The sequence below is a fragment of the Capricornis sumatraensis genome, chromosome 4 (genome assembly GCF_032405125.1).
Source record: "Capricornis sumatraensis isolate serow.1 chromosome 4, serow.2, whole genome shotgun sequence".
Lineage (NCBI taxonomy): Eukaryota > Metazoa > Chordata > Mammalia > Artiodactyla > Bovidae > Capricornis > Capricornis sumatraensis.
The window spans coordinates 158,802,875-158,930,156 of NC_091072.1; the positions used below are offsets into that span (position 1 = coordinate 158,802,875).

The 127,282-nt window shown below is 54.3% G+C and overlaps 1 protein-coding gene across 2 annotated transcripts; it reads left to right on the forward strand.

Annotated features, from left to right (window-relative positions):
• The first annotated feature begins 5,220 nt into the window (after positions 1-5,220).
• PARVB (parvin beta) lies at positions 5,221-118,744 on the forward strand. Of its 2 annotated transcripts, XM_068970151.1 has the most exons (13): positions 5,221-5,335; positions 64,668-64,757; positions 68,598-68,668; positions 80,907-81,009; positions 87,245-87,385; positions 89,088-89,203; positions 92,200-92,258; positions 95,653-95,672; positions 103,218-103,279; positions 106,083-106,151; positions 110,055-110,156; positions 115,542-115,614; positions 116,798-118,744. In XM_068970151.1, exons 1-13 carry the CDS (start codon positions 5,221-5,223, stop codon positions 116,872-116,874), a joined length of 1,098 nt encoding a protein of 365 aa, XP_068826252.1. In that variant the 3' UTR covers positions 116,875-118,744. The 2 variants fall into 2 exon arrangements, with proteins under 2 accessions (XP_068826252.1, XP_068826253.1); XM_068970152.1 differs by lacking the exons at positions 5,221-5,335; positions 106,083-106,151 and having other exon boundaries at positions 64,673-64,757.
• The last annotated feature ends 8,538 nt before the right edge of the window (positions 118,745-127,282 follow it).

A 127,282-nucleotide genomic window follows, 5' to 3' on the forward strand; every position in this document is an offset into this window, starting at 1 on the left:
TCAACAATACATGAACCGTGAACTTCCAGATGTTCAAGCTGGATTTAGAAAAGGCAGAGGAACCAGAGATCAAATTGCTGGATCACAGAAAAAGCAAGAGAGTTCCAGAAAAACATCTATTTCTGCTTTATTGACTATGCCAAAGCCTTTGACTGTGTGGATCACAACAAACTGTGGAAAATTCTTAGAGATGGGAATACCAGACCATGTGACCTGCCTTCTGAGAAATCTGTATGCAGGTCAAGATGCAACAGTTAGAACTGGACATGGAACAACGGACCAGTTCCAAATTGAGAAAGGAGTATGTCAAGGCTGTATATTGCCACCTGCTTATTTATATGCAGAGTACATCATGCGAAATGCTGGCTTGGATGAAGCACAAGCTGGAATCAAGATTGCCGGAAGAAATATCAATAACCTCAGATATGCAGATGACACCACCCTTATGGCAGAAAGCGAAGAAGAATTAAACAGCCTCTTGATGAAAGTGAAAGAGGAGCGTGAAAAAGTTGGCTTAAAATTCAATATTCAGAAAACGAAGATCATGGCATCCGGTCCCATCACTTCATGGCAAATAGATGAGGAAACAATGGAAACAGTGGCTGGCTTTATTTTGGGGGGCTCCACAATCACTGCAGATGGTGACTGCAGCCATGAAATTAAAAGGGGCAAGTGAAATTAAAAGACACTTGCCCTTTGGAAGAAAAGCTATGACCAACCTAGACAGCCTATTAAAAAGCAGAGACATTACTTTGCCAACAAACGTCTGTCTAGTCAAAGCTATGGTTTTTCCAGTAGTCATGTATGGCTGTGAGAGCTGGGCCATAAAGAAAGCTGAGCACTGAAGAACTGATGCTTTTGAACTGTGGTGCTGAAGAAGACTCTTGAGAGTCCCTTGGACTGAAAGGAGATCCAACCAGTCCATCCTAAAGGAAATCAGTCCTGAATATTCATCGGAAGGACTGATGCTGAAGCTGAAACTCCAATATTTTGGCCACCTGATACAAAGAACTGACTCACTGGAAAAGACCCTGATGTTGGGAAAGATTGAAGGTGGGATGAGATGGGGACGGCAGAGGATGAGATGGTTGGATGGCATCACCAGCTTGATGGACATGAGTTTTAGTAAACTCTGGGAGTTGGTGATGGACAGGGAAGCCTGGTGTGCTGCAGTCCATGGGGTCACAAAGAGTCGGATATGACTGAGTGCTCAACTGAACTGAAGAAGTGGAAGGTCGAGTAGGTGGGGGCAGGACAAGATCATTTTTCTGCTTCTCATTAAATTCTTTCTCAATCTTAACGACCAGCACTTTCCAACCTTCAAGTGAATATAGACGTTTGCTGCTCTGAAAGCAATTTGGAAAGTTGTTTCAGTTAGACTGCTCCGGAGAGAATGCTGGGCAAATTCCCCAGGAGCCAGGCCTGGAGTGAGGGAAACTTTCTGGGGTTTAGGTTAATCCCTCCAGCCTCTAACCCTGCAAAAGAAACCCAAGTTCATCCACAGCCACTAAGTCATTTCTTGATTGTTATCTGTAGCATACAAGAGTCAAAAACAAATACGTTACAACTAACACAATAATCGTAAAAAAGCTTGTAAGCTGCATTTGATAAGAAACCAGGACTTCCCAGGTGGCGCAGTGGATAAGAATCCTTCTGCAGTGCAGGGGACACGGGTTCCATCCCTGATCTGGGAGGATCCCACACACTGAGAAGCAACCAAGTCTGGGAGCCACAAGCTCTGAGCCAGCATCTCCTAGAGCCTGTGCGGTCGGAAACAGGAGAAGCCACCACAACGAGGAGGCCAAGCACTGCAAGGAAGAGTAGGTCCCGCTTGTCACAACTAGAGAAAGCCCACACAGGCAGTGAAGACTCAGAGCAGTCAAAAATTTAAAAAAAAAAGAAGGTCAAAGGTCCAAGACCATTAAAAAAACAAAAATCAGACTATCCTCCAGTCCAAGAGGTGCAAGGGAAACAGAGCCCATGGTCCAGCATCTTTGAGGCTGCCAGGACCATCCCTCACCTCGGGGGAGGGAACGACAATGAATTGAACCCAGAAGTCTCTGCTTTGCATGGATTTCTCAGCAGTACGTACCACTTTGCACTGGAAACATGATTAAGTTTCTACACACATGATGTCTACAAAATTCCAGAACCCCGTTGTCATGTGAGGCCCAAGTCAGTTCCTCTTCCAACTGAGAATCACTTGACTGCAGCCAACAGTTCTTTCTGAAATAGGTGGGCGGTTGGCAGGATTTGAGTATCTTCCAGAGAGATTCTTCCATGGTGTAACGGCCTCTTTTAAAGTAGGCTGCAATCTGTCTTTGTGGTATTCAAGGTAGCAGTGACTGAACAGAAATTGTAAATTCTGTGTGTCCGCTGGGAAGCTGGAGCCACGGATGAAATATCCAACTAATCATCGACTGGGCAATTACAAGGCGCCAGGACCACGCCCGGGAGCTCAGCTTTTCCCATTTTGTTTCCCAAGAGTTTTTTTTCCTCCCCCTCCCCTGATCGCAAGCTCTCCTCCGGGGTTCTGTGGCTGTGCCCAGAACTGTGGGAGGGTGGGCTGGCTGTGACGTCCGTAAACAGCGTGCAGCATCTCGTGTGTGTGTGTGTGTGTTTCCTTAGAGGAGACAGTCTATTCTGCACACCAGATCCTCAAAGGGGCCAGAAACCCCTGCCCCAGACGTCAGTCTCCCTCAGCATTCAGAGCATTCTAGCCTTGACTGTGCCATGATCCCATCAGGATTTCAATAACCATATTCACCATCTTTCTGTGTTATCCCGTGTGGTTAGTAACCCCAAATCAGGCCGTGCAGGTAAGAAGCCTCAGAGCCCTCTGACCCTTCCTTGTCCCTGTATCAGTCATCCAAGGACTCCCCAGGGGCTGTGCTTTGCAGCCTTGAAAGTTTATTCTTACCTGTCCCTTCCTTCTGCCACTGCCACGGGCAACTCTGGCCCCTTACAGCAGCTTCTGAATTGGTCTCTGGCTCGGGGTTTTGCTTTAACCCATCCTCAGGGTTCCTAGTGGGGGATCACTGATCTCCCCACCTCATCCGCTCACTCAGTCACACCGGGCAGCCTGCATCCCTGGCTCGCCTCTCCTCTCCCGGGTACCTGGGTCTTCCCTCGAGTTCTCTCCATCCTGCCTGCTGCTAATGAGAGGATGAGGGTATCCATATTCCTTCTCTTCTTCTTGAGACAGGCCTGGGACTCGGGACGCTTTGCTGCAATGCCTGCATCTGGACACACTTCTTCAGCAACAAAATACAAAAACAATACAGGACTAAAAATAACTGCGCGCATGTGCAGTTAGGGCAAGTTCTGGACAAAAGACACAGAGAGACCAAGAAGACCCCACTGCCACTTTTGAAGAGCCAGCTGCCCCCTGCACTCAGCATCACCTCAGTTCAGCTCAGCTCAGTCGCCCAGTCGTGTCCGACCCTCTGCGGCCCCATGGACGGCAGCACGCCAGGCCTCCCTGTCCATCACCAACCCCCGGAGCTCGCTCAAACTCATGACCATCGAGTCGGTGATGCCATCCAACCATCTCATCTCTGTGGCCCCCTTCTCCTCCTGCCCTCAGTCTTTCCCAGCATCAGGGTCTTTTCCAATGAGTCAGTTCTTCGCATCAGGTGGTCACAGTATTGGAGTTTCAGCGTCAGCATCAGTCCTTCCAATGAATATTCAGGACTGGTTTCCTTTAGGGTGGACTGGTTGGCTCTCCTTGCTGATCACCTAAGGGGTTACAAACCACCTAAGCCACCCCTCCCACTCGACCCTGGACATACCCCCTACCCTCACCCCACATAAAGAACCAGTTTGCCTATCCCCCAGTAAGTGAGGAAGGGGGCCTGTGGTTTGTTCTTGCTCCCCCTTGCTGCACAGAGCCCCAGTAAAGCCCTGCCTGGAAGCCTTGTCTGGCCTCTGATCAGTTTCTGTTGGTTAAGCAGGGCAAGCACCCTGGTCCATAACACTCCGGCTGCCCTCCCACCTGGCTGGGTTCCTAACTGCGGGGCCCACCTGGATCACCAGCTCTGAGAGGGCAAGGCTCTGCCCCTGTGGTCAGCGCATTCTCCGTGGGAGGGCAGGGCCTGGCACAAATCAGCAGGCCAAAAGAAACCTCCACTGCCGGAACCAGAGAGGGCCAGCCCCCAGGGAGACAGAAAAACAATGTTACCCACACCCAGACCTGGCCGCCCCATCCATGCTCCTCCCCGGTCGGGCCTCCTCTGATAGTCTCTATCTGCTGGGGAAGGCCCCCCTCCTGCTGGCCTGGGCCCAGCAGGAAACAGGCTTAACTCCCCACCCCTTCCAGCCTGGGAGTCCTTCCACCTATGAGCTTCTCCACAAACCTGTTCACGTCTCTCCTGAGTCACTGAAGCCTGGGACCTGCTCTCCAGGCTCAGTCCTTCCCCACCCACCTCACCCAGAGTCAACTCTGCAGAACCCAAGTCCACCACATCACCTCCACAGTAAACCCCTTCCTCCTCTTCTCTCTCCTCCCTGGAGCCCCTACACTGTCCCCTCTGGTCCTCCTGCCCTGCCCTCCTCCCGAACACCCGCCCCTTGATTCCACACTAGGGCTCATTCCTCTGCCGGAATCACCAGGAGTTCCCCTGGGACAGGGCGAGGCGTGCACGAGGGTACCCATGTAGCCATTGCCTACCACGTGCCAAGCTTCTAGAGGGCGGGCACAGGTCACAAGGGTTCCCCCCAGCCCTTGGACTGCTTGTGGGGAAAAGCTCAGCAAATGAAACGACCCATTTGTGCGCTTATCTGATGTGCCACGGCTGTGCAAAGGTGATGGCCCTGGCTGCCTCGCTGACCCCCCACCCCCGACCCCGGCGCCCAGGTAAGGTCACCAGAGTCCAGGGCTCAAACGAGTAGAACAAAAGGGGCGCAGAGGGCACGCGGTCTGTCCAATTGGCGGCATTTAGGAGGGGAACCACCGCTGCGCTTGGAGAGTAAGCGTGACGCGGCGCGTGGGAACCGCCGACGGCTCTCGCAGGCTGGACGTGGTGACCCAGAGCCAGACCTCGGGCGGCGGACGCCGCCGGGGCCAGGGGCGGGCGGGGGGCGGGGGCCGGCGCCGGGGCCGCGCCCTCCCGGCCACTCCCCGGGGCGAGCGGGCGGCGGCGGCGGCGGCGGCGGAGGCGACCAGGGCGGCTCCCAGACGCGCTGCTCCCGGCCCGGCCACCGGGGTCCCCGTGCGTCCCCATGTCCTCCGCGCCGCTGCGCTCGCCCGCCCTGCGGCCCCACAGGATGAAGAAGGACGAATCGTTCCTCGGCAAGCTGGGCGGCACCCTGGCGAGGAAGAAGAAGGCCAAGGAGGGTGAGTGCGCCTGCCGCCGGCCTCCAGCCGCGCCCGCGCCGCTCTCCGCTCCGCGAGACCCAGGCGGGCTGCCGACCCGCCCCGCGCGCCCGCGCGCGCACAGCGCCGAGCCCCGCCTGGACCGGATGGAGCGCAGCGGGGACCACGCGGCCCGAGTCCCCGCCGGACCCGATTGAGCGGCTGCGGGCACCACGCTGCCTCTCCGCTCCGGGCCCCGCGCGCACGGTTCCCCAAGCCCTCCGGGCCCGCGCAGCGCGCCGCCGTGACCTTCAGGACAGCCCTTGACCCCCTTTAAACGCCGGGCCGGGAACCAGCCGCCAACCTGGCGGCGCCCCGTCTCCGGGCGGCTCATGGAGCCCCCTTTGGGCTCCTGGCGTCATCGAAACGCGCATCGCCGGCTCCTGCTGAGCACAGGATACTGAGCAGCCGTGGGGACGAGCCCCCCGGCCCGCTGGAGACAGCCCTGCGCCCACCGCGGCCCAGGTCACCAGCCATTTCTTTAGCCTCCTCCCCCGGCCGCAGGCCTGCGCGTTCAGCCCTGCCTGGGGGCCGCTCGATGAGCATTTATTGGGCCCCACTGCGGGGTGAGCCTACTGCTGGGGGCCCGCTGGTTTTTGGGGTGCAGTGCACTGCACGGATTGCGCCCCCAGCCTGGGCGAGAGGGGAGGAGGAAAGGGATGCTCGAGGCCGGGAGGCCCTCCCACACGGACTGCACAGGCCCCTCCATGTTTGCCTCCACGTGTCCACGAAAATTATCCTAAAACACTTCCTGCCACCTCTTAAAATTCTTTTTTGAAAGAGTTGTGGGTATGTGACTTCGGGCCTCTTGTTTGTGCTCTTTAAACAAGGCTGTTCCCTGGGCCTCTCCCAGGACTGCATTCCTGATTTTTCCCTTTGTTCTGGCCAGGGGAGTCTTTCCCCTAGCCCAGATTTCCTGTGGGGAGGGTGGGTTATGCTGCGGTGGCTGTGAACCAGGCTGGTGGGGGCTAGCCACAGTCTGGACCTGGGGAGAGAGAATCCGGAGTCAGGGGGGTCCAGGAGCTGACTGAGCTTTAGAGAGTCTTCTTGTACCTGCCAGGCTAATGTACCCCCCAGGAACATGTGTACCCCAAGGACAGGCTTGCAGGCTCATGTGGACCCATGTTAATTTCTCTCTTTGGTGTGTGTATTCCTGGGGAATGTCTGTGACCTTTTACCTCGAGGGCTGAGCAGATGTACAGACACTGACACACCTTCTGCTCAGGGGTGTGTGTGTGTCTCTGTGTGTGTGTGTGTCCATGCATTTCCCACCAGGGTGTGTGTCCGTGTGTGTGTGTGTCCGTGTGTGTGTGTGTCCATGCATTTCCCACCAGGGACAGTTTTACCACTTTAGATAGTTCCCCCTGAGGGCAGCTCCTTTCACCTTTAGTTTATCAATGAAAAAAATGTCTGCCATATCAGTAATCGAAAGGATGTGGAATTGTGCCCGGAGGAGGAAATTCAGGATGGAGACAAATCCTGCTGAGCAGCCCCTGCCCCGGTGATTCAGCCCAGGAAGCACGGGATGCTGGCCTCAGGAGCTGCGGGGCGATTCCGAGGAGCGACCTCAGCGGGCCCAGACCTGGGCAGCTTCCATGCACTGTTGTCAGTCGCTCAGTTGAGTCCAACTCTCTGTGACCCCAAGGACAGCAGCACGCCAGGCCTCCCTGTCCATCGCCAACTCGCGGAGCTTGCTCAAATTCACATCCGTCGAATCGGTGATGACATCCAACCATCTCATCCTGTGTTGTCTCCTTCTCCTCCCACCTTCAATCTTTCCCAGCATCAGGGTCTTTTCCAATGAGTCAGCCAAAGCATTGGAGCTTCAGCTTCGGCATCAGTCCTTCCAGTGAATATTCAGGATTGATTTCCTTTATGATTGACTGGTTTGATCTCCTTGCAGTCCAAGAGACTCTCAAGAGTCTTCTCCAGCACCACAGTTCATAAGCATCAATTCTTCGGTACTCAGCCTTCTTCATGGCCCAGCTCTCACATCCATACAGAGAAAAGTACTAAATGCTTTAACTTGAAATATCTGGTTTTCCTTAATTAACAGGGATCTTTTGATGTTCGGATTCCCTGGTCTTTGTTGCAAAAACTCCTGCATATCCTGGCTCCTCCTTTGCCTCTTCTGTAGCCCTTCCTCAGAGCTAGCTGAGTCCCGGGCTTATGTCCTCAGTTTTGTCCACCAAGTAAAACATAACTCTCGACTTTGAGGCTGTACATTTTTTTTCGGTTGACAAGTTGTACAAAGCAGATGAATCACTCCTCTCTGAAGCCTGACATTTAGGATCCAGACTGGCTGCTTACTTCTATCAAGTCACGCCTCCTAAAAGAGATGATAAATGGCCTTCCCCCACCCTAGGTCATTCCCGCTACGTCTCTGATCTGCAGATCAGAGGGGCAGCAGGAATGATCTGTCACGCTCATCAAAATCATTTCAGTTCCTCTTTATGCCTTACGGCAATTATAAACACAAATGTCATACGGTCTCCTATTCATTCATGGCCTGCCGTGGGACCCTAGGAAGAAAAGATGGACAAGGCTCTTCTTTCGTGGACCAGAGACTCAGTCATAATAAATAAAACAGATTTATAATATCTGCTAGGAAGAAGGTATAAAAGTGCAATCAGACAGGTGCTGGGGAAGGCCTCAGAGCAGGTGATGTTTGAGACCCGAAGGAACCAGGAAAGCCATCTCTCACAGAATAGCAAGTCAGCGGAATGTTCTGGATGATGAAAGCTTTTTATAGGTGACATTTACTCCCTTGGACTATGAAGAGCAAATGCCTGAACTCATGGACTAGCCCCAACTTCCAAAGCAAAATGTTTGCCTTTGTGAACTAGCATGCGTCTAGAAAATCACGGGAAAAATCTGGTTTAATTTGAATATACCAAGAGCACTCAGAATCATCCAGTGATGAACAAAATAGTCATGAAACAGCAGGAGGAAAGAGATATTTCTGTAGTATAGTTTTTTTTTTTTTTTTTTCTGTTTGTTTTGTTTTGGCCACACCACACGGTTTGTGGGATCTTAGTTCCTTGACCAGGGATTGAACCCAGGCCTTCGACAGTGAAAACGCTGAGTCCTAACCCCTGGACCGCCAGGGAACTCCCAGCTGCTTTCGCTTTGCTGTGTGAGTTAGCTGGGTCCCCTGCCTCATTTCTCAAGATTGGGGTGCCTGGCACACTCAGTGGTCTGCACCGCCCCCCCCCCCCCATGCAAACAGAAGGTCACAAACACTTATCAAGCAGGAATTCCAAGAGGACTGACCTTGGAAGGGCTCCGTGGCTTCTGCCTGTCTTGTGGGAAGAGCGGAAGGAGTGAGGAGTAGGAGGGAGGCCGAGGTGCGAAGGCTGGAGAATGAGGTCCTGAATGATTGATGGAGAGTTGCTGGTCTCCCTCTGGGCCTGTTGCCTTGGCAACCTGCCCTCCCTGCCACTCATGTGGTTCACTTGCAGCAGGTCCTGGCCCCACCCAGGCCCCCCATGGGAAGGCGCTCATTTGCCTGCCAGGGACCATTGGGAAGACGGTGATTCGAGGTGTGCCGGGCGCTGCCAGCTGCGTGGTGGGTTTCATTTCCTTTTTGTTAGAAAGTCCACGATGAGTTCAGTAGCGTGGGTGGAGGTGAGGGGGAGGGTGCCGGGACAAGGACCGCACTGCTGGGAAGTTAGAGATTCGGGCCTGCAGAGCCTGGGGCTGTGACAAGCACCAAGGCACGTATTGGGGGTGAACGTCCTGTCACTTGCCAGGGGAGGTCATGTTCAGAAATGTGTGCTGGGGTTTGGAGGAACCCTTGCAGGAAGTGCCTTGGGTGAATTCATAGCATGATTAAGGCTGTGATAGTCTATGGGAGGGAAGCAAGTCGCATCATGTGGTGACCCGGCTTAGAAAACGGAACTGTGATGAACAGTGGGGTGTTGGGAAAAGTGGAAAGGAACACTTAAAAAACCCCAAAACTCCCCGTAGAAAGCCCGGGGGCTGTGAAGGGCCACGCGCGAAAGTCATTCGGTTTACGGTTTACGAGCTGGACAGAGCAGGCGCAGAGGAAGGCTCCCCGCGGGGGTCCCCAGCAGTCCCGCAGGCCAGGACGGGGTGAGAGGTGCCCCAGGACGGGTGCCCTTGCAGCTGTGTAAAGTCCTTAGAGCCAGGGGTCCAGCTCTGGGGCCAGGAGGCCATGGATGGAAGGTGGGGATGGGCTCCCCTCTGCCCGTTTGCCTGAGAGGTTCCCGCCTGCCTTGACCTCCGCCCTCTGCCCAGACCCCAGGGACCAGTGCCAGCCTGTGAGAGCTGAGCCCACCACGGCCGAGCCAGAGGCTCTGTCCCTGCTGCTTTTCTGGGGAAAGCAAGTGTTCAGGAAGCTGCTGTTCCCTGATTGCTTTTCTTCTTGTAATCATATTTTTTAGAGCAGTTTTAGGTCCTCATTCTCTAGTGACATGATGCGGAGCTTCTTTTTCTAGGCTCCTATGTCATCTGCGCATCTTCTTTGGCAAAGTGTCTGCTCAGATCTTTGGCCCATTTTTTTTTAATGTATCCTTTATTTTATTTGTTTTGGCCACGCCTTGTGGCATGTGGGATCTTAGTTCCCCGAGCAGGGATTGAGCCGTGCCCCTGCCTTGGTAACTCGGAGTCTTAACCATTGGACCTGCCAGGCAAGTCCCTTATTCTTTAAATCAAGTGGTTTGATTTCTTGTAGTTGAGTTTTAGGACTTCTTGGTGCATTTTAGATACCCATTCTTTATCAGATGCATCTTTGGTAAACACTTTCTGCAACTTGTTTTCTTCACCCTGGTCGTCTTCTGAGCCCTTGATGCACACACAGAGATAAATGAGCAAGACCTTGACTGAAACCTCAGGAGCTAGATCTAAAGAGACACCAGGTGACTGCAGCTTTGCACTGAGGGTTGAAAGTATTGAGTTGCTTTTCTGGGTTTTAAATAACTTCCAGAAGAGACTCTCAGTCGAAACCAGCTCTGCCGACCCCAGTGTGTTCCCTTCGGTTCGCCCTGTTCTTTATAGAATGACCAGCTGCGTGGACTCTGGGCTGTCCCCAAACACTGTCCCACATCAACCCTTCTCTGTAAGAAGAGCATTTGGACAGAGGTGCCCGGCAAGGGTAGGACTTTTCACCTGCTCACAAGTTACCTGCAAGGCGGGACTTTTGCCCTCACTTCATAGTTGAGGAAACACAACCTTACCTGGTAGCTGCAGTTTAAACCAGTGGTTCTCAACTTGGACTTCCCTGGTGGCTCAGACAGTAAAGAGTCTGCCTGCAATTCGGGAGACCTGGGTTCGATTCCTGGGTCGGGAAGATCCCCTGGAGGAGGAAATGGCAATCCACTCCAGTATTCTTGCCTGGAAAATCCCATGGACGGAGGAGCCTGGTAGGCTACAGTCCATGGGGTTGCAAAGAGTGGGACACGACTCAGCAACTTCACTTTCTTTCAAACTGTCAGCTCAGTTTCCTAAGGGGAAGAATCTGGACTGCCCACGGGGGCCGGGTACCTGTGCTGGGCCAGCTGGTTATAAGCAGGTGTGGCCCAAACACAGAGTCACCTGGGGGGTAGGGGTTCTGGAGATAGATGGGGTGTCCCTGGCAGACCCCGTCCTCTCTGGACAGAGAGTGAGGAGACACGGCAGACTTCCGTGAAGGTTCAGAGGAAACTGCAGTTGAGTCCTCCATAATCGCTCTGGCTGGGAGATGGATGGGAGGTGGGGGTGCGGAGGTGAAGGCCCGCTCGCCTCCGTCGCAGGACAGCAGAGGAAAGAGGCTCCCGCAGCTCCCAGGACCTAAGGACACAGGCGGGAAGAATCTTGACCTGGGAGCTGGGGCCTGCGGGGACCTGACGCAGGCCTGTCCTCGGGAGTCTGGGCGCTGTGGGGCTGGGGGCAGGTTTGGTGATGGATACCTGGGGGGACACCCAGTCTGAATGTGAGGGGCCATGAAGGAGGTCCCAGCTGGTCCCACTGGGGAAGTGCAGGCCCTTCAGAGCAGCCAGACTGTGGTGTGGTTTGTGGGCCGTGGTCAGCCTCAGGACAGGCTGGAGTGGTCCCCAGACCCTGTCATCCTTGGTGAATAGTGGGCGCCAGTGTCCAATCAGTATCCCTGCTACTTTAGAGAGTCTGGTGTGGAGTGAACTGGATTGGGGCGACTGGTAAGGAAACAGCTGGAGTGTAGGTGCAGGCAGGATGGGCTTCCTGGAGGCAGTGTACGGGGCTGGGAGCAGCAGGATTCCTGAGACGTGAGGAAGCCGCAGCTGCAGGGCTTGATGTAGAGGCAGCGACCCAGAGGCTGCTCTGAGATGGAAGGGACTCTGCATAGAAACAGGTTAGATGAGGCCCCGCCCTTCTCCAGGGCCTCTGACCCTGCTCCCAGTTACTCCTGGGGCTGAGGCACCTGGGGAGGTGTGGAGTTCACAGCTTTCCGGGGTGTTTGCATAAAGAGCTTATTGGGGGCAGATGGCGACTTCAAGTGATTTCCACATCCTCTTTTAGGCAGATCTCAGCACACTGTCCCACGTACCTTTGAAAATAAGAATGGAATAGTGTCTTTCTTTGCCGCAAGACGAAGGGAAGGGATTTGTACTGAGTATGGTTCCCTTTGTCCAGGGAGGTGGGACTTACCTGGGGCTTTTTACTGACGTGATCACCTTGATGAGGGACAAGATGCTTAGGAAGTGATCACTGTAGATCACAGGGAAGGTAGGTTGGCCCTCCTGATGTACAAGGAGAGAAAGAGGTGGCTGGTAAGAAGGGGAGGGAGGTGAGCGGTTGAGGGACTGGGGCCATGTACCCAGTGGGCTCTGGGATCTTCAGTGGGAAGAGAAGTCAGTGTGGGTCCTATTTGAATCCAGTGGGCTGTGAGCTTCCCAACAGACCCGGCCACGTTTCTCGCTCCAAATCCTCATGCGTCCTCTCTGAGCAGGGCTGCCTCTGTCCGTGGGAGCTGCTCTTGGTCTGAGAGGGGGTCAGTCTGTCGGCCCCTGTAATGTACACACTCCTTGGGGAGTCACTGGAAATCATCCCTCTGTTTTCCTATCTCTCTGTGGCTGAGAGGAAGTGGCTTTCAGGGGGCCTTGGTAGGGCTTTGTCAGGTTTCCTTTGCTTATTATTCTGTTTATAATCTTCAGATCCAACATTTCTCCTTGTTTGTTCCACTGCTGTCCAGATGCACCCGGGGCATTTCAGAGAGAAGCACGTAGGCACGTCAGCATGTCCCATGCTGGGCTTTTTTTTTTTCCTGGCCATCTGCTGAAATCTCTAGGAAACTGCTTCGGTAGAGATGCTGGGCCCAGAGTGATGACTTTGTGTTCATTACCTTTCAGCTAACTCTCCGTGGTCCTCCTAGCATCTTGGTTTTACCTGAGTGGTCCCAGGAGAGTCAGGTCGCCTTGGCAACCCCACACTCATCAGAGGAGCTCAGCTTTGAATTCCTGTCCCCAGTCCATGGAATTAATATTTATCGTACATCCCGAAGTTGCTTACCCTCGCATTCCCTGTCCAGTCTTCAGAATAATTAAAGGATGGTTAGCGGATGTAAGTGGGTAAGCACCAGCTGTGAGCGGATTTTAAGTGCTCTGTGTGATGGATTTCCCCCCTGCTGTGGTCAGCAGAGGGCAGGTACTTTTACCCAGCTCTTTTCTTGTTTTAAAATGTGCGGTTCCATCACAGCAAAGATATACCTGAAGAAAGCATGTTTTCTCCTTATATTAGCCATACGCTTGACCTTTTAGGTTTCAGATGAAAAATGGCTTTACTTCCTAATGAGTATATTTATTATTTATTAGCTTATGTAGTGACTGAAGAGACATTTAGTAAGTCTGTGCAGGGCTTAGTTGCTCAGTCGTGTCCGACTCTTTGCGACCCCATGGACCGTAGCCCACCAGGCTCCTCGGTCGATGGGGATTCTCCAGGCAAGAATACTGGGGTGGGTTGCCATGCCCTCCTGCAGGGGATCTTCCCAACCCAGGGATCGAATCCAGGTCTCCTGCTTGGCAGGCAGCTTCTTTACCAGCTGAGCTACCAGGGAAGCTGATGAATACTGGAGTGGGTAGCCTATCCCTTCCCTAGGGGATCTTCCTGACCCAGGAATCGAACCAGGGTCTTCTGCAGCACAGGCGATTCTTTACCAGCTGAGCTACCAGGGAAGCCCATTAGTAAGTCCAGGAGCACCTTATAGACATTTGTTGACCCAGTGGTGGTAATCTGCTGGCCGGAACTCAGTGCTCTTGGGGGAAAAGATTATAAATGTGAACTGTAATCAATTCTAGGAGCTTTTGGTCGCTTCTGACTCATTGAAATGTTGCTTTATTTTTTAAAGTATAGTTGATTGACAATGTCATCTTAGTTTTTGGTGTATAGCAAAGTGATTCAGTTATACATACACAAGAGGAGAAGGGGATGACAAAGGATGAGATGGTTGGATGGCATCACCGACCCGATGGGCATGAGTTTGAACAACCTCCGGGAAATAGTGAAGGACAGGGAAGCCTGGCTTGCTGCGGTCCACGGGGTCGCAAAGAGCTGGACATGACTGAGCGAATGAACACCACCAACAAATATATATGCCTGTGTGTGTGCTAAGTCACTTCAGTCATGTCCAGCTCTTTTCGGCCCTGTGGACTGTAGCCCGCCAGGCTCCTCTGTCCAGGGCCAAGAATACTGGAGTGGGCTGCCATGCCCTCCTCCAGGGGATCTTCCCGACCCAGGGATCAAACCCGTGTCTCTTATGTCTCCGGCATTGGCAGGTGGGTTCTTAGCGGTAGCACCGCCTGGGAAGCTCACATATATATATATATATACACACTTATATTCTTTTCTCGGATTCTTGTCCGAAGTTATTATATTACATATAGTTATTATAGGTTATTATAGTTATTATAGGTTATTATAAGATATTACATATGGTTCCCAATGCTGTACAGTAGGTTTTTTAGATTATTTTATATATAGCGACGTGTGTATGTTAATCTCAAACTTCAGATTTATCCTCACCCTTTCCCCTTTAGTAACCGTAAATATGATTTCTGTGTCTGAGAGTCTGTTTCTGTTTTGTAAGTAAAATTCATTTGTCTCATTTTTTCTAGGTCCCGCGTGTAAGCAGCATTGTATGATATTTGTCTTTGTCTGGCTTGCTCCACTCAGTATGACCATCTCCAGGTTTATCCGTGTTGCTGCCGATGGCCTTATTTCATTCTTTTTTTTTATGGCTGGAGATGCACCTTGTTAGTAGCATTAAAGGAGGTGCCGCTTCCTGGTTAGAAGAGCAAACGGAATGAGGGGCAGGCTCTAGCACCTTCTGGCTTCTGGGGCTCACGGCATCTGGGGCGTCACGTGCCCGGCTCCTGGAAGCCAGGGGCGCTTTCACTTTCTGCCTTCTTTCTCCAAGCGTCAGGGTCGTGGAGTCCCCTTTGACGATGCTGTGCAAGTTTGCCGTCTTTGTGTTACAGCTTTGGGGCGTCACTTCCTCATTTGTGAGTTGGAAGAATGTGGGGGAGACACCAGCTCTGCATTTCTGAGCCGCAAGGCCTCTCTGGTTCCTGGAGAGGCAGTGCGTTTCTGAGGGAGGCGGCTTGCCCGTGGCCGGAGCCCGCTCTCCTCGCATCCTTGCTCTGAGGGCCTGTTCCTCCGTGTCTGTCGGCTTCTTTGCCTGGCGAGCCCACGTGGGTCACGATGACTCTTGCCCTTAGGTGATGTGAGGAGAAAATGTGATGACGGTCTTATCAGCAACCGAGCGCTCGTAAGCACGTGTGAAGTCTCTTCAGTTGTGTCCAGCTCTTTGCAACCCCATGCTGCCCACCAGGCTCCTCTGTCCCTGGAATTTTCCAGGCAAGAGTACTGGAGTGGGTGGCCATTCCCTTCTCCAGGGGATCTTCCCGACCCAGGGATTGAACCCGGGTCTCCTACATTGCAGGCAGATTCTTTACTGTCTGAGCCACCAGGGAAGCAGGTGTTACTGATAATGTTGAAGGTACGATACTGACACGGAGCTGGTTCCTGGTAGGGCCGGGCTGGCAGGCCGTTTCCTCCTGACAGTTCTAGTGGTAATGACTGTCTGTGTTATGGAGGATTCTGAGGCTGCATCTGGACTGGGGAAAGGATGCTGGGCCTAAGTTAGTCAAGCCTGGCGTGAGTATGGGCGGGTTCACTGCTGAGTGAGCGTCCTCCCCGGAATAGAAGCCTCTTCCCACTCGGGCCCTGCATCACGTCAGCAGCCCTGGGCTGCTTCTCTCACGGCGTATCCCCTGCAGGTGCTAGAGGGCGGTTGGTGTCAGAGGGACACAAACCCTTTAAGTTGTCTGCCTTTCGGGGAATGTTGGGATCCTACCTCTTGTCCTGCCCAAGTGTGACCAGGAAGCATCGTGCTCGCTCCCTTGAGGTGTGCGCTGCCAAGAAATGGAAATCCCTGTGTCTGCGAGGCAGCAGGTGTTTCTGAGCTGGGTTTCAGTGGTCCTCGGGGGTGAGACCATCTCAGCAGCCATCCTTGCCCACTCTGGCCCCCCGATGGTGCTTCCTTGCCAGCAGCCTAAGGAAGCAAAACGTTAGGCGAATCTGAGCAGATTCCTACACTTGCGGGTTAGTAGTTGGAATGCTTACTTGTCAAGCTTGGGTGTTTCAAAATGATTGTCTGCGTCTTGGAAGCTTTACTTGCCCGTCAAGCAGAGCAGGTCAGGGATGTTGGTTTCCCCAAGTAACACCATCTTAATAGTTGACGCCTGTTGTTTTCATACTTTCATCTGAAAAGTTACAGTTCCAAAGGATTTAGCTTTTAGTTTGAAAAGCAAAGGAAGTTTTAGTTACTGTCATGTCCGACTCATTGCGACCCCACAGACTGTAGCCCCCCAGGCTCCTCTGTCCATGGGATTTTCCAGGCAAGAATACTGGAGTGGATTGCCATTTCCTACTCCAGGGGATCTTCTCAACTAAAGCTTAAACTAAGCTTTTAGTTTAATATTGGGTTATTAACAAGGTGAAGAGGGATTGGCGGTTTCCTAAGTCTCAGGGCTTGCTTGAATCCAGCAGTCCCGGAAGCAGCTGTCTGGTTCGATGGAGCCCAGGCCACCCTCGGTGTCTGCTGCTTCTCCTGTTTCCATGGAGTCTGCTAGAAGCATCCAGGCGCTGCTTTAAGTGTGGGGGCAGAGTATCCTTGGAGCAGGCTGGGGAAGAGGACACCAGGCTTGTGGTGCTCAGAATTCATTGTTGGTGTAAATAGACTCGGAAGGACAACTTTCCCAAAGCCTTAAAGTGTCTTCCTCTCTCTGTTTTTTGTTTCAAAAATTAATATTATCTTTCAAAGGGAGACCTGAATGAAGTAAAGTCTTAACTTTGAAAGACATACCTTACTTTTAAAGTAAGACCTTAATATATACAAGCTTAAAAGGCATTCATCTAAGAAGTGAGGGAAAGATTTTTTTTTTTTTTAATTACGCAGAACAGAGTCCTCTCAGGCCAGGGCTCACAGCTGAGGCTTGTTGGCACCTGGGATACTCTAGGCACAGCTCTAACCACTCCATGCATGACTCAGTCCTCACGCACAGCTGATAAGTGGATACTTCTTAGTTCTTCCCATTTTTCAGATGAGCAAACAGAGGCCCAGAGAAGTAAAGTCCTCTGCAGGAAGTTACGCTGCTGGGCCGGTGAGATTAAAACCTTGGCAGCCTTGGCTCTTAATCTCCACCAACCTTGTCAACTAGAAGAGCCATTCAGATGCCAGTAACCTTTCCCGCTGGTCTGCAGCAAAGTCATTATCATTCCTGGCATGAGGTACACTCAGCCCTGGTGGTAGAAAGATGCTCTGGAGACAAACGAGATCCACTTTGTGCTGAATGGACTCGTTGGCATTTGCAGAGAGCAGGCAGAACCTCGGCAGCTTCGTGCTGCTCCAGGACCCGGGCCAGGCCTCTGCTGCCCTCCGCTGCCCGCCCGGCGCCCGGCCCGTCCCCCGTCTTCCTTGGCTCGGGGCCCTCGCGTGTGCTCTTTCTCCTGCCCCGTTGGCTTGAAGGTGGAGCCCCGCGCTGCCCACTTGCCCACCATGTCCCGTGCCTTCCTCCCAGAGGCTATGGGCTCTGTGGCCAGCTCCCGGCTCATCTGGGTCCCCCAGCCTGGCTTGTCACCATCCCCTCTCCAGAGATGATAAGAAATGCTCTCGGCCACTTGTCATGGTCCTTGGGTATTTGCTGTGTGAGCAAGAGACAGTCTGCACAGTGGTTAAGGCTGCTGACCTGGGGACCTACCTTTGAGGGTCACAATTCATCCTGCTGCTCTCGGGGGCCTGGGCCTGGGCAAGGTACTTCCCTACCCTGTGCCTCAGTTTCCTTTTCTATAAAAAGTACTTAACTCAAAGGATTTTGGGGGGAATTGGGTTATTCAATGAAATGATGTAAGTTCAGCTGGGTCTGATCAGGCAATCACATGGAAGGAAATATTCCTATGACTTGGGTACCAGTTCCACTTCTGAGCACCAGCTGTGATTCTGACGCCAATTCCAGTGTGTGTGGGTTTTTTTTTAATCCACATCAAGCAATTCTCCAGCACTAGCCAGCTGCCCAACGATTCAATCCCATTCTGTCTGTGTAAAGTACATAACAATCAACGGCCTACAGTGTAGCTCAGGGACTCTAACAATGTTTTGTAATAACTTAGAAGAGAAAGAATCTGAAAAAAATAGACATAGGTGTTTGTATAACTGAATTACTTTGCTTATGAAGTGAAGTCAAAGTGTTGCTTCATTCATCTCCGACTTTTTGCAACCCCATGGACTGTAAGCCACCAGGCTTCTGTCTGTGGACTTCTCCAGGCAGGAATACTGGAGTGGGTGGCCATTCCTTCTCCAGGGGATCTTCTTGATCCAGGGGTCGAACCCAGGCCTCCTGCACTGCAGGCAGGTTCTATGCCGTCTGAGCTGCCAGGGAATCCCCACTTTGTTGTAGGCTTAAAAATTAACACAACATTGTAAATACCTCAAGTGAAAAATACTCAGTTCAGATGCCATGCAGAGATGGCACCAGACACCACAAGTCAAGGGCTCCGTCCCACGAGACTGCCCCCGACTTTGGTTGCTGACCACGAGTTCAAGTTGTCACCTGTGCTTCCGACCGACTGGGTATAAACCTGAGGTTTCCACAACCCCCTCCTTGGGTTTGATTACTTTGCTAGAGCAGCTCACTGAACTCAGAGGAACATTTTACCCAGTAGGTTGCTGGTTTATCATAGAGATACGCACCTCAGGGCCAGTCGGATGGAGGAGATGTGCAGGGTTGAGGTGTATGGGAAGCGGCGCCCCCGCCCCCCAGTACCTACTTTGTTCACCAACCTGGAGCCTGTCTGTACCCAGTCCTTCTGGACTTTTATAAAGGCCTCATCATGTAGGCGTGGGTAATTAACTCCCTGATCATGAGAGACTGAGCAGGCCCATCTCTAGCCCTTCCCTCCTCCCCGGAAGTTTGGTGGAGTGCCTGCAAGTACCAGCTGTCTGATGGTTGCTTCCCCTGGCCTCCACCCCCATCCTTAGAGTACCTAGGGGCTTTGCACGACTTGCCCCCTTCACATAAGATGCCTTTATTGCTCTCATCACTTAGGAAATTCCTAGGGTTTAGGATCTAGGGCCAGGAATTTGGATGAAGATCAGATATATGTATTTCTTATTACAAATCACCATTATCACAATTTCCAAAACACATGTCTGATAAAGGACTGGTGTCTAGGATATAAAAAGAACTCCTTCAACTGATAATAGAAAGACAACCCAGTAAAAGAATAAAGGTTTGAACAGATGTTCCATCCGAGACGATATACAAATGACCAACATGCATCTGGAAAAGACCTCAGCTCAGCATCGTTAGTCACCCGAGAAACGAGCCACAAATTAGAAGCAGAGAGACACACTCCACACCTGCCAGCATGGCTGAAATCATCCCACCGCAATTCAGGGAGAAAGCGGAGCAGATAGAAGGTTCATACACTCTGGAGGTGGGGTTTACAGTGGAGCCGAAACTTAGGGCATCAGTTTGGTAGTTTCTTAAAAAACTAAACCTCCCTCCTCCCTGTGACCCAGCAGTTCCAATATGAGATACTCAAGAGACATAGACACCTGTGTCCTTATGAAGCCTTGTAGCACAATGTTCATAGCAGCTTTATTCACGGTAACCTAACCCTGGAGACAGCTCGGCCGCCTGTCAACAGGAGGGTGGAGAGGTGGGGAGGGCTCCAGGGAGTGAGAAGGAGCAGGTGGCCCGTGTGCACAGCACCACGACTCTCCGAACCGCTGTGCCGAGCAGAAGCCAGGTCCAAGGAGTGCACACCGTAGCCCCGTTTCTCAGGAGAAGGAGGTCTAGATGGACACAGCTAATCTCTGCTGGCTGCCTCGGGGGTGGGCTGGAACCTGGCTGGGGCAGATGGCGTCCTCTGTTACTGTGAGGATGTCCTCTATCTTGATGGGGATGTCCTCTATCTTGGTGTGCATTCCAATGTATGCACATTTCAACTCGAAAAAAAGAATTATAAATAAACACAGCACTCTAGATAGAGATGTGTATGTTTAGGGGCAGAGTATCTCTGTCTGCAGTTTACTCTGAAATGCATGAACGTTACGATGGTGTGGCAGGCTGATCACAGAGATGTCCCCAGAGATGTCCACATCCCGTTACTCAGAGGCTTAACTCCATCACCTTACATGGTCAAAAGGACTTAGCAGATGAGGTTGAATTGAGGGGCTTGGGTGGGGTGATGATCCTGGATTATCCCCGTGGGCACAAGGTCCTTATAGGAGGAAGGCAAGAGGTCTGTGTAAGGAAAAGAGAGGTGTCAGTGGAAACAGAAGTTGGAGTGATGCAGGACCACAAGCCAGGGAACGTGGGCCCCTGTAGAAGCTGGAAAAACCAAGAAACAGATTCTCCTACACCCTCCAGAGGGAACACAGCCCTCCTGACACCAGGGGGTTAGTCAGCGAAATTTAGGTCCTTATTGGTTATGTATTTTATACAGAGAGAGTGAAATTGAATTGTTAGCAGCCGGCCAGTGCTCGAGAATTGCTTGATGGGGACAAAAACCCCCATACACATTGGAATTGGTGTTAGAATCACAGCTCATGCTCAGAAGTGGAATCAGTACTCAAGTCAATTGGACTTCTGACCCCCCAGAACTCTAAGATAATAAATATATATTGTTTTAAGCCACTGCATTTGCCATAATTTGTTAAGGCAGCCTCAGGCAACTAATACAGATAGATTGCTAGAGAGAGTGATGGATCGATGGATACATAGTGAAATAATTACAGAAAAATGTTAGACTCCAGGCAGTGGTGTACAGGTGTTCACAGTCAAGTTTCTGCACACTTTGAAAATTACAATTGTGAAAATTGAGGAGAATGCCTAAGCTTGCACATCATGAGCTCTACCTAGATGTCAACCATCAGTCTCATCAAAATTACCATTGTGGCCACTCCCCACTGTATCCATCAAATACAGAACAGGTGCAGAAAGCGACGACTGCAGCCAGCAGTAACTGAACAGAAGGGATAAAATATAAGGAGACCATCATGGCCTATTAATATTCAGATGGTTGCTTGCATTTATTTAAGAAAACTTGAGAGAAGAACTCAAGTAAGGGAATTTCCCTGGTGGTCCAGTGGCTGAGACTCCTCGCTCCTAATACAGGGGGGCCGGGTTCCATCCCCGGTCGGGGAACTAGGTTCCACATGCTGCAATTAAAGATCCCTCGTGCCGCAGGGAAGGTCGAAGATGCTGCGTGCCGAGACTAAGACCCGGTGCAGCCAAATAAATAAAAAAATAAAATAAACACCCAAAAAAGAACCTAAGTGAAGGGAGGAGAGCTCAGAAGCCAGAGCACAGTCATTGTGTTGGGCTGGCCAAAAAGTTCATTCAGATTTTTCCATAACATCTCATGAAAAAAAACCTAAGTGAACTCTTTGGCCAGAACAATAATTTCTGCCAGTCGTCCGATCGGGTCCAGGCAGCAAACAACGTGCAGAAATGGGCCCGGAGACCAGGTGTCCCAGGGGATTGTACTTCCTCCTCAAACTCCCTGCGCTGCGACCATTTCTGGGAACGTCTCCGCTTTGTTAGGGTAAGAGAGTGTTTTAGTTAAGTCGATCTAGAAAACATATTATTAGTATAATGAGATTTTAATGATTTGAAATTTTGTTGGAGACGCACACAGCATTTCAATCTTATTGTGTGCAGCTGGGCTTGGTTTTATTTTTTGCTCCGGCCCCGTCACAAGGACACATTTCTACAATTATTATTTAGATTTTCTTTCTGAGAGCCCTGCTCGTAGGCTGCTCTTAATTTTCTTGTTTAGAAAAATCCCTTGGAAGAAAAGAATATCCTTTCTGTAAACACTTAGCTGGCTTGATCAGAAGCAGAGTGTGAGCGCTGTCCCTGAAGAGACTGATGTTTATTTAAGGGTTGCACCAGGTCTTTGCTCCTTGTTTGAGATTGCCACGAAGTGGAGACAGCTCCGATGTCCATCAGCAGCTGATGGACACCCACAGTGTGACCTCTCCATATGGCAGAATGTGGTGATGGTTTTTTGGTCGCTGAGCTCTGTCTGATCCTATGGACTGCAGCCTGCCAGGCTCCTCTGTCCATGGGATTCTCCAGGCAAGAATACTGGAGGGGATTGTCATGTCTTCCTCCAGGGGATCTTCCTGACCCAGGGATCGAACCCCAATCTCCTGCACCGCAAGCTGGTTCTTTACTGCTGAGCCACCAGGGAAGCCCCATATGGTGGAATACTATTCGGCAGTAAAAGAGAGGAATATACTGATTCAGGCTGCACTGTGGATCAACCTTGAAATCCTGATGCTCAGTGAAAGAAGCCAGACGCAAAAGGCCACACGTTGTACGATTCCTTTTGAATGGCATGTCCAGAATAGGCAAATCCACAGAGACAGGAGCTAGACTAGTGATTGACAGGGGCTGTGGGCAGGAGAGACAGGAGTGACCGCTGATGGGCCCAGGGCTTCTTTGTGGGGTCATGGGAACATTATTAAATTGATTGCGGTGATGTTTCCAAAATTCTGTGAATATACCCCAAATCATTGAATTGCACCCTGTCAAAGGGTGAATTGCATGGAATGTGAATTCTATCTCAATCAAGCTGTCAAAAAAAATAAATAAATAAAGTGTGTGGCTGAAAGCAGAACCTCAGAGCTTCCCCCGCTTCGTCCCATGTAGATCAGCACCTCTGTCTGTTTCCGAGGCGGGATCCTTAGCCTAGAGGGGAGGATGGGATCCTCCATGAAGCACATGGACTTTTCCTATATGATTTTGCTTCATGTTATTGGAGAAATGTGCCGATCATAGCTTTAGAACTGATTTGATCACCCCCAGGGTTAAGACGGTGATTTTAAAATGATGCTCTGAGAGATTTAGGGAGGGGGAATGAGCCCATATGTGTTAGGGTCCTGAGTACTTCTGAGGGGTCTTACTGTTGGCACAGATGTCTCCTGGGGCTTCCCAGGCTGCTGAGGAGCCTGCCTGCCCATAGAGGAGACATAAGAGACGGGAGGAGGGCATGGCAACCCCCTCCAGTATTCTTGCCTGGAGAATCCGCATGAACAGAGGAGCCTGGCGGGCTGCTTTCCATGGGGCTGCAGAGAGTCAGACAGGACTGAACGCTAACAGTTTCTGTTTCACTGCTGGCCCCGCTTCCCGTCTCTCGCTTGTTCATTGTGATTCGTTAATCTTTGAGCCTTCCAGGCACAGCGTCATTCATCAGCGCATTCACTGAGCTCCCTCGAGACCAGCTCCCACAGTGGGATCGGTGACCAGTGGAGTGACCTTGAGCTCTTGTGGTGGTGATTCTCCCTTCACTCTTACTGTCCACTTTTTGAAAAAGGGAAAGTGAAAGTCGCTCAGTCGTGTCCAACTCTTAGAGACCCCCTGGACTGTAGCCCGCCAGGCTCCTCTGTCCTTGAAATTCTCCAGGCAAGAATATTGGAGTGGGTGGCCATATCCTTCTTCAGGGGATCTTCTTGACCCAGGGATCGAACCTGGGTCTCCCACGTTGCAAGCAGATGCTTTACCGTCTGAGTCACCAGGGAGGCCCACTCTTTACTCCCCACTGAACGAATGCCAGTTCACTGTTGGCTGAGGGTGTATTTTGGGCTCTGTGTGTCTAGGCTGTGTGCCAGCATCACACTCTATGTAGTTTCGTAGTAAATTTCTTCCACTTTGTTCTTGCCTTTTCAAGATTGTTTTGGCTCTTCGGGGTCCTTTGAGAGTCCATATGAATTTTAGGGTGGATGTTATATTTCTGTAAGAATTGCAGTTGGGATTTTAGTAGGGATTGCATTGAATTTCAAAATTGGGTAGGATTGTCATCTTAACAATACTAAGTCTTCCAATCCAGGAACACGGGGTGTCTTTCTGTTTATTTAGGTCTTTTTCCCTTAGTGTCCTTCTGCAGGGATACGTAGTTCTCAGCGTGCAAGTTTGCCTGCTTGGTTAGATTTGTCCCTGGTGGGCCGTCTCTGGATGCTGTTGTAAGTGGAACTGTTTTTGTGTGCCAGGTGTTAACTGGTTCCTGCACTTCAGGGCCCCCCTCTCTTGCCCACTTGCCTGGTTCTTACCATTTGCTGGGGTCTTGCCTTTGTGGATGGATATCCCTGACAACCAGGGGAGGTCGTTCAGCTGGCAGGGCCTGGCCGATGGAGGATGGGGGCCGGGCTGGGGGCTGACTGCAGTAGGGGATAAGCCCGTCGCCGTGGAGGTGGACCAAGTCGGCTCTCAAGTGGCCATGTGGCAAGTCTGATAGAGGCTGGGGTCGGGGCACAGAGGATGGTGCAGCTGACTGTCATGAAGCCAAGGCAGGCTGTCTCGGTGACACCTTATCTCGTTATGCAGCCCCTGGATGCACCTGATTAAAAGGGGCACTTACTGCCCTGGCAGCGTCGGCCAGACTGGGTGCTAGCCAGGGATTGTTGCTGTTCAGTCGTTAAGATATATCCAGCTCTTTGCCACCCCATGGACTGCAGCATGCTTAGCTTCCCTGTCCCTCACCATCTCCTGCAGGTTGCTCAAACTCATGTCCATAGAGTAAGTGATGCCATCCAGCCATCTCATCCTCTGCTGCCCTCTTCTTCTTTTGCCTTCAGTCTTTCCCAGCATCAGGGTCTTTTTTCCAGTGAGTCAGCTCTTCACATCAGATGGCCAAGTATCAGCTTTAGCATCAGTCCTTCCAATGAATATTCAAGGTTGATTTCCTTTAAGATTGACTTGTTTGATCTCCTTGCTGTCCAAGGGACTCTCAAGAGTCTTCTCCAGCACCACAGTTTGAAAGCATCAATTCTTTGGTGCTCAGCCTTCTTTATGGTCCAACTCACACCCGTATACGACTACCAGAAAAACCATAGCTTTGACTGTAGGGACCTTTGTCGACAAAGTGATGTCTCTGCTTTTAATACGCTGTCTAGGTTGGTCATAGCTTTTCTTCCAAGGAGCAAGCGTCTTCATTTCATGGCTGCAGTCACCATCCGCCGTGATTTTGGAGCCCAAGATCCCAGTAGGGTCAGCCAGAGCAGGAGCTAGACAAGGATGGCTCTGCAGAATCCCGGCTGAGCCCGCAGGGCGCTCTCATGGGCTCATTTCCTCCACTGGTTCAGGACAGCAGAGGGCGTGGCTGGGGACTTGGAGGCTGAGGCTGAAACCAAGCAGGACCCTGTGCGGCTCCTGGGCACAGAAGCTTTTTTGCGACAATACCCCCCACCCCGCCCCGGCCCGCCCCCGCCACCCATTTCTTGTAGGCAAGACTCTAGGCTCCACGACCTTCCCTGAGTTCTAAAGGGCAGATTCTAACAGTTGCTAATCGAGGGAGGAGCCTCCAAGAAATCACCTGAGGCAGGATGAAAAGGGCCCTAGAAGCTTCCTTGATGAGCAGCAGGGTTTCTGTGCCAGAGTCTGCTGACCAAGCCTCAGGACCCTCACTGATAGCCGCGACAGGGGAGCGGCAGCCTGGTCTCCGCTGGCCTTGAGGATAAGCGAGGGCCTGCACGGAAGGCTGGTGGGAGCTGTGGTTTGCCTTCCTTCTCGTTTTTGGTGCCTCCTCCGAGCCAGCACCCTCCCCAGCCCTGCACACTATCTGCTCCTCTGTCCTCGCAGCAGCCCCAGGGCATATTATGATCCCATTTCACAGATGGGGAGTGAGGACGGAGAGGCCCTCAGGGCTTGTGCGAGAGGACCTGGGCTGCATGGGAAACCTCTGCCCACTCCTCGGCCTGGACCACATCCTGGAAGCTCAGTGACCACACCCTGGCCACTCCAGGACGTGGTTTTAATGGCATTTGGGAGAGTGGCTGCAAGAGGACGGGGCAGACTTGTGGTTGCTCTGTTGTTCAGTTGCTCAGTTGTGTCTGACTCTGTGATCCCATGGACTGTAGCACGACAGGCTCCCTGTCTTTCACTGTCTCCTGGCACTTGCTCAAACTCATGTCCATTGAATCAGTGATGCCATCCAACCATCTCATCCTCTGTCGCCCGCTTCTCCTCCTGCCCTCAGTCTTTCCTGGCATCAGGGTCTTTTCCAACGACTCAGCTCTTTACATCAGGTGGCCAAAGTACTGGAGCTTCAGCTTCAGCATCAGTCCTTGCAATCAATATTCAAGGTTGATTTCTTTTAGGATTGTTTGGTTTGATGTCTTTGCAGTCCAAGGGACTCTCAAGAGTCTTCTCTGACACCACGGTTCAAAAGCATCAGTTCTTCGGTGCCCAGCCTTCTTTACTGACAACTTTCACATTGGTCCATGACCACTGGAAAAACCATAGCTTTCACTATGCGGACCTTTGTCTGCAAAGGTTCCCCTGCTGCCTTCTGCAGGGAGAGCGCCGGGAGGCACTGACTCGTTCATTCATGCTTTCATTGTGCAGCCTTGGGAACAGAGCCTGTACAATGCTGGCGCAGTCCCTAGGTGGTCCCGGAACAGACAGACCAGACCCCTGATGCTTTCCAGGGACCAGGGGCCTTAGCACATGTGTTGGTCCAACCCTGGCCTGGGGTCAGGGAGGCAGGCACTCCTGCAAAGGTGTACTTGAGCTCTGAGCTGGGGCATGTATTGGATTTAGCAGGAAGTGAGGACAGACGGGGGGATTAGCATGTGGGAAGGCCGAGAGGTGGGTGTGGGGGTGGTGGGTGGGCAGGGAGAAAGAAGGTTGTGAGGGGAAGGTTGTATCCCTCCCAGTTCGGGTGTTAAAGTCCTAACCCCTGGTCCCTTGGTGTGACCTTGCTTCGGAGGGAGGGTTTTGACAGAGGTAATTAAGTCAGAGTTAGGGCGGAGGGTGGGCTCTCATCCAATGTGAATTGCATCCTTATTTTAGGGGAACTCAGGACACAGGGCTTCCCGGGTGGTGCTCGTGGTAAAGGACGCGCCTGCTAATGCAGGAGATGCAAGGGAAGCAGGTTTGATCCCTGGGTCGGGAAGACCCCCTGGAGGAGGAAGTGGCAGCCCACTCCAGTATCCTTGCCTGGAGAATCCCATGGACAGATGGAGCCTGGCGGGCTAGAGTCCGCCGGGTCACAGAGTTGGACACGACTGAAGCGACTGAGCTTCAGGACACAGACTCACAGAGGGAAGCAGTGAAGACGCGGGGAGCAGGCTGCCGTCCACAAGCCCAGCAAGGAGCCCTCAGGAGAAAGCACCCTGGCTGGCGGACCCCCAGCCTCCAGGACTGTGAGACAGGACTTCCATTGTTTAAGCTGCCCCCGTCTGTGTGCTTCCTCGGGGCAGCCCCTGGACAGGAAGACAGTGTCTGGTTGGATCACGGAGTGGGGCGGGGAGTGTGACCGGTGAGGCATGAATCACACAGAGGACCACGCGGAGGCCAGTTTCTGGCCTTGCCCATCCTTGGCAGGAGCAGCACTGTCCACGCAGGTCGAGGACCAGAGCCAAGCCAGTCTCACACCGTGGGGAAGCCTGCTCCTTCCTGGGCCGCCTCTTTCACAGTGTGATTATTTTTACAGAAGAGGACTGGCAAAGATGCCGAGTCATGGAGCTTTGCTGCCACGAGACAGGAGGGAGGCAGGGTGTCAACTTAGAGGCAGGCCTGGGCATGGCCATCCGCCTCCCCACGGACACTCAGGGGCCATTCCAGCCCTGAGTGGATGAGAACAACCTTTGCCGGAAGCCCAACAGAGAGAAACAAAACACCCCAACCCTAGAGAAACCGGGCTGAGGGCCTTGCACTTGAATAGGGTGAGACTTAAATCCTCTTTACTTCCTTATGGAGGGAGAGTCAGCTTTGAGCCAGAGAAGTGCTGGGCAGGATCCTTTTTAAGGGGTAAGTGACGCAGCTGCAGCTGCAGTTGTTTCAAGCAGAAAGGTTTGGCTCAGATAAACGAGCCTGAGAAGAGACAGAAGGGGCTGCTCTGGAAGGACCCGCCCAGAGATGGGAGCTGGTGCTAAAACGGAGCAGGCCCTATGGTCCCTGGCCCCCATGTCCTCTTCCTGCCTTTTGTCTGTGGAAAAACTTTCGCCAAAGAATGAGTTTAGTCACAGATGTGAGAAAATGCAGAAACAAAGGAAAGCAGTCAGAGAAAACCCAATAATAAGAGTTTAGTCATTAAGCACGGGCAAGGGCCTGCAGTTCCTTCTCAAGGGCTGTAGATGATATTCTGAGCCATATCCTGTGAGCTGTCTTATAGACACGGAAGCCCTCACCGGGTGGTGACGTTAACTACCTGAGGACCAGACTCTAGCTGTGATGTAAGTGGCTGCAGTTCTGAGAACTGGGGAACGAGCCGACCCTGGTATGGAAGATTAACTGCACTTAAAACAATCAAGGTAAGGCCGGTCAGACCACTGATGGCCAATTTCAAGACGACTGTTAGAGCTGGCTGCTCTTTCTGCAGAGCTTCCTCCCTCCGCCAGTAAAAGCTCTGGCTCACTGAGGTGGCTGTGCGTGGACAGGCGTCCAACCCCTTACCCCTACCCCCTGGTTGTGCATGCTGAGGGTGCAAGCTCAGTCGTGTCTGACTCTGTGCTACCCCATGGACTGTAGCCCGCCAGGCTCCTCTGTCCATGGGATTCTCCAGGCAAGAATACCAGAGCGGGTTGCCATGCCCTCCTCCAGGGGGTCCTCCCGACCCAGAGATGGAACCCGAGTCTCCAGTGTCTCCTGAGTTGGCAGGCAGATTCTTTACCCCTGAGCCACCTGGGAAGCCCCCGGTTGCCAACATCTGAAATAGAGCAAACTTTCCTTTCCACTGACCTTGCCTCTGTATTGGCTTTTGAGCGTTTGAGAGCAGCCGGATCCCACTTCTGGTTTCAGTGAGACCCTGCCCTGCCTGCTTCGCTTGCCCTGCCTCCCCTTCCCCTCCCTCCAGTCAGGTCACCTGAGCACCCTCAGCCCATCCTGTCCCCTATCCTGTGTGTCCCATCCTGTCTCGGGTGGCCGGTGGGCTCCGCTTCAGGTTATCAGACTCTAGCCCTGAGGTCTCCAGCTGCAAGTCCAGCTCTCTGGCTCCAAGGTGAGCCGCCTTCCGAAACAAGGAGGACGAGTCTCATGTGCAGATGAGGAAGCAGAGGCCCTAAGACGGGGTAGGGACCCGGGGCTCTGGTTGGGTTATCTTCTCAGTGTAGGTCCTGCATGAACTCAGAGTTCTCGAGTGTCGCAATGAAGGCCGCCAACCATGACTGTGATTGGCAAGTGGCGTCAAAGGGACCCGTTTTCTCCCCGGGCTTGTCCTCTTTTCCGGCCCTGCCTGAGAATGGAAGGTCCGTTTCTCCAGGTTAGCCCGGTCTGATTCGATTTGGATGTTGTTCCTCACTTTGAACTGGCTTAAAAATATCCACCTGGTGAAAATGTGAGCAGGGGGACCCTCCAAAGGCAGAGGTTGATTTGATTTCTCCAGCGGTAAAAGGCCCTGTGAGGCTGCGTCCCCGCGGCCGGAGTGCTCCATGATAGCTTTTATTGTTCTCAGTGTTGGAGTGATCCAATTTGGAGCACGGCTTCTGAGCACATTGCAAGGAACTTTAGGGACTGCGGTAGCCCCGGAGGTTCAGGCTGGAAAGCAGACTCAAACTGATGCTTCATTCCTGTTAAAGGCAGCCGATTTCCGCCCAGAACACGGGCTCAGCCATCCGGAACACGGAGACAGTGGAGGCTAGTGCCCAAGCAGTTGGCGCCTGACTCAGCCCTTGCTCGTCTCCGTTGGGGGTTGGATCTGGATGCTCCCACTGTGAACGAGCCTGGCACAGAGCTTCAGATTTGCTGTCGTGGGCATGCAAGGTCCTGGGTGTGCGCCTGGGGCTGGACTTGCCCAAATTTCTTCCTCTGCCTCCCAGCCATCATCTAGAGAGGGCTCTGCAAACCATTACTGTAAAGGGCCAGACAGCAAATATTTCAGTCTTGTGGCAGCTACTCAACTCTGCTCTTGTAGCTAACAAGCCGCCATAGAAAATACACAACCGATGCGCCTATGTTCCAATAAAACTTATTTACTGAATTCAGCCAGGGACCAAAATCGGGCCCCGGGCCATAGTTGACTCCTGATGTGTGTGTGTGTGTCCCGTGGCTTCAGTCACGTCCGACTCTTTGCGACCCTATGGACTGTAGCCCACCGGGTTCTTCTGTCTGTGGAGTCCTGCAGGCAGGAATACTGCGGTGGGTTGCCATGCCCTCCTGCAAGGGTCTTTCTGACCCAGGGATTGAACCTGTGTCTCCTCCATCTCCTGCACTGCAAGTGGATTCTTCACCCTCTGAGCCACCTGGGAAGCCCGACTCCTGACCTCTGGCATAGATCCTACTCTCTGGATTTGGGGTATGTTTTTAGTCCTTTCTGACTTCTTAAATTTATTTAAAGAGAAATCCCCACCCCCTCTCCCCTGCAGTGATGTTCGGCACCCTTTAAGACTCCGTGTGCAGATCGGTGGTGAGACCTGGGTCATTTGTCCCCTCTTAGCTTGGTGACCTTGAGCTGGGCTCAGCCCTGTCCCCTTCTCTGAACAAGGGATGGCAGTGTCTCCCTCCTCAATCTCCAGGAGTGCTTTAAGAATCACGCTCGATAACGTGTGAGGAGGGACCTTGTGAAGGGTCACAGGTCATCTGAGCGTGCACACATTTGTCACCAAGTACTTGTGGAGGAGTGCATTGGGCAGAAGAGTGAAACCAGAGGCTGAGACCAGGGAAGGGGGCATTTATTTCTGCCTGTGCCATGCTCATGCCCCGGTGTCTGGCTTTGGCCGTCTAATCTGCCGGATCGCGTCCCCGGCGGCCTGTGGCTGTCCCTGGGGCAGCCGGCTTCCAGGCTCCATCCGGGCTGAGTAGCAGCCACGAAGGGAGAGGCATAGATCTCCTGTGACACTTCAAACCGTCCAAGCTCTCCTGCCGGTGAGTGGAAAAGGTCTCCTTTGACAGGTGCTGTGTAATCAAAGACATGGGCTTTGTAGCCGCGAATTCTCTGCTGCAAAATAGACATAATTCTTCTGAAGCGAGAGCGAGGGCCCGGAAGAGCTGTTCCGCTGCTCGGGCTGTTTATAGGCACCGGGGGGATTATGACAAAGAGGACAGTGTCCTGCTGGCCTGGCTGGAGCCGGATATAGCCTGTGACTCTGTCCCTGGGCGTATGGCCACGGGCTTGACCTGTGCTGGGTCAGTGAGCCTGCGAGCAGGGGCTCATAACAAGCGTGGGTGGCCCCAGCGGGGACGGGGGACAGGCAGCTACCCGTGTCCCCTCTCCCCTCTCAGTGGCAGGAGTCTGTGGATAATTGACTGCACTTAACACATTATTGACCAGAGATGTCTTAATGTGTTTTTAGAGGATGTTACAGTTAACATCTCTGGGCAAAGTTGTCAGAGCTTAAAATTGATCAAGGGTTCATTAGACAACTTATGATTGCCGTTATCATTCACATTTTTGCTTCATTAGGTTTTTGTTTTGACCTTGTGTGTGTTATAAAGGTAAAATTTTCGAAAATGACACATTGCAAAATTTTGATCGAAGAAGAATTTTTCGGTGAATTTTATGCAGCTCCTGTATCTGATTGTTCAAGTGATTTATATTCCAGTGTCTCAGAAGATGGTAGTTCTTCAGCATATAGTTCTGATGTAGATGATGTGAGTATTAAGACCAAGAAAAAGACAAAAAGCCTAGTGATTAATTCTGATACAGAGAGTGAAAATGAAACTCATGGTGCTGGAGAATACGCCTTTGCTTCTTTCTACAGAAGAGTGGATTGGAGATAACATTTCCCGAAAACTAGGAGACTTTATGGGCGTGTCAGGTACACTATTGAATGTAATAACCCGCAAAGTGTTAGTGAAATAACAGAGATGATTTTTGGCTGGCCAAAATAAAAATCACTGGTTGCAGGTGTTAGTCGCTGCAAAAATCCCCGGGTTAGTAATTAGTAAATGAAGCTCAGGACAGAAACGCTTAGCTTCTGTGAATGTCACCAGCGGACCAAGAAGGGCCGGAGAGAAACAAGGGTGAAGGTCCGTTGTGGGGCAGAATTGTGGCCTCTGAAGAGCTGCTCAGACCTTAGCCCCGGGACCCGTTTAGGGTAATAGGGTCTTTGCAGATGTGATTAAGATGTAAGTAAAGAGAATTTCCTGGTGGTCCAATGGCTAGGACTCTGTGCCGTTGCTGCAAGGGATGTAGGTTCCATCCCTAGTCCGGGAACTAAGATCCTAGAAGCTGTGCACGTGGCACGCCCCTCCTCCTCCCCCGAAAGATGTAAGTAAAGATGAGGTTGTGCTGGGGTGGGATGGGCTCTATCCAGTGTGACTGGGGCCCTTAGACGAGGAGGGGGAGAAAGACGTGAGGGGGGAGGCTGTGTGAGGAAGAGCAGGGGGCCGAGGGATGCGGCCACAAGCCAAGGACTGAGGGCCACAGCCAGACACCAGGGGGAGGCAGGGAGCGTCCTCTAGGGGCCTCTGGGTGTGTGTGGGGTACCATCCTGCCCACACCCTGGTCCCCAGACTTCTGGCCTCTAGACTGTGAGTGAGTGAACATCTGTTGCTTTCAGCCACCCAGGCTGTGGACGTTGGTCGCAGCCGCCCTGGGACACGCATACAGCCTCAGCTGGCCTCCGACCTGCCAGTTGCCTGGTTCCAGCTAGTTGAGGTTGTGAGTGAAATCCGAAGGTCGCAGGGAGAAGTCAGGTTAAACTGGAGGCCTTGGCCGAGAGGTGGTGTGGATGGGGACAGACAGGCAGGCCACGCTGGGCTTGCTCAGATGCTACTGGTTAGACGTGGGGCGGAGGGAGGTCTTCAGCCTACTCTCTTCCCCTGGTTCTAAGAACTGAGGAAAGAATTCCCATCCCTGCTGTTAGCCCAGCCCTAGATCCTCCACGCCATGGCAATATTAGAAGATGGTGTTGTGATTTCTGTTAATCATTGAAAAGCCAGCAAGCTTCGTCTGTAAAGGTCCAAAGAACAAGTGCTTGAGACTTTGTGAGCCCTCTGGTTTCTATCGAAACCGCCCAGCCCCGCCCTTGATAGTGTGGAAGCCGCCGTAGATGGCACATAAACATACAGGTGTGGGTGTGTGCCTGTAAAAGCAGGTGGAGGGGCCTCCCTGGTGGTCCGCTGGATGAGGGTCCGCCTGCCAGTGCAGGGCACATGGCTTCAGCCCCTGGTCCGGGAGGATGCCACATGCCGCGGAGAAGCTAAGCCCGTGAGCCACAACTCCTGAGCCCACGTGCTGCAAGTACTGAAGTCCGGGTGCCTCGAGCCCAGGCTCCCCAACAAGAGAGGCCCCGCAGTGAGAAGCCCGGGCCCTGCAATGAAGAGGAGCCCCCGCTTGCCGCAACTGGAGAAAGCCTGTGCGAGGCCTCAAAGACCCAGCACAGCCAAAAATAAATGCACTAAAAAAATACAATAAAAGAGCTACATTAGAGGAAAAAAGTGGGTGGTGGGCTGGATTTGGCCCCCTGGCCGCACTTTGCCAATCCCTGGTTTAAACCAATGATGAAAAAAGCCCCGTTTGCATGACCTGTTCTACTTTCTAGAATGTTCTTAGATGACCATTTAAGGTATTGCATCATCGCTACCTCTGCCTTTTCCTGGAGCTTCTGAAGTGGCTCTCAGAGCATACCGTGGGCGTTGTGGGCCAGTAACCCCGGGTACTTTCTATGTAAGTGGACTCAGGGCCTGGGACCAGGAAGTACTTGGTGTGTCTTTTCCCAAACCCTCTCCTTCTTGGGAAGCTGGCCGTTAAAAAATAGATCATGACACAAATTTGACGAGCAACAGCAATAGCTCGTGAGTCCACGGATGGAAGAAATTAAGCAGATGTGGCTTATCCATACAAGGGAATATGACTCAGCCTTAAAAAAGGAAACCCTGACACCAGGCTGCAACCACTGATGGTCCTCGAGGACGCTATGCTCAGTGAGACGAGCCAGTCACAAAAGGACAAATGCTGCTGATTCCTCTCGCACGAGGCACCGAGAAGAGTCACGTGCACAGACTGGACCGTCGAGTGGTGGTTGCCAGAGGCTGGGGAGGGGAAGGGGGACGTTACTGTTTAACGGGGACAGAGCTGGGAGGAGGCAGTGTTCTGTGGGTGGCGATGGCCGGACAGCAGTGTAAATACACTTGATGCCACTCAACTGTCCACTTAATGCTGAAAATAGTAAATGTCATGTTACCTATATTTTAACCACAATTTAAAAATTTTGTTTTGTTTTTAAATTCTTGACTGCTGCCCGTGGCATGTGGAATCTTAGTTCCCTGACCAGGGAATTGAATGGGTGCCTCCCACACTGGAAGGTGGGGTCTTAACCACTGGATGGGCCGGGGAAGTCCCTACTTTATTTTTTAGATTTTATTTTTATTTATTTACTTTCTTGGCCATGCCAAGCAGTTTGCAGGATCTTAGCTCCCTGACCAGCGATTGGACCCCTGTCCCCTACAGTGGACGTGTTGAGTCATAACCACTGGACCACCTGGGAAGTCCCTACCACAGTTTTTTTAAAAAGTGAAAAACTATTGTGAGATGTATTGCACTTGTGAAAAAAGTGTACATGTGTACAGTGTAAAGAAAAATAGAGAAGTCCCTGGTGTCCTACCACCTGGCTTAGATTATGCTGTCTGCACCCTTCCCTGTTGGGGCCTGTCCCTCCCAGCGGATGGGACCCACCGCTCCTCCAAAGCGCCCCTTAGCACGTTGTGTTTCCCTGTGGCGTGGCCACACACACACACACACACACACACACGCTTTTCTATGTTCTTGGGCTTTGCCTGACTTTGAACTTGATTTGTCTGGAGCCACGTGTGTGCGTCCCTGCGACTGTCGAGGTCTCCCACGGCTCTGCCCAGCCCCACCCTCCAGGCAGCCAGGCCTCCCACCCTGGTCCCTGGTCCCACATCACTCGCCGGGACCACTGTCACTCTGGAGCTCAGGAGCGGGTGACGTCGCTGCATGTGAGTTCCCTGCAGCCCAGTTCTGATCCGGCGCAGGAGGGCAGCTGGGGACAGGAGCTGACTCTGGTGCCGTGGATGCCTGGCTCCTGGCTGTCCTCCTGGGCGCTACTGCGTCTCTCTGTGCCATCACTGTTTTCCCAAAGCAGGTGATAAGGCAGCATCAGGGTGTGAGGGTGACCGCCTAAGACGCCCAGAGAGGCGGCGGGGCGAATGCAAGCGGCGGGATTCTTGTTGGATGGGCCTTGATGCTAGCAGCTTCTCCTCTTTTTAATCACTCCACAAGGCATGCAGAACCTTAGTTCCCCGACCAGGGATTGACCCCACGCCCCCTGCAGTGGAAGCGCCGAGTCTTAACCTTTGGACCAACAGGGAAGTCCCCTCTTCTCCCTTTTTCGCTTCTTGTCTCAACCTGGCAAAAATACTCAACTTCTAATCTCCTCGCTCCATTTGTGGGGAAATTAAACACATTTAAGAGCAAATTTAATTAGTGGATTTGTGATCGTTAGCTAAGTTAATTATTTTTAGAAAAATGTAATGTACCAAGCCGAATATAGCACATGGTGGCATGCTCAATAAATATTTGTTGGAACGAAGGGTAATTTTACAAGCCAGTCAAGTCATATATAATGGGGTTATTTGGCTCTAAAATTAATGAAGTGACAGGAGAGCAGTGACGGCTGCTAAAAATAATCTGCGTGCTCGTAGGACGTCAGAGAGCCGTCAAGAGGCTTGTGCTGGGTCTCAGCCCGGAGCCAGGCACAGAGTGAGCTGGTGCATTATGTCCTGGGAGGTGTGCAGGGGGCATCTGTGATCAGGGCCCGAAGCCTGAGCTTTTCAGCACTCTGAGCAGGCCTGCCTGGGGGCCGTGCCTGCCCTAGCCATGCTCAGGACCAGTGGACATAACCTGGGATCCCACTTTGTAGTTTATGTGTGTCTCAAGTTCAGCTGGGGTCCTGGGGGTGGGGTGCTGGGGATGGGGGCCCCTCCTTGCCTTTTCCTAGCTCTTGGTGGCTCTGGAAGTTGTCCGTGTCCTTGGCTTATAGGCACATCTCTCGAATCTCTGCCTCTGTCGTCACGTGGCCTTCTTCCCTCTGTGTGTGTTCAGATTTCCCACTTGTAAGGACACCACCAATCCCGCTTGTAGGGCCCACCCCAATCCTGTAGGCCCCATCTTACATTGATTACCTCGGCAGAAGCCTTGTCTCCAGATACCAGGTGGATGTGAAACTTTAGGGGACCCTATTCCACCTATTCTGGGCTTCCCAAGTGGCTTAGAGGTAAAGAATCCGCCTGCCAAGCAGGGGACATGGGTTGGATCCCTGGGTCGGGAAGATCCCCTACGGGAGGAAATGACAACCCGCTCCAGCATGCTTGCCTGGGTAATCCCATGGATAGAGGAGCCTGGTGGGCTAGAATCCATGTGGTCGCAAAGAGTCAGACACGACTTAGCGACTCAAGAACAACAAACAACAAATTCTACCCACAGGCCCCTGCACGTTGTGTCTAAAACCTGCTTATTATTACTACTACTGTTTTCTTAGAAGAGAGGGCCATGGGGATAGATTGTATACACACAGTGGGTCGTGTTTCGTCTTGACTCTGCCCACTCCGAGGTTCTTCTGGAAAAGTGTTCTTGGTTTAGAAAGAGCAGAAGGATTCGTGGCTCTGTTTTCCTTTGAAAAAGATTGTGAGGCTTGCGTTTTCGCAGTGCCCACAGCTTACAAACTGACAAGCGCTTTTAGAGTAACTTCGCCTTTATCATTTCATTCTGCATGCTTTTCCAGCCGTCAGACAAACAGTCATTTTCTCGGACACACACTCCACCCACTGACGCCTTGGAACCTTCAGTGATCCGACATCGTGTCCCATCCCCGTCCTTAGGGGAGGGGAGACGGCCATCGCCACACAGTGTGGGTGTTGGGTGTAAACCCAGGGTGTCCTGCCCTTGGTGTCTCTTGTGTTGGCTGCAAAGGAGATGCTGTAGGTCTCTTCCTTTCAAGACTCTCGCTTCGCTTGTTTGACAGGTAAGGAGGACGCGCTATTCAGCAGATGCTCAGGCTTCTGTCATTTGGATTTAAGTAGCACTTGTCACTCTTCTTGGGGCGTGTGGCCGAGCACAATGGCAAGGGAGGGGGATGCTGTCCCAGGTCGCGTTGTTCCACTGTGACGCCGTCTCTATTTGTCATGGGTGGAGACCTTCTTGCTTATGTTCTGAGAAGGTGGAAAGGACATCCAGAAATGCCAGGTGGCTTTTCGCGTGAGAATTCCGTGGCTGGTTGTCGTGGGAGCATCTTTGGTGCAGTGTCTGGGCTAGAGGAACCACCTTCAGTAAGGGCCTTGTAAACATTTGGAGCAGGAGAAGCTTGGGCTGAGCCAGAGGTGAAAGAAACCGGTGGTGAGAAAGGTGGGCGGAGGCAGGAATTTCGGGGTCCATTCTCGGGGTTTCAGGTGTGGCCTTGAGTTGCAGCCAGTGGGACTTCTGGGTGAATATCATCTGGTGACACGGCTGTATTGGACATCCGTGTGTGTGTGTGTGTGTGTGTGTGTGTGTGTGTGTGTGCACGCGTGTGCTTAGTCGCTCAGTTGTGTTCAACTCCTTGAGACCCCATGGACTGTAGCCCACCAGGCCCCTCTGTCCATGGGAATTCTCCAGGCAAGAATACTGGAGTAGGCAGCCTTTCCCTTCTCCAGGGGATCTTCCCAACCCAGGGACTGAACCCAGGTCTCCCACATTGCAGGCGGATTCTTTACCATCTGAGCCACCTGGAAAGCCCCTAAATAGGTAGCCTATCCCTTCTGCAGCGGATCTGCCCGACCTGGGAATTGAACTGGAGTCTCCTGCATTGCGGGTGGGTTCTTTATCACCAGCTGAGCTACTAGAGAAGCCCCAATTGAAATGGATGTAACCAGCCTGTAAACAGGAAGAAACAGTTAACCTGTGTTGAAAATAAACTTATGGTTACCAGGGGGTAAGGGGTGGGGGTAAGCTGGGATATTAGGATTGACACATAGACGCACTAATAGGTAGATAATCAGGACCTACTCTGCAGCACAGGGCACGCCACTCCGTGCTCTGTAATGACCAATGCGGGAAAATAGCCTAAAGAGTGGCTGTGTGTATTTGCATAATTGATTCATTTTGCTGTTCACCTTCCCTGGTAGCTCAGCTGGTAAAGAATCCACCTGCAATGCAGGAGACCCTTGTTTGATTCCTAGGTCAGGAAGATCCCCTGGAGAAGGAATTGGCTACCTACCCATGGGCTTTCCTGGTGGCTCAGCCGGTAAGGAATCTGCCTGCAAGGCGGGAGACCTGAGTTCTGTCCCTGGGTTGGGAAGATCCCCTGGAGAAGGAAAGGCTACCACTCCAGGATTCTGGCCTGGAGAATTCCATAGACTGTATAGTCCATGGGGTCACAAAGAGTCGGACTCTTTTTACTTTAACTACACCCTAATTAAAAAAACAAAAAGCAAAACCCAAACAGTTAACCTGCAGTTGGTTTAGTGCGAGTTATCTTAGTAAGGTGTGGCTTCCACCCCGTCTCCATCGCACGGTGCATCCTCTGAAATACTGTGTTTTCTTGTTGATTGGCTTTCTCCCACTTTGAAGCCGAGGCCCTTGTCCTGTCACTGCTGTGCTCAGGCTTCAGGGATACCGGCACACAGTAGGTGCACAGTGCACGTCTGGACTGGGGCCCCGACTCCCGCAGCTCGGAGCACCACCCCCTGCCTCAGCTTTGTGCTCCATTAAGTGGGGATGGTGATGAGAACTCTTTCTGGCTGCCTTAGGGAGCGTGATGAGGGTCAGATGAAAGAATGGATGTAGCCCCTATTTTATTCTAAAATCGGCACACGGGGAGCGGGGTTCACCGGCCTGGCCCAGCGTCAGGGGCCCCCAGCGCCTGGCAGGCAGGAGGCCCTGGGTGCACAGACGGTGAACAAGTGAAAGGTGAGCTGCCCTTCAATTCGAATTGTCTAAACCTGACCCTTTGAGATGACACCGTGGGGCTCCTGACTCTTTTGTAATTTTTCATGCTCAGAGCTGTTTGCTGTGCTGAACCTGGGCCGTTCTCCTTTCGTGACTGATGCTCTGTGATTCTTGCCCTCCAGGAGCTGAGCACCAGCTCCCAGCATCTGCGTGGCAGAGCTGGCAGACCTGGAGGTCCTCTGGTTGCAGGCCTCCGTGGGGCGATGGTGCCCTCAGACGTGGCCCTTCCATTCAGGGTGGGCCAGGGCCTTCCTTTCTGAGCGCCCACAGGAGGCCCGGGCCCTGCTACAGCTGGAGAGGTGTGCCCTCGGGCCCCCGCAACAGAGGACGCCTGGGCAACTCCAACAGCAGCTGCCTGTTGGCTCGCAGCCCTGGGGGCTGGCTGTGCCGGCAGGACTGCTTTCTCTCCTTGGCTTTGGGCTGGGGCCCACCCTGTGTCCCTCCATGGTCAGCCCCGTGTGTGCCCGTGTCCCCAGTGCCTCTCCTTCCCAGGCCACGTTTAACCTTGAGCTCTCCTTTAAAGGCCCTCTCTCCAAATTCAGTCATCTTCTGAGGTCCTGGGGGTTAGGACTCCAACAAATGCATTTTGGGGGAAACGCAATTCACCCCTGACAGGCTCCTTCATCAGGGCCCCAAGTAGAAGAACCATTAGACCACGACCAGCTTTGGGACTGCATCAGCCTTGGGTTCCTGGCTGTCTGGGGACCCAGGTCTTGACTCTGGATGACCCTTGGTTTGCACCAAGTCTGGGGGATCCTGTGCTGCTGCTGGCTGGGGTGGGTCCCCCAGGCAGCCCTGTTCCGTGATCGCCCACAGCCCCAAAGCCCCTGCCCGCAGAGGGCCCACCCCAGGTACCAGTGTCCCTGTTGGGCTCACATACTCCCTGCTTGAGCAAACTTGGGAATTGGTGGGTTAGTCAGGCCGCATGTACAGCAAGCATGTGTTTCCTTCCGGAGTTGGGAGATTGCTTTCCTGTTCAGTCCGACTCTTTGTGACCCCATGGACTGCAGCATGCCAGGCTTCCCTGTCTATCACCAACTTGCTCAAACTCATGTCCACTGAATCAGTGATACTATCTAACCATCTCATCCTCTCTCGCCCTCTTCTCTTCCTGCCTTCAATCTTTCCCAGCATCAGAGTCTTTTCCAGTGAGTCAGCTCTTCCCATCAGGTGGCCAAAGTGTTGGAGCATCAGCTTCAGTATCAGTCCTTCCAATGAATATTCAGGGTTGATTTCCTTTAAGACTGACTGGTTTGATCTCCTTGCAGTCCAAGGGACTCTCAAGAGTCTTCTCCAGCATTATGGTTTAAAAGCATCAATTCTTCAGCACTCAGCCTTCTTTATGGTCCAACTCTCACATCCGTACACGACTACTAGAAAAACCATAGCTTTGACTAGACGGAGCTTTGTGGGCAAAGTGGCGTCTCAGCTTTTTAATATACTGTCTAGGTTTGTCATAGCTGTTTTCCCAAGGAGCAAGTGTCTTTTAATTTCATGGCTGCAGTCACCGTCTGCAGTGATTTTGGAGCCCAAGAAAATAAAATCTGTCACTGTTTCCTCATCTTTTTCACTCTCCTCTTTCACCCTGATCAAGAGGCTCTTTAGTTCCTCTTCACTTTCTGCCATTAGAGTGGTATCATCTGGCATATCTGAGATTGTTGGTATTTCTCCCGGCAATCTTGATTCCAGCTTCGACTTATCCAGTCCGGCACTGGCATGATGTTCTCTGCATAGAAGTTAAATAAGCAGAGTGACAATGTACAGCCTTGATGTACTTGACATACTCGATGAGTGGCAGGACTTGCCTGGTGGCTCAGTGGTTGAGACTCTGCACTTCCAATGTAGGGGATGTGGGTTCGATCCCTGATTGGGGAACTAAGACCCCACGTCTTGTGCAACCAAAAAAAAATTTTTTTTAATAGGATAAATAAAAAAGAGTGAGTAGCACTTCCTACCAGAAAATATATAAATTTATTTATTCTGCCAAGCCTGTCGTCAGTCCCACCTTATGGATGAGGGAACAGGCACAGACAGGTGGCCGGCCATGGTCACCCAGCTGGTAGGTGACCAGTCCAGGCTTGAGGCCGGGCAGTGCGTCCCGTGGCTAAATCGAGGGGGAGTTTGGGGCAAAGGTGGGCGTGGTTCTGCCCCCCCAACAACGCTGGCACCTTCCTTGGTCCCCCATCCTGAGAAGCCCGTGCTGCAGGAAGCAACCTGCCAGCTTGAGCAGCCCCAGCTCCTGCTCCAGCTTTGTTTCTGGCATTTGATTTCTGTTGTCGTGGAAACGGGGTGGCAAGTGTTCTCATTAGTGCCGGGCCCTCCTGAGGTGGCCAGTGTCCAGGGGGGCACCGTGGGGAGCGTGGGCCTGCGCTCTGCGTTCTGCTTGGTGTTGGGACAGGCACCCGGGCTGAGCCCCCTCGTGGACCCTCCCGTCCACCTGCCCAGCAGCCAGGCTGAGATCGAAGGCGTATTGGAGGCCAGAGTCTATTGTTGAGCTTTTTGCTGAGCCAAACACGTCTTAAGTCACACACAGGAATGGATACTCCCTTCCTTCCTTCTTCTTGTGGTTTCTTTTTTTTTTTTCCTGGGGAGTAGTTTGCCTGCCCATGAAGCCGTTGGCAGCAGAGATAGAAATAAGACTTTGTGGTTAGCAGAGTCCTATCGTGTGAAAACGACTCCATCCTCCCCGCAGCTCGGTCCCCGGTGGCCTTCCTCAAAGTCGCCTGAAAGGGGCCTTTCCCTGGAATTGCAAGTCATGTCAGCATCCTTGATGGGGCCCCCGCGTGACCGTGGTGTGTGTCTCACCCGTCTCCCCGCCGAGTCCCCACTGGCCTCACGCTCGGCTGCAGTCTCACCCCTCCTCCGATCTCACCTGCTTCGCCAGTGAGTCCTACCTGTTTCCTTTTTTTTCCTTTAAGTATTTTTTATTCACTTATTTGGCTGCACCAGGTCTTCGTTTCTGCACTTGGGATCTTTGATCTTCCTTGTGGCACGTGGGATCTAGTTCCCCAACCAGGGATCGAACCCGGGCCCTCTGCGTTGGGGAGCATGGAGTCTCAGCCACTGGACCCCCAGGGAAGTCCTGCTCTCTGTATTCTTTCCCGTCATTTTCAGTAGAAGCCATGCCCGGGCCAGCCCTCATTCCTTCTCTGCTTTATGGTGGAGGGTCATTCATCCCAGAATGGACCCTGGGCTGGTTCTTTGACCTTCCCCAAGAACGTGGTGAGGATGTGGTGTGAGGTCGGTGGGAACAGGGGCCTCTCATAGCCCCTCGGCCCAGATGGACCGGTGCCTGATTTGCGGAATGAAGCCTGTTGGGAAGTTTGCATAGCTCCGGTGGGCCATGTGGGTCTTTGGGTCTTGATAGAGGGGTGGTGTTGGGAGCATTGTCGGGGACAAGTAGCAATTAAAAATTTGAAGGTGATGAATTTCTCTTTAATGACACGATGGATTTTCTCTTTCTTTTTGATTCTGTCTTCGCTTTAAACTGGCAGTTTGGGGCCAGGGAGGACTCACTGGCGAAGCAGGCACGATCAGAGGAGGGGTGAAGACCTGCAGGCGAGTGTGAGGCCAGTGGGGACTCGGCGGGGAGACGGGTGAGACGCACACCACGGCCAGTCCTCTTGTCCCCACTGGACGAGAGATTCGGTCTGCCTTTTCTTCAGAGGCAGCATCAGTGGAGGGGCGGTCTGGGGGTTGGGCGGTCTGGGGGTGAGCCCAGCTCTGCCCTGATGAGCACCGATTGCTGCAGCTGAAATGGGGGACATCGGTACAGCTGGCGTGTGCCAAGATCTTTGGGGCCTGGGAGCTGTCCCCATCTCCTAATGTGCTTCGTCTCACGCAGTCTGCACAGCAGTTTTATTTTACAGCAGAACTGAAGCACAGAAAGGCTGACTGACCCGCCCAAGGTCACACAGCAAATGGGAGCAGGAGTCTGAAGTTTGGTGGGCGCTCTTAACCTCAGCTCGAGGCTTGAAGGCCATCTCCCCAGGTCCTTTTGGGGGACAGAGTGAGATGATGGTTATTCAGATATCCTGGGCCAAAGACACCGAGACGCTTCCCGCACATGCTCCTTCCCCGCTGATGGAATAAAGAATTCACATCTTGCCTGGCCTCTGCCCGGAGGGTCCTTAAAGAAAAGGTCATCGGTGTCCAAGCCTGCAGGTGACCAAGATACCCCTTCCCTCAAGGAGGTCACAGATCAGTTTTAACATTAATTAATTATTTTTGGCTTTACTGGGTCTTCATTGCCTCGAGTGGGCTTTCTCTAGTTGCCGCGAGCGGGCTTTCTCTAGTTGCCATGGGCGGGCTTTCTCTAGTTGCAGCGAGCGGGGCCTGCTCTCTAGACCCGGAGCGCGGCTTCTCGTTGCGGTGGCTTCTCTTGCTGTGGGGCTCGGGCCAGGGGCTGTGGCTCGTGGGCTCTAGGGCTCAGGCTCAGCAGCTGTGGTGCATGGGTTTGGTTGCCCCACAGCGTGGAGGACCTTCTCAGATCAGGGATCCAACCCCTATCCCTTGTATTGACAGCTGTCTTGGGGTCAGAGGCCCAGGGGCATAATAACTACCACTTCACTGGACTATGAGAGAAATCCACAGACCAATTTTTGCCTCGACCATTCACATAGCTGTGTTAGGATGATTCTAGCCAGGGAAACCAGCCATTGGGGGAGGGGTTTAAGGAAGCTGAATGCAGGGAGGATCCTAGTTTACTCTCTGAAGCCGTTCTTCTGGGACAACAGTGAAAGTTGCTCAGTCGTGTCTGACTCTTTGCGACCCCATGGACTATATACAGTCCCTGGATTCTCCAGGCCAGAATACTGGAGTGGGGAGCCTTTCCCTTCTCCAGGGGATCTTCCCAACCCAAGGATTGAACCCAGGTCTCCTGCATTGCAGGTGGGTTCTTTACCAGCTCAGCCACCAGGTAAGCCCTCATTTTACTTAGACTTGATGCTAAAAGGCAGAGAGTGATTGAGCCAGGCCAGGTGGCCCTTCCCAGGTGGTGCTGGGAGGGGACGGTTGAGGGGGTCAGACCCTGTCCACCTTCCCGGGGCTGTGATGGGCTTTGTGCCTCTTGCCTTTTCTTCCCAAGGGGGTGGATTACTGAGTTCTCCACCCTCCCCCCAGGGGTATCACAGGGTACACAGGCACAGTCAAGGCTCTGAGAAGTCCTGCAGAAGAAAGAAAAACCTCCTGGTTAGCTCTGCCTTACTCAGTATTTCCTCCACTTCTTTGACCCTAAATTCATACAAGACCTGTGAGCGTCCTTGTCTGTGGAACTCTCTTGGGGAAATAATGATGGGGATCAAATAGATAGCGATCTTGCTCAGTAAATACTGCCGGTTTCCAGTTTTTCTCAGGTTCTGTTGGACTTCAAAAAGCTGAAAGTCCGGCTGGAATGTTCTGTCTGTCTGAAAAAGTAACAATGACTGATGCAAGGAGGAGGAGGTGGTCTGTTACGTTTTCTGTTAGGAAAGGGGTCCCCAGACTCTGAAAGCTCGGGGACCTGGGCCGAGAGCCGCCCTTTGCTGTGGCTCCGTGGCCATGTGCCCCCACCCCCGCCTCTCACAGCCTGCAGATCAGCAGCCCCACTCTGCCTTTGCACTCAGAGGACTTTTATGGAACAGCGCTCGCCACCAGTGTGCTTCGTCCTATCCTTTCTGCTGATGAGGCTGACTACGAGGACACAGAGGTTATGCTGGGGCTCAAGTCAGTGAACGTGTGTCTGTTCTGGCTGCTTGGCTGGTGGGACTGGCAGGCCAGATCCCAGCTCCATTTCCTACTCCCTGTGGGACCTCAGCTTCATCTTCCCCGTCGGCAAAGTGACAGTGACCGAGGCAGCCCGCTTGCTTCGTCGAGGAGCCCTGCGGCCACCCCGCCCGCCCAGAGCAAGACCCGGGGCAGCCGGGCGGCTGCTGGCTCTTCTGTATCACTGCCGACCTCTGCTCGGCCTCCCGCCTCTCCTCCCAGCTGAGTGCCTGCCTGCGGGATCCAACACTGTTGAGACCTTCCCAAGATGTGCCTGCCACTTGCCCACGGCTGCTGCCTTGTGCCGAGGATGTCGTAGCTGGGTAGCTGGGCTCCACTAGGAGTTTAGCTTCCTCCTCGGCCGGGTCACCTGCTTGCTGGGCTTCCGTTCCCTGGTCTGTAGTGGCCCCCGCTCCGCTCCCCCAGCTGGCTGTCTCCCCAGAAGCCTGTGTGAGCTCATGTATGAGGGTGTGGGGTGGGCAGGCCCTCCTCGATAGAGTCAGACTTCCTTCCGCCCTGGCTCAGGCCATAGTCTCCATCCCCACCCTGCAGGCCTTTCTGGGTTGGGGAGACTTCAGTGTGGGCATGGGATGGGACAAGAGAAGGGAACTCGAGGGTGAAGAAGCTGGCAGTTTGCTGAGCAGGATGTCAGAAGCATCGCCTCTCTTCCCGGCTTGTTAGCCAACCTCCTGCTACAGGACAACCCAGGGCGAAAGAACATACTTCCCTTGCCTCCTGGGAATGTGGGGATGGAGACTGGCACCCTCTCTCTCTGCCTCATGGGCCGGGCTCCTTTAAGATTAGACTCCAAGGCAGCCTCCTCCAGGAAGCCTGCCTGGACTGCTGCTTGTCCCCTCCTGGGTCCCCAGCATCTTCATAGACCTCCATTATCTGTGTCCTGGATGCCGAGACCCTCTGCCTCTGGGCAGGGCCTGTGTCTGAGTCCTTGCCCGGCCCTCCTGGTGCCAGGCCTGACTTCAGGACACGTCCACGAAGTGGTTGTCGGAGGAGTGAACGAGCAGGTGGAGACTGAGGCCGACTCCATCGTGATTACGCTGGCAAATGTGCACAAAAATCCAGACTTCTTTATTAAGGGGAGGAAATCTGCATTTAAAGGCAAGTTAATATATATTGTTGTTGTTATCATCGATTATTTCCTATTACCCGTTTTAGAACTCCTTTTTAATGGAATCGAGCACTACAAAAAAAGTGAATTCATCTAACCACCCCTCCTTTCCCCAGCCCCTTTCTATCTAAGGTCCCAGACACATATGAGGACACATAAAGGGGAACAAGAGATGAAGTGTGTCCCTCCCATCAGAAGTTTGTGTGCAGCTGGGGAAGTGAGACACGCCTTTAAACTTGGGGTACACTTGGGAACAGAAGTGTTTATCCACCTAGAAGGCCTGGGAGGGGAGGGAACACCCCTCCGAAAGGGAGGAAGCCGGCAGACCCCAGCAAGCTGTGTCCTGGGACAGGCTCAGGGCCCACTTCCCTTTCCTTCAGCCATGCCCATGACTGTCCTGGATGTACTAGGTCGTCAAAACTCTCACAGTGTACTTTTTTTTTTAAATTTACCATCTTAACCATTTTTATTTATTGATTTATTTTCGGCTCTTTGTGGGTGCGCATGGGTTTTCTCGGTGGTGAGCAGGGGCTATTCTTTGCTGGGGAGCGTGGACTCTAGGGCTCATGGGGTTAGTTGTTGCGGCTCGCAGACTCTGGAGGGCAGGCTCAGTAGACGTGACCCACAGGCTTGGTTGCCCCATGGCACGTTCTTCTTGGACCATGGATCGAACCCGTGACTCCTGCACTGGCAGGCGGATTCTTAACCGCTGAGCCACCCGGGAAGTCCCCTCACCACGCACTCGCTGAGCATCAGCTGAGGGTTTTACACGTTTTCTCATGAGTCTGCCACCCTGAGGGAGAGGAGGTGTGGTTAGGATATGTATTTTACTCAGGATTCAGAGGGCTTCTGTTGAAGGCCTGCCTTCTGTGTGCCAGACCCCAAACTGGGCTTCCAGAGTACAGACAGGGGACCCTGGACTCGGGGACTGTCTGTTTAAACTGGAGATAGACAGTTATTCCTTATTTTTAAAAATATATTTTATTGAAGTATAGTTGATTTACGATGTGTTAATTTCTGCCGGACAGCAAAGCGATTCAGTTATACACACACATAATAGTTTGCATTGACCGTGCCAAAGTCACAATCCGCCCTCCCCAGCCCCCTTCCTCCTTTGCAGCCGTAAGCCTGTTCTCTCCATCTGTGAGCCTGTTTCTCGCTCGTCAATAGGTTTGTTTGTGTTGTCTTTTAGAGTCCACGTATGAGTGACGTCCTGTGGTCTTTGTCTTTCTCTTTCTGACTCGCTTCACTTGGTGTGACACTCTCTGGGTCCGTCCATTTTGCAGCAGATGGCATCGTTTCGTTCGTTTTTATGGCTGAGTAGTGTCCCATGGTATGTACATGCCACAGCTTTGTCTGTTCATCTGTGGGTGGACAGTTAGGCTGATTCTATGTCTTGGCTACTGTGAACTTTGGGGCGCGTGTATCCTTTTGAATTACAGTTTTGTCTGCATATAGTTGCCCAGGAGACTGGATCATAGGGAAACTCTGTTTCTGGTTTTTTGAGGGAACCTCCACACTGTTCTTCATAGTGGCTCCAATTTACATTCCCACCAACAGTGTGGGAGGGTTTCTGAGACAGACCGTTTACTAAAACATAAAATAACAACAGTGTGATGACTTCAGGTCGGGAGTGAAACGGGCTGCTGTGCCAGTCACCCTGGGGACTCTGGAGTGGGCTTCCAGGGAGGGCTCCCGGAAGTCTAAGAAGGGGCTGGTCATCTAAAGCTGGGGCCAGGCTTCCGGCAGATGGGCTGAAGGAAGCCTGGCCGCCTTCGGATAGGCTCTAGTTTGGAGCTCCATGGTCTGTTCTGTGGACCTGGGTGAGCCAGGCCAGCAGAAGAAGGTCCCTTAGCGCTGTGATCCTTGGGCTAGGGCCAGCGGAGCCTCCAGGCAGCAGCTGTCCAGGCCATTCAGGATGTTGGCTCACACTTGACTGGTCTGCCTGTCCTTGCCTGCCCCCAGCTGTCAGCAGAGTCCAGAGCGCCCACCCTGCCAGAGCCCGTGGCTTCCTTGGGGAGGAAGGGTACCCGGTTGCCAGGGCAACCAGAGGTGGGAGGCCAGGGCCTTGGGCAAGTAGCCAGCTGAGCTGCCTGCAGCTTTGGGGAGCAAGGACCAGAGCAGGCGGATCCCAGCCTGTGGCGCAGAATGGCGAGGACCCCCACTAGCTCCTCGTCCCTTAGGAAGGAAGGGGGTGCGGGATAGGGGAGCATCCCTCACTGACCAGCCCCCCTGCCTCCCAGCTGCCCGCTCTGACCCCCGGCCAGGTTGCTGAGGGTGTTTGGGGGCTCCCTGGGGGCTGGAGGGTCTGGGGTCTGGGACCCTGCTCAGCCTTGGTCCTGAGGCTGAAGGGTGCCCATGCTTGTCCTTAGATGCTGACTCCTTGTGGGCACAGCACGGCCGTGCAGTGTCCAGACCCCTTGCCTGTCCACCCTCTGCGGTTCCCGAGTCGGCTCCAGCAGGATTTCCCCACCTCAGCACCCCACATGTTTTGCCCTGGATGACCCCCCTTGGGGATGGGGGTGTCCCAGACACGGCAGGTGTCCATCAGCATCCTTGGCCCCTACGCACCAGATGCCAGCATGACCTCCTGTCTCCACGTGTCACAGCCTAGAGTGTGTCCAGGCAGGGTGCGTGAAAGCTGGGGGCCGTCGTGCAGAGCCGCACGGTGGGAGCACGGGATTGGAATCCCAGGCTCCGGCTCTGGGTCCTGGCTCCACGCCCTACAAGCCTTTCTTGCGCCCTCACTTTAGGGGCGATACTGTGTCAAAGAAACTTGGCCGGGGGGCTCTCCCTCCTTCCAGAGAAGCCCTCACTCAAGGTCGTGTCCCCATTTCTCCTGACGGGAAAACTGACACCAGGAGAAGTTAACTTGCTCAAGGTCACACACCCAGACGGCTAGTTCACGGGATCCTCACGCCCGATTGAGCCCTTGTCCTCCTCCTCCCTACCCATCCCCACCCCGCCGCCTCTTTCTCTGGCCAGTGTTCTCATGCTGGGAGAAGCAAGGGAGGTGCCTGGATGCAGCAGAAGGCAGCTGACTTCCTGCGACGAGCGTCCTTTCCTCCACTGGCTTCTGAATGTGCTCTGATGCAGGTGTACTCCAGACGGTACAGGAGACGTAAGAGACTCGGGCTTGATCCCTGGGTTGGGAAGATCCCCTGGGCCTGCGTCCAGAGGCCTGGCGATGACTCTGACATCTGGGCTGATATTTGCTATTTTCAGTGACTTGAAAGATAACCTGGGGAAGGAGCTTGCGCACTCTACCAGTGTCTGAAAATGGCCCGAGGGCCTGATGGACCCGATTCCTGGAAGGATGGAGGCAGGAGGGAGAAGCCGGGTGCTCTGGGGGAGCAGAGAGGATACACAAAGGTCCGGGGCCGGGAGGAGTTCTGGGGCACAGCTGTGGCCGAAAAGGTCAAGCAATTAGCACATCCCTGGCTGTTCCGGGCGGGAGGAGGAGAGCGGTGGGCTGTCTGACCCGCCCCCCTCCCACCACCACTCAGCCTTCGCCCGAGGCTGCCGGGCTGAGAAGGCGCTGGTGGGGAAGTGACTACGGATCTCCCTGGTGGTGAGTCAGTCCTGCTCTTCTTGCACCTGAGTTAGTACGCGCTAGTGCACTCGCCATCAAGCAGCCAGCCTCGCGTGAGGCACACGTGGGGGACAGCTGTGGTTTCATCCACAGTGTTGGCCCGACGCCTGCTTCGTGCTTGCTGGCTCTGTTCTGGTGGCCGAGGTTGTGACCCGTTTCAGTAACTGTTGTGTCCTTGGCGCTTGGCCGGGTGCTTGGTAAGGCAGGTGCTGCCGGAGGGTGTCCTGGGCCCTTTTGCAATGACATGGAGTGGCTGGGGCTCCTCAGGTCTGTAGGAGTGTCTCCTGGTTGCTGTGATGAATCACCACGGATCTGGTGGCTTAAGGCAGCACAGACTTAATATCTGAGAGCTCTGGGGGTCATAAGTCCTAAAGTCAGGGTGCCTGCTCGGCTGACTCCCTTCCGGAGGCTCCAGGGGAGAATCCTTTTCCAGCTTCCAGAGGCGCTCACGGCCCTTGGCTCGTGGTCCCTTCCTCATCTCCAAAGCCAGCGGCCTGCATCTTCCAGTCCCTCTCTGCGTTGTCACGTTGCCTTTTTCTCACTCACATCCACCTGTGCTTCTCTTGGAAGGACCTTTGTGATGACACGGGGCTCACCCAGATAATCGGGGATCATCTGCCACGGCAAGACCTTTCGCTTGATAACACAGACAGAGTCACTTTTGTTCGTAAGGTCACCGTTCCCAGGGATTAGGACGTGGACCTCCTTGGTGGGGAAGGAGACATTATTCAGCCTACATGTTGTTCAGTCCCTAGGTCGTGTCCGACTCCTTGCAGCCCCATGGATTGCAGCACGCCAGGCCTCCTTGTCTTTCCCTGTCTCCCAAAGTTTGCTCAGACTCCTGTTACAGTGGATGGGTGATACCATCCAACCATCTCATCCGCTGTCGCCCCCTTCTCCTCCTGGCCTCAGTCTTGTGCAGAGAATAGCTCCTATGACTTCCAAAAAGAAACCAGAAAGGGAGGCTGGAGTCCTGAAACCTTCATTCATTCATGAGTTCGCTGTTCACCAAGCGTCACTGGTGCTTCCTCTGGGCTGGGCCCTGTGCAGGGAGCTGGGAGACCCGCAGGCCTTCCGTCTGCCCTGAAGGCGCTATGGTCACAGATTCAGAAGCACAGAAGCACATGTGCGTCGAGTGTGTTAACACTGGAAAGGAAAGGAAGGGAACAGATCAGGGTGGAGAGGTCGGGGGTGGGGACCTGGCTTGGTCTGGGCTAGCAGGGTGGGCATTTCCATGTGCCTGTAGCCCCCTGCTTTGCTCCTCTGGAGCTTTCTCTCCACACGCCTGACCCCGGGAACCACAGTGGGTCCTCAAGGCCCTTGTATTTTGTCTCCTTCAGAGTGACATCCATTCCGGGTGGAGCCGCCAGCCCCAGAGGTGCATGGGTTCAAGCACCCCCAGAACTGGCCGCCTTTGGAAGGCGCGCCTCTGCCCAGTGGCGGGTTCTCAGCGGGGCCGGGCTCCAGGCTGCAGGTGGATGCGAGCCGCCAGAGGGCGCCGTGCTTCCTGTGTTTCCCGCCCAAGGATCCCAAGCTCTCTTCCCCCAGGAGCGTTTGTTCCAGCAGCAGGTGCACAGAGAATCCGTTCTTTTTCTTAAAATGACTTACTGGTTTAATCTGCTTATTTTCCAGCAGAGCACACTTTGGTCTTGCCTGGGTACGATGGGACATTAACGATCTGACTAATTAAAATGAGTTCCGAGGCTCGGGGACCAGCCCAACTTGCTTCACCAGTTTAATCTTCCCCACCGTCTCTTGTTTCCTCTTACGAAGCGCATTTCTCTCTGAGTGTGTTGACCTCATTGGGCTGGTCCCGCTGAGGTTTCATGGCATCTCCGAGTGGGTGGGACACATCTCCAAGGGGCCGAGACCGTGGCCGACAAACGCAAGGGGAGATGGCCATGAGACTTGGTTTTTTTCCTTTTTGTAATTGAAATATAGTTGATGTGGGCTTCCCAGGTGGCATTAGTAGTAAAGAACCTGCCTGCCAATGCCGGAGACATAAGAGACTCGGGTTTGATCCCTGGGTCGGGAAGATCCCCTGGAGGAGGGCATGGCAACCCACTCCAGTATTCTTGCCTGGAGAATCCCATGGACAGAGGAGCCTGGTGGGCTACAGTCCATGGGGTTGCAAAGAGTCAGACAGGACTGAAGCGACTCAGCATGCCTGCACATAGTTGATTTACAACATTATGTTAGTTTCAGGCCATTTGCAGCAACGTGGGTGGATTAGAGATTACCTTACTAAGTGAAGAAAGTCAGACGGAGACGACTATCATACGATATCACTTCTATGTGAAATCCAAAACAATGATACAAATGAGCTTATGTACAAACAAACTCACAGACATATAAAACGAACTCATGGCCACCAAAGTGGGTGGGGAGGGATAAACTCGGAGTTTGGGATTAGCAGATACGACCACTATATATTGGAGAAGGAAACGGCAACCCACTCCAGTACTCTTGCCTGGAAAATCCCATGGACTGAGAAGCCTGGTAGGCTATAGTCCATGGGGTCGCAAAGAGTCAGACACGACTGAGTGACTTCACTTCACCACCATATATAAAATAGATGTGCCCTTTTTTTTTGGTAATTCTGAGTTTTTCTGGGGTTTCACCTTTTGCTTCCTCCTTCCACTTCTTCTAGACTCTCTCTCCTTTATCGTTAATTAATGATGGGTTTTCATGACCGGTGATTGATACTGCTTCCAACTACTCACTTAGAACCAGTGCGGCTGATTGGTGGAAATGTGACAGACGGACCGTCCCCAGATTAAGAGAACAGAGCGTGCACTTCACAGGGTTTGCCATCAGGTTAGGACAGATGTGACCAGGGTGCTGTGACTGTCAGGGACTTGAGCCAAGGGGGCTGAGGAAACAGGGAGCAAAGCGGGATGGCCCCCTGGGGGTCGGGGCAGGCTGGCTTCAGGAGTGTGGTCTGGGTGTTCGTCCCAGGGGTGGGGTGATGCACACGATTCCCCAGGGGCTCCAGGAGAGCCTTCTATGTGATGGTGGCCCTCGGCGTTCCCGGGTAGACTGGCGCCCTCTACATCCCCAGGCAGGCATGTCACCTGACTGGGCCGGGTCGGTGCCCCCACCTCTGGCATGCGACTGCATTTTAATGTCACTCCGAGTCAGATGAGCAATGCTTTCGAGCCTCCTCGCTCCAGCTTCCTGCTCCATGTCACGTATTGATCACTGGGCACGGGTCCTCTGGGTGGTGTCCGGCCCCGGCTCTGGGCTAGCTGACTTCGGGAGGCCCTTCACACTTTGCACTTTTCAGAACAGGCGTGGAGCGGGGGCTCAGGTCAGGCTGAGTGGCTGGCCCCATCCGCCTGCCACCCTGCTGTTTTCTGTAGAGTTGCAGTTTTGTTCTAATGCAGCCTAATTAGTGTCTGCTTGAAATGCTCAGCGACCTGAGAGATAGTGGTGGTGATGCCTGAGCAGGGTGTGCAGGATCTTCGAGGTGAGACGTGCCTGGCGTGTGGTGAGGGGGATGGAGCGATGTCTGGATTCTGTAAGAACTGATGACCCCGGGGTGTGTGGCGCCTTGTCATCCTGAACGCTAATTAATGAGACTGTTTCACACCTCGCTGTGGGCAGATAACGGGCTTTACGAGGTCTGCTTCGATTCTGCTCCTGTAGGGGATCTCCTCTGTGTGCGGGACCCACCTCTAGGGGCACAGGGGTGATTGGACTTGACCTCTGCCTCTGGGAGCTCATAATCGAACAGGACATCGGCACGTCCACTCGATCGGTAAACTTGGGAGCTCTGGGCTGCGCGACCTTGAGCTGGCGTGCGCCTGGTGCGCCCTCAGACTTGTCGAGCGGGTGATTCTGTAGGATGCTCAGCGCTCCTGGCTGCCCAGTGCAGGTGCAGGTAAGGGGACGAGGATGGGAGAGACCCAGCATTTACCACATGGCTGCTGCTGGACGCACTGCCTCGTTAAATGAGTGGTCACGACAGGTCTCGTTCTAACCCCTCTGCAGAGGAGAGACGGTGAAAGGCAGAAGGACTTAAAGCCCAAGGTCACGGGATGTTCTGTGATGATTCTCCAAATTCTCCCCTCTCTCTGCTATTCTCTCTGCACCAGCACCGACCCTGGGCCAGGGCGCCTCTGAGCAGGCCCATGGAGGAAGGGGTGTTTGCAGTGGGCTTTGCAGCCAGGCTCAGCCACTGGGCATGGTGCTCCTGGGGGGCGGCGGGGCACTGCTGGCAAAGACTGGGAGGGGTGACCACACTGGTCCCAGGCTCTGTAGTGGTGGGGGTGGCATGGCATGGGGAGGGGTTTGAGTTTTGTGTTGGGAGCAGTGGAGGACCAGGGCAGTCTGTGGGCAGAGGAGTGACTCCATGGGCCTGCATTTGAGAACAACATCTGGAGACACAGGCGGGGGTGATGGGGTGGACTGGAGCGGGGAGAAACCAGGAGCAGACATCCACGGACCCATCCCCTGTCTCAGGCCCCTGAGGGATTCTTTCTACCTGATACTTTTGGAGAGGTGACTTAAATCAGTTGACCCACTTGCTTTCGGTCTGAAAAAACGATCAAGTCGTCATTGGTCCCTAAAGGATCAGCCATCCTTTTATGAGCAAGAAGCCCGGGTCTCCTCCTGTGTCCTGGTTTCTGCTCGCCGGGTGGTTCATACGGTACGCCTGACGTTGTAGGCTCACCTAGAAGTCTTTCTTCCTGTTCTCCTTCTCACAGACAATTCGTTTTTTTCTGTGGTTCTCACAGTTTTCTGATCATGCAGGGCTCAGGGGAGGAAAAGGACTGCTTCTGGGCAGAGGGAGTGATATGTGAGAGCTCCAGCCTTTTCTGTGTTTGCACCTAAGCAGGCTTCGGTGTTGGGAAGACGTGGGGTCCTGGAACTGGGGGAGCGTTCCTTCCTGATGGCCCCACTTGGGTGTGAAAGCAGGTGGCTGGTGGGAGCGTGCTGTAGCGGCTGAGATCTGGGAGTGTTGCCTCAGAGGCAGCCTGTCCCAGTAAGTCCCTAATTGCAGAGCAAATTCCTTCCTCTTGGGTCCTCACCCTCTGTGCGGCCGCATCGCAGTAATTGGGTTCTTGGTGACCCACGACTGCCGGGCTAATGTAAACCTTAATGGAAACGCTCTTTTTCCACCCAATTAAGTGGCTGGAGGTGGAATGTTTTGCAAGAACAGCCTATTTCCAGTTCTTCTGACTTTGCATCTCTTACCTACATTCTCTATCCGGCTCCGTTTTGCCTGCGTAAACGCATTTACGGTCACTTATTTATTCTGTGAATGTTTATCGGATGTTTGTCGTGTGCCAGCTTTTGAACAGTGCCTGGCCAGTGGGACAGGGCGGTGGACACCCACGATTCCCTTTCCGGGGGTAAGGGATGGAAGCTGTCACGTGTGCTGGGAGCTGAGGGAACCCAGAGGAGGCACCCTAACTCTGCCCACAGGGTGGGGGGTACAGAGAATGCTTCCCTGAAGAATCTGGGGTCCCGGCTGGAGTTGGCTGGGCATTTCTGGTGGTGAAACAGCTGGGGCAAAGGAATGACCTCACTGGGAGATGAAGAAGCATGGGGACTGCCGCTGCCCTTCAACAGGGGGTGGGGTTCATTTACCAGGAGTCTTTGGGTACCACTCTCAGGGGTTTGGTTATCCTGGAGCTGGTGGGAGTTCTCGGCTGCTCTTTATCAGGGAGTGACAGCCAGACAGTCTGCAAATAACAGAGAATCCAACTGAAAGCAGATTAAGAATAAATGGAACTCACTGGTGCATTTGATAGAAAGGCCTTGGGGTCACCAGCCTCAGGTATGGCTTGATCCAGCAGACAGATGGCATGGCTCAACTCTGTTCCCTTAGCTCTGCGGACCCAGAGCCTTCATTGCAGTTTCTGAGGCGTGGTAAGATGATGGGGGCGGCTTCCACATACATCCTCTCTAGGTCAAGGCCAAGGCGAAAGGGTGCCCATCATTCTGCATTCCTAGGGAAGTTTTCTTGCAGCTGTTGGCTCTCGTTGGGCCAGTCGCCTCCCTGACTGTGTTCTGGAGAGTCAGCTTACCCACTGGCTGAGATCTAGAATACCTGAGTCCTGCTTCACCAAAAGACAGGCACGTGGATGCTGGCATCATTCTGCATTCCTAGGGAAATCTCCTTGCAGCTGTTGACTCTCACTGGGCCAGTCACCTCCCTGACTGTGTTCTGGGGAGTCAGCGTACCCGCTGGCTGAGATCTAGAATACCTGAGTCCTGCTTCACCAAAAGACAGGCCCGTGGATGCTGGAGAGGAGAGGAAGCGGAGTGCAGATGGCCACCTGCAGAAGGGGAGAGGCTGACTTGGGCTGACTTGGGAAGAGGCTAAGAGAGGGTCTGTGGGAGGCTGGCCGGCCATCCTGGTGAGACGCGGTCCCCGGTCGCCCCAAGGGCAGGACCTGAGATGCCGCCACTGCAGAGGCTGGTTCTAAGTCCCCCGCCGTGGTTGCTGCTTCTTTCTTCTTTGCTCTCTCCCACACACTGGGGCCTTTCGCCTACAGTCTTGGCCCTAGAATCAGCTCCACGGGCAGCCTCGCCTCCTCTGGTAGGCCTTTGATCTGCTTCCCTGTAGAACTGCTGTCACCTCCTTTGAGTCCCTGCTATAGGGCACCCGTTTGCTGTCCCTTCTTTTAGCTTTAATTTGCACAAGTACCGTGTGAACGCCATCGTGGCAGAGCCTCCCTAGCCTCCTCCTGTCCTTGCGTCACGGCCCTCTCACAGGGGATGCTCTTCTTGCCGTGCTGGCGCACATCCTTTCATTCCTTTTTCTATGAATTAATTGTGTACAATAGAAATACATAGCTTTGAGTTTTCTTTTTCACAAATGAATTTTTGAGGTTTTTTGTCTTTTTTTTAGCTGTGCCGTGGAGCATGCAGGATCTTGGTTTCCCCAACCAAGGATGGAACCTGTGCCCCTCTGCAGTGGAAGCCCGGAGTCCTAGCCACTGGACGGCCAGGGAATTCTCAGTTTTGAGTTTTCTGATTCCGTATTTTGCATAAATATCACGCTGTCGTATTTTGGAACCTGCTTTTTAAAAGTCAGCACCATCACAGTGCTTCCCTTGTGGTCCAGTGGGTTAAGACTTCACTTTCCACCACAGGAAGGGGCGGGCACGAGTTCAATCCCTGATCAGGGAGTGAAGATCCCACGTGCCTTGTGGCCAAAAAAAAACCCAAAACATAAAACAAGCAGTATTGCAGCAAATTTGATGAAGACTTTAAAAAATGGTCCTCGTTGAAAAAAAAAAATTCTTAAAAAAAAAAGCCAAACTCAACACCATCATATGCATTGCACTTAATTAATTGTCCATTTGTCCCTCGAGAGTCTTCTCCGTGCCAGGGGCTGAGCCAGGCAGTTGGGTGGAAGCGGCCAGGATACACCCTCCCAATGTGTTTGCGCCCACACCAGCCTCCCCCGAGGACCAGCCGGCCCCGTTGGCCACCAGCGGTCGTTAGCTCGGCCACTGTAAAACCAGAGGCTGGCTGAACAGGACCGCTCTTTAGCTGCGGGCTCTTGCTGTGGGGTCAGCTACGCCTGTTGACCTCCGCTGGGTTTTGCCTTATTGAAATGCTCACATATTTCTTTTCGCCTCTCAACTTATTTCATCTCGAGAAATGACATGGAGCCTTGTACTGCAACAGAGCAAACCCCACCGATCAGACTGTTCAGGCTGAGTAATCCTCACGATGTGGGCAGTAATCCTCACGATGTGGGGTCTTGTCAGACACTCATCCTACGCTGAGAACTTATGGCGGGTTAAACGTACATAAATACTCCGAGCTCATTACGTTGGGCTGGCATCCCCGAGACGGGGCCAGCTTGTCTTCCTCAGTAAAAACAAACCAGATCCGCCACTTGAAAGGTTAAGAGGCTCTTCCTCTTACGTTCTACCGCGTGGATGGCTGAAAGTCTCTTTCCCTATGTCTGGGTCGGGAAGGGCAGCGGCTGTCTCTGGGACTGTTAGCACTCCCTGCCTTTTACCCTGGACAGCATGCAGGCATCCGTCCGTTGCAATCCCGAGAATCCTGGAGCTGGAGCCTGGAGTCTTGACTTCCCGGGAAGGGTCGGGCCTCCTGTATCGAGGCCTTTACGAGGAGGATACAGCGGAAGTAGCTCGTCCTCTTGAATTGCGACATCCGGTCATTCGATCACCTGGTCTTTGGCTGTTAGGCAGGGCTGTCGAGTCTGTGTTCCCCCCGCCAGCTGTTGAGTCTGTGGACGTCATCGTGCTTGTTAAGGTCTTATTTGGGCCCTATGGTCTCTCCACTGAGCTGGGAGCTCTCCACGTGAAATACAAATTTATTTATTTTTAGAAGAGCTGCTCTGTTAGGGAGACCTTCATGGCTGATGAACTTGGTTATTCTGATAAATAGCGTAACTTCTGTGAAGAAGCGATCCCTCTGAGCGCAGAGAGTTGGTGGAGAGTCATGCAAAGCTCTCCCTTCCCCGGGGAAGCATGTGTGGGTGCTAAGTCGCACACATCAGTCATGCCTGCCTCTTGTGACCCTGTGGACGGAGGGTTTTGTTTCACAGAGATTTTGTTGGGTCCTTCTAACACACACAGAGTTAACCCTGACTCTCCCTCCCCAGCCTACGGGAGTGGGGTAGGAGGACAAGGGTCTGGGGGGTGGTGTGTGGCAAGGGCAGGGGTCTGGGGGGGTGGGATGGGAGGGACACGGGTCTGGGGGGGTGGGATGGGAGGGACAGGGTTCTGGGGAGTGGGGTGGGAGGGACAGGGGTCTGGGGGGGTGGGATGGGAGGGACAGGGGTCTGGGGGGGTGGGATGGGAGGGACAGGGTTCTGGGGAGTGGGGTGGGAGGGACAGGGGTCTGGGGGGGTGGGATGGGAGGGACAGGGGTCTGGGGGGTGGGATGGGAGGGACAGGGGTCTGGGGGGTGGGATGGGAGGGACAGGGGTCTGGGGGGTGGGATGGGAGGGACAGGGTTCTGGGGGGTGGGATGGGAGGGACAGGGGTCTGGGGGGTGGGATGGGAGGGACAGGGGTCTGGGGGGTGGGGTGGGAGGGACAGGGGTCTGGGGGGGTGGGATGGGAGGGACAGGGGTCTGGGGGTGGGGTGGCAGTGACAGGGGTCTGGGGGGTGGGGTGGGAGGGACAGGGGTCTGGGGGGTGGGATGGGAGGGACAGGGTTCTGGGGGTGTGAGGTGGGAGGGACAGGGGTCTGGGGGGGTGGGATGGGAGGGACAGGGTTCTGGGGGTGTGAGGTGGGAGGGACAGGGGTCTGGGGGTGTGAGGTGGGAGGGACAGGGGTCTGGGGGGGGTGGGATGGGAGGGACAGGGTTCTGGGGAGTGGGGTGGGAGGGACAGGGGTCTGGGGGTGGGGTGGCAGTGACAGGGGTCTGGGGTCCGTGGATTCATGTGGGAACACTCCCTCCTTTATCCTTCTTTGTGTTTCCTGGCAACTCTGAGGACCACTCCGTTTCCTCGAGTAGGATCCGTCATAACTGCAAGTGGGCACATCTTGAAATGGGCTGGGTAAGTGCCCCAAATTGAGACAGCTTTCCTGCCATTTCCAAGTTCTTCTTTTAGCTGGGGAGCCGGGGGTGGGCGTGCGGCCGCTTTTGTTGGGGTTTTCTCTTTGATCTTGGTTCAGATGGCCTGCTGGAAACTCTCCTCCCGTCCTTTTGTTCTCCGGGAAAACCAGGACGTGGGTATTCATGGTGTAACGGCCCTCATCGGTGGCAGACGTGTCTGCTGTGTTGAAAGGACACGCTTGGAAAAGCGTTCCAGAATGGAGTAGTCAGCACTTCAGTGTCCGAGGGCTGCGGCTCACCTACCGTGGGGTCTTCGCATCTTCGCTGAACCCACAGCAGGTCAGCCCCCGGGGAGAGTCCTGCACCCCGTCTTTACAAGGGGTGAGTCGTGCTCCCCACTCCCGCCCCAGTGCCCCTCATGGAGCAAGAAGCCTTTTTGTCTTCAGATCTGTGTTTTCCCTTGAGGGTAACCTTGCTCTTTAAAAAGCAGCCTGCTTTCAAAGTTCTGCTTTCTTAATAATGTCAAAAGGGGAAAGGGAAAAAAAAACAAAACTGCCTAAAAGCCTTTTTTGGAGGGGAAAGAGCCTGGGAATAAATAAATAAGTAAGTGAAACCCATAGGAAGAAAAAGATTTTTTAAAAAATCAAGGATGGAACCTCTGCGCTCAGCCTGGGGTGTAAATGGCAGGCCCTTTGTGAGACGTCTGAGGTTTTAGTTTTTGATTCTCTTTCCTCCTTTTCATGCATTTGTCATTCCAATCAGGAGAGGTGGTGTGTTTTTTAAATCTTGCCTGGTCTCTAGGTGGGGTGATGGAAGGAGAACGGGGTTTGGAAACGCATATGCCTCCCTCTGTTTGGCAGAAGCTGGAAGCTAGTGCTTACTGAGCGCTTGCTGCGTGATAGACATTGTTCTGCGTGGTCATTACCTTCTCCGTCTCTCTTTGGGGGTGTATCAGGCCCCATTTCACAGATGGAAACTGAGGCCTGGAGCAGTTACACAGCTTCTTAGGGCTGAGCTGGGGTCTGAAACAGCAGACTGGCTCCCAGGTTCCAAGCCCTTCATCGTGCAGCTTCTCAAATGTAAACACCTACTATGTGCAGGGGCCGAGCTATCACTGGAGTGGGCAGAAGGTCCAGGAAAGAGGTGGTTATAGGACATGACTGAAGCGACTTAGCAGCAGCAGCAGCAGTGGAATGCAAGCTGGGCAGAAGGGAGCCTGGAATGGGCGAGGAGCACCCAGGAGGGCTTCCTGGAAGAGGTGGCCAGCAAGCTGAGGCTTGAAGGTGGATAGGACGTAGCTGGGCAGAGTGAGTGAAGATCAGGTGGAAATGATTCAGTCCTGCCTGCAGGGCTCATGGTTGGTGTATATCAGATGCCTTCGTGTCTGAGAGACCACTGGCCCAGCGAGGACCAAGCCAGGGCCAGCCACTCCCTCACAGACGTGTTGGGAGATTAGATGAGTGGAAGGCTCTGAAGGTGCCTGGTACGCAGTAGGTGCTCAGGAAATGCTGGTGGCCCTCTCCCGCTGACAGGAGCAACGTGGGCTGGACATTTACTGCGACCTGGGATTGCAAGTAAATGGGGCCTGGGATTGCAAGTAAACTCTGTCTGGGCCACAGAGTTTGAATTACTTGCTTGCATTTATAAATTGGGAGATTCTACCCCAAACCCTAAATTTCCAGCTTTATTTTCAAAACTCCTGTGTTTTGGCGACAGTGGTCTGCATAGCCTGCTCTGCACCCCGGGGCTGGGTGAGGTGTGGCTGTCCCCACAGGGGCACCGGAGCGGTCAGGGCCTCTCCTGGTTTGCGTTCTGAGCCTCTCCCAGCCTCCGGCCCTCCTGGCTCTTCCCCAGCCCTGTGTCACCCGTGCGGCCCACAGCGCCGAGTATCACTGCGGGAGGGTGAACCTTGGTGAATTGGGAACGCACTGCTTGCTGGGCTTAGTGTGGATAAGGGCACACCCTTAGCACAACAGTGAGTCCCTGGCCCTGGGACTTTGGACCCCAGGCCCTTTGAATGCCCACACCCAACATGCACACCGCACGCCAGCGGGTCTGTCTCTGTGACGCAAGATCGTTGGCAGTTCTAGTCTTTCAAGTGTCTGACTTTCTGGCAGATGGACCAGTGCTTTCAAAGCCAAGATATTCCCGGGATTAGCGGAAAGCCACTGACCTGGCATTGATGCCTTTAAACTGTGGTGTTGGAGAAGACTCTTGAGAGCCCCTTGGACTGCAAGGAGACCCAACCAGTCCACCCTAAAGGAAATCAGTCCTGAATATTCATTGGAAGGACTGATGCTGAAGCTGAAACTCCAATACTTTGGCCCCCTGATGCGAAGAACTGACTCTTGAAAAGACCCTGATGCTGGGAAAGATTGAAGGCAGGAGGAGAAGGGGACGACAGAGGATGGGATGGTGTAATGGCATCACCGACTCAATGGACGTGAATTTGAGTAAATTCCGGGAGTTGGTGGTGGACAGGGAGGCCTGGCTTGCTGCAGTCCATGGGGTCGCAAACAGTCGGACACGACTGAGCGACTGAACTGAACTGACCTGGTAAAGTGGAGGCCTTGGGGAAAAGCCATGGTTCAAGGGACGCCCCTCCTTCCAGACTCCAGACTGACCCTCAGAAGGCTGTCATTAGATTTGTACTGAAGGCTCCTTGGTGAAGGGGCTGTGTCCCCCAGGGTTCCCAAGCCATGAATAATAGCAGAGTCCTGAAGAACCCTGCTGGGTTTCAGCATGGACGTGGCCGCCACGTAGGGCTTCCAGAATCCCTTCTCTGATCTGTCATCCATGGGCTTTGCATGGAGTCCCAAAGTCCCTTTTCCTTCTTCCGGTCTTTCAAGGCCAAGTTCAGATACTGCTTCCTCCAGGAAGCCTTCCCTGGTTCTCCCTGGGATGAACTCATTCTCAGAAGCCCCTAAGAGGTAAGTGCTGCTGCCTCCCCATGTTCTAGATGGGGAAACTGAGGCTGGGCAAGGTGAAGGGTCTTGGAGGCCACACGTCCGCAGAGGGCACGGTGAAATCTGACCCGGGGCTCGGTGGTCACAGACCGTACTTGTGTTCCTCGGGGCTTTTTGCTTCACAGGCCTGCGGAATGTGCTGTTGGCCCTGAGTTCTGGGCGGGTCTGTGCGAGCATTTCTCATCCATTAAAGCCGCCAGATCCCGAGCCCTGTTTAGTGTTATCTTTGATGTTCAAGGGCGGTGTGAAAATTTCTCTGTTTTCATGTGACCCAGTTTCTCTGCTTTGAAAATGCCGTTCCCGTGCCCTCCCCCCTCCACGCCTCCGTTGCTGAGATCAGGCAGCAGGACTTCTGGAAGCATCTCTTTATCTCCACACCCCCCGCACCCCCACCCACCACTGGTCGCTCTGGCCCGGGCCCGGTGTCCAGGCGAGTGGATGACCTGAGAGGCAGCTCTGGGGCTTCTGGGAGGAGCTGCGGGCTCATTGTAAGGACTCAGCTGCCTGGCTCACCTGGGACTTGAAGCCTGCCTGTGCAGCCCTCTGCTCATATGACACCAGGGTCTTCAGTTTTTTTTCCTCGGAGAACAGAACCATCGCAGACGGACTTGACCGGGAGGGACCTCCCTGGCCTCTCTGTTCTCCGTTGGTGACATCGGCCCAGGAGGCAGGAGTAAGGGGCCCCGGCCGCTGCCCACGTCCCCTTGCCCACCTCTTGTATATGCGAGGACTTTTGTGAAAAACCTCCTTTCCCCGCTTCCCTTTTCTGCCTTGGAAAGCTCTTTGCTGGTTCAAAGACTCTGTAACTTAGTTCTGCAGGAAAAGTAATTGCTGAAACTTGGTCTGTTTTCTCGGGGGGTCTGAGTGACTGGTTGGAGATCTTTGGATTGGGGAGCCAGGCGGGCGTGTGTGCGTCTCAAACCCATTTGCTCGTGAAGGTGTTTCCCATGTGTCTGCTTCTTGCACAGAGTTCGGCCAAGGATGTGGGGATAAAAAGGTGGCTGTCCGCTCCTAGGATGTGGGGCGGAGGGCGGGGGAGAGACTGTGACGCCTCCAGCTGCAGGGCGTTGGCCTTCCAGATGAGACGGTTGTTGGCAGGGGCCCACTTTTTCTTCTCCTTTTAAATTGTGGTAACATACACACAACATGCAATTTACCCTTTTAACCCTTTTCAAGCATGGAGTTCAGTGGGATGGGGTACGTGCACATTGATGTGTAGCCGTCACCCCATCCACCTCCAGACCTCTTCCATCTGCCCCCCTTACCCCCTGACTGCCCATAATTGCCCTCCGTCCCCAGCCCCGGACACCCAGCATTCTACTCTCGGTCGCTCTGGATCTGACTCTCAGGACCTCGTGTCTGTGGAATCATGCAGGGCTTGCCGTCTCGTGTCTGGGTTATCTTCCTTAGGACAGTGTCCTCATGGCTCCATGGCAGCACGTGGCGAATCCCTTTCCTTTTTGTGGGTGGATAACGTTAGGTTGTGTGTTTAGACCACATTGGTGTGTCTGTTCATCTGTCGGGGGACACGTGGGCCGTTTCCACCTTTTGGCTGTGAATCGTTGCTTCTGTAGACTGTGGGTGTGCAGGAGAGCCTCGCCCCACCCCCTGGCTTTTTAGTTTTGTATCAGGGTCTTCCTGACTTTGGAAGCCGGCGTCCTGGGCCCTACTTCCGTCGTCCTCATGCAGGGCAGAGGCGGCCTTGGCCCCAGAGCTGGGTCTGTGGCTGAGCCCAGGGAGCCTGCTGCGTGCCCAGCTCTGACCTCAGGATCTCACGTTCATCACTTCATTCAGTCCTTGTGGGGGTCCTGACGTTTGAGAAGACAGGCAGAGAGCTTCCCAGACGTGCCTGCCTGCCCCGAGGCCATCGCGACTGTCACCTGGCTTCTCTGTCCCCCTGCCCTTTCAGGTCCCAGAATTGGCGATGTTCAAGGTGACCTCGATATTGAACGGGGAAGGAGGTCTCCACCTCTAAGGCCTTTTCATTACAGAGGAGAAGGCCTTGAAACGAACGCAACATTGTAGATCAATGACTATTAAAAATAAATACATAAAGTGGAGGAGAAAGCCTGGGCCCTTGTCCTTGGAGATCACCGAGGGAGAGGCTGGTTGTGTGGTCCGTGGTGGGGGACTGTTGCCCAGCGGTTCTCAGCCAAGGGCTGAAAGAGGGCAGATCCCAGGGCCCCCTGCACCCACTGCATGGGGGCTGGGGGCTGGAGCCTGGGGTCTGACACAGTTGGGGCCAGTGGAAGAAATGTGGTGTTGAAGGCTGAGGCTGTGAGCCCCCTGGTGTCGGGGTGACCCCCTGGCCAGTGAGACTCGAGCTACTTTCCTGGAGGGTCTCTAGCACAGGGGTTGGGTGGCGGGGCGGCAGGGGACCTTCTCTGCTCCGTGGATGGAGGCCACCCCACTCACTGTGTAGCCAGCCCTGCAGTCCCTGTGAAGCTTCAGGAGACTCCAGGTCTCTGGGTCCAGTTTGTTAGACTCTGATGCGTGTTCCACTGCCCCCAACCCTGGGCATCCCTGGGTGTCGGGCCAGCAGGATTCTGTCCCATGAACTTGGCCACGGACAGCGGCACCGCCTCTGACTTTGGGCTTGCCTGTGTGCCTGCAGGGAGGGTCTTCACACCCAGAGTCCACAACTGTCTGAGTCGGGGGAGGGACCCTGCCTTCTCAGACCCTGTCACCGCAATCCAAGCTGTGTCCACCCCAGCAGCCTTGGGCAAGATTTGGAAGCATCCAGAAGCTTCCATGTCTTAGTCATGTGTTCTGAAGAGCGGTGAGAACAGCCTGGCAGGGCTTGGCTGGAACTGGGCACTCTCCAGCGTGGGCTAGGAGTTGTAGAATATATTCTTGGTTTGGGGCTTTTTTCCTCGGACTCTTTCTGGGCAACCAGCCATTTAGGAATATTTGTTAAATGCCTTAAAAACACGAGTTGATTTCTCTTTGTTTCCACTGCCAACATGTGAGGCCACACTAGTCCATTTATACTCACCGGTCTGCCCTTTCTCTTTCTCTTGACAGTGAGTGACCTCCAGGAAGAAGGGAAGAATGCCATCAACTTGCCCATGTGCCCCGCCCCAGTGGAAGTCCACCCCGAAGACTCCCTGCTCGGTACTGTCGCTTCCGCCAGCTCCTTGTCCTGGGCGAGCTGCACTTCCCTGGGTGTGCGATTGGTCTGGGAGGGGCCGATGAGGAGCCTTGTGATCAGACCTCACAGCGGGCTCTCAGCTCAAGGTCGTGTTTAAAAAAAAGTCTGCAGGAACAAAGCGAGCTTTCCCTTGTAGGTTTCGGCCTCTCTGGTTGCAAATGTCAGCTTTATTAGTATTTAAGTATGATGGGCCAAGAGATCGGGGAGCCAGCTGTCCTTGAAAAGATGGTTTGTTGCACTCCCGGTTCCCCGGGTGCCAGGGGAGGGCAGCACTGTCAGGGAAGGGTGAGCAGACGCCTTTATTGTGGTTTTCACAGGACAGAGTGGGTGAGGCAGGTTCATGAGCAGGTTTGATCTGCTGGTTCGGGTAGTTTCAGGGGCCTCTGGGACACAGGAACTGCCCTGAGGGGTCTGTACCTGGTCTCAGGTGATTAGGGCAGGGGCTGTTGGCTGGGTGTGTAAGAGCCCCACAGGAGCTCAGTTAGAGAGCTGGCTGGTGCGGGGGGTGGGCTCTGGGTTGGTTGTTTGCGTTGAAAGGCACTCACAGGGGACACATTTGCTGTCTTGGGAGTCAGCTAGCTCTGAGCGGGGAGTCCCCGTAAGTCCCTAAGGCCCCAGGATGTGGAAGCATCTGAAAATGCAGAGAAGGGACTTCCCTGGCGGTCCAGTGGATAAGACTCCACATGCCAATGCAGGGGACACGGGTTTGATCTCTGGTCTGGGAGGACTGCACTCGCTGTGGGGCAGCCAAGCCCAAGAGCTGCAACTGCTGAGACCTCGTGCTGCAGCTGCGGGGGCCTGCAAACCCTGGAGCCTTACCAAGGGAGCCACACGAGAGCAGGAGAGGCGGGAGGTGCCGTCGCAATTTGAAGCCCATGCACCGCGGCCTGAGAGCAGCCCGCACGCAGCAACGCAGGCCCCGTGCGACGAAAAAGCAAGATGAAGAAAGCAGTGCGTGCACGCCAAAAAGAGTTTAAAAATTACAGAAAATCAGAGAAAGTATCAATACCTGCCCCGTCTCTGTGCAAGCTGGAGGGGCCTCCCAACACCAGGGGCTTGCGGGTGGGACCTGCCGAGTGGTCCTGGCCCTGCGCCCACCTCCCCGGGACCACGTCCCCGGCAACACTGATGAGGTGACGGCCTGGACACGTGTTTCCTTAGAGCGTGCTTTGGGCTCTGATGGATCTGGAAGGCTGTCTTGGAACATTCTGCTTCTTTCCAATCCCTGGTTCAAAGGGACGTCCCGGTGGATGCCTCTGTTGTGGTTCCCAGCACAAGGCCAGGCCAGCGGGAACTAGTGAGAAAGAAACGCAAAGGCCGTCCAGACAGCCGACCTGCGGCCAAGTGCTGGCCAGGCTCGGAGACGCGTGGGTCCTCCGGGGCTTCCCCTCAGCTCTCTGAAGACCCTCTTGTGCTGCGTCCTCAGTCTGGCTGCAGCTGCTGCCCAGGCAGGTGACTCTCTCCCAGGAGAAACCGCTGAGCACTGTCTGGAAATCACCCAGATCCAGAGCAGGGTTTCTCTCCCCTCCCCCGACCCCGGGTACTATGGACATTGAGCACGGCATAACCCTTTGATGTCGGGGAGACTCCCTCTGTGGCTCAGTGGTGAAGAATCCACCTGCCAATGCTGGAGATGCAGGTTTGATCCCCTGGGTTGGGAAGATCCCCTGGAGAAGGAAATGGCAACCCACTCCAGTTTTCTTGCCTGGGAAATCCCTTGGGCAGAGGAGCCTGGTGGGCTACAGTCTATGGGGTCACAAAAGAGTTGGACACGACTGAGCGACTAAGCACACAGTTCTTTAATGGAGGGGCTGTCCTGTGTGTTGCAGGGTTTTGCTCAGCATCCCTGGTTTCCACCCACTGCTGCTGCTGCTGCTGCTAAGTTGCTTCAGTGGTGTCTGACTCTGTGCGTCCCTATAGACAGCAGCCCACCAGGCTCCCCCGTCCCTGGGATTCTCCAGGCAAGAATACTGGAATGGGTTGCCATTTCCTTCTCCAGTGCATGAAAGTGAAAAGTGAAAGTGAAGTCGCTCAGTCGTGCCCAACTCTTAGCGACCCCATGGACTGCAGCCTACCAGGCTCCTCCACCCATGAGATTTTCCAGGCAAGAGCACTGGAGTGGGGTGCCATTGCCTTTGCCCCTCCACCCACTACATTCCTGTAGCTTTTACCGCACCCCACCCTGCACCACCACTGAGGACAATGAAAAATGTCTCCAAACATTGCTGCAGGTCCCTTGGGGGCCTGGGGGACACAATAATTGCTCCTGGCTGAGGATCCGCTTTAGACCAACAGGAGTGCTTAGAAAACGGATTTACCATAAACGAGGGGCAGGTTACTGTTTGTCACGATGCCTTGAACCTGCCTTTCCCTGGGCCCTAACTCTCCTGTCTTACCGTTTGCCTAAACCGCTGCTCCTGGGCTGGGAGTCAGCGCTCTTCAGCTTGCCCTGCAAGGTCCTGCTGGCCCCTGAAGCTCTTGTGACTTTGATAAGGACCAGCCTAGTCAGCACTGGGAGCTGAGAGCTGAGCGACTGGGGAGTGAAGTGGGGGGAGAGGGTGTTGGACACGGAGTAGGATGTGCCAAGGCCCTGTGGTTGGCAGTGGCGAGAGGCTTGCTGAGGGGTGAGCGAAGTCTGGAGGGACTGGGTTGGAGGGCGCTGGGGAGAGCTGGGGACAGAGGCTGCAGAGGGCCTGGGGGGCTGCGTGGAGGACACTGGCCTTGGCCCCGGGAGTGGTGGGAGGCTGCTGGGGCCTCCTCAGGGACCGCTGTGTGGGCCCCTGCAGCTTACCTGGAGCATCCCTCTCAAGGATCAGGTCTGCGCGACTCCAAGAATAGTGCTTGCGCTTTGTCAGGTTTCGGACTTGGCTGTTGTGAAGTCTCTGTCACTCAAAGCCATTCATTCCTACCGACACTGACAGGGTCCCAGTCGTGGGGGCCTGTGTGGGCCCCGGGGCCCTGGCCATCTCTACCTGCACGTCCAGGGGCCAGAGGCTGGGACCCTGGCCATCTCTACCTGCGCGTCCAGGGGCCAGAGGCCTCTTCTCTCCCCTTTTAACACTCAGGGTCAGTTTTGTCCTGTGTCATGTCCGATGTCGGCCAGTCTTTCCCCTTGGCCGTCCACTTACTGGGCTTCCCTGCTGGCTCAGTGGCCTGCGATGCAGGGGATGCAAGTTCAATCCCTGGGTCAGAAAGGTGCCCTGGAGGAGGGCACGGCCGCCCGCTCCAGTATTCTTGCCTGGGAAATCCCATGGACAGAGGAGCCGCCGGGCTACAGTCCACGGGTCAGAGAGTCAGACACGACTGAGCGACAGGGCATGCACGCGTGTCCACTCACTACCCCCGTGTCACCTCTCTGTCCAAGTTCACTGGTGCCCGTGGTCCATGGTCAAGGCCAAACATGGAGGGAAAACAAAACAGAAACAGAACATGGATAAACACGCTTTGCTGTGAAATGCTATATTTTTTTTTTTAGTACCCCTTCCGCCATATGTTTTTGTCCATACCATTGTACGTAGTAGCAAGCTTTCTTGGTGAAGGACAACTCTTCCTCAGGTTTATTTATAGTGACTTTTCTCCAGATCTGAATTAGTGCTCCCCCCAGCATCGCTTCTCCCGAAATACCAGGGTAGGTGCCCTGTGGCTTCCTGGAAGGTAGGCCCTCCCGCCTCGGCCGTGTGCCTGGCTGCAGGGCTGCTCCGTGAGAAGACCTTGGGGGTGTCTCTGCTCTCGATCCCCCCATCTGTGCGAGGGAAGCCAGCTGCCCCCACCAAAGCTAACCCTCCTGTCCTTTGTCCCCACAGAGGAGAACGAGGAACGCACGGTGATCGACCCCACCTCCAGGGACGACCCCAGATTCAAGGAGCTGGTCAAGGTGAGGGTGAGCCTCCTGGCTGGGGTGTCCTGTGAGGGCAAGACTTTGGGTTCCGGCTCCTCTGGGTCAAAGGAGCGAAGCCGGGGGGCTGGTCAAGGGGCCTCGATGCTATGTTCGGTGGAGGGTGGGGAGACGGGATGGCTTGGAGCGCCTCCCGAGGGGGCCCGGCCCCAGGGGCTCTCAGATGGCCCTGCCACCCTCCTGTGCTGCACCTAAGGACGCGGGGACCCTTTTCTTAAGATTGGGAATGCGCAGCTGCAGTGAACTCTCGCAGTGCCTCGCGGACAAGATCAGGGCATTCAGACTCTTTCTGGAGCGAGAGGGGAGCTCAGAGGAGGCTCTGAAAAGCGGGCCCATGGGTTCTTCTGGATGCTCCTGAAGGTCCTCATCGGATGGTGACACCCCTGCTCTGGGCAATGGGCAGATTCAGCCGCGTCTGGATGCTCGGGGACAGGCGAGGCCAGAGGACAGCCACCTAGTTCCTGAAAGTCAGGGAAGCTAGGGTGGGGGATGGGTGCCGTCTCTGGGCTCCCCAGGGGCCGCTGCAGCCACTCGTCTGTCCGCAGGGGTCTCTCGAGCCCCGCCTCGCAGTGAGGGTTCACTGGTAGTGTTAGTCCGGCTCCAAGCGCAGAGTGAAACTTGACTGCTCTGATCTCAACCACAGCAGGGCTTCAGAGGTAATCCCCCGGCTGGCAAGGGCTCCGTGAGCATCCTCACCCTGTGAGCCCTGACCCAGCAGACTCGGGCTGGGCAGACGCCAGTTAGGATAGTGCCACTCACACATCCCATCAAAGGGGGCTTTTCAAAAGTGTCTCCCCCTTAACCACTGCAGTTGGGACACAGCTGCCTTTTCACAAGGGCTTCTCCAGGATAAACAGAGCCTTGCAAGTTGTAGTGTTTAAAACAGGGAAATGGAGAACATCTGCGTTAGTGCGAGCGTGGTGTGCTCAGTTGCTGAGTCGTGTCCCACTCCCTGCGACCTGGTGGAAGGCAGCCCACCAGGCTCCTCGGTCCAGGGGGTTTTTCCAGGCGAGAACACTGGAGTGGGCTGCCGTCTCCTTCTCCAGCCTGTTTTAGGGCCTATCCCAACATGCTGATACTGAATGACTTAAATCGCCTCGTTTCGAGATTCCTCCCCCCGCCAAATCCCACTTTGTTTTCTTCCTGAACTGAAGAATGTTGGTGAGGAAGAATGGCCCTGCCACCACGGTGCTTTCCACGGGCGATGTGTGTGACATGTTAGTTGTGTGTTTATCTGGCTCTGTCGGGTCTCAGCTACGGCGCGCGGGGTTCTCTGGTTGCGGCGCGTGAGCTTCTCTGGTTGCGGCGCGGTTACGGCGCGTGGGGTTCTCTGGTTACGGCACATGAGCTTCCCTGGTTACAGCGCACGGGGTTCTCTGGTTGCGGCGCGTGGGCTTCTCTGGTTGTGGTGCGCGGGCTCAGTGTTTGCGGTGTGCGGGCTTAGTTGCTTCAAGGCATGTGGGATTTCAGTTCCCCAACCGGGGATGGAGTCCCGTCTCCTGCATGGGAAGGCGGATTCTCAACCCCTGGACCAGCGTGGGTGGCATTTAAGTAGGAGAAGGGGCTGTTCTGTGCTTGTCAGGTTCCCCAGAGGAACCGAACCCGTGGGAGGTGGCCCTCCTCTACGCTTCTCTCTGTCTCCATCTACCTGTCTTGTCTCTCTGTCTGCCTGTGTTTCTATCCATATCTCTGTCTCTCTATAGAGATTTATTACAAGGATCAGCTCACGTGAAGCTGGAGACTAAGTGAAGTGAAGTCGCTCAGTTGTGTCCGACTCTTTGCGACCCCATGGACTGTAGCCTACCAGCTTCCTCCATCCATGGGATTTTCCAGGCAAGAGTGCTGGAGTGGGTTGCCATTTCCTTCTCCAGGAGATCTTCCTGACCCAGGGATTGAACATGGGTCTCCCGCATTGTAGGCAGACGCTTTACCTTCTGAGAGAAGTCCCTTAATATGCCCTCTGTCAATGGCGGCCCAGGAAAGTGGGTCCGAGAGGTCAGGCTACGGACGCCCCAGGCACAAAGAGGGCAGAGTGCAGCCTTGCTCCACCTTTCTGTCCAGTTCAGGCCCTTCCTGGATTGCGTGCTACCTTCCCATGCTGGGGAGGGTCCCTCTACTTTACTCAGGCTACCGAGTCAAATGCCGATCTCTTCCTGGAGACCCCAGCACAGACACACCCAGAACAAATGTTTCATCAGCTGCCTTGGCGTCCGTCCTGGCCAAGCTGATACTTAAAATGAACCATCACGTGCCCGCTCTGATTTTTTCCTTCTTCGACATTTGAGCAAAGCTTGACAGCCCGTGAGCATCAACTCCTTGAAACAAGTCCCAGGGAGCCGAGTGCAATCCTTACATCCACACAGGGACTCAGAGAGAAGTAACTCCCCGCCTCCGCCCCAGGTGACCCTGTGAACTGGTGTGAAGTGGCCAATCTCGAATGAGTCTGTCCCTTTGAGGCCTCATCTCCTGAGCCCTGGCTGGGGGTCAGGAAGCTGTGCTGGACCCCAGGGATGCAAGACAAACAAGCCCCCTCCCTGCTCTGTGGGATCCAGAGCCGCTTCCTGCCCCTTCCGGGTTCACTCAGCCCCACCCCCCTCTGCTTTGCCTCCTGAGGCTGCAGGCAGTTTTGGCCTCTTTGGGGTGAGCGCTGGGCAGCTGCGCGTCTTGGTCAGCCCACACGGAGTGACCACAGCATCTCTGCATCCAGGGCCAGCCTGACGGGGTCCTGAGCAGGCTCTGGCAGCTGCACGTCCCCCGGATTCCCAGTTCAGGTACAGCCCCATGTCTGGGGTGTAGAGTGTGCCAACTGGAGAGGCTGAGAGTGTGGGGCGTTAATACCTTGGGGGGCAAGGAGGACTAAAGACCAGAAGGGGTGGGGAATATCCTCTTCTTCCTCTCTTGCCCGATGGGCAGTTCTGAGAGCCCACTCCTCCCAGACACTGGTCCTCTCCTGCCCGCCAAGGTCCCCGTGTAAACCAGGATGCTCTGTCAGGCAGGACATGCCAGGGGCTGGGAGATCACCTCCCAGGGCGGCTCTCGGGACCCCACCACGTGCCTGGCCTCTGCGCCCGCAGCCCCTTGCCTGGAGCGCTGTTTTTCAGCCTTTGGTTTTCTCTTGGATTTTCCTCCGCAGGGGTGGGTTCTCTGGCTCCCTCTCTGCCTGTGCTGCCCCGCCCTCCATGTTCTTGCCCTCTTTGCCTCAAATTCCTGCTTCCTGGACACTTGCCTGTTCATTTGTTTGGTTTTGTTCTTTCTCGTCCCTCTAGAACGTGCCCCCAGACACTGGGGACCGTTCGAGTTTCGCTCCCCGCTGAATCCTGGTGCCCTCAGGTCACCGCGCACCGTGGCACCGACTGGGGAGCTGGTTGTGAGGGTCTGCATCAGGACCCCCCGGGGGAGGGTGCAGCCCAGCCCATGGGCAGGACAGGCCTTTTGCCTCAGTTCAGACCTCCAGGATCCGAATCTTGAGAAGGCGAGCTCTGGGATGAGGGGGCAAGGGCTGGGGGCACCTATGGGTAATGATGCAGGCGGTTCGCCAGAAGCCCTGGGGAGCCGGGAGCGGGGGGCGGATGGCCAGGCCTGGTGGTTCAGACAGACCTCCATCCACTTTGCCTGTGTGACCCTTACTGCTTTTCAGAAAGCCCGTCTTGCACTGTGTGTGCGTACTAAATCGCTTCAGTCGTGCCTGACTCTTTGCGACCCCGTGGACTGTAGCCCGCCAGGCTCCTCTGTCCATGGGATTCTCCAGGCAAGAACACTGGAGGGGGTTGCCGTACCCTCCTCCAGGGGATCTTCCTGACCCAGGGGCCCAGCCCACCTCTCTCTCGCCTCCTGCATTGGCGGCCAGGTTCTTTACCACTCGTGCCCCATGGGAAGCCCTAGATTCTGATGGTCCAGGCTTCTGGTTGATTAAATCTGAGTAGGTCCCAGCACAGGCTACCTCCTAGGGACCTCTGTTGGGATTCGGCCCAGAAGCGGTTGTTTTCAATGCAGGGCTTGGACCACGTGCAGGCCTGAGCAGGTCAAGGTGAGGTCCGGCTGACCTCCTGACAGCTGGCCACATCCCAGCCTTGGGGCCAGTGGGACCTTTCAGAGGAAGCACAGTCTCCTTGCTTTTTCTCTGTTCTCCATCACCTGCAATTTTTAACCTCTTGTCTTGGCCCCTGCCCTGTCTCTCTCTGTAGACTTAGCCTCACTGAACCTCCCTCCTCTGGACTGTCACCGTTTAAAACATGGTGAGCTGCTCTCTGCTTCCCGTAAAACAAACCAACCAACAAGCACACCAGGCTCTGGCTAAGCCGGGTGTTAAGAGTGAGGCGGTTCATTGAAGCACTGTCTTTGAGCATCTGCTGTGTATGACGCAGTGTCAAGGGGTGGGCGTGGTGGGCTCTGGAGTCAGCTTCCTGGATTCAAATCCCGGTTCGGATTGGAGTAGGAGAACCATTGTGCCCATCCACATGCCTGGGGGGTGACATCAGATGCTACGTGCTTGCTGTCTGGCGGGTGCTGTGTTGGGCGCTGGAACGTGGGTGTGAGGCACACGGGCAGGTCTGTGGTTCACATTTAGAAGTGAGTGTCCTGCGGGTTCAAGAAAGACTTCTCCTGTGTCCTCTCTGCATGGGTTTCATCCTATGGTTCTTTGAGCTGGCATCCTCCAGTAGCGCCCTGACTCTCATAGGGTGAATAGCCGGTGCTGCCCGGGGAGGATAGCAGTTTACAGATGAGATCCTTTGTATTTTTAATGATCCTCGAAAGAAGGAATGGCAGTTTTTGTGCTTTCCAGAGTAAATCACCAGAGAGGGGCCTCCACCCTGGTGGCTGCGTTGGTCCCAGGCTGGCAGGTGGTGTCGTCCCTGGGGCTGGCATTTCCCCCAGGAGCAGATCTCCTGTCTCATCTCCCAGTTTGTTGGACAAGACTCTTCTGAGTTACTAAGTTCTGTTTGCTCCCTCCTTTCGCCCCTAAGAAGAAAGTCAGCTGCACAAGGATGGTCTTCTGGGCAGAAGATGATGCCATCCTCACTGGGCAGAGATGCTTGCTGATGTGTCTGCGGGTTGTAATAAGCCTGCGTCCTCAGTGAGTTAAGCCATGACAAGCGTATTTGGAAGTGATTAAAACATAACTGTCATAGCTTTGGGGGAGACAGCCTGCAGGTCCTGATTATCATTCAGACAGAACTCAGGGACGTAATTTTTTATTCTAGTTTAAGCAAGCTTGTGGAAGGTCCATGCGAAGAGCCCTGTGCCAAGGGCACCATTAATACCACGTCCTAGACACATGCCTGCGGGAGTCGGGGATTGCAAATGAGCACATCTCGAAAACATAAGGACGGCTGCCATCTATAAAGTCTTTTGTGAAGCGGAGGATTGAGATGGGTGACCTGGATGGTACAAGGATAGGGTGACTGGTGGTGGCCGGGGTCACTGCGCCTCTGCTGGGGCAGCTGGTTTGCTTTTGCTTCTCAGAGCCGACCTCTGTGACTTGTTGGGTGAAATTTGACTTTTATCCCTTTTCTGTCTCATTTTCTTATTTGCACTTTGACCAGGTCGGAGATCCAGATGGGAATTTTTGAAGTTTTAGTCTCTTCATAGCAGAGACATCTCTTGTGTGTTTTCCGACAAGTCTGTGTCCTGGGTGAGGCAGAGGTCTGCGTGCCTGAGAGATCTCTGTAGGTCCGGAGGCAGCTCTGCAGTTGGTTTGGGCACCTTCGAGGCTCTGTTCCTAGTCTACCCTCGGGATGATGTCTTTGAGCAGGCTGGCAGTCCACCTGGGGAGACGGATGTGTCCAGGGACGGATGAATGCGTGACCTGGTGGTGTGAGCACTTGGGAGGACCCTAAAGCAAGAAGCGGGGTGGTCTCCTCTCCCTGCTGTTTCCGGTGGGGTGGTTGAGGGTGGGCGTTTGAGCGGAGACCTGCTGTTTGGTCGGCAGCAAGTGCAGAGGCCCCATTGGAAGCACGTGCTGGCAGATATGAGGGTGAACGAGGGAGGCAGTGTGGCTGGAGCTTCGACAGCAAGGACGAGGGTGGTCAGAGGTGGAATCAGAGAGGTGGCAGAAGGTGAATCGGAGTTTGACTCTCAGTGGGTGGAGGTGTGGTGGGGCAGGAACCAGCTCCCTCTAGTGGCTGTGGGAGGACCAGCAAGCATCTGCGACCCGTGTGAGACAGATTAAGTCATGTTTGTAGCTTAAACACCTAGGGTGGTGTCTGCATGTACTAGGTGCTGCTGGTTATGCTGAGTAAATCAGAAGGGGGCTTCTGACATGCAGAGAGCTCCAGGGGTGGTGAGGTCACGGAGGTTTGTGACCCCTGCAGAGGCAGACGCTAGCACCTGCATTCTAGAGATTAGCTTCTTAATAACAGGTGTACTGAGGTAGAATTCCCATGCTGCACAATTCAGTGGTTGTTGGTGTACTCTCAGAGTTGTTCAACCATCACCTGTGTCAATCGAGGACTTTTCATCACCCCCAGAAAGAAACCCCTTATCCATCAGCACTCAGTCCTGAATCCCCCTTCCTGGCCACTGGCAACCACTTGTCTCTATAGCATCCTTCCATCCCTGTAATTTTCATATTCTGGGTATTTCGTTTAAGGGGAATCATACAGTATGTGGCTTTTGTGTCTGGCCTCTTTGATTTGGCATTGTGTTTTTTAAGATCCGTGTTGTAGCATGTGTCCAAACTCCATTCCTTTTTAATGGCTGAATAATATTCCATCCTGTGGCTATATCATGGGCTTCCCTAGTGGCTCAGATGGTAAAGAATCTGCCTGCAATGCAGGAGACCTGGTTTTAATCCCTTTGTAGGGAAGATCCCCTGGAGAGGGACATGGCAACCCACTCCAGTATTCTTGCCCGGAGAATCCCATGGACAGAGGAGCCTGGTGGGTCCATAGAGTCGCAAAGAGTCGGACGTCCATTCTGAGTTGATTTCTGCATGTGGTATAAAGGAAGCGTTCAGTTTCATTCTTTCACATGTGGATATCCAGTTGTCCCGGCACCATTTGTTAAAAAGACCGTTCTCTCCCCGTTGAATTGTCTCAGCGCCCTCACGGCTATCAGCTGACTGTAACATGAGGTTTATTCCTGGCTCCCATTTCTGTTTCACTGACCTCTGTGTCACGTTTTGTTATTCTAACTTTGTAGGAAGATTTGAAATCAGGAAGTGTGAGTTCTCCAATTTTGTTCTTCCTCAAGATTGCTTTGCCTTTTCGGGGTCTCTTGACTTTCCATTTGCATTTTAGGATTTGCTTGTCAGTTTCGGCACAGAAGCCATCTGGATAGTAATTAATTTTTATAAATGGCATCTATTATTATTCTTTCTAATTACCGAATAATATATACTGCTGAAAACCTGGAAGATGTAAAAATCAAACGGAAGGCAGTGGCAATTGTTTAATTTGCATCCCTCCGGGCTCTTTTCTCTCGTGCATTCGGCTTTTTCTACACAAAATTTGGAATCGCTTCTGAGCTAGGAAATGTCTAGGAGCACGTTTGGACTGGCACCTTGGGAGAAACTTCTGGAAAGGAAATTGCCTGGTCACAGCACACACAGGGATAGGAACTGATTTGTCTTCTTTTTAATGAAGACTCTGAAGCCCCAGAGAGGTTAAGTGACTGGCTCCAGGTCACACAGCAAACACCCTAGGGGAGCTGGGTCTCAAGTGCAGGCCCCAGAGGTCAGCAGCGCACTGGTTTTATAGGGTGTACTGTTGTTGGTCTATGAGGCTCGTGCTTGGATTTGTGACAGTGGAATGCTGTTTGTATTAGTTTTCTATTGCTGTGTAAATTAATTTTTACCAATTCAGTGGCCTAAAGCAACATCTGTTTAGTGAGCTCATAGTTCTGAGGTCCAGGGATCAGTGTGGTTGGCCCGGGTCCTCTGCTCAGGGTCTCCTGAGGCTGAAATCAGGGTGTCAGTTGCACTAAGTGCTTTACTGGAGGCTCTGGGGTGGCGGAAATTGACTCTGCTCCTGGAGACACCCACCTCACTCTCCACTGTCACAGCCAGCGTTCCCCTTCCTGGATCCCTCTATGACTTCTGGATCTCTGACCTCTGGATCCAGAGTCAAAGGGCTCCCCTGATGAGGTCAGGCCCTTGGACAATCCCTGTTTCTTGAGGTCAGGCTATCCCATAACAGCCTGATCACAGAGTACAGTCCCATCATTGTGCTGTCCGAGGGATCCTATGGGCCTGACCACTGAGGTCTTAGGGGGCACTTTAAAATTCTGCCTACGAAATCTTTTAAATTGTTAGCCAAAAGTGATCAGCCACCTCGGGAGCCTCATTAGCCGTCCCTGCTTACCTGGGCTTCCCAGTGGTAAAGAACTCACCTGCTATTGCAGGAGACCAGAGATATGGGTTCAGTCCCCGGGTCGGGAAGATCCCCTGGAGGAGGAAATGGCAACCCACTCCAGGATTCCTGCCTGGGAAATCCCATGGAATGTAGCCTGGTGGGCTACAGTCCACAGGGTCACAAAAGAGTGGGACAGGACTGAGTGAGCAGGCGCACACACACCTGGTATTTGTAGCACCTGTCGGGTTTTGCTGGGTGCTGTGGGGGCCTTGTTTTTGATGACCATGTCAGTTTTGAGGAGGGCTGGACGGGGATTTTGTAGGATGTCTTTCTATTAGGCTTAGTCTGGTGTTTTTCTCAGAGTCATGGGTTTGGGGTGGGAGACCACAGAGGTGAAGGTCCCTCATCCCATCCCACCAGGGCACGTGTGACGACATGACTGATCCTGTAATGTGGACCTGGGTCACCTGGCCGAGCTGTACCCATCAGGCTTCTCCACTGTATTCTGATGTGGCTCAGTCGCCTCTAACCCTTTGCGACCCCATGGGCTGTAGCCTGCCCGGCTCCTCTGTCCAGGGAATTTTCCAGGCAAGGAATATTGGAGTGGGTTGCCATTTCCTGACCCAGGGATCGAACTCTCATCTCTTGCGTCTCCTACATTGGCAGGTGGATTCTTTACCTCTGTGCCACCCATGCTTCCCTGGTGGCTTAGATGGTAAAGAATCTGCCTGCAGTGTGGGAGATCCGGGTTCAATCCCTGGGTCAGGAAGATCCCCTGGAGAAGGAAATAGCAACCCACTCAAGGATTCTTGCCTGGAGAATTTTGTGGACAGAGGAGCCGGGCAGGCTACAGTCTGTGGGGTCACAAAGATTGGTTCATGACTGAGTGACTAACACACTGTTCTAACTTATTTTTCTCCATAACATCGATCACAACCCTACGGGGTGTGCATTTGTTTGTCTTGTAATGTCTGATTGGAAAGTAAGATCCTCAAGGATAGAGTCCTCACCTGATTTATTCCCATAGCCTGGCACATAGTAGATGCTCAGTAAGTTAACTGACGGGCTCAGCCCGGCACACAGTGGGTGCTCAGCGGGTGGACTGCTGGGCTCGGCCCGGCACACAGTGGGTGCTCAGCGGGTGGACTGCCGGGCTCGGCCCGGCACACAGTGGGTGCTCAGCGGGTGGACTGACGGGCTCGGCCTGGCGCACAGTGGGTGCTCAGCAGGTTGACTGATGGACTCAGTGCCAGGCGGTGAGCAATGGGTGCTGGAGACAGAGCCACAGACCAGAGGCCATAGTTTCTGCCCTCACTGAGCTTCAGGTCCAGCAGGGAGATAGCTAAAAATGAAGTTGTGCTCTCACTGCAAACGTGAACAGGTTTGGGGAAAGGCCCTTGAGAGCAGTGAGAGCCATGTTGGGGAATGTGGCCTGGGCGGGGTGGAGGGGCACTCAGAGGATGATCACAGAGCTTGAGGCCTGATGGATGAGTGAGAGCTGGCCAGTCAGTGGGGGAGGCAGGAGGAGGTGCGCTCAGGCTGCAAGGATTAACACGTGCAAAGGCCCGGGGCAGAGAAGAGCGTGGGGATCTGAAGAGCACCAGCGAGGAGGCAGCATGGTTGGTCGGCGGGGCTGTGGCAACGGCCTGGGGAGGTGGTTTGGACGAGGGCGGTGGGAGAGGAGACGGTGAGAAGTGGATGCAGTTAGGAAGTGGGATGAAGGGATAAAGGGGTGGAATCCAGGCTCCTGAAGCTGGAGCACGGTATCCTGTTTGCTTCTCATATAAGGAGGAGATTTGAGAGTTGGTGGGGGGGGGGCAGCATGTTCAATCAGATATGCTCATGAAGCATGCTAGCAGGAGGATGGGGCAGAGATGGGGCTGGACCTTTAGGGGGTTACTGGGACCAGGAGGGAGGCATTGGGCATCATAGGATGGCATGAGCTGGCCTTGGAGGAGAGTGGAGAGGAGCTGTCCAGGTCTATTTTCTTTGAAGATCCGGAAGAGGGGAAGGTGTCATGGGGACCCCCCAAACACACACACACACACATACACGGACACTGAGAAGGTGGTCAGTGGAGGTGGGAGCTGGGTGATGGGAGAAGGATGCTGGAGGCAGGGAGAGAAGGCCGCTGGGCGCGCACGTCCGGCTCCCAGCCTCCCAGGCCGATGCTCCCTCCCTGAAGAAGGCGGACGGAGGAGGTCTGCAGCGTGGGGCCACCTCCCTCCCACCCACCCTGCTGGGGTGGCTTTGGCAGAACCAGGATGCCGCAGGGCTGCGCACCTCTTGCTTCCTCCAGTCCTCCCTTTAATCTACATTTACTTCTATTCTTCATGGGATTGTGTGTCTGATTTAATCTTTCTGAGTTAGAGGGAAAATAGAACATACTCCACAGAAATTTGCTTTGTGGCCGGTTTTGCAGGTGGCGTGGTATCAGAGGGTGACAGAGAACACTCTAGGCTGGATTTCTGCCCTTTCTATTTCTCTCCGAGAGGACCAATCAGTGCCCATCTCCAGGAGGTCATTGGGACCAATTAGACAGTTTTATTGGTTTTGCTCCACAGGGAAGCTGTGGACTACATACATTTTTGATCAAGTCTGTTCAGGGCATCGCTTTCATTTTGAGGAGAAGCGCCTTAAGCAGCATCGGCCAAATGAGATTCTGTTCAGTGGGAATCCTGCGTCTCCATAGATATCTTCACAGTTGAAACTGTCTTCTTTTATGATATATTAAACTCGGTGAATTGAAGACAAGCTTGTTGAGAAAAGACTGGTCTAGAGAAATGAACACGTGTGTCCAGGTAAAGCTTGCACACCCGTGTTCATTGTAGCTCGGCTGACACTAGGCTCAAAGGGGCGACACCCCGAATGCCCATCACCCGGTGAATGAATCCGTGAAGTGTGTGTCTCTGAGCAACGGACCGTGACTCAGCCGTGAAAAGGAGCGAGGCCCCGGCATGTGCTGCAATGTGGGTGAAGCTTGAAAACCTTGTGCTAAGGGAGAGAATGAGAAGGCGATGACACCCACTCCAGTGTTCTTGCCTGGAGAATCCCGTGGACAGAGGAGCCTGGCAGGCTCCTGTCCATGGGGTCACACAGAGTCGGACACGACTGAAGTGACTTAGCAGCAGCAGCAGCAGCAAGGGAAAGAAGCCCAACACGAAAGATCACGTGCAATTTGATTCCCATTCATATGAAGGATCCAGAACAGGCAAATCCCTCGAGAGAGAGCGGTTTTGTGGTTGGGAGGAGCTGGTCGAGGGTGTGCGGAAGGAGGAGTGACTGCTGACGGTGCGGAGTTTCCTTTGGATGGAACTGTCCTTCAGAGGGTGATGTGGCCATTGTACAACTTTGTGAGTCTACTGACAACCGCCGAATCGCACGTTTTAAAAGGATGCATTGTGTGGAATGTGGCTTCCACCTCTGTAAAGCCTTAGAAAAGTAGTGTGCCCCTGGGAGCCGGTTCTCAGAGCCGTAAGCTGCGGCCACTCGGGACCCCTTCTCTTTGTAGCTTTAGGTTCATGTGATTTTGATGCGGGTATTAAGGGCAGGACGGGTGTGGACGTTTTACAGCTCACTGTCCCGCCTCGGGCCGTGTGTGTCACTGATGTTTGCTCACTTGCTCCCCTCGCCTCCCACGTTGTGGTGAATACCATCATCTCCTTCGGCTGAGTTTTTGCACACACCCAAGTTCCCCTCTGGGAGGCAGCCAGTTTCCCCCCAGTGCTACCCTCTGCCCGGCCTCCTGTGAATCCCACAGGACGCCCGGCAGCCTGGTGGGGGTGGGGGCGCGGAGAGCAGCTGGCCTCTCCCCTCGGACTCTCCAGGCCCCTGCCCTGGGGGTGCCTCCCCTCTGCACGCACTCTGGTCACCGCCTGGCCCTCCAGGCACCAGCGAGCGAGGCCGTAACTCCTGTCCACCCGCAGGTCCTCATCGACTGGATCAACGACGTGCTGGTGGAGGAGAGGATCATCGTGAAGCAGCTGGAGGAGGACCTGTACGACGGGCAGGTGCTGCAGAAGCTGCTGGGTGAGTCCCCGGGAGGCGCGGCCCTGGAGCTGGACCATGCTGTATGTTGCGTCATTGGTCACTTGTCCATAAGCCGTGGGCCTGAGCCCTCGGCTCCCAGATGGCATCCCTGGGCCTTCAGCTTCGATTGGGCTCCAGGTCCCCTCTCTCAGGCCCTCGTGAGGGTGGCCTGGAAGACTGTGTTCCCTTGTCCACTGGGACTCGCCTCCTAGTGGCCCGTCCCAGCCCTGGTGGGGTGCATACCTGCTCTCTGGGCCCATCTGCTCACTCTCCTTGCCCCTTAATGACCCCACGGACATGTGCTGTCCTGTGCAGGGGTCTCCCCACAAACCACCTGAAGGGTCACTCCTTCCAGGCGGGGCCAGCACTGGGGTGGGGTCGCGTTTTGCTCTGCAGGGATGTGCTGCGGGCAAGGGGGTCTGAGTCAGCACCTGGGATTTAGTGGGTGCTTTTGGTGGCAGAGATACTTGGCGAAAGCAGACTGATGGGGAGGGGGCTGACCCTGGACCCACAGGACGCAGCCTCTGCAGCTGCCCGGGTCGTGGACTCGGCTCAGCCTCTGCGTCCTTCCTCGAGCCCAGTCCCTGCGGGCTGGTTTGCGCACTCTGCACAGCAGTGCTTACAGACAGTGTGATCTGGGCGGGGAGCCTGGGAGGCCTTGGGGACCGTGTCACGTACCCGGCTCTGAAGACATGGTGTCCTTGTTCGGTCAGTCCTTGGAAAGCGCGTGAGGAAGGAGAGGGTGTGTCTATTCTGGTTGTTCCTCCGTTTGCTGAACGAACGCCCTTTCACCCACAGGGTGGTGGGTGTGGAGACTCAGTGGAGATAAGAGAGGAAGGTCCCCGCGCCCCACCACCGATGCCTGTTCTGCCGGAGGGGAGAAAGAGAGCTGTTGTGAACACAAACTGATGCTCTAAGACACAAATTGACAGTCTAAGACAATGCCTGGGACGTCCCTGGAAGCCCACTCATTAGGGCTCCGTGTTTCCACTGCAGGGCGCGTGGGTTCCATCCCTGGTCTGGGAACTAAGATCCCACCAGCCGCACAGTGTGGCCACAACAGAGAGAGTGCCAAGCACTATGCAGAGAATCAGAGAGGTCTACAAGGGACGGAGCTGGGTGGGCTGGAAAGGGCTGGGCGGTCTGGGGCAGCCCCCAGGGGAGCTGACATCCTAGCCGACTTCTGCACCAGTTGGCATAGAAAGAACCTTCCGGGTCGGGACTCTGAAGAGAGGAGGAGTCTGTAGTGTTTAAAGAGCAGTGGAAGGAGGCTGCAGGAGGCGGCGGTGGACAGACCACCTGCCCTGGTGGACAGAGGCTTTTATTACACGTAGCAGGAAGCCACCTGAGGATGTGAGCAGGGCCGTGATGAAATCGCAGTTTGTGCTTTAAAAGGTCGCTTGGGCTTCTGGGTGCAGAACGGCAGGGAGCAGGGTCAGGAGGGGGAGACGGGGGAGTCAGTCAGAGCGCTGTCACAGCTCCCTGGGTGTTGGATGGGGTGGTTCGGTGTGCGGTGGAAGCAGAGGATATTTTGGAGGTTAAAGCTGGCAGCTGATGGCCAGGATTGTGGCCTGAGCAACCAGTGAATGAGAAAGCCCTCAGGAGTAGCGAGGGGCGTGGGGATGGGGAGGCCAGTGTGCCATCTGCCAGGGCTGAGATGCCCATCCTGCCCAGGGCAACCGCAGGGAGGGAGTGGAGGCAGGCACGGCTGAGATGGTTAATACCATGGGACCAGGTGGCCCCACTCACAGGGAGTGTCCAAATTCAGTGTTTGGCTGAACACCGTGCACCAAGAATTAAACCTCTGTTTGGCTAAGCAGAGAGCGCACATCTTAGAATGAACTTTGGTGTAAGAGCAAATCTGAAACATTGTCAAGATTGTTTAGTCACTGCCACAATTTGATTATTAAAAATGTAGGTTGGAGCTTTGCTGCTGCATGCTGTATCGTCGGTACCGCGGTTCTCAGTGCATCGCGTGCTAGGTTGCTCTCGAGGTCGTTGAAATGGACATTTGCGATGATAGACGCTTACTTTCAGCGGAGGACGGAGGAGGGCGTGGGTCTTGGGCTGACCCTGTCCACAAGGATTGCACTGGTGGTGAAGCTGCTCAGGGTCATCAGCTTCCCTCCTTCCTTCTCTATGTAAAGACCTAGCTTCCGCCTGACTCCTGGACCTGAAGACTTAGCTGTTGGTGATGACGCTGCTTTATTGAAATAGTCCTTTGAATCGCTGCTTTATTCACTGCCCAAAGGAGATACTTTTTAATATTTTCAGAAGCAGACATAAAAGTGTGATGCTCACTCACTCTTCTGTTTCTGATTCCTTTTGCGTGCAGCCATGGCTTCACTCACCCAGCCACTTGAAAAAATTGCGTCCCTAAGCCTTAGCTCTAACAATGGGAGTCTGGCTCTCAAGGTGCCCCCGCATCTCAGCCGTAGATCCCGGTAAAGGATGCCCGCATTCTCCCTGGAGTAGGGCCACAGCCGCGTCTGAGAGCAGGTAACCTGTAAGAAGTCCTTGTCTGTTCAAGGCACACCCTTTGGGTCCCCCCTTCTGTTGGTCTCAGCAAATGCAAGACTTGCTCCGAAACAGCTGTGGTCGTCCGTGAGCCCTGCTACGTCCGTTTTGTTATCTGTAATGTATAACAAGAGGTCGGCTTTGGCTCAGGCAGCCTTTTTATTCCCAAGGAGCTGCAGCTCCATCCTGTTTGACTATCTTGCATAAGTGCTCCTTGATAAGGCAGTTCTAAAATCTCTTGTGTGTCAAGTGGTTTGACACACCACTTTGTTTGAAGAAGAGAACAATGGAGGAGACTATCCAGATATTAATGGAGCTTCACAAGGTCTTGCTGGGTCGTGTTAATGAAGCTGTTGCGCTGATGAGGTGCTGCAGTAACCAACGGGATCACATGACCCTGGGGCCCAGGGCTGCCAGCAGTGACACTGAGGGAGGCACTGAGCTCTTTGCTTTCCAAAGACAGAAAGCTAACACTTGAGATTGGCTGAATGTCAAGGCCAAAACCTGATTTCCAGTCTTGGTAAAGAATCCACCTGCAATGTGAGAGACCTGGCTTCGATCCCTGGGTCGGGAAGATCCCCTGGAGAAGGGGTAGGCTACCCACTCCAGGATTCTTGGGCTTCTCTTGTGGCTTAGCTGGTAAAGAATCCACCTGCAATGTGGGAGACCTGGGTTCCATCCCTGGGTTGGGAAGATCCCCTGGAGAAGGGAAAGGCTCCCCACTCCTGTATGGACTGTATAGCCTGTGGGATCACAAAGAGTCAGACAAGACTGAGCGACTTTCACTCATTCCGTATAGAGAGAAGAGGTCTGGGGACAGGGCCCTGGTGGGGGGTCAGTGGTCAGAGGAGGGGCCAGGACAGGATTCTGAAGGGTCCAGCCAGGAGGGGTGAGGAGCCGGGGTGGGGGGGAGATGAGGACAGAGAGCAGACCCTGGCTTGACCAGCTGTAGGTCACCACTAGGCCCCTGAGTGCATCCCTCTCCCTAAGAGTGGATTCTGGGAGCAGCTGCCAGACCCTCTGCCAGGGCAGGTTCTAGGGGGTGGCACTGCTGGATGGGCAGTGTTGTCCGGGGGGACCACCTGTGGGCAGTGAGGTGTTCCCCTGGCTGGCTGCCGTCCTGCTTGGACTCAGGCTCTCCCCTCCCCTTGAGGAAAGGCAGACGCCTCCTCCCGTAATAAGTATCCAGAGCCCCGTATTTGCCCATGTTTTCCTGCCCCCTCGAGAGCCCAGCCTGTCTTCCTCTGGCTCTTCCCAGGCTCGGGAGAGAGGGGTCCTGGCCACACCAAAGCCCTGAGCCGTTCCCGCAAGCCCCATCAGTGGGCAGATGGTTGCGGGTGATACGGAGGGCCAAGGACTTCTTCTCTCCCACAGGGGGAGTTTCCTGAGACGTGACTGCAGGCAGCATCAGGCTTGACCAACCGCCTTGTTTTCTGTTATCGACTGAGCTGTGTCCCCCCTGAAGTCATAAGACCTCAGAATGGGACTGTATTTGGAGATAGCATCTTTGTAGTTAAAGTGAGGTCACTGGGGTGGGCCCTAAACCCTTCAGACTGGTGTCCTTTTAAGAAGAGGAGATGAGGATACAGACACACACAGACGGGAGGCCAGGTGAGGATGTCTACAAGCCAACATCCTTGAGAAGCCTCAGAGGAGACTGACTCTGTTGACACCTTGATCTTGGACTTCTAGCCTCCAGGACGGTGTGGAAGTAATCTCCACGTTTAAGTCACCCATCCTGTGGTGCTTTGTGACGGCAGCTCTAGCGGGCTCCTGCCCTTTCCTTCCCTTCTCCATTGATGGCCTCTCCTCCCCCGGGACGTTCCGTCTGCAGGTTTGGCTGGAAGGGACCGCAGAGACGTGCCTGGCTCCCCGTCTCTCCCCAGTGGGTGAGGCTCTCTGCAGCCCCGCTTCCTTCCTCAGGGGCCTCTGCTCCGTCCTGTCCCTGGCTATTGAGTGCCTGGGGGCTCATATGGACAACCTGGAGGAGGAAACAGCAACCCACTCCAGTATTCTTGCTGGGAAAATCCCGTGGACAGAGGACCCTGGTGGGCTACAGCCTGGCGGAGTCCATGGGGGTCGCAGAGAGTCGGACCGACAGAGCAAGTGAGCACACGTGTGGACAGACAGCGGTGGGTTATTCAGCTCATACCTGTTAGATACAGATGGGGGGAAATGAAAATGCATAAACGGGAATCACTTCCGTCCTCTGTTGAGCTGCTTTGTTTTGCTTCCAGCATAGCCTGCCCTACACGAGCCGATGCCCTTTAGGTGTGGCTGACCCCCCATGACCCCCCCTTTAGAGCCCTCCCTGGTCTGTGCTGCCTCCGGCCCTAGGACAGCACCTGGACATAGCAGGTGCTCAGTAACTGTTGTGTAAGTGAGTGAATGGATGAATGAGTGAAGGCGTGTCCTGAGCCCGGCAGGTCTTGCTGTGTGATCATAGGGTCCTGAGGGGGCTATTAAACTGCTGCTTCTTGTGCTGGTTGAGGGAGGGGAGGATGTGGGGAGACTGTGTTGAAGAAACAGGGGCCTCCGGAGAAGACGCCTTAAACAGAACCTTGCCGGGGACCGCTCGCCAAACAGAAGCCCTGCCTGTGCCCGGCCTGGACGCAATGGCCTTTGCACCTGCCTCCCAGCAGTGCCCCCGCCCCCAGCACCTCCGTGCCCGAGGCTCACAGCGCGTCAGGCTCTGTGCCCAGCACTTTCTCATCACCATCCGGGTTCCTGATCTCATTATGTCCTGTGATGTCCTGTTGCTTTGCAGAGGAGACCTATTGGGGAACCCCCGAGTCTGGGAATGAGTGAACAGGCAGGAAGCCTGGGGAGCCCTCCTCGCCTGCCCCTCAACAGGAGTGCAGTGAGGGGTCTCTCTGGCCCCGCCCAGGAGGGGAATGAAGGCTCGAAGGCCGAGGCTTAGTGAAAGTGAAAGTCACAGTCGTGTCCGACTCTTTGCAGCCCCATGGACTATACATTCCACGGAATTCTCCAGGCCAGAATACTGGAGTGAGGAGCGTTTTCCTTCTCCAGGGGAGCTCCCCAACAACACAGACCTGAAACCCAGGTCTCCCGCATTGCAGGGAGATTCTTTACCAGCTGAGCCACCGGGGAAGCCCGAAGCTCAGTCTCCGTGAACAAATCTGGAGCAGACGTGACCGTGTTTGTCAGCTCCCCCTGACTGCTTCCTGCTCCCTCTTGGTGAGAAAAGAGTCGCAGGGACCTGAACATCTCATAATCCTTCTCGCCGTGCTGTCCGGGCACTAGAGAAAGAAGAACAGGGGCGAGCAAGGTGCAAGGAGGCAGGGGCCACACCTGAGGCCGTCCTGTTCTCTCACCAAAGTCCTCCTCCCTGCGGGAGCCCACTGGCCCAGCGTCCTCACCTCCGGGCCCGTCCCTGCAGGTCACCTCCTCACCTCCCCAGCCGCACGTTGAATCATCCTGTCCATTCTCTGTGCACAGAATGTTCCCAGGTGGGACACCCACAGTTGAATCCTTGACCTCCCTGCCCCTCCTTTTCCTGCTGGCATGATTTTCTAAGAAACGGCAGTGACTTGCAAGTTCAGAGTTCCATGGCTCAGCATCCTGGTGGGCCTCACGGCTAGCTGTGATCCTATCCACTCGGCCATGCCGGGGGTGGGGAGACCTCATCACAGCCGGTTGACCAGGCAGCCCTGAGTCCCTCCAGCTTTTCCTGACACTCTTTTTGTCCTTGTTGCAGAAAAGCTGGCAGACTGCAAGCTGAACGTGGCCGAGGTGACCCAGTCAGAAATCGGACAGAAGCAGAAGCTGCAGACGGTGCTGGAGGCGGTGCAGGAGCTGCTGCGGCCCCACAGCCGGCCGCTCCAGTGGACCGTGGACTGTAAGCGGCCGGCGGGTCGGGGACAGGGAGCTGGGGGGCCTGGCCGTCGAGCTTCCCGCCTAGTCATTCATCTGCAGGTCCACCGGGTCACCATCTGGGTTTGAGAGAGGCAGCCGGGAGTGGAGGAAGGCGATGGTCCCCCCGGGGGCCCATCGGCAAGGGGTGAAGTCACACCTTCGATGCTCTGATGTCCCCGGGCTTTAGAGTGGAGAGGGGTTGTTTCTGGTTGGTCAAGGGAGACTTCCAGAGCCAGGGCGGGGGTTTGGGTTATAAGACAGAAGAAGCTTGAGGGGTTCTTCCACCCCACATACCGGTGGCACCAACACCCAGTGAGCTGTATTACTGGTGACTTGCCGAGGCAGGACCTCGGGAGGGGGTTCAGTCTGGTCCCTAGCGTATGTCACCGAGCATGCTGGCTTTGAGAATACGTGCTTCGTAGTATTTCTGGCCGGAACATAAACCCAGAGGAGTGGAGCATTGACCGTAAGAGGCTGGAAAGGGCTTGACCCAGCTGCCCACCGCCCAGCCTCACCCCCAGGGCGGGGCTGCCAGGGCGCAGCTTAGACATTCTCCCTGCCACATGGGGCCCCTGCGCTTGGGTGAGACCAAGACTGCAGTCTGGCTCTACCGGCTTCTTGGCGTGGAGACCCAGGACAGACCCGCCTCCTGGGTTGTGAGGCTGGGGGAGGAAATCAGTAAAGCCTGGCACAGGGTGCGTGATAACCACGCCTTGGCCCACATCCTGCAGAAGAGCTGGTGGGGCTGGGTTGGCAACCAGGGCCCCAGGCAGGGCGGGAGTCAACATCCGACACCCCCAAGCTCTGTTTGCCTTGCTTGGCGTTCCCTGTTGGAGACAGTTGGTGGCACAGAGGAAGGACCGTTAAGCGCCCAGATAAGAATGCGCATGGCTGGGGTGGGTTAGCGGCCAGGTGACCTGTTCCTCCTGAACCTCTCCTGCCTCCTATGCCCATTGTACGTTCTTGCCCATGCTCTCTCCTTCCCCACCACCTGGTTCACTCCTTCTACAAACAGCATGCCTTTGAACGCGGTTGCATAAGTCACCTGAGGCCAACAGGAAAGAGAAAAATGAGAAGCCAGAACTGAATGAGCCAAATTCACACAGGCTGCTTCTCAGCTCTCTCCATGTTTCCATGGCCTGTGGTTCCGCCTGTGGTTTTCCTGAGCTCTCATTTGCATTCAGCATCTTCATTGCCTTCTCTCCCCTTTTTCTGTTTAAAAATTGAAGTATAGTTGATTTCCAACGTTGTGTTAGTTTCAGGTGTTTGGCAGAGTGATTCAGTTATACATACATGTTTTTTCATATTCTTTTTCCTTATGGCAGGCTCAGTTACTTCAGTTGTGTGCGACTCTTTGCCTCCCCATGAACTCTAGCCCCCCTCCCCAGGCTCCTCTGTCCATGGGATTCTCCAGGCAAGAATAGTGGAGTGGGTTGCCATACCCTCCTCCAGGGGATCTCCCAACCCAGGAATCGGACTCTCGACTCTTGAGTCTCCTGCATTGCAAGTGTACTGAGCCATCTGGGAAGCCCCCTTTTCTCCTTACAGGACTATTGCAAAATACTGAGTATAGTCCCCGTGCTTTGCAGCAGGCCCTTTGGGGTTGGTTTCACCGCCTTTGGGACGTGGGCTTGGGGTTCCTGTCTTATGATCTAAAACAGTCCCCTGCTTGCCTCCCCGGCCAGCAATCCACGGGAAGAATCTAGTGGCTATCCTGCACCTCCTCGTGGCCCTGGCCATGCACTTTCGGGCCCCGATTCACCTCCCGGAACACGTCTCCGTGCAAGTGGTGGTCGTGCGGGTGAGTATTGCCAGCCTGGCAGTCCGCTTGCCCGTGACTCCTCCCCAGAGGCTCCGAGACTCACTCCTCCTCGTTCCTCTTCTGGTTCACCTGCTTTTTGTTCTTTTTCCCCTAAGAGGTTACCTTCTATTTTTTCCTTTCCTCTTGACAAAATGCATGCCTTGCTCTGGCTTCAAGGTAAATGATGGAGCAGGAACAATGGCATTGATTTGAAGAGAGGCAGATTCAAAGGCTTGAGTGCGTGGAGGTTTAATTTCCACATTTTTGAAAAGAGCATTCATTTCTCTGCAAAGCCAAGTAGCTGGAATTCAGGCCTCTTGAATGAGCTTATTACTTAGTGGAGAGGGCTGAGACCAGAGGAATGAAACAGATACTCTGGTACCCCAATCAAAGCCTCTCTGCGTTCACTGCCAATTACATCCATCATCTCCCATCATCTCTTTTTGAGGGTCATTTCGCTTGCTTCATTTGGAAAAATGTAACAGGGCATCAGGGTGCGCCTGATTGGAGTTGGACCTTCCATGTCGATTTCCTCTGAATTTAAGGGCATAGACCCTGCCTTGGCTTTGTGTGTGCAGTCTCGTCCAGCAAACATACATTAAGCACCTACTGTGTCCTGGGCCGTTGCCCTAATGTGGGGGATGCTGGAGAACAGGCTGGGGTCTTCAAGGGTCAGCTGCTTCTGCCAGAGCACTGAGGTTACGCTTGGAACCTGATGTCTCTCGTGGAGATGTCCAGCGCCACACTCCCTTCTGGTTTTTAAACTTATCAGTCTCATGGTCTCTGCGGTCTGCAAGACTCTGGCTGATCCTGTGTTTTTCGAAGCCGTCTGACCCCTCTATCACCCCCGCAGCCTGGCCCAGACGTGATGGACAGGAATGCCCCTTGGGGCCCCAGGCGAGGCTTCCTGCTGCCCTGCTGTGTCTGCTTCCCGAAGGGGAATGTTTGTGGTCAGAGGTGGTGATGGACAGGGGCCCGTGCCTGTTCCCCTCATCTTGGATGCTCACCCGGGGTGGTCGGCCGGGAAAGGCTTCCCAGGGACACATGAGAACGTGGTTCCCAAACCCATGTACGTCAGACTCCGGGCTCCGTGAGCTCTCTGCATCAATACCCAGGGTATTTCCTTTCAGGCCCACACTTTGGTCCAGGAAAATCTTGGGGTTTGCAGAATGCTTCACTGGCCCAGGCAGGCGCTTGCTGGCGCTTTCTTCCCTGACCAAGGTCACGGGAGGATCCTCTGGGCCATGGCCAGAGAGAAATGAGGCAGGAGGGGAGGCCCCGGGGACTGGCCCGCCTCAGGCCTCAGAGCTGCCCGGGCCTGTTCCCTGCACGTCTGGTTACCCAGTCGAGATGGGGAGATGCGAGAAGCGTGGCAGTTCGTGGAGGGAAGGAGTGAGGGAAGGCTGCGTTTGCACCTGGGAACATGGCCTTGGAAGGTCACTTGGTTTTCCTGAGCTCCAGCGCTTTCCCCATAAGATTGAGATTCTACTGTGTTGCTGTTGCTCAGTTGCTGAGTCCTGTCCAACTCTTTGCAGCCCCATGGACTGCAGCACGCCAGGCTTCCCTTCACTATATCCTGGAGGTTGCGTGAACTTTCATCCATCGAGTCAGTGATGCCATCCAACCATCTCATCCTCTGTCATCCCCTTCTCCTCCTGCCTTCAGTCTTTCCCAACACCAGGGTCTTTTCCAAGGAGTCAGCTCTTTGCGTCAGGTGGCCAAAGTATTGGAGCTTCAGCATCTCTTCTTCCAATGAATAGTCAGGACTGATTTCCTTTAAGGATTGACTGGTTTGATCTTGCAGTCCAAGGGATTCTCAAGAGTCTCTACTATAGACTTCAAAATATTCAGTCTGTCTGACTCATACCCAGCTCTGGGTCCATAGCCGAGTGGGAGCCTGATGCACCTTTGATGTGTGAGCAAGCGGATAACATGTCTCTGGGCCACACATCCCCACCCCGAGCCCACTGTGGGGGCTCCTGAGAATATGCCAGGGTGAAGCCATGGGAAAGCTGACGGCCGCCCGATGCTGGTTATCTCCATTCACTAGATGCAGTGGTGAGAGTTCCCTGGAGGCTGAGCTCAGGAGAGCCTGGGGAGCCTGGAGAGGTGTCCAGCAGGAAGCGAGCTCCCCGTCCGTGGAGGGGTTCAAGCAGGGGCTCACAGTGGGGTTGGGTTAGACTGCCGAGCTCCGCCTTGGGATGCACAGGCTTGCCCGCCACCACCATCGTCGCCTCTCCTGCCAGGTCCAGGGCGGGTGTGTCCCACACCATGCTAGTGTCTTGGGGCTGCTGGAAGAAAATCCCACAAAGTGGGGGCTGAGAAAAGCAGACGTCTGTCCTCACATAACAGAGGCCTGAAGTCCAGATCGGGGTGCTGACTGGGTCCCTCCGAAGGCCCTAGGCCAGGGTCCTTCCTTCCCTTTTCCAGTGCCTGCTGGCACCCTTGGCTTTCCTCAGCTTGTGGAAACATGCCTCCGGTCTCTGCCTCAGCCTTATGTGGCCTCCTCCCTGTCTCCACGTTCCTGTGTCTCTCTCTTCTCACAAGGACTCCAGTCTTTGGCCAGGACTCACCCTAGTCCATTACGGTCTCGTCTTAACTCATTACATCTGCGGAGACCCTCTTTCCAGATGAGGTGACGCTCTGAGGCTCTGAATGGACACGGCTCCTGGGAGACCCTGTTCAGCCCGGTGCACGTGTCCTTTAAGCTGGTGCCTCCCTCGTGTCATGCATGCTCCTTTATGCTGCTTGGCTCCGCAGCTGCAGGGCGTCCTTTGGGAGCTGGGGTGGTGCTCCTGAGACCCCCACAGCTGCATTAAGAGCAGTGTGGAAAGCAGAGGGTTTGGCGTGGGGGTAATGGGGGCAGGTTCCAGCCACCAAAGGACCACCCCTGTGGTCACCTGCAGTCCACCCCCAGGAGTGGCTGCCCCGACAGGGATGCCCTCCCGCTCTGCCTGCCCGGGTGCTGATTTGCTTGCTCATTTTGGGGTTTGCAGAAACGGGAAGGCCTGCTGCACTCCAGCCACGTCACCGAGGAGCTGACGACGACCACTGAGTAAGTGGACCCTGCCCCCAGGCCCTGCTCCAGCCAGGGACCCTCAGACATGTGGGGGCCATTTTCCTCTGCGTGACCCTTGAGCCTGGCATGGAATTTTCTCCAAGCGTCCACCCTAGCTTTCCGTCTTCCGTGCACTTCATTCAAAGTGTTTTTGGTTTTGATTTTTGTTCTTTGTTTTCTTTTTTGCTTGTTTGTCTGTCTTGCTGAAGAAGGGCAAGACAGCAGTTTGGTTTGGTGTTTAAATGAGAAATCCCATATCTTTTATTTTCTCCCTAAATAGAAAAATGAGTCAATACCTGTAGAATATGAATTAAAACTTCTTTACGCTGCTGGAAATCTTTTCTGGAATGAGTCAGGGAATAATAAAGAAACATATAATTGATCACATGCGAAATCTTTTGTAAGAATGAGGGGAAATTTGTAACAGTGAACTTCCTTGTAGTAGGCATGCTAACAACATCCACATTTTTAACGTTTTGAAGTAAGTTATTCTCCAAAGATGTGGACTGTTATTCCTTATTTTGGAAGGTGAACTTTAAGAATGTTGAGAGAGAGAATGGGGCAGAGGTGTTTAGACTGGTCCAGGGACCCGTGGTCCTAATTGATTCATCCATCAGAGGGAGAGAGGCACTCATCTAAACTAGGACTTCCTTTGAGAAAGTCCTGAGCCATCTCTGGCCTTTTCGAGAAGGCTAGGGGGCAATTTTTAAGAAGTCTGAAAAGCTTCAAATCTATTGAAAGTAGCAAATCAAATGGCTCTACTTTGCGTGTGGTTTGTAAGAGGCCTTAGGACTCCCTACAAAGAACCTTCAAAATGCACTGCCTCTGTGCCTCCCTCCTAAAGCTGTTTCAGATGGAACAGGACATTAAAAACTGATCGTCTCAGCTCACCCACCTGCTCAGTTTAAGGAGTGATTAATTACTGTGTCATGGATTCATGGATGGTCTTTCAGAAATCAGGCCGACACAGGAAGCCACTCCCGGTGTGGGAGCCGTCAGGTGGATGGGAGAGACGGCTGTTTCCTGATGTGTGTGCGCAGCTGTTCATGGCCCACGGGAGGGGAGGGGGGAGGGGGACGGGGTGCTGAGCCCGGCCTGGGGAGGGGTCTCAAGCAGGCAGCTCGGCCTCTTCGGGAGCAGAAGGGCAGCTTGCGGGGGGAGTCTGGAGTGGGCTAGCGTCTTGGTTATCCATCGTTGTGTAAATAACCACCCCGAACCTAGGGGCTTAAATCGACAGTCACTTTATTTGCGGACAGTCTGGTGGTCGGCGCTGGCCGGTGGGGGCTCCCCGTGTCTCTCACTCTCGTGGAGCAGGCTTCCTCCCGGTGTCCTCAGGGTCCCTGGAGAGGGACAGGGCAGCTCCAGGCCTCTGGCCCCTGCGTGCTGTGTCCCTGTCCTCTGGGGGTCACAGCGCGTCCCAGGTCTCCCTGGATGGGAGAGCAGGAGGCAGATGGCCCATTGAAGGGGGCGGGAGCAGCCAGGCCTATTCATGGTGGGGGGCTCCCTCCCTCTGATGGAGCTAAGATAGATGGATGAATCAGTGAGGACTACGGGTCCTCCCGATCCGTCTAAACACCTCTCCCCCGTTTCCTCTTTCAACATCCTTAACTTTTACTTGCCTGCAGTGATGGGAAGACGCTGCATCTGTCTTGCCTGGTCTCGCAGTGGATGAGGGATCCCTGAGAGGGCAGCAGGGGGCAGTGGGAGCTTTGTCTCCAGAGCCAGCCCCTGGGAGAGTGGCCCCAACAATTCACACCCAGTCACCAGCACCCACAGGGCCTGGTATTGGGTGCCCAGAGGCTGAGAGGATGCGGTTCCACTCCTCCCGGGATGGCGGTCTAGCTGGCAAGAAAGACCGTGTCCGTAGAAATGTGAAATCCAGCCCAGGGGCCTTGTGGGAATTTCAGGCAGTGGGGCAGAGGGCACGTGTAGGGGTGCCGCAAAGTCAAGATAGAAAGAGGTTTCCAGCAGAGGCTGCCCAGCCTCCTGCCTGGTCTCCGAGACTCCAGGTTTTCTCTGTCCTATGGGTCGCCTCCTCCAGGAAGCCTTCCCTGTTTGCCAAGCAGGAGTAGCTGGCTTCCTTTTACTTCCTGTAGCATCTCCTGTATGTTTCATTTCTGGTGCACGCGGGCTGTGTAGAAATGTGGGCTTAGGAGTCTCTCTCACCATCAGGTGTCCTGCGGCAGGGCCATGGGGTGTTTATTTCCATATCTCTATGGCCTATGCACAGAGAAGGCAATGGCACCCCACTCCAGTACTCTTGCCTGGAAAATCCCATGGACGGAGGAGCCTGGTGGGCTGCGGTCCATGGGGTTGCTAAGAGTGGGACACGACTGAGCGACTTCACTTTCACTTTTCACTTTCATGCATTGGAGAAGGAAATGGCAACCCACTCCAGTGTTCTTGCCTGGAGAATCCCAGGGACGGGGGAGCCTGGCGGGCTGCCGTCTATGGGATCACACAGAGTCAGGCACGACTGAAGCGGCTTAGCAGCAGCATGGCCTGTACACCGTAGGTGCTCTAGAGACTACTTGTTAAATAAGGTGGAGGAAAGGACCTGAGTCTAGGGGGGCTTGGGGGTGAGGCCGAGGTCTCTTTACCTCTCAGGAAGCTGGTGCACAGAAACGCCTGTGCCTTTGTGCTCTCAGATCCTCCGGGAGGAACCAGCCGCCCATCCTTCGTGGCTTCAGCTCTCGCCTCGAGTCAGGGCCCAGCCTGTGTTTCTCCAGGACCCTTTAGTCTCCCGCTTCCCCGGAAGTGTGTAGTCCTCACTCTCCAGAATGTGACCTCTGGGTAGTCTGCACCCTTGTATTTTAAAGGTTAAACTCGCGGCTTCCTTGATGGCTCAAGTGGTAAAGAATCCGCCTGTAATTCAGGAGACCTGGGTTTGACCCCTGGGTCGGGAAGATCCCTTGGAGGAGGAAATGCTAACCCACTCCAGTGTTCTTGCCTGGAGAATCCCATGGACAGAGGAGCCTGGTGGCTACAGTCTATGGGCTCACAAGAGTCGGACATGACCGAGCATGTGATGGATTAGAATCATTTTATTTTAAAGTTTAAGCTCAAGGTGCCAAAAGACCCGTTTTCTGCTGAAATGTTACCCGTGTTAACTACTCCCTCGATTAAATGCCCCGCTCCCCGACCACAAATGGCGTTAAAAGGATGCTTTAGAGACGTCTGTTTGCTGCCGGCCTTGTGCAAACATTCAGAACCCACACAAGCACCTCCCGTCTGTAATTAGAGCGGGAGAGGACTCATCCAGTGGGACTCGCATTCTCATGACCCCGACTCTGACTGGCCAGCTGGGGGCCGGGACATCCCCACCGCCCTCCGCCCGCGGCTCACTCAGCTCTGAGGACCGTCTGATGCTTCTCTCTGCTCTTCTTTGCAGGATGATGATGGGGCGCTTTGGTAAGTAACTGGGGGGGGAAGGGGGGAGGGCATGGGGCACCTGAGGTCGCTGGGCACGGTGGGGCTGCCCCAGGAGGCCCCCAGGGCTCGCACGGTCACTCAGAGGCCGCAGGGCCCAGGGCGGGCTTCGGAGTGCGGTTTCCTTCTCACAGCTGTCGGGAGGCTGGGCGGGGGGATAGAAAAGTGTGGTGGGCCGGAGTGAACCAGGAGAAGGGGGAGGGCGGATGTCCCTGTGAATACAGAGCATCATTAGCTAGCTGGAGGTTCAGAGGTTCCTTAAGGGATGTACTTTTTGCCAAACGGATCATTTATTTAATTTATTGGGCTGTGCTGGATCTCAGTTGCATCATGCAGGACCTAGATCTCTGACCAGGGGTGGAATTGGAGCCCCCTGCATTGGGAGGGCAGAGTCTTAGCCACTGGACCACCAGGGAAGTCCTGGGATGTGCTTTCATGCATAGCTTTCCACCTTAAAATCTCCGGCTTAACAGACCTTAGAGTCAGGCAGCATTGACTGTGGTCGCAGCTGGGTGACCTTTGGCCTCCTCCTTCACCTTACTGCTCCCCATCTGTGAAATGGGTCCTCGAGGCTGTTGGTGGATTTTGTGAGATAACAGACGTTCATTCTGCTTGCCCCAGGGCCCGACTCTTTCTCTGTTGGTTTTCAGTGGCTGTTCCCTTAGAGCTGTCCCCTGCCCCATGAAAGCCCCACCATCCAATCTTCATCTCAGCGAGGGGTGGCAGGTGCAAGGGCAGCTCATGGCAGTGTTTCAGCCCTCCAGGAGGGGAAGCCCCCAGGTCTTAGTCACAGCCAGAGGCAGCTGGAGCCAGGCTCCTCGCTTTGGTGATATTTCAAATCAAGAAGCCCTCAGCACTCCCCAAACGCCGTGTTCTCCAGCAAGCAGAGAGGGGAGTATAGATATTAGGAGGAAAATAGAGACCAAATAGAAGTTTCCTGAGTGCCTTGCGAGCCGGCCACAGGAGCTTGTCCCTAGCTGCGGGTGGGGGCCTCGGGGTGAGGGGTGCGCCTCGGGGGCACCCCCGGGCTTGGCCTCTGTGGTCTCACGGTGATTATGGGGACCAGAGGTACCCCTGCCACTTGGGTACAAAGAGGACAAGCGGCTCTTCAGTTCCCAGAGGTCTTGAACCAGAGAAAATGCAGCAATTATATGTCCTTAAGTGTCCTTAAGTAGTCCTTGAGCTGTGCTGGGGAAATTCAGTCTTCAGTTTTTTTTTTTTTTAAGTAGCAGTGGAGTTCTTTTTAATGTCTATATTATTAAAAAACATTTTTTTAAAAGGGAGTGAAAAGGAATCCTCCTGTGTTCAGTTGCTGAGGCTGCAGAATAGGGTGGTGAGTGCAGCTGCAAGGCCGGTGTGGGGGCACCTGGCCCTGCCCTGGGTGTGCATGGGGGGCTGGGCGCAGGGCACCCTGCCGTCCCCTCCGTGTCCCTTCGGCAGGAGGGGCTCAGGGCCAGTGGGCTTGTCGAGGGCAGAGGTGGCTCAAGTGGGGCCTTCCGAGCAGCCTCAAGTGTTGCCTTGGCTTCCTGTGTGTTTTCACTTCCGTGTGGGGGACAGGGCTCGCGGGCCTGGACTAGTTGGGGAACTTCAGGGGGATCAGCTCCGCTGGGGCCTGCGTGCTGCCTCCCATGCTAGAAGAGGCTAGATGCTCAGTCAGGGAGGCCCCGGCAGCCCTGAGAAGGGGCGCTCGGGGGTCTAGTGGACTGGATGGTGGCTGAGAGTCCCCAGGGATGGCTGAGCGTGGTGGGGGGTGCCCCGTGGCACCTGAGAGGCTGAGGAGCCTGGAGTCGTCGCCCTTGTTAGGTCCGGGGCCACCCATGCTCCTGAAATGCAAACCAGGCCATTGGTGGGTGACAGGCAACTCACCCGCCCCAGCTCCGGCTCCTGCTGACGCAGGTCCCCGGGTCTCCTGGTTACCCCGACAGGCAGCAGCTTCCACCAGCCCGTGTCCCGTGGGAGCCCTGCGGCCCAGAGACCCCATCACCTGCCCCCACTGGCCCCTCGAGTTGGCTCCTCTGCACTCCTTAACCCCTCCCTCCGCTCACCCCCAGCTTGCCGAAAGCTAAAGCCTTGCAGCCCTTGCAGGCGCTTCCAAGGCCCCCTTCGACCACCCTCTGGACACCCCTCTTCTCTGCTCTGGCCTTCTGGCCCCCCCTTTGTGCCCTCAGCAGCCCCCACCCCGGCACTCCCCTTCCGGCTCTTGTACGCGCAGTACCCTCAGCCTGAAACGCTCCCCCTCTAGATTCCCCCATGGCTCACCTCCTCCAGGGAGGCCCTCCTTGATGCCCCTGCCCGAATCGCTGCCTGTCCTCTGACCCCTCCCCTCCATTATCTCTTTACTCACCTCTTTGCTCGCTGGGAACGCTTTTGCTCCGTGCCTGACAGGCATGGGGGTGCCTGGACAGTCAGGGACCCCCGCTTGGCCCTGCCCTCTTTCCCTTGGCACGTGGCTCCTTGAGTCGTGGACTTCGCGGTTGGCCCAGTGATAAAGGATCCACCTGCCGATGTCAGAGACGCGAGTTCGATCCCTGGGTCGGGAGGCTCCCCTGGAGGAGGAAATGGCAACCCCCTCCAGGATTCTGGCCTGGAGAATCCCACAGACAGAGGAGCCTGGCGGGCTCTGGTCCGTGGGGGTCACAGAATGGGACGCGACTGAGCATGCACACGTGCCTTGAGCTGTGAGCCTCCTGTGGGCCGGGGCGTGTGTCCCCTGCGTGCATCCCCAGCCCTGGACCACACACGTTCCAGCAGCACCGGAACACCAGGCAGACCCTCCTTGGCTTGTGTCTGCCCTGGGGCAGGGCGCGGGGGTGGTGCAGGCTTCACAGGGAGCCCAGTTCTTGGCCTCAGTTTCTTACCTTAGCACTCTGAGCGAGGTGGGGGGTGGGAGGGCACTCTGCACTTCCCCTGGGACCCCCCCACCCGCCTCCTTCGGGCTCTGCTGTCCCGGCTGGGGTGGATGGGAGGCCCTTCTCTCCCCGGGGGAGCTGGGGAGCTGCAGCCCTGTCTCCATGGTAACGGGCTTGCTGGCTGCCTCTCCTCCGCAGGCGCCCCTCCCCCTCCCAGGCTTCAGGAAGTTGGAGAGAAGGATGGAGAAGCTTTCCTCCTTTTCTTTCAGGGCTCCTGTAGCCCCTGGTCTCGCCCCTTCACATCTCCCCATTGCTCCCGACGCTGCCGCGTCATTCCTGGTCTCTGCCCTCCAACCACTCCTTTTACCCTTGAGGGACCCAGCCCTCTTAGCCCCGACCCCCACCCACCCAGGCCATCTGGAACCCACTCCTGGCTCTCTGTTCCCTCTGCCCAGAACACCCTCCTCTTCTTGCCCCAGCGAGCCTGGACTCAAACATGAGGGCTCCTCCAACCCCGGGCCTGTGTCCACGTCCCCAGGCTCTGGGCTCCCAGGGACCAGACGGGTCACACGAAAGAGGCAAGTGGTGAGAATACTGAATGATGAAGGGTTGCCCCCGCCCACCTCTGTGCTGTGTGTGGCGGGGAGTGCTGGTGCCTGGGGGCGAACAGGGGAGTCTGCCCCCCGCTCCACGGGGGCTGGTCAATGCTGGGAGTGGGGGAGGGCGAATGGAGGTTCACTCTTGCCTCGGCTCCTGTATTTTCTTCAAAAGAAGTCAGGAATTCAGGACTTTTGGATAGACCTTCCGATTTCAAGAATGCAGACTCAGACAGGGCCCGCTTCTTCTGGAGTGAGCTGAGCATCTTTGGAAGTTGAACTTGGGTGGACACTGAGGCCCTGGCTGCTGCAGCCGCTTCCTGCAACTTTCTGGCTTTGTTGGTACCCATCCTTGGACTGCCTGTGCCCTTCCCGGGGGCGGGGCTGCCCCCTGTTCATGCATCCCTGTGACTGTCCCCAGAGCCTATGGGGAGGTCAGGGTGGGGACAGGACGAGAGGACATCAGCGGCATGCTTGCTTCTCCCCTTATACCCTGTGCGTGAAAGTGAAAGTGAAGTTGCTCAGTCGCGTCCGACTCTTTGCGACCCCAAGGACCGTAGCCTACCAGGCTCCTCCATCCGTGGGACCTTCCAGGCAAGAATCCTGGAGTGGGTTGCCATTTCCTTCTCCAGGAGATCTTCCCAATTCAGGGACTGAACCCGGGTCTCCCTCATTGTAGGCAGATGCTTTACCGTCTGAGCCACCAGGGAAGTCCGTTTCTCTGCGCGTGCTGGGTGCTAAGTCACTTCAGTCGTGTCCGTCTCTTTGCGACTCTATGGATTGTAGCCCCCCAGCCAGGGTCCTCTGTCCATGGGATTCTCCAAGCAAGAACACTGGAGTGGGTTGCCATGCCCTCCTCCAGGGGCTCTTCCTGACCCAGGGCTCGAGCCCACGTCTCTTACGTCTCCTGCATCGGCATTCAGGTTCTTTACCACCGGCGCCACTTGGCAAACCCTTGATTCATCACCTCGCTTAATCCTTAACACTGGTGGTGAGCCGGGGTCTGTTTTCACCCTCACCTCATGGAGCGAGACGCTTTGCCTAAGTCACAGGCCCCAGGCTCTCGGCCAGATTAGCTGTTGTTCCCCAGGCCTCGGCCGTGACGCCATCTGCCCCCCCAGGTGCAGGCGAGCGGGCGTGGGGGCCCCGGCCTCCAGGCCCCGCGATAGCCCCCCTGCTGCCCTGCCTCTGCTGGCCCAGCGGTGGTTCGGCTAAATATACCCGGCTGACGTCAAGGCTGTTCTGCTCCTGGGGGTTTTCTTAAGCTGCATTTAAAGTTTGTGTTTTGCTTTGTGAAGATTTAGCTTTTTTTTTCCCTCCCTCTTAGCAGACTGTCTTGTTGAGTATAATCAGACTTAGATGATTATAAAAATAATTTACAGCTGCAGCAGTAAAAAAGCTAGGGGGAGGAAAACCTGCAGGGTCGGGCCTTTCGGTGGCCTTTAGGTGAAAAAAGCGGGGTGCCCCTCTGCAGACGCACTCCTCACCCCTGTGCACACATGTGTGTACACACCACACGTACACACACACCATGCACACACACCTTCCTCTTTGCCTCTCACCTTCCTTCCTGCTGCCTGCCCCCAAGGCCAAGGGGGAGGCTACCTGGGCTGGGCCAGCTGCCTCCGGGGGCCCTGGCCGGTGGGTGCTGAGTGCCTGCCTTTGGGGGCGGCCTCAGGGGAGTAGCTGGGATACTTCCTCCAGGAGAGGCACAGGCTCTGGCTCCCTCGGTCATGACCTGCCTTTTTCTCATTTCTTCCCTCTCTCAGTTGATGCGGTCCTGAAGCAGGCCCTGGGTCATCTCTAGCTCCGGGTTCCAGCCCCCTCCAGACAGGTGCAGGGCTCTTCCTACCCCAGCCCTCCCCCAGACTCCACACAGGGGTTTGAGTCCCAGCCCCAGCTTGGATAGAGGGCCTCTCTGCTGGTTGAGGTTCTCTGAGCATTGACCACCCCCAGGCACCGTGGGGGGCTGGGTATCCTTGAGGACCGAAGGGGGTCCCTGGGCCTCCAGATGCCCTCGTCCCCACCCCTTCCATCCTGGCAGTGACTGCCCCATGGCCCTGGGTCCCACCCTGAGACCTCCGCCCCCCTGCCTGGGCTCCAGGCGGCAGTGGGCTCTATCTGTGTCCATGTGACCCGCCATGGCAGTGTCAGGCTGGAAGCAGGCCCCTGGCCCAGACAGTCTGGTCCACTGACGGCCACGTCGCCCCAGCCTCTGGTGGCCTCGCAACTGAAAGAGAAGGGGTTGATTCTGTGTTAATTTGGAAGGCATGCCTAGGCCCATGAGTGGCAGGCAGGTAGAGTGGGTCGGGGTCCCTGGGACATGGTGGGACAGGTCCCTTCCAGCCCTGGGGATCTTCCCACAGAGGTGGATACCCCGGGGAAGAGCAGCTGGTGAGGCGTTCTGAGCAGGATTTCCTGGCCCTTTCCTTTGTTCTGAGCACTGGCTGCGGGCCCTTCACGGTTCTGGAGCCAGTGATGGTGCAGTGAAGAAGTGAGACAGTGGTCCCGGGCTGCAAGGAGGGGACAGTCCAGCAGAGAAGGAAAAATAGAACGTGCTCACGCAGAGTGATGGTCGTGGTTTAGCCGCTCAGTCGTGTCCGAGTCTTGCAACCCCGTGGACAATATAGCCTGCCAGGCTCCTCTGTCCATGGGATTCTCCAGGCAAGAATACTGGAGTGGGTTGCCATCTCCTCCTTCAGGGGATCTTCCCGACCCAGGGATTAAACCTGGGTCTCTTGCCTTGCAGGCAGATTCTTTACTGACAGCCGTGAGTAATTGCTAGGAAAGTTGCACCAGGGTGAGAGGACAGAGAGTGGAAGTGGGGTGCTCTTTTAGAGACAGGTGGTCGTAGAAGGCCCCCCAGATGACCTCAAGGAGGCGAGGCTGGTGAGGAACAGGTGCAGAGGCCCGGTGGTGGGCATGTGACAGAGGGAGGAACCGGTGGGTGGAGTGAGGTTGGGGGGGCTGTTGGGAGGTGATGCTGAACTTGTGGACCCTATGGGCCCATGGGAGAGAGAGAGAATTTTATTCTAAGAGTGATGAGAGAGTGATGGAGAGTTTAGTCCCCGCAGGGGTGGGGTCCAGTTCAGTCCAGTCACTCAGTCATGTCCAACTCTTTGCGACCCCATGGACTGCAGCATGCCATCCGTCCCTATCCATCACCGACTCCCGGAGTTTACTCGAACTCATGTCCATTGAGTCGGTGATGCCACGCAACCATCTCATCCTCTATCATCCTCTTCTCCTTCCACCTTCAATCTTTTCCAGCATCAGGGTCTTTTCCAGTGAGTCAACTCTTCGCATGAGGTGGCCAAAGTACTGGAGTTTCAGCTTCAGCATCAGTCCTTCCAATGAACACCCAGGACTGATCTCCTTTAGAATGGACTGGTTGGATCTCCTTGCAGTCCAAGGAACTCTCAAGAGTCTTCTCCAACACCACAGTTCAAAAGCATCAATTCTTCAGTGCCCAGCTTTCTTCATAGAAAGAAAGCAGGGGTGGGGAGGGGGAAAGAAATGATCCAGTTTACACTTTAAAGTGGGAAGCCTGATGTGCTGCAGCCCACAGGGTCCCAAAGAATCGGACACAGCTTAGCAACTGAACAGCAAAACTTTAAAGGGCTCACTGGGCCTTCAAGGGAGAATGGATCGGAGGGGTTGAGAGTGCAGGAGTCGGACCCATTCAGCAGGAGGTTGTAGCCACCATCCCCAGGTGAGGGCTTGTTTGGGGGTGGCGGCCACGACTACCTGGGGAGGTGGTCAGATTCATTTACGAGATGTATCGACAAGATAAGGTGTGTGGGGAAAACGGAGAGAGACTAGGGTGTGATAGATGGGCACCAGGAGCGCTTCCCCTGTATTCTGTGTTCAGAGGCAGAAACTGAGTTAAGGGGACCATTCAAAGCGTCTTTCCCTTGATCTTGCTCCTCGTCAGCACCTGCTTCTTGGCTCTGGCAGGACTGCAAAGGCTTCCAGGCAGGTGGAACATGCCGGGGGATTAGACACTGCTTGGTTCCGGGGATGTGCAGGGATGATCAGAGCAGCACCCGCGTCTCCTTAAACCCTTCTCCGTGTCTCTGCAGAGCGGGACGCCTTCGACACGCTCTTCGACCACGCCCCCGACAAGCTCAGTGTTGTGAAGAAGGTGAGTTCTCAGTCAGGGTGTTTCCCTCCATCTCTGGGTGCTTTTTTTTTTTTTTTTTTTACAGCATGAACTCCGTGCTGGGAAGGAGGTGGGAAAATGTTTGAAATCTCTGAAATGTTTGCCACATGGATTGAAGTGTAATTATAGTCAAAAGCGTAACTGCGGTGCATAAAATTAGCACCTTTTAAACTCAGCATCTCTGCTCCTGAGTATCTTCCTGGCCACCCTCCCTGCCACTGCTGTGGAGTGAATTACCCTGCCAGCGTTGGGGGGCAGTTCATTCCGAATCAAGGCTTTTTTTCAATGTGGAAATTGTTTCTCAGCACGTCAGCCTGCTGGCTCGTGCTGGCCTCGTTACCGCGAAGCTACATCCACGATGTGCCTGGTAAACAAGCAGGCGCTGTTGGCAGAGCTGCCCTGAGCTCCATTTGGCCTGTCTCCCCAGCTGGGAGCGCCAAGGGGAGGCAGCCTGCTGGTCAGTCTCCGATGGAAGAAATTACGTGAACAGGGTCTGAAGTTAGGGGCTGGGGAATGGTGAGCTTCCAGACGCATGGCTTTCTCTACCCCCGGAGAAATCAAGACTTAGTACACATCAAGTTATTTGAGTGCCTGCGGAATGCTCAGGAAGGCAGTGGTGGGATGGATCTCTGCTTGTAAAATCTGAGCCCTCGACCCTGTGCAGACGGCTCTTGATCTGGGATAGTATTCCCACACAGTTTGCTTCATGCAGGACTTCTCAGAGTCTGTAATATGCTGACATGCTTTGCAGTTCTCCAAGAGGGGGCTTCGGCTTCCCTGGTAGCTCAGCTGGCAACAAATCTGCCTGCAATGCAGGAGACCCCGTTTTGATTCCTGAGTGGGAAAGATCCCCTAAGAAGGGATAGGCTACCCACTCCAGCATTCTTGGACTTCCCTTCTGGCTCAGCTGGTAAAGAATCCATCTGCAATGCAGGAGACCTGGGTTTGATCCATGCGTTGAGAAGATCCCCTGGAGAAGGGAAGGGCTACCCCTCCAGTATTCTGGCCTGGAGAATTCCATGGACTGGATAGTCCATGGGGTTGCAAAGAGTCGGACACGACTGAGCGCCTTTCAGTTCACTAAGAGGGGGCTTGGTGGGGTGCATTTTCCCAAGCTTGTTTGTCTGTAGTGAGATCTGTTGCTTTAAATATATTGGGATAGATAGAACACATTAAACTCCCGTGGAACTCACGTTTGGAAAATGTTGGTCCAGGCTGGGATGATGAGATTGTTAATTCTTGAAGCACGTTGCAGAAGTGGGCCTTCTGGGGCAAAGCCTACTGACCGTCCTTGGATAACAAGCAACATACTCTGGGCCCTCAGAGCAGTGCCCCCACCCCAACCTCGGCCACCTCCGGCCCCTAGAATCCGTTCAGTGGACGCACAAATTGTTGTCCACTAGCTCAGTCATGTTCGACTCTGCGACCCCACGGCCTGCAGCATGGCAGACCTCCCTGCCCATGAGATTTTCCAGGCAAGAATACTGGAGTGGGTTGCCATTTCCTTCTCCAGGGGGATCTTCCCTACCCAGGGATCAACCGCCCCCCTCCTGCATTGGCGGGTGGATTCTCGACCGCTGAGCCACCAGGGAAACCCTGGCTTGCAGTAGATCTGATTCGTTCTTTGAGAAGGTGTGTTGCGGGGATCCCAGCAGTGACCAAGGAAGAATCCTTTTGTTTCCCTGACACCTTCCTGCTTCCAGCCTGGCCCTTCCCCACCCCTACACTGGGAGTTGTGTTAGTGTCTCCCGAATCCCAGAATAAAAGCAGAGGGAGCCTGTCCAGCTCTCCAGGTCCCTCCGAGGTCACACCCGACTCCTCTCTCCCATCCCACCCACCTCCAGCCCCCGCTGGAAGGTGCTGGAGGGCTCCCACAGGTATACACAGCCTGGGTGGCTGCTCCGCCCACTCTACCCCCCAGCTGAGATGCTCCCCTGTGCCCTCATCTTCCAGGGATCCATGCTCTTCTCATCGACACCCCACCACCACCCCCTGGCATTTGCGTTTCATCTGCTTTGCTGTGTCTCTGGATTCCCCATTGCCTCCCCTGGGGGTGTGTATGGAAAATCGTGCCCCAGACATCAGAGTGGGGCTCTGGCTTACTTACTGTCTTGCATCCCCAGCACCAGTCAGAGTGCTGGGCACGTAGTGTATTTGGGTTAGATGAATAGGAAAAGACATCATGTCCAGGGTAGGGAGAGATGGGGTTGATACTGAGTTTCTATGAAAGTTGGGCTTGATTACTGAGACAAGTTGCAAGCGACAGGCTTTAAACTTTTGCCAGAGAGGAGAAGCCAGTGGCCCTGTATAGGTACACACTGGGACTCAGCAAGTCTCCGAGGCCTCTTCGTTAACTGAAACTCTGACGGAGGTGGCCCCGGGCAGCCTTTCTGTCTCAATCTTTTGTAGTTCAAGGCTACAGCCAGCCTATGTTGAAGCATTTAAGTATCTCCCCCTGAGTAGGTGTCGGCACATCCATCTTGGGGGCGCAGATTACTCTTCTGCAGGGTTGTTAAGTATGGTACGTGTGCACATCACGTGTGCACGTGGGCTGGGGGACAGAGTTGTGCATTTCTTTACCAGCTGGGGTGGATTTAGGTTTTATCTCATTAAAACCAAGGGTGATTGTAAGAACATTTCATTTTCAACTCGAGCCTTTCATTCCAGCCAACAGGGGAGATTACGGAAGTGTCTCACAGAGCCAGAGATGGCACCTGTCGCGTCCGCCCCGTGATGTGGGAGCCGAATCTCGTGCTCACGTTTCCCATGTCTCTTTGCCTTGCAGTCTCTCATCACGTTTGTGAACAAGCACCTCAACAAGCTGAATCTGGAGGTGACGGAACTGGAGACCCAGGTGAGCCGTATTCTGGGTTGAAGGATCTTTTGTCTGGTGTGGTTTTCAGCCAGCTCTCTGATCTTCGGTGGGCTCCGTGAACAAAATCAGACAGCGTTGTGTTCGTCATACAGAGAATGTCCACCAGGCAGTTGAAATAGTCCCAGCCCCAGCCTCCTGGACCTTCTCCCCAACCCTCTGTTTTAGTTCCTGGGGCTTCTGGAACAAAGCCCGTTAAACGACACATATAACCTCATAGTTCTGGAAGCCAGAAATCCCAGATCAGGGTGTCTACAGGGCTGTTCCTTCTGAGGCTCTGGGAGGGGGTGGGGTGGGGGGCAGGGAGGTGGTCAGTGCCAGGCCCCTCCCCCAGCTTCTGGTGGCTTGCTGGTAACTTCGGGCATTTCTTGAGTCATCAGATGTATTATCTCCATCTTGGCTTTCCCATGGATCTGTATTCAAATTTCCCCCCTTTTTTGGTAAAAACACAATTGTGTTGGATTAAAGCCCACCCTAATGAGCTTACTTCTGCCAAGACCCTATTTCCAAGTAAGTTCACACTCACAGGTTCTGGGGGGTGGCCAGGATTCCAGCACATCTTTTTGGGTTGTTGTTATTGTTCAGTCGCTCGGTCGTGTCCGACTCTTTGTGACCCCATGGACTGCAGCACGCCAGGCTTCCCTGTCCATCACCAGCTCCCAGAGCCTGCTCACACTTGTGTCCATTGAGTCAGTGATGCCCTCCAACCATCTCATCCTCTGTTGTCCCCTTCTCCTCCTGCCCTCAATCTTTCCCAGCATCCATGTCTTTTTTGGTGCAGGGATGCAATTCAACCACAGCACCCTCCAAGGTGCCGGCACCCCCGCCAAAGAGCTTCTGCGTGTGTGTGTCCCTCAGACTAGAATGTGTGGCTGCCTCTGTCTCTGCTTCTTTTTTTTTTTTGTTAATTTTTCTAAAATTGTTTCGCCTGCACAGCATGTGGAATCTATTTCCCTGACCAGGGATCGAACCCGAGCCCCCTGCAGTGAGAGTGAGGAGTCTTAACCTCTGGACCACCAGGGACATCCCTGGCCGCCTCTGCTTCTGCTGTCTGTGGCCGTCCTACCCTTAGTGCTTGGCCAGCAAATGCTGGCTGGCGTCCCTGCAGTGAATACACACCACATATTTCTCCTGCCGCAAGTATAGAAAGTATACCTCCCCACCCCCCACTCAGAGCGAAAGCCGCAGCGTGAAAATATGTTTTGAGCACTCGGCAAGCGTTAAAGACAAAATATAATTTCCCCGGGATTAGCTGGGTGCTTGAGTTTGACGTCTTTCGCGTTCTCGGTGCCCGTTTCTCTAATGCGCAGCTGATCCTTCTTAAACCCCTGGGTGATTGCATTCGTTCCTTTCTCTTTCTTTAACTTTTCTCATTTGCTTTTCTAATTAAAAGAGTAATTCAGGTTCATTGTAGAAATGTCTGAAAATGCAGATAAGCAAAACAAATAAAAATCCCCCGTAATCCCCTCACCCAGAGATAACGGCGCTGGGGGGTTCCTCCAGATCGTTTCTCTACACGGATGGCTCCTCGCGGGCAGCTCGCTCTATGTTTGAAAGCTGAATGGTCCATTTTTTAGCGTATATATTTATTTGTGCATCATTTGCAAGAACCCTTTTTTTCTTTTTTAGCAGTTTACTACTATTGCGCGTTTAGCCTCTGATTATTTGCGGCTTGATGTATTAACAGTCCAGAAGTGTATTCATTGGAAAAGGCACCATCCTTTTAGTCTGCCCCTGCCCCAACTCCCTCACCGTTCTCTCCAGAGGTAACCAACTGCAGTTAATGGTTGGGTGTGCATTTTTCTAGATGGTTTGTATGCATGAGTGGGTTTTTTGAAATGGCTGTGGGTCCAGTGTTTTGTTTTTTTGCAAAGCAGCTGTTTTGTAAAGGGTCACTTAATAGTGTGGGCATCTTTGTGTGTGAGTGAGTGGGTTTCTGTTGCATCCGTTTCGTGTTATCTGGCCTGTCTGTGTGCATCACTAGCAGCTGCCTCCTATTCTGCGTGTCATTAAATCCAGTCCTTGTGATGGGACATTTCCTGATCTGGTAAATAGCTGTACAACCAGTATCTTTGGACACAGCTGTTTATACCTTTATCTGCTTCCTCAGGATAAACTCCTACAATTGGGGTTTTTAGAGCAAAGGTGGGTAGTTACACGGAGGGCCCCGGAAGCTTTGCCCACCTGAAACTCTCATCGGCGGTGGTGAGAACCCACATCCTCACCAGCTGTCCCTGATGGTCACTGCCCAGATGGCTCTGCCTGCTGGTATCAACAGCCACACGTCTTAGGCTGAATTCTCAACTTAAATTTGCATTGATCTCTGTTTGCTCTGCGTGTCCATTGTGTTTTTCTGTCACTGCACAGTAGGAGGCAATGGGGCTTCCCAAATGGCGCGAGTGGTAAAGAACCCGCCTGCCAGTGCAGGAGACATAGAGACCTGGGTTTGATCCCTGGTTGGGGAAGATCCCCTGGAGGAGGGCATGGCCACCCACTCCAGTATTCTTGCCTGGAGAGTCCCACGGACAGAGGAGCCTGGCGGGCTACAGTCCATAAGGTAGCAAAGAATTGGACACAACTGGAGTGACTGAAGTAATATCTTAAAAATATTTTGAGCCAGTGATCCACCAAAAGAGATACCCAGCCCCCAAAATACAGATTTTTCTTTTTGTTGTTGCAAAGGACTCTGAGTATTTTCATAAATATGTTCATTGTTTAACTTCTGATGTCCTGGAAGTTTAAGCAAACTGGGCTCCAGTTTTCTTGCTCTGGGTGTGTGTATGTGTGTGTTTTCCTTTCTTTTTAAAACCACTCTTAGACTGGGGGGCAGCTTCCTGGCTCTGTGACACTGAGCCAGTTCCTCAACCTCTCTGAACTTCTCCCTACGTGTTTAAACTTGAAATAAGTCAGTATCATTAAAAAGCCTGTGAAAATCTTCAGCTGCCACATGTGGCCAGTGGAAACTGTATTGGACCACACAGCTTTAGAATCTGGAGGCTGGGCTCGTCACAAGTCCTTGATCTGCAGGAGATGTTCTCTGGGAGGGCGGGCGGGCGGGTCCTGCCCCCTCCCCGTCCCGAGTGCTGGTCCATGTCCCAGAGATCAAGCCCTGCCTCCTGCGCCTTGGTCCTCTCCTCCCCCTGGGCAAGTTGTTCTGCCTTCACTGGTCTCCGTTGGTTTACCTGTAAAAGGAGCAGTTGCCCCCTGTCCTGGCTTATTGGGAGCGGGGGAGCCCAGGCCAAGAACAAAGTCTTTGAATCTGGATTCCTGGCCGCTTCCTGTGCGTGGGAGGTGCTGCTGGGCCATGTAGCAGGTCGAGGGGCTGGGATCTGGGGAGAGACTGAAGCCTACCAATTAGGACCCAGCTAGGATGGACCTGCGTGCTGGGTGCACACAAAAGCCCTCCATCACCAGGGCAGGGAAAGCCTTGTCCCGCCGTGAATGCCTCTAGAAGAAGGCACCCAGGCAGCTTACCAAGTGAGCAAGCGGAACAGGGCAGCAAACCCCAAACCAGAGCCTAGGGCACCTTGCAGGCTGTGGGTTAACTGTGCCCGCTGCTGGCACAGGTGGAGCACTCCCTGCGTGCCTGGTGCTCCCTGCCCCCCTCTTCACAGGGACCCCACAACAATCCAGAGAGGTGGGACCCAGCGTGATCCCCACGGTCAGTGGTCTGGTCTTCCCCACTCGGCCACACTTTGTGTCATCACATACAGTCTCACGTGCCCGCTTTGCACCCTGGCCCTTCACCTGACTGCAGGCTCGAGTTCCTCAACAAGAGATGGATTTATTTTTTTAACTCTAAAGCACTTGTCCTCCGTTTGAGTGGCTGCAGAGCCTTTGCTGACTCCATGCACGGCCCAGAACATCACGCGTGTTCCTCTGTAGTTTGCAGATGGTGTGTACCTGGTGCTGCTCATGGGGCTCCTGGAAGATTACTTCGTACCCCTGCACAACTTCTACCTGACCCCTGACAGCTTCGATCAGAAGGTACGTGCGTGTGCGGTCTCCATCCTGGGAGTGGTCTGGGACACGTGCATCCAAGTGAGCAGTGTAGAATCCCTGGGCCACTCTTTGTGAAGTCCAGCCTGCCCAGAAAATGGTGTGGTGATGACATGTGACCCTCAGGCAAGGAAGGAGCCCTGTGGGCAGTGCCTAATGCGTCCAGGGGTCGTGAGCCACGTTCTCGTTGGACTCTCCCTGGGATGGTGCTGGTCTTAATGACTGTGGCCGAATGTCAGTAAAGTTGCAAATCCTTCCCCTTTCCATGCCGCGTGATCTGCCTGCTGCTTCATGAGCCTCCTAAACACCATCTTCAATGGCCGCACAAAGCCCATGGAGCAGCTATGATGCCAGTCTCCCTGTCTGCCACTCTAGGGCGATTTGTTTGCTTCTTTTTGGCTCTTAAAACAATAAGGTATTGTTGTGAATATGTTGTTGTCCAGTCGCTAAGTCGTGTCCGAATGTTTGACCCCCGTGGACTGCAGCATGCCAGGCTTCTCTGTCCTTCACTAACTCCCAGAGCTTGCCCAAGCTCATGTTCATTGAGTCGGCGATGCCATCCAACCATCGCATCCTCTGTCGTCCCCTTCTCCTCTTGCCTTCAATCTTTCCCAGCATCAGGGTCTTTTCAAATGAGTCGGCTCTTCACGTCAGGTGACCAAAGTATTGGAGCTTTAGCTTCAGCATCAGCGTTAGTCCTTCCAATGAATATTCAGGATTGATTTCCTTTAGAATTGACTGGTTTGATCTCCTTGCTGTTCAAGGGACTCTGAAGAGTCTTCTCCAACACCTCAGTTCAAAAGCATCAATTCTTTGGCACTCAGCCTTCCTTGGAGAAGGAAACGGCAACCCACTCCAGTATTCTTGCCTGGAGATTCCCAGGGACGGAGGAGCCTGGTGGGCTGCCGACTATGGGGTCGCACAGAGTTGGACATGACTGAAGCGACTTAGCAGCAGCAGCCTTCCTTATGGTCCAACTCTCACATCCATACATGGAGAAACCATAGCTTTGACTATATGGACCTTTGTTGGCAAAATGATGTCTCTGCTTTCTAATATCCTGTCTTGGTTGGTCATAGCTTTCTTTCCAAGGAGCAAGTGTCTTTTAATTTCATGGCTGTGCAGTCACCATCCACAGCGATTTTGGAGCCCAAGAAAATAAAATCTGTTATTGTTTCCACTTTTTCCTCATCTATTTGCCATGAAGTGATGGGACTGGATGCCATGATCATGAATATGTAAATATAAATATATATGTTTCCATTCCTGTGGATTGTTTTCTAGGAAAATCCTCAGAGAGGATTGTCTGGGTCAAAGGGCATGGCCCTCACATTTGGGACACTCTTGTGACCGGGTGTTTGCCTCTTGCCAAGGGCTTCCGCAGGCCCAGCCATCCCAGCAGTGTTTAGCTCCTCGCCTTTAGAAACCTGGCTCATGGACTGACCGTGTTGCTTGAACTCGAGAGCATCTGTCATTTTATTTTCCCGAAGTGCTAGACCCATGAGTCAGGGAGGCAGACGAGGCGAGCGGGCGCGGCAGCCAGAGACGCATCCGGAAGCCGGGCCAGTGTTTACCAATCAGCCTGCTTCTGGCATCTCGAGGACGGCTTGCTCGTGGCCAAATGTCGCTGCCGTCTGGCCCGCTGAGATGGATCACAGCAGATCAGCGAGGTTCTGGCACGTTCCCCTCAGTGCACAGAGGGGGTTGGGGGGGTGCTTGGGGCTGCGTGGGGCGGGTCAGGAGGCAGGAAGACAGATAGCTTGGTCACGGAGCTCATCTTGCGTTTCCTGCCCACGTGGCTGGCTGCAGAAGGATTTCTGTCTGTTTGTTTTTTGACCTGGACCATTTCTAAAGTCTTTATGGAATGTGTTACAATATTGCTTCTGTTTGATGTGTTGGGTTTTTGGCTGCAAGGCATGTGGGATCTTTTGAACCCGTGTCCCCTGCACTGGTAGGCAAAGTTTTAACCACTGAACTGCCAGGGAGGTTCCCAGAAGTCTTAGCCACTGAACCACCAGGGAAGTTTCCAGAAGCACTGTTCTGGAGAGATCTTTTCTTTGTTCAAGTGAGCATGAAGGCTGGTGAGAAGGGTGAAGTCAGCCAGGCCGACTGCAGCTGGGCTTCTTTCTGGGACAGGCTCTGTGCAGTAGCAGGGGTGGTCCCTCCCAGCCCCGGCCTCTTTCCCTCTGAGATGGGACACGTCTCTGTCCATCACCCTCTGACCTGGGAGGCCCCAGGCCTGTTCGGTGCACCTTCACCTCTGAGCGGGAGGCGGGTGGCTGCTGTAGGGGACAGCATCCCACAGGTGTGAGACCGTTGACGCTTGTAGGGTCCAGTGGTGGCCCAGGGGCCTCCAGAGCTCTCCTGGCTGGAAGCCGGCATTCTGGAGGGTCCTTCTCCAGCCGTGTTAGCCCCCAGCCCCACCCCTGGATTCTCTGCCTTCCTCCCCATGAGTGATGGCCTCATGGTGCCACTGGGAGGTTCCTCATTAGCCATGGGGCTTACCAACCTCGCAGATGATGGCCTTTCCCTGCTACACAGACCCGAACCCACTTCTGGCCGGGGCCAGGCACCTCGTCTCCAATGTGGCCGGGCAGTGGTGATGCATGCTGAGAGACCCTCTCGAAGCATCCTCGGGACCCCAGACTCTGCCAGGCACTGAGAATCCTTGTAGCAGAGACAGGAGACAAATCAGTGAGCAAACTCCGAGATGCCTCGTGGGCGCGTGCTTTTAAATGATCACATTGGAGTTTAGAAAGATGAGATGGGACGTCTCTGACCCTGAGGTTCCTGCAAACAACTGAACAGCCCCATCGAGCATCTGAGAGGCAGGGGTGCCACCCACCCTTCTTGTTCGAGGCCACCATTGAGCATTGCTCTGTGCTGGCCACTTTGCTGGGTACTTTGGGTCTGTGGTCATCTTTTGGAAGATTCTGCAGTGTCCTTCTCTCTCTGGGGAGTGGCCTGTGTTCTGGAGACTTGAAGGTTATTCCTGGAAGCAAGTCCCAGAAAGGGCTTTGCAGTTTCAGGGTGCTTTCCCATTTGTTTCCTCATCCAAGTCCCTGTCCCCGGGAAGGAAAGGGGTCCTTGGGGTGCGGATGGATCACAGTCAGCAGCGGTGGAACCAGGAGACTCCATTCCTTTCTGAGACCCTCTACCCTTCTCTCTCCTCGCCTGGTTTTTTGAAACTCCTTTGCATCACAGAGAGAAAGCACTTGGGGGATCCTGCCTTGGACTGCCTCCTGGCAGCAGTGTGGGGCTTTGGGGTTCAGAGTGTGGCCTGGGGTGGGGGGGTCTCACTCTCAGGGATCACGGTCAAGGAGGTGGCCCCACGTCCTGTCGGGAGGTGTTTGCCGTTCTTTGTGCCAGGTCCGTGGAGCCGGGCTCCGAGGGTGCCTCTCTGCAGGGGCAGCAAGGTTGTGGGGTTAAGGCTTGGCTCTGCGAGAGAGCGGAAGGGGAAGGGGGCAGCTTCCTGACTGCTGGTTTCCTCGGATGGAGAAGAAAGCAGAGGAAAGTCTTGCTCAAAACCTACCACTGGTTGGGCCAAGCAGCTGTAGAGAGGTGGGCCTTGAAAGGATGCTCCCCCGACCCCTGCACCTCCCTGCCTCCCACACCCCCATCCCCTTGCCAGCCAGTCTTTCCTTGGGGCAGGGAGGGGCCTCATGGACTTGACCGAGCTCCACACCCTTGATGGGGGCGCATCCGGCCAGCCCTGGGGCCACGGAAGACGTCTGTTCCCGCGCTGGGCTGACGGTCTAACCTACCGTTGCCCTGTTTCTCCCTCTTTGCTGCCCTGGCTCCGTCTCGACTCCAAGCCTGTCGTGTGTATGAATCAGGGAGCCGGATCTCCGTGGATGGCGGGAGAGGCAGGACGCTCCTGGAGGCAGGGCACAGGTTCCGATCCAGACTTGTGTGGGCTGAAGCCCGGCCCCGCCTCTCGGAGCCCAGGGACTCTCTCGGCACAGATGATAGATGTTCTCACGCGTCTTGCCCAGGACCTCCTTCGGGAAGTGGGAGATTAAGACCCTCCGGTCATCTCTCATGTGTGTCCCTCCTCCAAGGCCCAACTGGCTTCAGCCCTCTCTCCAGGCTGGCTCCAGGCCTTGCAGGTGGGACTCTGACAGCCTGCGTCCTGTCTCCCCTCGAGCCTCAGGTCATTTGCAGCTCACCCAGGACTGGGTGTGAGTGGCCTGCACCACTCCGGGCCGTGTCCCCCATGCCAGGGCCGGGCTCCTGTTTGATACTCAGTGGACGGTGGCCTTCTCTATGTTTCTGAGCGCTGCCCACCCAGTGCCTCCATGGCCTGGAAGCTTCTCTGCTGTGCCCCGAGCTCTCGCAGTCTTGACTAATGGAGGAGTATTTTGCCAAGTGTCTTTTTCCTGGTTAGTCATTAAACCACTTTGCAGGCAAACTTGTTGTCGTGTTTCTGATTCATTGGCAGGGAAACCATGAAAATGTTACTGTTCAAAGGGTGTTTGATTACAGGAGAGCCCTGAAGTCCTTTCCAGCTCGGACATCTGTGATTTATTTCACTTTTTGGTTTCCCTGCCCTCCTCCTTCCCCCGCCCCCCACCAGCCTTCACTCGATACAGACATCTGTCTGGCTGTGATTTGGTTGATCACCAGTATCTCTGTGGTTCAGGTGGCCTTGAAACTCAGCAGAGGTGGCTCTGTGTCTAACCTCTGCAGCAGCCATTAACAGAAATGAGCAAACTGTGAGCATCCTTGGGGGCTGAGTGCAGATGTGGCCACCTTTCCGGGGCATCAAGCAGGTCGAGGGTCAGGACCAGGCCGTGCAGCATCCACCAGTGGCCTGACTTCAGCTCCAGCAGGGTCCACGGCACCTGCTCTGGGTCAGAGCTACCGATATACCCCTGGCGAGGGCATGCCATCACGCTCAGCTGGCTCGAGGCCCTTCTGACAGATAGCGGGTGACTGCTGTGTGCTGGGGACCAGCACCAGGGCCAGGCGCCTTCGGGAGGTCACTTGCCCTTTCTGAGCCTCGGTTCCTCAGCTGTGAAAGGAAGCTGCTGTCACTTGTCTTCATGAGGGTGTGTCGGAGCCTGGGGACTCCCAGCCCCCGGGGCAGCTTTGTGCCCACTCCTCCCTGTGTCTCCCGGCCCCCCTCAACCCAGGAAGGGGAGTGAGGCCCACCTGGTGGGTGTGTTGCACTCCACAGACTCCCTCCCCCTCCCCCTCCCCACCCTCTGTCCTGCCCTGGGCACCCCTGGTCCTTGTGGGCCAAGTTATTCCAAAGGTGCCCCTGTCCACGCCTGCTTCCATCCCCTTAGAAGAAAATCAGTGAAGATGGGGAGCAGTGGGCAGGCCTGGGACCAGTTGCAGCCCCGACGCTAACTCTGGCTTCCTTGGCAGGTCCACAACGTGTCATTTGCCTTTGAGCTGATGCTGGACGGAGGCCTTAAGAAGCCCAAGGCTCGCCCTGAAGGTAACACCCTGACCCGGGTCTTTGAGGGGCTGGGTGACCAGCCATGTCTCTCCCATCAGGTCCCAAGTGTGTGGCTCAAAGTCGGGGCTCTGCTGACCCCAGCTCCCTGTTGCCCTAGAGTCCTGTGCTGGCGAAGCCACCAAGGCTGGTTCTTCAGTAACCACTTGACTTGGAGGATGCGGCCTCTGCCCCACGGGCTCAGGGTTCGATTGCCCACCAGGTTCCCTTGCTCAAGCTGGAGATGCTGCTTCATATCTTGAGACAATATTCAAGGTTGGCTGCAGCTTAATGCCTGTCGGGCCGCTGTCCTGATGGCCCAGTGGCGCCTGTGAGCAGGGGTGCGGCTCGGTCACGGCCTGTGAGATCTGAATGGCAGTGGAGGCCAGCAGATCCCCGGCGAGAGGCCTCCTCGCTGCCGCACGTGACCCCTGGGTTACATGACCTCTACCAGGAATCTCTTAACTTGAGCGAACAACTGAAGCCCTGGGGTGGGTGAGTGGGGTGGGCGGTGCTTCTCAAAGCATCTTCCGGTTCAGGGGCTGTGGACCGGGCCCTCCAAGTCCCGATTATAACAGGTTTGCGGGTGGCGCCAGTGCTTCTGGACCCCCGCCTGGCAGTGACAGCTGGAATCCTCGTTACCCTCCACCCACGCCCCCTGGGAGGCCGAACACCGATCCGAGGACAGGAACTCTGTCCCGTGACCCATGACCGCAGCCCTCCCCAAGCCCTTGTCGGAGCTCAGAGAGCAAGGGAGGAGCAGAACCAGGTGCCTTGACCCCCAGGGGGACAGAGCCCCTTCCCACCAAACAAGGTGCTTGGACTTCCTGGGCCACACCTTGGTCCTGACCTCAAGGGGGTAGGACCACGGCTCCCGCCCTCCCTGTCCCAGGAGGCCCGCAGGATGGCCCGCGGTCCCCAGTACGTGTCCTTGGCTTTCCTAGACCCCCTACCACGCAGACTTGTCTGGTCCCATCCTGGAAGGGGTGAAGGAGAATCCTCGCCATTCCAGTGCTCATCTGCGGGGGTGGCAGCCAGGGGCTCGGGAAGTGGCCTGTGAGTGGCGGGGACAGCAAGAGTGCTCTGCGGGGGACGTAGAGGGTGTCCCCGCGTCTCCCGGGTGTTGGCACCAGGACTTGGGGCACCTTCCCTCACCCGCAGTGGTTTCTCTGTTTTCCTTCTGCAGATGTGGTGAACCTGGACCTCAAATCCACCCTGCGGGTTCTTTACAACCTGTTCACCAAGTACAAGCACCTGGAGTGACAGCAAGGAGCCGCAGTGATCTCAGCGGGGACCGCGCTTGGGGTGGTGCCCCGGCCTCCCCTCGCAGCCCGTGGTTGCTCCCCACCCCACCCCCCTTTTTTTTTCTGGTAGATTCTCTTCACCTCCTTTCCTTGTAATTCCACAGTGGGCGGCATCCCTAGAAATGCAGGTTCCAAACACCAGTGCTTTTCAAGTTTGCAGCCTCGCCTCACCTGGAGTGCCACAGGGGGCCAAGTCAATTGTTGATCAAAAGATGGAAAAGAAAAAAATCCGGAACCCCTACCCTCAGCCCCTGGGAGGCGGGGGCGGGGTGCCTGGCGTTCCAGCTGACAGCCGTCAGTGATCACAAGTCATCAGAAACACACTGCAGCGTTGCAGCAGGGGCAATGGCTCGACTCTCCTGGTGGCATCTCCTGGGCAGGACTCTCCTGGGCAGCCAGGCCTTTTTACAAAAAAGCATTTTTCAGTTTGAAAAAAAATTCCCTCGGAGCTCCTGGAAGCCTCAACTGTGACCGGAGTGTCCAGTCACATCCTTACTCCTGGTCTGCCCCGTGCGGCTTGCATTTCGCTTTTGCGCAGACGTCTGGGACCCAGCGGACCCAGCGGCCACAGTCGGTAGGAGGAAGGGTTTCTGAGGCGTTTCTTCATCTCTTGCTGCGGCTGAGTGGGCTGTGTCGGAGCTGGCTCTAAAAGGCAGCTGGAGACAGCTCCGCTGGGAAGTCTCCAATCCCAGAGGCCCTGTTTGAGGATGGATGTCTTTCCAAAAACCTTTGGAAAGCAGGTGTTTCTGTTTGCAGGGGCTGCCGTAACAGAGTGCCGCGGGTTGGGGGCTGGGTTAGGGCACGGACGCTCAGTGTCTCAGCTCTAGAGGCTGGAAGTCGAGATGGTGGTATCAGCGGAGCTGGTGCCTTTGGAGCCTTCTGGACTTGTGGATGGGCACCGTCTTCCCTCGCTTCCTATGCTTCCCCCCGTCTGTGAGTCTGCGTCTCATCTCTTATAAGGACACCAGGCAGAACGGATTGGGGTGGACCCTAATGACCTCACAGTACCTTAATTACCTCTGCGAAGACCCCTGTCCCCAAATACCATCACCTGCTGAGGTCCTGGGGGTTAGGACTTCAATATGTGGGTCGGGTGGGCCACAGCTCAGCCCATAAGAGGGGAGGTGAAGTGTTCACCTCTGTCCTCCGCGAGTCCCAGCTTTCTGCAGCCTGTGGCATCCTTGGGGCGCCCTGTTGAAGGAAATGAGGTTCCTCATTTGTGCACTCTTCCCCCCTCACCTGCCTCATCTCAGGAGAGAAAGGGGCACCCCCAGGCTGGGTCTCAGGCGGGTCTTCCGCTAGGTCACCCCCACCCCCACCTCCCTGCAGAGCCGGGGTTTTCATGACACCTGGACCCCCGAGTTTGCTCAGTACCCCGGCAACATGGGGCTTTCTCTTCTGTGATATTCACCTTCCCCGCTGTAGGTCAGAGCTGTTGGGCACATCGTTAATATTACATTGCGTACCAGTGCTCAGGACTTAAAGAACAGCTGCCTGTTCTGCCTGGGCTCGGGTGGCTGCCAGCCTGGGGCTGGGTTCAGAACAGCCAATTTGATGGAGGAGGTTACCCAGCAGGGGAAAGAAATAATTAAAACAGCATTACAGTGTCTCCTGCGGGAGGCGGTGACATTAAAGACCCACGTTGACAAGATAGCCGAGGCTGGAATATTCTGTGCTGCCTCATTACACGTGTGGAGCCATGGTGCCAGGGAGGCGGAGGCCCCTCCACCTGCCGTGGGCACTCGTGAGCCTGGCAAGGTAATGCCAGTTCCTGGGGGCCTGCGGGGGTGGGGGTGGGGGTGAAGGAGGGGAGGCCTGGGTTTGGAAAGAAGCCTGGGGTCTTCAGCCCAAGTGGGCAGCTCCCCCGGCCTGTTCCACGTCCTGAAGGTCGGGGTGAGGGGCGTTGGTTCTGGGGAGGGAGGTGGTGGTGGGGTTCAGTTCTCAGGGCAGTGAGCCCACTTCAAGCCCACTTGTGTTTCAAGCAGGAGAGTAACAGGAGTGATAAATATGTGGGAAAACTGTAGACAGGCACTTTTATCTCATAATGCTGACTCTTTAAAGCCCTGCTTCAGCAAAGCATGGCCTCTGGTCTCCAAATTACTTTTTCTCAAACTGGCGTGAAGGCGTGAGTGTGCCTTCCGCCCGCCCACCTGTGCGTGACCCCTCAGGCGTCCGCGTCACTTCCTCCCTTTGCTGTCTGGACTGAACCAGAATTGAGAGCGCATTGGGGTGAGGGCTGGGAAGCAGTTTTGAGGCCGAAGCGAGGGTGACTTATGCAGTGGCTAGATTCCTCCTCTTGGGACCCGCCCGTCGTCCCTGGTGGCTTGGGGACAACAGCTGTCAGGAAGTGAGTGTCAGGGCCCAGGGCCTCCCCGCTGCAGAGGCCCACACGCTGCAGTGTCTTCTGGGGACATGGAGGGCAGCAGAAACAACTTTCCTCTGACAGTTGCTGGGAGTTCCTTGGAATGCAAAAGCTTCCCTCTCGGTCCTTAACTGAGGAAAGTTCTAGAACCCGTCCTCCTCCACTTTTCCCATTTGTAGTGAATGACCTCCCCACCTTTGCCCCGAAGAGGGACCTTCATCCATAGGAACTAAGTGAAAACAAGGTCATTGGTAGCCGTGCAGTGATGGGCAAAGGTCGTGACATGCCTCCTCTTACTGTTCTCCGGGTGGCCTGTCTTTTGAACGCCCTCCCCTCCCCTGGTTTTGGGGCGCCTGCTTGCAGCTCTGGTTCCCCCTCGAGCACGGCATCACGAAGCGCTGAGCCCAGAGCCCCACGTGCCCTGAGGTCCTAACTGGACGTGACACAGGAGCTGTGTTGTTTTAAAGCAGCCACATTCTCTTGCCCAATTTGTGTGCCAGTATCTTTGTGTCCTTGATTTGTTTTAAGCAGTGTTTACTTTGGATTTCTGGGTATTAAATAGAAGCCACTGAAACCCTGGCTGTGTTGTCAACCTGCCCCGCGGGTGGGAGGCGGGAGCCGGCTTTCCGGACGGCGAGCAGTGGTTTATCCCAATAAAGGCCGCTGCCTCTGTCTGCGTGTCGGGCTTTCTTTTCTGCCTTTAACCGTTATGGCTGGGCCACCCCGTGCTTGGTGCTGGCCCCATGACGCCAGCGCAGCCCTGCTTCCCAGGGGGGCTGCCGATGGACGATGGAGGAGACAGCTTGCATCCTGAGGGGGAAGGGTCCCCAGGGAGGGGTTGCTGCACCAAGGGTTTCCTGGCCGGGAGCAGAGGCTGGCGGCTCACCGCGGCTGAGTCACACTAATGAACGGAGTGAGCAAGTCTACCCAGGCGCCTGGTTCCAGACCCGAGCGAGAGATGCCAGCGGCCAGTGGCACGAGCTGCTATAGGGCCCTGGTCCCCTCCCTACCCTTTGGGGCCAGGGACCCTGAGGTGACCCCCGACGGGGCCAGATTTTTGCGCTTCCACGCTGGCCTTGCCATCTACCCTCCCCCGCAGAAGTCGTGGGATACTTCAGGTATCTCAGACTTTTCTCCATGTCAGAATTAAAACAGTGACTAAACGGGCCTCTAGCCTGGGGGTGAGGCAGCAACACTATTTAAACTCGCTGAAAATGACAGACTGTTGCTGGGAAGATCCTGGGCTTTGGAGAAAGCCCTGAGCTCGCGTTTGGCTTTGTTCCCACGTGACTGCTGGCGAGGTCACAGACCCACGATTTTCCAGAGGGCACGTGTGCCCAGTCGCTCAGACATGTCTGACTCTTCGTGACCACATGGACTAGCACCCCGCCAGGCTCCTCTGACCATGGGATTTTCCCGGAAAGAATACTGGAGTGGGCTGCCATTTCCTTCTCCAGGGGAACCTTCCCAACCCAGGGATCGAACCCACGTCTTCTGTGTTGGCAGGCGGGTTCTCTACCATGGAAGCAAGCCCCTGACTGTCACCATATTTACTGCTCCGTTCCTTAAAATACTGATGAGGGTGGTTCTCTGCCACCCCAGCGCTCATACTTGGCAACAAGAGGACACAGCTTGGGTTGTGGAACGGGAGGAGGTGGGGAGGTGCAGGTGGTGGGTGTGGCCCCAGGGGGCTGGTCAGTATTCCAGGACACACAGGAGGGCTCCCCCAGCTCAAAAGGCCCACTGGTGCTGAGCGTGACAAACCTGCTGTGACTCGCCAGCTCCTCGAGACTGTCTTTCTGGTGGTTTTCTTGGATGGGATTATCTCTAAATACTGATGAGGCTAAAGCTTCATCTTGCAACAGTTCTTCAGGCCGGCAACGGTGCCCTATCTCCCAGGAGGGGTCTTCTGGTTGGTCTTGTTCCAGGGACGTTCCTCGAAGGCTTGTCCGAGTGGCCAGGGACAACAGCCGTGGAGAGACAGACGAGCGAGTGGCTCATTCCTGGGGAGGAGCAAGCCCAACGACAGAGAGGCCCGGGGTGTGGCTGGGCGAGGTGAAACGCTGTCTGGGGAGAGGCAGCGAGCACTCCTGGAAAAGGATGGAGTTCCTCGGGTGCACCTGGAATGGGGGTGGGCTCGCTCTGGTTGGCGTCTTGAGTTCTGTCCCCCTTCTTTCCGGCTGGCCCCGTAGTGTCAGTGGAAAGCCTCCAAGTTCAGCCATCCCTCCCCACGGGGCTGTTGCTGGGTGCTGGGGGGAGGACCGCTGTTCCCATCAGGGTCTCTGCCTTGTGGTCAGTCTTTGGGGAACCATGACATTGCGTGGCCACCTGACCTCAGCAGAATGTGTAGACCCTGAGAACCCAGAGCAGGAAGGGACCTTCTGAGGTCATCTGGTTTAAGCCTTTCCCAGGCTGACAGCTCGGGTCATGCAGGCTGCAGGGGCAGGGATGGTTCCTTCTGCAAGGACAGCTTTTTGTGCTTGGGAAGCTCAGATTCTGTGTGGTTTCGTTTCAAGTGGAAATCTGCTCCTGCGGGTATGATTTGATTCAATAAATCCTTGTTTCCCTCACTAGCGACCAGGGTTAGCCCTTATCCTGGGGTGGGATGTGGGGCCCTCCACGGGCTCAGCACAACAGGGACTTGAACTGTATTCGTGTGAGTGTGCGTGCGTGCTGTCACTTCAGTCATGTCCAACTCTGTGACTGTCTAGACTGTAGCCCCCCAGGCCCCACTGTCCACGCGATTCTCCAGGCAAGAACACTGGAGTGGGTTGCCACACCCCTCCAGGGGATCTTCCCAACCCAGGGATCGAGCCCACATCTCCTGCACTGGCAGGTGGGCTCTTTACCACTGGCGCCACCTGGGAATCCTGATCCTTGCTTAGTAGCAGCGGTGTTAGTCGCTCAGTTGTGTCCGACTCTCCATGACCCATGGACTGTGGCCCTCCAGGCTCCTCTGTCCATGGGATTCTCCAGGCAAGAATACTGGAGTGGGTTGCCATGCCCGTCTCCAGAGGATCTTTCCAACCCAGGGATCGAACCTGGGTCTTCTTCATTGCAGGCAGATTCTTTACCATCTGAGCTACAAGGAAGATCCAATAAAGAGGCTTATTGAGGGCCTACTGTGTGCCAAGCTGAATCCTGAGGATAATAAGGCCGTGATGTACTAGAAAGATGCAGGAGGGATGGGAGACTTTGGAGGCAGAGGGATTTGGCCCATGTCCTCCGTCCCTGTGGACCTGGGAGGGCCCCGTGGCTCGGCCCAGCAATGGACCAGGGACGCCTGCCCTAACACGTGTGCAGGATGCTGATTTTCTGCATGTGTAGAGTACGGTTCAGGACCTCCCACATCACGCCTCCTCCCACAGCTGCACACCCTTCCACGCTTCACCTTCGAGGCAGGGCTGGTGTCTACCCTGCTCCCTGCTGCACCCTGGGACTCAGCTTGGCACACAGTGGGCCCTCAATCAGTACTAACTTCAAGGTTGTTTAAATGCACTGGCACGCAAAGAATGATGGGACATTTCACGGGGCCCAGGAGCTGCCTGACAGCCTGTCCACACTGTGGACAGGTGAGCATCAGAACGTATCAGTTCAGTTCAGTCACTCAGTCGTGTCCAACTCGTTGCAGCCCCATGAACCATAGCATGTCAGGCCTCCCTGTCCATCACTGACTCCCGGAGTTTACCCAAACTCATGTCCATTGAGTCAGTGATGCCATCCAACCATCTCATCCTCTGTCGTCCCCTTCTCCTCCTGCCCTCAATCTTTCCCAGCATCAGGGTCTTTTCAAATGAGTCAGTTCTTCACACCAGGTGGCCAAAGTATTGGAGTTTCAGCTTCAGCATCAGTCCTTCCAATGAGCACCCAGGACTGATCTCCTTTAGGATGGACTGGTTGGATCTCCTTGCAGTCCAAGGGACTCTCAAGAGTCTTCTCCAACACCACAGTTCAAAAGCATCAATTCTTTGGCACTCAGCTTTCTTTATAGTCCAACTCTCACATCCATACATGACCACTGGAAAAACCATAGCCTTGACTAGACAGATCTTTGTTGGCAAAGTCATGTCTCTGCTTTTTAATATACTGTCTAGGTTGGTCACAGCTTTTCTTCCAAGGAGTAAGCGTCTTTCAATTTCATGGCTGCAGTCATCATCTGCAGTGATTTTGGAGCCCCCCAAATTAAGTCAGCCACTGTTTCCCCATCTTGCCATGTGGCCTTGCCATGTGCATGTGGGATCTCAGGTTCTCTGACCAGGGATGCAGCCCGTGCTGTCTGCAAGGGGAGAGCAGAGTCAACCACTGGGCCACCAGCGAAGTCCCTCCTTTACCATTTTATGCTTACATGCTTTCAGAGAGCCCCTTGGACTGCAAGGAGATCCAACCAGTCCACCCTAATGGAAATCAGTCCTGAATATTCATTGGAAGGACTCATGCTGAAGCTGAAACTTCAATCCTTTGACCACCTGATGCGAAGAACTGATTCATTTGAAAAGACCCTGATGCTGGGAAAGATTGAGGGCAGGAGGAGAAGGGGATGACAGAGGATGAGATGGTTGCATGGCATCACCGACTCGATGGACATGGGTTTGAGTGAACTCCGGGAGTTGGTGACGGACAGGGAGGCCTGGAGTGCTGCAGTCCATGGGGTCGCAAAGGGTCGGGCACAACTGAGTGACTGAACTGAACTGAACTGAATTTCAGACCTAGAATAAAGTTGCTGCAATGGTATAAGGCATTCCTGTATTTATCCTGATCCCCATAAACATGACCGTTTTACCGTAGTTGCTTTACCCTTTCTACCTCCTCAATATAGATATAAATGCAGATATTTAGACGTTGGTGGATCATGCAGACATCTAGCATCCGTCTGTCTGTCCAGATAATTATCTCTTTCCTGCATTCTTGAGAATAAGTCGCGTATATTATGCCCTGCTATTTCTAAGTATCTTGATGTGTCCTAAAAACCAAAATATTCTCTTCTGCAATTTCAGTACAAGTGTCATTCCCGGAAATAACCTTGATACAATAGCATTATCTAACCCACCGGCCTTAATTCTATTTCTCCAGTTGTCCCAGTGATGTCCTTTTACCCAAAGAAATGCACTGACACCTTGTCACATCTCTGCAGCCTCCTTTAATCTGGAGCGGTTCTTCAATCTCTCTTTACTCTTCATGACATTGATGGAGAAGAATACAGGTCAGCCACTGGCTAGAATGCCTCTCAGCTTGCCTTTGTGTGCTGTTCCCCTCCTGAGGAGATTCGGGTTCTGCATTTTTGGCAGAAGCCAGGTGTTCTTCTCAGTACATCTTATCAGGAGACAGAATGTGTGGATCTCTCCCATTTCTCAGGATATTTATTTATTTTAAGTATTTAGTTAAACTGATGTTGATCATGTTTGTCCACTGAAAATGTACCTCTTCTTTCTAATTATCTCATGGGAGAAGGATTTCTATGTTTAGAGTTACCTTTCCAGCAAAAAATAACTGGAAAACTGGGCAAAATGTAGGAAACAACTATTTTAGACATTAGAATGGAGGCAAGGCAGGTCTGTGAACCTTAATAAAAGGGACACAAATGAGGTAAACCCTACCATCGCCTAGGCTTCCTGCCTGGACGTGAGTGCGGGACTGGGGTGCAGCTTAAATAGAGCTCAGTGGTCTCACTGAGTTGAGGAGACAGAGCTCAGAGTTTGAGGAGGTCAAGGTTAAAAGCAATTTAAAAGTATCAGAGTAATTCACAATCAACTGCCTGCCAGAAAACTTCTTTCAAAGCATGTGCCAGGGAAGACTCTCAAGAGTCCCTTGGACAGCAAGATCAAACCAGTCAATCCTAAAGGAAATCAACGCTGAATATTCATTGGAAGGACTGATGCTGAAGCTTCAGTACTTTGGCCATCTGATGCAGAGACCTGACTCACTGAAAAAGACCCTGATGCTGGGAAAGAAGAGGGCAGGAGGAGAAGGGGGCGACAGAGGATGCGATGGTTGGATGGCCTCACCGACTCAACAGACATGAGTTTGAGCAAGCTCCGGGAGATAGTGAAGGACAGGGAAGTCCAGGGTGCTGCAGTCCATGGGGTCACAAAGAATAGGACATGACTTAGTGACTGAACAACCACAAAAGAAAAATGCCAACACTCTTTAAAGGACTGCAACAAAATTTGCCCAATAACGTAAAATCCTTAACATCTAGCATTCAGTTTAAAAACTACTAGAAATACAGGGCAGAAAAATGTGACCTGCAACCAGGAGAAGAATCAGTCAGTAGAAGCAGACCAGGAAATGACAGAGATGGTGAAATTAGCATTCCACAAGACTACCGACCTGGGTGCTTTAAAAACGTTCATGTTATAGAAGACTGTTCCAGATTAAAAGCCTAACAAGACATGGCAGCCGAGTGCCACCAAGAGAAACCTATGATTCCAAGTGGATCGTGGAGTAAAAATAATACAAACAAAACCCCTGTAAACAACATACTAATATTTGGGGAAATTTGAGTGTGAATGAAAATATTACTATTTCAGTGTTAATTTTCTAGAGTGTCCTATGGAAGAATATGTTTGTTTCTAGGAGATAAATTCTGAAATATTTGGAGATGACATGTCACAATCCCTCCTTGGAATTTATTTGTAAGTGGTTCAGAAAAAAAGTGAAAGAAAAGGCAAAGATGTAGTAAGATGTCAAAAAAAAAAAAAAAACAAGCAAACCTTCATGAGATTCGGCAATGTAATTCACACCCTTTATATAGTTCATCGTCATCATTCATTTAGCGCTAAGTCATGTCCGCCTCTCCCGACACCGTGGACTGTGGCCTGCCAGGCTCCTCTGTCCATGGGATCATATAAGGAAAATTAAGCTATGATGTGTATGTATACTTAGTTGCTCAGTTGTATCCAACTCTTTGCAACCCCGTGAACCGTAGCCCCCCAGGCGCCTCTGTCCATGGGGTTTTCCAGGCAAGAATACTGGAGTGGGTTGCCATGCTGTCTTCAAGGGGATCTTCCCAACCCAGGAATCGAATCTGCATCTCTTGCATTCCAGGTGAATTCTTTACCTGCTGAGACACCGGGGATGTCCAAGCTGTGACAGATAACTCTAATATAGTTATATAGAATAATTATATAGTTTTCTATATGAAATTCAAATTTTAAAAATCACACTGAGTGACAGCCTCTTTCTCACTGCATTTTGTGACAAACCCCAGTCTCATACAGGTGGGGCAGAGCGGCAGACGAGGCCGTGCATGTCTGTGTCTCCGTCTGTAATGTACAGATGTGAGAGCATCTGCCTGCAAAGCTGAGTCCTAGTGAAATTGAAGCCCTGACAATTGTCCTTGCTCCATCGTCAGTCACTCAGCGAATACTAGCATCAGCAATACCTTCTGTCACTTCCGTGACCTTTCGTGAGCAGCCCCATGTTCCTGCTCGCACGCTCCCCACGTGCTCTGCCCCATTTTCTGCAGGATCTGTCAGCAGAGAAAGGGTGGTTAGCCTCTGGTCACCCAGCACTGTCACCTGTTGCTATGGAAACTCTCAATTTCAGCCTGGCTCGTAAAGACTCAAGCTCAAGAGACCAGCTTGAGTCCGCCCCGCTGTCCTGGGATCTCGCCTTCTTGTGTTCCTCTAGTCCTTTGCACAGGCTGTTCCCTCCACCTGGAACATTCTTACCCATCTTTCTTTCAGCTGACAAACTCTTATTCATCCATCAAAGCCCACATCTCCTCGGAAAAACTTCCTGATCCCCTTAGGCAACAATAGCCATCGATGTTTATCCAATGAGCTCACTCTGTGCCAGGCATTGCTCTAGGTACTAGGACTCAGGAACCTTAAGGGGCTGTGGTATGGGATCAGGAAAGGATCTGCTTGTTAGATAAGGCAGTTAGGGAAGGCTTCCTGAAGGAGGAGGTACTTAAGCTGATGATAGCGATGCAGACGCAGCCATTTTAAAAGCTGGGTAGAGGGCACAGTGAGTGTGACCACCCTAGAGCAGGAAGGTAGGTGGT

Bases quoted from the DNA above. Each gene is read 5' to 3' on its own strand.
- PARVB (XM_068970151.1), top strand. From the start codon at position 5,221: ATGTCCTCCGCGCCGCTGCGCTCGCCCGCCCTGCGGCCCCACAGGATG. The intron at 89,204-92,199 runs GTGAGTATTGCC...TGGGGTTTGCAG, and splicing joins TGCAAGTGGTGGTCGTGCGG to AAACGGGAAGGCCTGCTGCA. The intron at 106,152-110,054 runs GTGAGCCGTATT...GTTCCTCTGTAG, and splicing joins TGACGGAACTGGAGACCCAG to TTTGCAGATGGTGTGTACCT.